Source organism: Leucoraja erinacea, chromosome 7 (assembly GCF_028641065.1).
Source record: "Leucoraja erinacea ecotype New England chromosome 7, Leri_hhj_1, whole genome shotgun sequence".
NCBI classification, from domain to species: Eukaryota; Metazoa; Chordata; class Chondrichthyes; order Rajiformes; family Rajidae; genus Leucoraja; species Leucoraja erinaceus.
The window spans coordinates 45,169,480-45,313,658 of record NC_073383.1 but is presented as its reverse complement, the minus strand read 5'-3'; the positions used below and the strand labels follow the sequence as shown (position 1 = coordinate 45,313,658).

The 144,179-nt window shown below is 44.2% G+C and overlaps 3 protein-coding genes across 5 annotated transcripts; 1 reads left to right on the top strand and 2 right to left on the bottom strand.

The window, feature by feature from the left end:
- Positions 1–4,723: 4,723 nt before the first annotated feature.
- Positions 4,724–24,240, bottom strand: asb18 (ankyrin repeat and SOCS box containing 18). 2 transcript variants are annotated; one of them, XM_055638437.1, is made up of 5 exons: positions 22,737–24,240; positions 14,180–14,447; positions 11,114–11,618; positions 9,865–9,978; positions 4,724–8,084 (listed from the first exon to the last, which is right to left on the bottom strand). In XM_055638437.1, exons 1-5 carry the CDS (start codon positions 22,978–22,980, stop codon positions 7,899–7,901), a joined length of 1,317 nt encoding a protein of 438 aa, XP_055494412.1. In that variant the 5' UTR covers positions 22,981–24,240; the 3' UTR covers positions 4,724–7,898. The 2 variants fall into 2 exon arrangements, with proteins under 2 accessions (XP_055494412.1, XP_055494413.1); XM_055638438.1 differs by lacking the exon at positions 9,865–9,978.
- Positions 24,241–58,349: 34,109 nt separating this feature from the next.
- On the top strand, positions 58,350–81,226 carry LOC129698946 (carboxypeptidase O-like). The gene is made up of 11 exons (XM_055638435.1): positions 58,350–58,589; positions 61,362–61,437; positions 63,145–63,269; positions 64,231–64,342; positions 64,432–64,533; positions 68,311–68,415; positions 72,095–72,205; positions 72,379–72,469; positions 74,975–75,177; positions 77,453–77,537; positions 79,704–81,226. Exons 1-11 carry the CDS (start codon positions 58,495–58,497, stop codon positions 79,970–79,972), a joined length of 1,374 nt encoding a protein of 457 aa, XP_055494410.1. The 5' UTR covers positions 58,350–58,494; the 3' UTR covers positions 79,973–81,226.
- On the bottom strand, positions 80,299–142,343 carry fastkd2 (FAST kinase domains 2). Of its 2 annotated transcripts, XM_055638434.1 has the most exons (13): positions 142,247–142,343; positions 139,697–140,474; positions 138,096–138,199; positions 131,074–131,182; positions 116,202–116,325; positions 114,150–114,289; positions 113,122–113,297; positions 110,424–110,587; positions 108,871–109,092; positions 105,444–105,531; positions 93,813–93,927; positions 86,008–86,128; positions 80,299–80,422 (listed from the first exon to the last, which is right to left on the bottom strand). In XM_055638434.1, the coding sequence occupies exons 2-12, from the start codon at positions 140,405–140,407 to the stop codon at positions 86,051–86,053; spliced, it is 2,031 nt and encodes a 676-aa protein (XP_055494409.1). In that variant the 5' UTR covers positions 140,408–140,474; positions 142,247–142,343; the 3' UTR covers positions 80,299–80,422; positions 86,008–86,050. The 2 variants fall into 2 exon arrangements, with proteins under 2 accessions (XP_055494409.1, XP_055494408.1); XM_055638433.1 differs by lacking the exon at positions 80,299–80,422 and having other exon boundaries at positions 83,548–86,128.
- Positions 142,344–144,179: the final 1,836 nt, after the last annotated feature.

Sequence of the window (144,179 nt, the reverse complement as noted above, 5' to 3'; positions counted from 1 at the left end):
AGAGAATGAATGCCCGTTGTCATTTAGTTTTACGCAATCCAATTCCGATTACAGAGATGTAACACATGGCAAATAGAAGGATATACGACTTCTCAGAACCTCTGGGGGGAAAAAAACACGAATGGAGAGAATAAATAAGAAAACGTGAAAGATGAAAATTAGGCAACGTTGATAAAAGCACGAGTGGTGTGTAGGTGAAGATGAGAATAAAAATCCGAAAAAAAATCGGAGAGGAGAAAGAACAATTAAGGGCGATGACTAAAAAGAGATTGATGGAAGAACGGCGAGAACGGGCTGTCGAGGACAGGAAGGGAGGGGGAAGGAGGAAGGCAGATTCTAACACAAGAGAGCAAGTGCACTTTAGCTATTGGTGCATTTGGCGGTAAGTCAGTTGTGAGTTCGGGCTCTCAGATCCTTCCAGCGTGAAATTCGCTGTTATTACATTCCCCGAAATGCTGGACAAAATCAGGACATTTCAGAAAACACATTTGTCCCGTCACTTGATTATTGAATTGATTCAGTCCTCCACTTTAACAAGTTCCACAGAGCCAGGAGCCCATTGTGAATTGTGATAAAGAAAGTAAACATTTGGCTGCAAACTGGGGCCTGGGTGAAATGCCAGACTAATTCGAAAACGCACATCAGTATAATTGCGAAAAGTCTTTGCAAACAGTGGATGGTCGCAAACTGAAATATGGCACATTTATGTGGGATCGTTTAAAAATGAGCCGGAGTCTCACAATGGATACAAACTAAATGTCTTTCACCCAATCTCTCTTGGGACAGCTCCCTCAGTCCCGGCCGGTGATCCAGCGGGTGTGATCGAGGCACAAGGCCGCTAATGACGGAGGTGGAGTCTCTCGGTAATTCAGATCACGGACTGATCAGGCAGAAATGGGAAAACGAGTCTGTCAACGTGTGGGATTCAGGGGTTTGACAGTATACTTATGGCCTCTCATTATTTTGTCACTAACTATTCTTACAAGTGCGCTAGCGTGTAAAAAAACCCGGCAACTCAGCTTTTTTTCTCGCCCCCTCACCAGACGATGGGAATTGTTTCATCTGCGATCAGGCATTTTCTTTATTCATTGCCTTTGGATGAATGTTTTGTCTTTCTTGCTTTTGTGCGCATTAGTCGCGACTGCAGCGCGGAGGGAGCGTGTCCCTTTGTAGATTGTTCCATTTTTAGTGACTTCCGAATGGTTTGAATGAATTGGGCAAGCATGTATCTTACTCGCTTATACACAGAAGTCACATTTTTTCTGTTTTGTTTAAGAGACCGGTCGGGCCATCGGTCCGGTGGCGCCTCTTAAAAACTGTTCACTTCTTCTCGGCCTGAAAAACCTTCCTCTCCAAATATGTAAACCAGTGGCCTTTTGGAAGCTATCACTGACTTTGCCTCCAACGTAGACAGAGGAAGTGATTTATATGATACTTTTATCCAATGACTTTAAATGATGGAATGAATAATTCTGAATTTACCCCCACACTCCTCCCTTCAAAACGTATCGCGTTTACCAGAAATAAAGGAACCGATTATCGACGGAAGTTGGAGGTTGAACGCGTGGAAAATTGCGGAAGGGCAATTGACCCCTTTAATAAACGGACAGTTGTAGTTTGGGACACGGGGCGCTTGTGGCATTATTTAGGGAAGAGGAGGGGGAGAGGTGGCGCCTCAAAGGTGAAAATGATTGGGGGAAAAAATCAAAACAGGAAATGTCCCCGAGGGGTTAGGGTGAGCCTTGGCGAGATCAAATATCGAGCTCATCTCCGCTCGGAGAGCCGTGATCACCCCGCCATTCTCTCCTTTCCTCAGGGTGGACGAGGGAGATGATATTGAAATTTCCCTCCGTGATCTCTGAATGACCATCCAAACCTGTCTCTGTAAATAAAAACCTCGGGCGGTTGTTGAAATCGTGGCCATGCGCTTCTTTTTATGAAGTAAAATTACGAAGGATACTTAGGTGTGTGTTTTGGAGATTTCTTGCGAAGTGACCCATTCGCCTGTTTCAGGTCAATTAGAAAACGCAACAGTCGAACTAATTAGCGATCTCTGCCGATTGGGAGGAAGAAGTCATTAAATTGATTATTTCAAATCAAGTAGACTCTGATTTAACTGAGAAATTGGTGCGATTACATAACCAGCAAACCATAACATAGGGAGAGGGAGAGCGAGAAGAGAGAAAAATAAATGTTTTTTTTTCCCGTGACGTTTTTATTCTCTACTTCGAGCAATCGGCCAACTTTAAGCGAGATCGCCTGACAAACACAGCACTATAAAAGTTGCCGTTATCGGAAAGTGGGATGGCTCAGTTTGTCTCCCGGCAGTCTGGCGTTTCATGTATCCATTGAAACCTTTAATCTGCGTTTGAAATTGTGGGTTGTCTTTATCTCATTTGTACAGTTCATTGTTTGCAAAGATCAGAGCTATGCTAATGCTACAAACAGCTGCGGAGGGACAATTGCCAGGTGAAATGGGGGCATGCCGAGAATCTGGAGCCAGTAGCGTGTTCAGCTCCATTCACACCAAGACATTCAGAACGCCTCAGAAAGCGATGCATTGCACACTTGTTGAAACGAACTATTTATCTATTTTACAAGCCTGTTCTCGATGTAATCGGCTTTGGTCCACAATCTGATTTTTTAATATAATCATGTCCACATTCAGAACACCCCCAGCTTATCCGGAGACCCTACCCTTAATTGATTTAATGACATAATGAGTATAAGTAAAAGGCATGCGTTGATTGTAATGTATTATTTGTATATATATTTAGGAATAACGCATATTTATGAAATAATAAGTAAAATTCCCTTAACATTCATCGGTGTTTGAAAGGTCAAAGCGAATGTTAAATGATTCTCCTACAATGATATCGAGTAACATTAAATTCTATCAAAGTATTGAGAACTCTTAACAAAGGGCTAATATGTTACATTCAGATTGTTCCTGCTTAAATCACAACTGCGATGTTTTTACCGGTTTTTAAGTGAGTGTCGTGCCTGGGGACAGATGTTATGAACAGATGTGCCGTCTGCACACACCGAGTTACAGATGTTTTCTTCTTAGTGAGGAGCCTTTCCCGTGGTATTAATGCACCCATCCATTTACCAGTGATACATGTAATAAAGCATAAAATAGTCCCCGCCAGCATCATAAAGGAAAATATACATTTACATTTAAAAATAAAACTTATAAAGAAAATCCTAAGGCTATTATTGACATGTAACAAAGTTGGTCGGGGCAGTGCCGCTGCTGTGAATTCAACACATCTGCAAGAACCGCGCCGGGCCCTGATCAAACAAATTCCACCCGACCCCCTGTAATCAGGGAATTGCAAAGCAATTACATCTGTTATGATCCGAAAGGGTCCCGCGTAAACATGTCCCGCATTCAGGTATAAAGAGGGGGGAATGGAACGAGGAATAAAACCCATGTCAATCGATCAAACACCCCATAAAATACATGCAGTTTGGAAACATTAGTGCTTCCACTAATTGTTCACTTCTCCACCGAGCATAGGGCCTTTTCCCAGTACGCTCGAACCCTGCCACTGATCGCCGATGTTTGATGATATGTAATGTTCAGCAAATGTATTTCATTTTCAGTGTCAATATTTCCGGATTAGCCGTTATCATAAATCGATGGAGTGGATTGGGTGAGGGGTGGGGGGGGGGGGGGGGGGGAGGGGGGGAGGAGGTAGTGTTTAAAAACACGTGGAGCCCTGGCTGAAAGAAGTTACAAGCAGCTTCAAACACACTCTCCCATAAAGTGACTGCACCGTGAACAAACTACCCGCCTGTTCTCCCGCAACTCCTGCGATTCCTCCACTGTTGTCACCTGTCACCCCGCATCTGGGGTGAAAGCAAGTCACCCTCTATCCCGATGGACCGACTTCGGATAAACATAATCATCCTGGAATATTGAACCCCAACACCGCCGTCTCCAAGTGTCTAATAAACAACTGCACTCGTCTTTGCCCAATAGCGTGAACCCCAACAGGGGTGAGGACTCCGCCTGCCTTACAACTGGCTTCTTCATTTTATACAAAACACTATAATTGTCAAGATGCTTTATTTATTAAAATATATCCCATCAACGGAACACGGTAGCAGTTCGCTGTGAGGCTACGAACCAGGGGTGTAACAATCCTCCAACTCCTAGTGAGAATGGGAGTGGTGGAGAGGACTGCGAGTCGGCAATAACAGGGACCTGTAGCTGAGGACCGAAGGAACACGTTGGAAATAAGGCAGAAGGGGTTATATGTGAGGAGTGGGCGAGAACGGAAATTGCTGTGGCTTTTCTCCAGAGTTGGAGAACGTGAAAACGATTAAAGTGTGGTTTTGGCGGGCGAAGGGTAGGGTCTGAAGGATTTTTCCCATTTATGATAATCCGGTTCCCAAACGACAGCTTCGAAATGTGTGCAGATCAGGTTAAAGATTTCACCTTCACAAGGGCAAAGAATGAACACACATCATGGGCTCATGGCCTTTGTTTTAACAGCTAAATGACATATTGCTCATGATTTGGACGGGCTCATGATTGCTCGTTATCTGCCGGACTGTTCGTGCATCATTGACCGGGAACGCCGGTCCACGCTTATAATGATGCCCCACCCACTCCCCGTCTCCCCACTGCCTCCCATCTCCCATCACCAAAGGCCATTGTCCCATTAGTTGCCGATGCGTGCAGTGTTGTAACTGCTTCACCCGCCGCCGTCACACTCCACATCGTCGATTTATATCACATGCGAATTAATTCAAGTTTTCAGCAGAATATAGTACAAACTCCCAAGTTGAGCATTACCTTTTTAAAAGCTGTGGCACAATCAGGCTGAGACATTTTAAATGCAGTGTTATTCAATTACATTTGACGGATTGAAACACATAGACTCGATATATTACCATGAAATGAGTCATGGGTCATTTAAAAAGTGAATTTAATCGCACAGTCATTAGACAAATAGTATACCAGACACTATGAAATTGTAAATCATTACCCCAAACGCATCAATATAGGAACTGTAGTCTTAATGATTTATGATAACATTATAAAATGTTCAAGGAGAATATGCTTTTTTTCTCATCAAAATTTCTCTCTCAAAATATTTGTAATTTGCTGCATTCCGTGAAATACGAAAATGTTATATTAATGCTAATGCATTTTAAATTAACAACGTGTTTTGCCCCTTGCTTGGTATGTTAAATGTTATTAACAGGACGAGATTGTGATGACAAAAGAGATTTTTTAAAAATATATAAAACAGCCCATCGATTCGTATCATTAGCAAATCCATGTACCAATTAAACATGTTTCTTGTTAATGTTTTGTTTTTTGACGGTCTGGTTTTTTTTCAAGGCTTGTTTTGGAGGAGTGCGGTTACGCTCTTTACCAGAAGTGTCTGCGTGAAATCGAGGGGAAAAGTAAGGGCAAGTCGTAAAAGTGATGGCAAAGCAAATACGGAGAGATGCAAGGAGGACTTCTTCTCGAGCCACGCATTCAGCGGACAGCAAATGCGGGTGTCATTTCAGACGTGAAAACAAGGGAAGCCGATGGAAATTTAGCAAAACGATCGTATGCTTGTCATGGGCCTTAAAGCAGAATACATTACAATTGTCAGGAGACACCCAGGTAGTGTGATGTCGGTTTCACGACTGCCCTCATCCCCTGTGTATATGCGAGCCAAGTTTGTTGTACCCGTGCTTGACATATACAAACCGGCGATGCAAGCAGCAACTTGGACTTCTCGTTGCTGCATTCTCTTTGCAGTAACGTTCTGTCATTAATGTTTGAATCCCATTGAAGTGAAATAGCATTGATAATTTCTGGTTGTGAGACACACAACAACCTCTGACTCTTTCAATATGCACATCTCACTGGAAGCACTTTCGTTCCATCTGTTCCCAAGCAGTACAGTCTGCATGTGTGGTACAGACATAGGTTGAATTTGAATTTGATTTGAATTTGATTCCTTTATTGTCATTCAGACCTTTCGTTACGTTGCCTGCAGTCATACACAGTAACAATAAATAACAAAACATACAATAAACACAAATTAACATCCACCACAGTGAGTTCACCAAGCACCTCCTCACTGTGATGGAGGCAAAAGTCTTAGTCTCTGTCTCTGGTTGCATGTACAGTGACAATCTCTGCCATGTTCCAAGGGACCTGGTCAGATCATTGCACTGTGACAAGAATGAAAGCACTCTCCATTTCTTGCAGAAAGGTAACAAAGGTGTTTTTTTTAAATGCTGTGGATTACTCTGCCCCACTGACGGTGGAGCTCTCCCTCAGGATACCTGCCAATGGTCATGGTCATCGGGCATTGAGTATCAATCCTGTGGCACTATCGCCCCCTGCTGAACGCTCAGCACCGAGGCAACTGAACGAGCAACACGATGGCAATTGGGAAAAGAGCAATCCTTCAGGTTCAGGGCAACGGTGAAAGCATCCGCGGAACTCAGAAACAAGGAGGCAACATATGATTCGTCCAAAACACGTTAAAATCTTACGGTATTTGCAATCACACAATACAATGTTCCACCTTTCTAGAGATGTGTAGTTCGATCTTTGGAAGTCCTTGGAGTCAGTGCAGTGTGGAAACAGGCCCTTCGGCCCAACGTGCCCACACCGGCCAACATGTCCCAGCTACCCTGAGGGAGTTCAGGGACCGCTGGGCTCCGCAGGGTGTTGAATGTATCCTCAATAAGGATTGTATCATAATTGTATAATAGTTTATTATGGATATATGTTTGTATTGTATTTATGGTGGTGGGTTCTGGCTTGTTTTATTGTAGTGTAAATATTGAATACATTTTTTGATAAAAAAAAAAAAAAACAAAAAAAAAACATGTCCCAGCTACACTAGTCGCACCTGCCTGCGATTGGTCTATATCCCTCCAAACCTGTCCTATCCATGTACCTGTCTAACTGTTTTTTAAACGTTGTGGTGGTCCCAGCCTCAACTACCTCCTCTGGAAAAATACACGCTTAGAAATTACTTTTAATACTGATGCCTTGATTGATCATAACGCACATGCGTGATTACAGAAAGATGCGCATATTGCATACAATCCATTCACTACATATTCCCATCTACTTCACTGTTGTTTAACACAGTTCAATCATGTGTGTTAAAGTGACACAAAGCTCCCCCCCCCCCCCCCTGCAGGAACTATACAACAGGAGGTGCAACTCCAGAGCAAATAAAATCATGGGAGACCCCTTCCACCCCTGCAACGGACTGTTCCAGCTGCTACGGTCAGGCAAACGCCTCCGTTGCCATGCGGTAAGAATGGAGAGGTTGAGAAGGAGTTTCTTCCCAGAGGCCATTCGGACTTTAAACGCCTATCTCACCAGGGACTAACTCTACTGAATGTATTTCCTTCCATTATTTATTATGTAAAAGAATACGTGTGTTATGATTGTGTTTATAATTTGTTTGGTTGTTTGGTTGTTTGTCTTTTGCACAAAAGTCCGCGAGCATTGCCACTTTCATTTCACTGCACATCTCGTATGTGTACGTGACAAATAAACTTGACTTGACTTGACTTGACTTGACTTGAAGCTAGCCCCTTTCCGCCAAGTGAGCAGAGCGAACATCCTATGCCAGATACGAGGCAGAACTTAGGAGATACCTCTCACACACAAATATTTGTCCCAAAGTTTAATTTCTGGATTCAGCCACTGGAGGAAATAATTGCTTTCCATCGCCGCTTTTCCTTTTATCACTGGACACTCTTATATATGAGCACCCCATAATCTTCAAGGTCCAGACACGCAAGTCTTATCTGATGAAATAATTGTACAGGGTTGCAGATTCCACAAGGTCTTTAAACTTCATGCAATATTTGTTTTTCGGGGAATGGGAAGATGAGAGAATGTGAGCAAGGGATTAATATATCACACCTTCTGGCTCCAGGAGTAGGTATCCATGCAGACATTTTGGGATCGATAGCCGGGAAATGAGAGTGGAGCATTGGTTTCCAAACAGCTTCCGGACAGCAGAGCGGCACAGGTGTTGCAAGGAGCGTGGAGCAGAAGTTAAAGCAAAGAGGGACTCGTAGAATGGCCGATGCATCTAGGGGACAGAGAAAAGTTCATGCTTAGTTTTATAGATCAGCATACACTGTAAGAATGTCTTGATCCATCAGTTTCTTGCAAACCAGACTTAGCTACAGTTCAGATTGTGATGTTAGAATTCAATAACCAAAAGGCCAACAAAAAGGCAATGCTTCTCGGACTGAAGCCTGTGACTAGTGGTGTGCCACAGGATTCTGTGCTGAGCCCATTACCAGTTTGTCACCAATGATTTGGATGAGGAAATACAGGGCAAGATTAGCAAGTTTGCTGATGATACAAAAGTTCGTGGTTTTGCAGACAGTGAAGATGGTTGTGAATGATTGCAGCAGGATCTGGATTGATTGGCCAGGTGGGCAGAGGAATGGTTGATGGAATTTAATACAGAGAAGTGTGAGGTGGTGCATTTTAGGATGTTGAACAAGGGCAGGATCTATACAGTAAATGGTAGGCCTCTGGGTAGTGTTGGAGAGCAGAGGGATCTAGGAGTACAAGATCATGGTTCCTTGAAGGTCGAGTCACAGGTAGATATGGTGGTGAAAAAGGCTTTCATCAGTTAGAGTATTGAGTATAGAAGTTGGGAGGTCATGTTGCAGTTGTATAAGACGTTGGTGAGACCGCATTTAGAATATTGTGTTTAGTTCTGGGCACAATGTTATAGGAAAGACATTGTCAAGCTTGAAAGGGTTCAGAAAAGATTTATGAGGATGTTGCCAGGACTAGAGGGTGTGAGTTATAGGGAGAGGTTAAGTAGGCTGGGTCTCTATTCCATGGAGCGTAGGAGGATGAAGGGAGATCTTATAGTGTACAAAATCATGACAGGAATAGATCAGGTAGATGCACAGAGTCTTTTACCCAGAGTTGGGGAATCAAGGACCAGAGGGCATACAGTAGGTTCAAGGTGAAGGGGAAAAGATTTAATAGAAATCCGAGGGGTAACTTTTTCACACAGAGGGTGGTGGATGTATAGAACCAGCTGCCAGAGGTGGTAGTTGAGGCTGGGACTATCCCATCATTTAAGAAAAAGTTGGACAGGTACATGGGTAGGACAGGTTTGGAGGGTTATGGACCAAGCACAGGCAAGTGGGACTAGGATAGCTGAGACATTGTTGGCCGTTGTGGGTGAGTTGGGCTGAAGGGCCTGTTTCCACACTGTATCACTCTATGACTCTAAAAGACTCACTGCAACAGGGTTCTTGTCAATTGCAAGAATCCATGAGAGTGGCAGCACACTGGTGCTTACTTTTATCAGTTGTGGTATGAAGTATAAGAGTGTTATAACTATTAAAGATAATCCAAAGAGACCTGACAAAGACCCATAACAGTACAAAGGGCTTGATATGAGGTTAAACATAGAGATGTTTCCACTTGTAAAGTAATCGGAAACTAATGGTTTTAACGATAAGGGACTCCCTAATTAATCCATTACTGTAATCAGTAGAAACCTCTTTACCCTGACAGTGATGAGATGCAAGATTGATGTTCACAAACAATGGCTGTAGCGAATTGTCTCAATAGATTTAAGAGAAAATTGGGTGGATATATAAAGTTCAAATGAAGTTGGGTGATATACAGTGTGTGTGAGTGTGAGGGCTAGTTATAACATAAACTGCCTTAACTAAAGTTGAGAGAGCTATTTGGTGTAGTACATTCTAAGTAATGCTATGGATTAACATTGCTTTGTTGTGTACAATTCTTGTAGACTCTTGACTCAAACACAAAGAGATGATTTCCCTGTTTTGCACTGAAATGTTCTGTGCTTTTTTAACAGGACTGTATACCTGAAATATTTCGTCAGGTATAGCTTCTATCCACTCCTCTGTGACCTGAATGTGTTGATAGGAGTTAAACAAGACTTCGACGGTCTTGGGAGAAGCAGCACAACTTTTCAACACCTGGAAATGAAACAATCTCTTGTGATAATTAACCAACGAGCTCAGATGCTGTTCTTCAAACCTCTGTTGACGTGTGCGACTACAAGGATAGCATTTTGCCAGGGAGGTATCTCTTTCTTCCTTCCACACGGATATGGTTCCCATGGGCACCATTCATAATTCATTTCCTTGTGGAAGGAGATAGAGGATTGATCAAATCTTTGACCATGGTATGTGGTTCTGCTGTGCCTGCTGTTGTCCTCACGGACCCTTGGCAGACTTTGAGCCACATGGCTGGTGGTTCAGTTTCCCTATTTGGTCATGTGCCTTGCAAACGGTGGAATCAAGACAACTCCTATATCCAGCTCTCCTACTCTTTGGAAATCCTAACATTTTTGCATCTGGCTCACTGGTCATCTTTCTAATTTGCTCGGATCCCGTTCCCCTTCATTCCCTTTCCACTCACCATGTCCCCATTCTCCCTCTAAATTTACAGGACCCCTTTCTCTGTGCTCCCTTTAAATTTACTGGGTTCAATGGAAGATTTATTACAATCCCATGCAATGTCCAATTACATTAAGAATGACATCTAATAGTCCAGTAAACCAGCCAGTGATTATCAGAATTATGGTGCATTGGAAATTTTCCAGTCAGGCCCTCTATATCTCTTTTGTCACCTGTCTGGCTATATAATCTGTTTGACAGTTTCCCCAGTGACCACTTTGAGATGTTTTATCACATTAATGATTATGTGAGTTGTTGAGAAGTTGCTAGTTAAGGGGATGCTGGTTTAAAACGTTCTTTGCCTATCGGTGGGCTGCACAGAAGCCACTGCCCCAGAGTTCGGGTTTGATCCTAACTTTGTGGCGCTTACACATTCTCTGTGTGAATAGAGTGGGTTTCCTCTGGGTGCAGGTTTGTCCCACACCGCAAGATGTTCCAGCAGGTATCTGGGACCCTACGAATTGCTGTGGGGGTGGTAAAAACTGGGGGGAGTTGATAAGAATGTGGGAAGAATGGGATTAATGTAGCATTTATGTAAATGAGTGGTTGCCCTTGGTGGGCTGAAGAGATTGTTTCCGAGCTGAATCGCTCTAAGACTCTATATCTCAGAGTAGATACAATTCTGCCTCTGGCGCACTGGCATTAATGTTACCTTCAGAAAGGCCGCTGGCCACACCCTGTGGGATCCGTGATTGAGTAAGGCTTGTACGGTGCAATGGGGATCAAGCTCTTCCTTAAAAGGTGCAGTCTGTATTGCATTGGCTAAGGGTGAGGACCCGTTGTAGTCGATGGGGTTTGCATCTGCTCCATTCTTCAGCAGCATCTGGACCAGCTGGAGGCTGGCGTTTCTGGAGGCCTTGTGCAGTGGGGTCCTATTCTCATTGTCCACGGAGTTCATGCTGGCACCGTACGCAATGAGGATCTTGCACACTTGGAGATAGTCATTCTGTTTCTCTGCTTCCACTGCGCTGGCACAGGCACTGCTCAGTGGAGACACCCAGTCAACATTCATTGCATCCACAGTGGCCCCATATCTTAGATAGAGGTGGGCATGATTGTGAAGGCCATGCCTGGCTGCCACATGCAAAGGGGTTTCACGGTCCCCTTCGGTCAACTGGTTGACATCTGCACGGTACGTCAGGAGTAATTTTGCACACCTAAGCAAGCGAAGGAAAGCGGGAAAGCATTATCATTTTGTAGAAACAAGGATGCTGGTTTACAAAAAAAAACACACAAGGTTCTGGACTAACTGAGCAGGTCAGGCAGCATCCCTGGAAAAAATGGATAGGTGATGTTTTGGGTTGGGATCCTTCTTTAGACTGAATTCAGGTATTGTCTTCCTTTTCAATTATTAGTAATCCCTGTAATTCCTCTGCTAATCTCCGACTCAAGTTTTAGATCGCGGTACTTTTTCTTCCATCTCATTTTGTGGTCAGTGTCAAATCTCACGCACATGTCTCTCTGTAAAGCGCGCTCGGATATTTTATTAAGTTCACTACATAATGATGGTTCCCAAGTGTCAATACTAGCTATTAGTTCCCATTGCTTTCCAGACAGATGGAGGCTAAAACATTGTTTTCACCCTGAGACTTGACTGCTATGGTGCGATAAAAACCTTTTCCCATCTCGTGCCTTAGCCAAATCTCTTCCCCCGGGGCATTTGGTTCCAAATGAGAAAGGATTTATGTAGTCACATGTTCTCCATGAAGGAACTCTTTTCTGCATCTGAGGTTGGACACAATGTGTTAGATTTTGTCCCACTTCGGCTGAGAGAGCTGATAAATCTCCCAGGGCCTGCAATTTGCATCCAGGAGAACACAAGAAAATGACAGAAAACAGGAACAGGAGTAGGACACTCGGTCGGTCCCTCCATCATGATCATTAGCTAAGGTGACCCAGGACCCTACATCACGTCTGTGCCAGTTTCCCTCAATTCCTTAATCTTCCAATAAATGGTCTACTTTCTCTTTAACTACCCCACTGTTCCGGAATCAACACCCTCTGGGGCAAGGGTCCTGGATATTCACCATCCCCTCCGAAATGTTCCACACCATCCCAGTTTTAAATGTTTGTCCGCTAATCTACTAACTATGTCCCCGCACTTGACATTCTTCCACTTGTGGAGATGTTTTGACATCTACCTGTCATACCCACTATAAGCTCACCCCTCATTCTCCCTTCTTGGACGCATTCTTGGACGGTTATCTGTTTCCAGAACTTCATGGATTACAGAATAACTTCCGCAGAATGGAGAGAGGAACTATAACCCCACTGTTTGAAAACAAGGGGGAGAGGACGAAGGACAAGTGGACGTACCATCAGCAGTGGGTAAAATGCTGGAGGCTATTGTAAAGGATGATATAACGGGACATCAGAAAATGTCAATGGGATTGAATAAAGTCAGTATGGATTTCTGGATGGGAAATCATGTTTGACAAACTTACAGAAGTTTCTTTTCAGATTGTAACCAGTCTAATATAAAAGGGAAAACCTGTGGTGAATGTTGATTTTCAGAAAACCTTTAATAAAGTCCCAAATATAAGTGTCCAACATTAATGTGTATGGCATAGAAAGCCATGTGTTGGAATGGACTGAAAATTGGACTGATGGGCAGACTGGAAACGCACAGTTGGATAAAATGGTTATTATCTGGGTGAAGCTAGTAGGATACCACGGAGATCAGTGTGTGTGTGGGCCTCTGATATTCATAATATCAATGGTTTAGATGAGGAAATAGAATATGATTGAGTGAAAGTTTGTTGATGACTATAAACTGTGCAATTAAGAGGATGAACAGGCTGCAAAGTGACTGTGATGGATTGAGTTGGGCAGAATCACAGCTCTGCAATGTAGCTGCATACGCAGATATCTGCTTTCATTGGAAAAACTGAAAATATTGTGTTAAATTGGGAAATATTGATTTATAGAGACTTAGATAATCTTGTAAACCCAGTCATTGAAAGCAAGCTTGCAGGTGCAGTAAGCAATTGGACTTCATTGCAAGAGGATCTGAGTGCAGGAGCAAGAACAGTTTTTCATCTCTGATTCCTGGGAAGGCAAGTCTGCCTTATGAAGACAGGTTGATTAATAACGTGTCCATTCACTGGAGTTTGGAGGAACGGATGGGGATCCCATAGATACCTACAGAATTCTGACACCGCTCAACAGGCTGGTGGCAGTGTAGCCTTTCCCTTGGGATGATTTATCCTCAATCAAATGTCACAGTCTCCACCTACAGGGCAAGAGGTGTAGGACTGAGATGAGGACACTTGCCTCCACTCAGGGATGAAGACAGGGAATGGGGACCCAATTAATTCTCTACTTCAGGGGACTGGAAAGTCACTGAATACATTTAAGAAGGAGAGAGGTAAACATCCAGATGCAGAAGGCATCAAGGGCCATGGAGAGTGAATGGGAATATGGTATTGAGATAGAGGAGCAGCCACAATGGATGATGTAGCAGGTTCGAAGGGCTGAATGGTGTATTCCTTTTTTTTTAATGTTTCTATGTGGGATCCAGGAGGTACAATTAGTAGTAGCTGCCTTTCCCTTTTTATGATAGTAGCTACATTTCAAGAGTATCCCAAGAAAAAAGGCATCTCTGGGCATCTGGGCTTGTGAAAGTTACCACGTGAGTACAAGTCCGTGTCCGTTGAGCCATTTTGTGTCTCCACATTGCAAGTTGCCGTTGTCCTGAGCCCTGCCTGTGAGCACTCACCGATAGGTAGGGTGGGTGTTGCAGAGGTGCAGGGTGGTCATTCCCTCCTCGGTCAGCAGCCTAGGGTTGGCGCCGTACTTCAGCAGCAGTTCTGCGCAGTCGGTGTGGCCATTGGTGCAGGCTGTGTGCAGGGCACTCCTGTTTCCTGGAATCAGATTGGGCTTGGCCCCGCACTGGAGCAGGTACTGCAGGCAGTTGGTGTAGCCATGACTGGCCGCGATGCACAGGGGGCTGCTCAGCTCTCGTTTGTACTCCAGAGACCAGAGTCCTGTGGTGTAAGGAAAGAGCAGGACTGTCAGTGTCACTGCGTCAGGACCCACAAAGCTTTCATTGTGTCTCGGTACAAGTGCAATAACAAACTAATACCAGTACCAACTCTACATTACACCGTCTCTGTCCTTCCATAAAGCAAGGGTTGGGATTTCTCCAGTTCTGTTCACTATGGCATATGTTGTGGTCCTCTCTTTGATAGAGTCTTCGAGTCACTGAATTATACGGCACGGAAGCAAGCACTTGTGAAAATGTGAAAACTTGTCCATGCTGACTAATGTGGCATTTGCCTGCATTTGGCCTATATCCCTCTAAATCCTTATTATCTATAGATCTATCCAAATGTACAGTCACATTACAGTTCATCTCCAAGTCATAAACTATCTGAACTTAAGGAGCAACTGTATCACTGTTCCATCATCATTACCGGTCTAAATCCTGGAAAAGTCTTCCCTATAACAGCATCTACATCAGAAGGACTGCAGCAGTTCATGAAGGTGACTCACCAATACCTGGTCTTGCGAGCGATCCTCATATCTCATTACTAAAAACCAGGTTTCCATGTAAATGGAGGCCAGTTCATTGGATGTTTTCAAGAGAGAGTTAGATTTAGCTCTTACGGCTCAATGGAATCTGAAGGGATATGGGGAAAAAACAGGAACGGGGTACTAATTTTGGATGATCAGCCATGATCATATTGAATGGTGATGCTGGCTCGAAGGGGCCGAATGGCCTACTCCTGCACCTATTTTCTATGTTTGTATGTAAACTGCCGAATTAATCAATTCAGGTCATCATGACTGGTTCAGATCATTCTCTGGATGTGAAGCTCCTTTGACCTCATCTCCTTTCAATTTGGACCAAGAGCTGGTAAATGGGATCTGTTTAGATGGAGACATAGTCATACAGTACGGACACTGGCCCTTTGGCCCACTCATCCATGCTGAACAAGATGCCCCATCTAAGCTAGTCCCACTTGCCCATGTTTGACCCATATCCCTCTAAACATTTCGTATCCATGTACCTATTCAAGAGTGTAGCACGGTGGTGCAGCAGTAATGTTGCAGCCTTACAGCACCAGAGTCCCGGGTTCGATCCTGACTACGGGTGCTGTCTGTATGGAGTTTGTATGTTCTCCCCCTGTGACCTGCATGGGTTTTCTCCGGGAAGCTCTGGTTTCCTCCCACACTCCAAAGATGTAGAGGTTTGTAGGCTAATTGCCTTGGTATAAATGTAAATTGTCCCCAGTGTGTGTGGGATAGTGTTAGTGTGCATGGATCGCTGGTCGGCACCCACTTGGTGGGCTGAAGGGCCTGTTTCCGCACTGTATCTCTAAACTAAACTAAACAAAACTACAATGGTACTACAGCACCATCCTCCCCTACCTCCTCTACCTCCTCTGACAGCTCGTTCTATATACCCACCATTCTCTGGGTGAAAAGGTTGCCCCTCAGGTTTGTTTTAAATCTTGTTCCTCTCACCTTCAACAAATCTCTTGTTGTTGATTCCCCTACCCTAAGTAAGATACTCTCGACATTCACCCTATCTATTCTCCTTTTAAATGTTTTGATTGCATCTGCCTCAACTACTTCCTCTTGCAGCTTGTTCTATATGCATACCATCCACGGTGTGAAAAAAATGCCACTCAGGTTCCTATTAAATCTTTCATCGCTCACCTTAAACCTATGCCTTCTTATTCTTGATCCCCCTACCCTGAGAAAAATACTGTGAATTCACCCTATTTATTCCCCTCATGATTTTGGACACTTTTATAAGATCACTCCTCAGTCTCCTGCGCTATGAGGAATACAATCCTAGCCTGCCCAACCTCTCACTTCTGCTGCTGCCCGCTAGTCCTACCCTACTTAGCACAGAAAGGAGAATGATCTCAGACCTCTGCAACTCAGTGCCTAGTAGCTGCCCAACCGAATGTGCATATAGCAACAAGGATTGGAAATTCAGTTTCTCTCCCAACACTGGTTTGCATCTTAACTCCACCCCCCCGTGTTTGGTCCCATAAAGCTAAATATACTGAGCAAAATAAATCTTCCAATCTTGTTTTCAAAGTTGCTGGACATTGAAGCACTTTTCCTGCTCTATGGTAATGTATATGCTTCTATGGCTGGCATTTCCCTATAAAATCAGACTGCTCTCCTGCTCAACGGCAAGGTTTCTGAATGGAAGGATCTGCTGATATAGATGGGATAGTGAGCACTAATGTAATTAAATACACCCAGATTAGTGTAAATGTCTGCTTCAAATAAGCCTCCAGCTCATTATATCAAGAACACTTTTTAATTATTATGATGTGGAGCCCTGGGGCACTTGCTAATTTTAAGTAAATTAATTATGGTGTAATTTAACACGACAATAGCTCCTTGCTGTAAAATATTGTGGTATGAATTGTGGAAAGAAGATTTAATTTTACATTGGACAATGGAAACAATGCATATTATCTGGTATACCAGCAAGTCACGGAGGTACAATAGTTCCCCTCCCTGCAACCTTTCCTCATTTAATCACTTATCACCTTGCAGCCCTTCAACATCTCGGCACTTCTTCAATTCTGGCCTGTTGATTGATGCAAATGGGAATGATGCCACCATTAGAGGGAGTTTATAGCTCCCCTGGACTTAAACTGGAACATCCTTCCTGAAGCAGCCCATCTCTTGTCTTCTCTCCTTTCCTTAATCACCATCCGTAAACATTCTCCACTTTAGCCAATATGTTGGGTGGCCATCCTAATGATCACCTCATGGGGTGATGGATGTTTTGGATGTTTTACTAATTTGTACTAAATATGCAAATACAGGAGACCCTCCCACACTGCTCCTCTCTCCCACACTCCCGTGCTTCGACCACACTCACACAAAATCACTACCACAGCCACGTGACCTTCCAGAGCCCTTGTCTACCACAGCCACATTTCTTTCCTGGACACTTTGCCACCATCCTGTCTCATGTGGCTTCCAGCTCCATATCCAGGCATCCCAGTTTATTCCCAGCCAGGATCTCATTTACCTACAGTCCATTCCTTGTTTCTCCCAAAGATTTTCCCTCTGCATCCTACTTGCGACCCTCTCCGTCAAGCACCAGTATGTTCTGGCCCTTTCTCTCTATCTCCCGCAGCTCCGGGCCTCATTGTCCCACAGAAGGGAATTACCTTTGCCTTCCGGCGGGTCCATTCTTTCAACTGACAGTTTTTTGTGTTCCTGACTCAGATTCTGCCATCTGCAGTCTCTTGAGCTTCCACATGCACATGTGCAGAGACTTTAAGCATGAATTACAGTCTGTTGGAAATTATATTTTGCTTTGGAGTTTTTTGTTGATCCAGTCTTTCTTCATATGAAAGTCCTGACATCCCAGGAATCAGTCTGGTGAACCTTCTATGGCAAGAATGGCTTTCCTCAGATTTGGAGACCAAAACTGTACGCAATACTCCAGGTGTGGTCTCACCAATACCCTGTACAACTGCAGTAGAACATCCCTGCTCCTATACTCAATTCCTAAAGGTAATGCATGGGATGCACATTTTTAAGAGAGCTATTAAAACAAAAAAAAGGTGAATGTCGATGCAAACCATAGAATGAGTAAGAATATAGCGAGAGTCAAACAGGAATTCTCTGGTGAGCGATTGCCCCTGGAATAGGGTCTCATTAGGATCAGGATTATGAACTATTTTGATTTTGAGGGGAGACCGATTAGGCTGGGCTTGTTTTCTTTGCGCTAGAGGAAGCAGAGGGGAGAGCTGATAGCAGTGTACACAATTATGGGATACCTAGATAGGGTAGAAACAGAATGAATTGGTAGGTTTGTAGTAGATTGACAAAGCCTGGTGATGCAGGTGAGGGTTTTTTTTGATATGCAGATGGTTGGACAAAGGTCAGTGTGGCAAAAAGCTTGACAAGTGACCACCCTTCTCTTTGCTGGATGTGCAGCCATTTCTCCCCCTCCCTCTCCCTCTCCCATTCCACTTCTATTTCTTCCTTTAGCTTCACAATTGGAACCTCTTCTATCCTTATCTCACACCTTTTGTCTTTTTATCTCTGGCCTTTGTTCAACCACTTGTCTATCAAACCTGCCCCCCCTCACCCCACCATCTAACTACCTATCACTTGCCAGCTGTTGTCCTGACCCTCCTCTCCTCTATCTTTCTCTCCCCCCACCACATTCAGTCTGAAGAAGGGTGCAACCCGAAACCTAACCATGTCCTCCAGAGATGCTGAGTTACTCTGTGTCCAGTGTTCACTGTATATCAATACATGTGACAATCATAAATCAAGACCAATAGTTAGAAGCTGAACTCGATGACAAAGTTATCTAAGATCAGAGTGTAAGTATAGGAAGGATGTCAACAAAATAGGGAGAGTACAGAGGAGATTTACTAGAATGTTGTCTGGGTTTCAGCAATTAAGTTACAGAGAAAGGTTGAACAAGTTAGGGCTTTATTCTTTGGAGCGCAGAAGGTTAAGGGGGGACTTGATAGAGGTTTTTAAAATGATGAGAGGGATAGACAGAATTGACGTGGATAAGCTTTTCCCACTGAGAGTAGGGAAGATTCAAACAAGGGGACATGACTTGAGAATTAAGGGACTGAAGTTTAGGGGTAACATGAGGGGGAACTTCTTTACTCAGAGAGTGGTGGCTGTGTGGATTGAGCTTCCAGTGAAGGTGGTGGAGGCAGGTTCGTTTTTATCATTTAAAAATAAATTGGATAGTTATATGGACGGGAAGGGAATGGAAGGTTATGGTCTGAGCGCAGGTATATGGGACTAGGGGAGAATATGTGTTCGGCACGGACTAGAAGGGTCGAGATGGCCTGTTTCCGTGCTGTAATTGTTATATGGTTATATGGTTATGGTTAAGTGTAAGGTCAGGAGTAAGGAGTAATTAAAGAGGATTTCAGGAATATTATTTTCACCCGGAGGGTGGTTGCAATCCAGAACACAGTGCTGGAGAAGGTGGTGTTAGCTGCAATTCTCACAATACTTCAGAAGTAACAGGATGAGCCCTTGAATCAACAAGGCACAATGAGCTACAGATCAAATGATGATGAATGGGATAGGTATGGGTAGGTAGTTGATGATTGGTTAGGTTACAGTGGGCCAAAGGGCCTGTTTCATTCACTATTTCTCCATGATTTCTGTGAGTTTACAACATGCTGTGTAGCCAATAAGATACTTCACTGGCACTTTATGCCATAGAAAACACAGTAACCAACACACTGACAAAACAGGATGATCACAAATTGGAAAATGAACTCAGCAGTGCATGTAAGAATATGGTAAACAGCCCTGGGTATCACTTACAATAAATGTAGCTTTGCCAGATTAAGGATTAGGTGTTGACCATCACCACTTGGGCAGCATGGTGGTGCAGCTGACAGAGCCATTTCCCCACATCTCCAGCAACCTGTGCTGTGCTGTCTCTGTGGAGTTTACATATTCTCCCTGTCACTGTGTGGGTTTTCCCCACCTTGTCTGGTTTCCTTCCACTTCTCCAAAATGTGTATGTTATTTGGTTGATTGGCTGTTGTAAATTGTCTTTAGTATGTAGGTATGTGGTGGAATTGGGGTGATAAGTGGGAGGTGGAAGTGAGGGGGAGCTGATGAGAGGGTGGGGAGAATAAATTGGGATTATCATAAATAAGTGGTTAATGATAGGTTAATGATTCAGTGAGCTGAGGGGCTTGTTTCCCTCCTGTATGTCTCTATGGCTTAATAACCTGTTTGCAACTAATATCTTTACTCCACTCCATTCGTGCTGATTTCACGTGCTGTGTGCTCCCTCTAGTGCATGCACATTGAACTTCAAAAACATTGCCAGTGCCTGGAACTACCTTTGGCATTTCATATCTGCAGAATTTCCTATCGAGCAGCCCGTCCGAACTCTCACTGCCCTATGCGACCAACAGTCTGTAAAGTTAACACGCAGGATTCTTCAGGATCCCTCTCACATCCTGTTTCCTGAGTTTGAGTGGCTCCCCTCAGGACGCAGACTCCGCTGTCCGGGTTGCCGGACACAGAGGAGGAAGGCAACCTTCATCCCCAGGGCTGTCCAGCTTTTTAATGCTGATCACTGACTCATGAACATATGAAATGAAATAACCTTCTATATGCACTTTTTAATTGAAGCACTTAGGAAGCACTTTAAAACTATTGCTATGTGTTGAATGTTGATGTGCGGTGTGTGTTGTGTGATTGTGCAGTGTGTCTGTGAAATGCGTGTGCTGGTTGATTGTGCAGTATGCGTGCTGCTTATGTTTGTTGATTGTGTCCCTTTTTAAAAAGCTACTGTAATGCGCCTTTTTAAATTGCCCCTCGGGGACGAATAAAGTGCTTTGAATATCTGCAGAGATAACCTATAAATGTTGGATACCTGGGCTGAAGAGTTTTTCACATTGACACAGCTACTGAGAATGACAAGCATTGGTTCATCCTGTTTCACGTACCCATATAAAAAGTAGTGCTCGCTTGTACGAGGAAGTTGCGGAAGCAAAGAGGAAAAGAGAATCTTGTCAATCAAGAGGCATTGATGCTACAACATGCTTACACTCTGTCATCTCTGTTTCAAACCCAGATTGGTCTAATCTGCCTCCGCGATGTACATTACAGCACTATCGACTAGAAGTCGTGGTCTTACTTGAGAACAAGTGAAAAAAACAGACAAAAAGATGTTTAAAATGCTTCTCTACGGCTAAACCAACCCATTTTCAGCCACGCATAGTAAGTGACCTCCAGATCTGACTGCTGTCAAAGGCCTTTGCAATATTTTTAAATGTTTATGATTATCGAAGACCTGAAAAGAAACAGTTCAAATCTATTTAACAGTTAAAATATTAAAATAAGGAAAAGTATTGACAACCCTTGAAGTTTGTGAAATTATTTACACACATGCTGTTAAAGTAAAATTAAGAAAAAATTAACAAGCCACTTGCCTGCATTAACCTTTTAATTCAGGGTCACTGACCTTATTTAAATCATTAGTGTCCATCTACATACACCAGCCAACACTGCTTTACATACAGAGAGTATTGGTGTCCATCTACATACACCAGCCAACGCTGCTTTACATACAGAGAGTATTGGTGTCCATCTACATACACCAGCCAACACTGCTTTACATAGAGGGAGTAGCCCTAAGCTTTGTGTGTTCATACTTTGCTGTTACTCAGGTAAACATGATGCATATTCTATCTGTGAGGTTGCACATGTGTACAGGGGCAACTTGAGCCGCTGCATCACTGCGTCACGGGGCTTCCATGCTGGGATCAGCGGTGGGGCCAGAGTTTGCACAATCCCAGCTTGCTATTCACTCCCATGTTGCAATGAGCAGACATGATCACTGGGAATGAGCAGTCCTGTGAGAAGATCTTTGTGTGGAAACCACTGGCCACAAATGAACAAAGTCCCCCATTGCATACAGCCAGGTTTTACTGTTGCTAATTAGCAGCAGGCCTTTAGATGTGAATCTGCTCCACACTAATTGCCAACTTTTGCTGAAACATCCCAACTTTTCATATTCCACTGTCAGGCATATTCAAACGCTGGCCTCAGTCAAAATAAACACAATAATCTTAAATCAAACCGCTGGTTCTGCTTAACTGCATGTTTACTAGACAATTGAGGAGACTTTTCACAGGAATGTTTTAACATCTCACAGTACCGATCTGATCCCTACAATGGGGAGCTCAGTGAGGGAGGTGCCTGGGTGCAGAGTTTATGGACCACAGCAGGGGTGGCAACAGTAAAGTGACCTGGGGAGAGGAGCAATTGCAGCTCATGTACTGATCATCAGATTGCAGTAATTACACAATCATAGGGAACAGACATTTATCTTCCTCTCCTTAAATCTGTGACCCTGTGTTTCAGACTCACCTACCCTGGGAAAAAACTCAGACTCTCTGCTCCATCTATTCCCCTCATAATTTTATAAACCTCAGTATGGCCATCTCTCTGCCTCCTATGTTCTTGTGAGAATAGATCCAGACAGCCCAATCTCTCCTTGTACTTCCAGGCAACATCTTGGTGAATCCCTTCTGCAAACTCTCTATTGCTACCACATCCTTCCTGCAACCTGCAGCACAGTCTACACAACGTGACCAATCTGGTCTTTGCACTCGAGAGTGAAACTGGCCTCGCTGATTGCCCATTCAATCCCACAATGGGTGGTCAATCAACGAGTCCAACAACATGCCCCTATGTGCCAAAGCTGGCAACCGTCTCCCCTTTCCCCTCGTACGGTCGTCTAGCACGCCAACACCAAGAAAGCCGTGCGCAGTGGATACCTGAGATGCCCATTGCCAAGGGTTTGGCCTGCCACTCCATTTCATCATGGCAGATGTCGAAGAGCAAGTTCACATCTTCGTGATACTCGCTGACCATTGCTCGGACCAGCGCCAGGTCTCCCACCACCAGGGAGTGGTAGAATGTCTCTGGGCCACGACGCTTCACAGTTTGAGAAGGCATGATGTGCTGCTTCTGTTCAAAATGCAGGAATATCTGTGTCCGATGCAGAGGGTCTCTGTCCATTGCCTGAAGAGCAGTGTCTGGAGTTTATTTTAACCCTGACTGTATCCCCACTATTATATACACAAGGGCACAGGCTATTGTTATGCTATAAATATCCTAGCATTTCTGAGCTTATCATCCATTGTGTCGCTATTAATAATCTGCTGTCATGTAACAATCTCAATATTGACAGAGTTGGGGATGGGTGGTGGACTTGTTTCATATACTTACACACAATAATCAAGTGGATTTTCAAGTGTTCTGTCTGCTTGTTGGCAATTATTCTGTTCACAAATATGGACTGGGATTTGCTGATTTGAGTTCAGAACCTTGACTTTTGTCTTGTGAATTTTTGATGGTTAAAGCTGGAGTCAGTATTGGCAGAGTACCCCACCGCTTGAGCTACAGTAGCCAACTGACCACGATCCAGGCTTCTGTATTAAAAGCTTAGATTTTTCAAGGAATAGTCATAAAGCCATAGAACTATACAGTATGGGAACATGCCCTTTGTCCCAACTTGAGCCAACTTGGCATTCAGGGCTAGTCCCATTTGCTAACATTTGGCCCATATCCCTCTAAACCATTCCTTTTCTTCTATCTATCCAAATGTCGTTTGAAAATCATAATTGTAACCACTTCTCTAACTTCCTCCAGCAGCTTGTTCCAGCTATGGACTATCCTCTGAATGGAAAAAGTTGCCCCTGAGGTCCCTCTTAAATCTCGCTCCTCTTTCCATCGGAGCCATGCCGTCTGGTTTTAGAGATTTTAAAATGCACCTGATGATCCCTGAAACAGATTCATAGATACAGAGTGATACAGTGCGGAAACAGGCTCCTCGGCTCAACTCGCTGACACCGCCAACAATGTCCCACTTGCCTGCGCTTGGTCCATATCCCTCCAAACCTGTCCTATCTATGTACCTGTCTAACTGTTTCTTAAATGATGGGATAGTCCCAGCCTCAACTACTTCCTCAGGCAGCTTGTTCCATAAACCCACCACCCTTTTTTGTGAAAAAGTTACGCTTCGGATTCCTATTAAATCTTTTCCCCTTCACCTTGAACCTATGTCCTTTGGTCCTCGATTTCCCTACTGTCGGCAAAAGAGTGTGCATCTATTCCTCTCATGATCTTATACACCTCTATAAGATCACCCCTTATCCTCCTGCACTCCATGGAACAGAGACCCAGCCTGCTCAACCTCTCCCTATAGCACACACCCTCTAGTCCTGGCAATATCCTTGTAAATCTTTTCTGAACCCTTTCAAGCTTGACAAAATCTTTCCTATAACATGTTGCCCAGAACGGAACACAGTATTCTAAATGCAGTTTCACTAACGTTTGAAACAACTGCAACATGACCTCCCAACTTCTATACTCAATACTCTAACTGATGAAGGACAAAGTGCCAAAAGCCTTTTCGACTTGGAGGAAACTGGTGGGACAAATTTCAAGCTCCAGGGTTAAAAAACCATGGTTGGGTGGCACCAGAGAGATTATAATTAATCTTAACATCTTTTGGATACCATTCCGGGATGTACCATTGGGATGTAGCACAGCAAAACAATAACCTGGGTTACAGGACCCGAAAACAGCAGCAGGGCATGATCCCCAGAAATAATAACTGAAGACATTACCCAGTGGAAAAGCCAGTTAATGGAACCCATGCAGCACCTGGATACAGTAACTGTAAATATCATCAGAATATCGTACTAAAGAAGGTGACCCCTGATGTAGTACCAGTGTATAATACCCCAAAACAATGTCAGGGTGTAATATTAGTATGCGGTATCAGTCAAGATACTGATGTGGCACAACTGGGAGAGGTGCTGCCTCATTGAAACATAGAAGCATAGAAAAATAGGTGCAGGTGTAGGCCATTCGGCCCTTTGAGCCAGCACCATTCAATATGATCATGGCTGATCATCTAAAATCAGTACTCTGTTCTTGCTTTTCCCTATATTCATTGATTCCTTTAGCCCTAAGAGCTAAATCTAACTCTCTCTTGAAGAGCTCCAGAGACCAGGGTTTGATCCTGACCTCTGGTGCTGTCTGTGTGGAGATTGCACGTTCTCTCTGTGACTGCATGAGTTTCCTCCAGGTGCTCTGTTTCCTGCCACATCCTAAAGATTGCAGATATGTAAGGTTAATTGACCTCTATAAAATTGCTCCTAATGCGCAGTAGATCGTAAAGTGAGATAACACAGAATTAGCATGCATGGTTTATCGATGTAAGGCATGGACCTCGTATGCTGAAGGGCCTGCTTCCATGTAGTATCACTAAACTAAAGAGCAAAAAGTGCTTAATTGTCCTATACACTGGGGCTGGAACAATGAAATGTTTACTTGCTGCAGCTTTACAGGCACATTAAACACATAAAACACACCGTCAATATACAATAAATTATCAGTTATTCTAGGTAAACCATGATACTGCAAGTCAAAGTATGTAATGCAGGGCATGGTACCTGGATATACCAGCAGTGTATAAAGCTCAGAGACAGTAACTGATGCAAGAATGGATGTAAAACCTTGATATTGTACCAGGCTATACAAGCACGATATTGTACCCAGGGAGAGGAACACAATACATCATCTGGATAAAGTACCCAGAAATAATGCTGGGATATAGCACCCAGAAATAGTAACTAGATATAGTACTGGCTATAACACTAGGATATACTGTATATAGCGTTGAGAACCCTGCATTGAAATACTCAAACGTTGACTCCCAGTAACCTCTATAAGGTGCAGTTCCTGGATTGTGGTGGATAAGGATAGGGCCAGGTTTAAATGCTATGGCCTCCTCCATCTCTTGCTGACCTTTCTTACATGCATTAGGACTTGGAAAAATGTGCTGGAACACAAGCACTTTTAGCTTCATGGTGATTTGTCTCATTCGGATGTTTGTGTTTCTTTTCCTATGTACACCATTCCAACATTCTGATCAGTCTTTGGCAACTGAGCATAAATATATTTCTAGCTCCGTGACTTCAGTGTTGTAAGAGGCTGCAAATAGCAGGCTGAGCATGTGTGCTTTCCACACGTTCTCAGCTAGACTCCAGCCAGTTCAAAGCACGGGTCAAAGAAGAGGTAGGAGAATCAAGGATCCGGGATAACATTATGAGGAATTAAGGGTGGGAGGGGATGCGTGACCAAGGAGTTGGTCTCTGCAGATGGTAACAGGGGTGGGGATGGGAATATGAGACTAGTGGCTGGATCACGTTGGAGGCGCTGATAATGTCGGTGGATGATGCATTGTATGCAGAGGCTGGTGGGGTGAAAGGGAGGAGCAGGGGAACTCTATCCTGGTTCTGTCCAGGGGGAGGGGGAGGGAGAGCAGAACTTTGGGACACAGGGGAGGTGTGAGTGAAGGATCTATCTACGACAGCTGGAGGCAAACCATGTTTACTAAAGAAAGAGGACATCTGGGATGCTCTAAAGTGGAAAGCCACCTATTGGGAGTAGATGCAGTGGAGATGGGGAGATTGGGAGTAGAGGGTAGCATCTTCACAAGGGGAGGAGTGGGAGGAAGTGCAGACCAGATAACTATGGCAGTTGGTAGGTTTGTAGTAGGTGTTAGTTGATAGTCTGTCCCCTGTGATGGAAACAGAGAGATCAAGAAAGGGGAGATAGCTATCAGAGATAAAACATGTGAATTTGGGGGCAGGGTAGAAGATAATGGTACAATTAATGAAATCACCAAGTTCTGCTTGGGTGCAATAGGCAGCCCTGACGCAGTTGTCAATGCAGCAAAGAAAGAAGGTTGACAAAAATTCTGGAGAAACTCAGCGGGTGAGGCAGCATCTATGGAGCGAATGAAGTAGGCAACGTTTCGGGTTGAAACCCTTCTTCAGACTGAAGTTCCTTCTTAAGCAGCAAAGAAAGAGTTGGGGGGATGGTGCCAGTGTATGTTTGGAACAAGGATGTAACTGACGAATAGGCAGGCATAGTTGTGGCTTATTCGAGTGCCCATGGCTACATCTTTACCTTGGTGAAAGTGAGAAGAGTGTACTGAGGGTGAAGACAAGTTTTGCAAATTCTCGTTCAGCAATGCATACATTTTAAGGCACATTCAAAGTCACATTAGACACACAGTGACAAAGGGTGACTGTGCATCGCAAACATGATTGATCAATGGCCTCATTTTGCATGGGAAATCAATGTAAAGGCAACTGAACCATCCTATCACCAACTAGAGAATGGTTCTGACCTACCATCTACCTCATTGGAGACCCTTGGGCTGTCTTTAATTGTACTTTACTGGACTTTATGTTGCACAAAACGTTATTCCCTTTATTCCGTATCTGTGCACTGTGGAGGCCTTGATTGCAATCATGTATAGACTTTCCGCTGACTGGAAAGCACGCAACAAAAAAGCTTTTCACTGCACCTTGGTACATGTAATAATAAACTCAACTACAACTTAAAAAAAACATTCATGCAACAAAATGTATTAAAGTGTTGTTTCCCCATGGTCAATATTATTGCTGACATAGTGTTCAATTGATATTTTTAAAAATGATTTTTCATTGTAGTCTTTGGAGAGGCAGTTGCAGTTTGGTTAAAGCTAAACAAATTGAGCTCTTTACATTAATAGATAAGAAAGTTGTCAAAAGTGCCCCGTTAACACGAGTAAAGTCTAATTCGAATGAAGTATGAATGTCTGACCGAGCAACACGAGAGGGTCCAGCTGAACAGATGGATCTTTCATCCAGTCATCATTGGAGAGCTCGATGATGGCGTTGACACAGTGAGCCCGCTGCTGGAGGAGGAAGCTCACTCTTTCCGAGTCTTTCTGACCCAAAGCATCCTTCAGTTCCTGGACAAACCTCGAGGCAACAGGGTGATCGGGAACCAGGTCAAACTTTATCTCTGTTTTAATCTTCTGCATGGCTGTGCTCACTGGACATTGGAGCTGGGAGGAGAGGGGCAGTGAGTTGCTCAGATTAGCTCAGAGGCTGCTGGAAGTCTAGGAACGTGCAGCTCAGGTTACAGTGGGTCAGGTATCACTTGGCAACAGGAAACGGCAACACATTCATGTTTGACAATCGTCTCTTTTGGTTTGGTTAAATCATTGGATTTATCATAAATCCTGTGGTGCCTTGGAGTTAAAATTCTTGATTAATCCTTGATTAATCCAATTTTGTTTAAAAGTGAGAAGAAATTGGATTATACTTTCATTCCATCCAATTAAAATGATCCAAAACTACCACCACACTTTGTTTACCCAACATCTCAATGTTAAAATTCTAATTCTTTTTTATTCCAAATCATTTTGGACATAGAGTCATAGAATCAGAGAGTAATACAGCATGGGAAAAGGCCATTCAGCCCAACTCTTCCATGCAGATCAAGATGCCCCAGCCAAACTCGTTGCATTTGCTTGTGCATGGCCCATATCCCTCTAAATCTTTCCAATCCATGTACTGATCCAAATGCCTTTTAAATGTTGTTACTGCACCTATCTCAACTACTTAATCTGACGGCTTGTTCCATGCTGTCTATCTTCGGTTTAAACCAGCATCTGCAGTTCCGACCTGCACAGCTTCTACCATGTATCCACCACACTCTGTGTGAAAAAATTGCCCCTCAGGTTGCTTTAGTTTAGTTTAGAGATACAGCATGCAAACAGGCTCTTTGGTCCATCGAGTCCATATTGACCATTGATCAACTATTGGAGTGGTTCTATTAATGCCACAGAGTTTCGATTTAATCCCTCCCCTCTTGCCTTAAACCAATGCTTCTACTTCTTGAATTTCCTTAGCTGGGAAAAAGACTGTGCATTCACCCCACCTGGTCCCCTCATGATTTTACATGCCTTTATAAGATCACCCCTCTGTCTCCTGCTTGCCAAGAAATAATGTCGTAACTTGCCCAACCTCCCCCTAAAGCTCAAACCCTCGAGTACTGTCAATATTCTCGTAAATCATCTCTGCACTCTTTCTGGCTTAGTGGCATCTTTCCTGTAGGAGGGTGATTGTAGTACAAGTGTGGCAACTCTAACATCATGAACAACTGTAATATAATGTGTCATAGCTCCATACTCAACTCCCTAACTGATGAAGGCCAGCATGCCAATAGCATTCTTCACCACCCTAGCTACCTGCAACACCACTTTTATAGAAACATAGAAACATAGAAAATAGGTGTAGGAGTAGGCCATTCGGCCCTTCGAGCCTGCACCGCCATTCAATATGATCATGGCTGACCTTCCAACTCAGTATCCTGTACCTGCCTTCTCTCCATACCCCCTGATCCCTTTAGCCACAAGGGCCACATCTAACTCCCTCTTAAATATAGCCAATGAGCTGGCCTCAACTACCTTCTGTGGCAGAGAGTTCCAGAGATTCACCACTCTCTGTGTGAAAAATGTTTTTCTCATCTCGGTCCTTTTCCCCTCGATCCTCTATCCTCAAACTGTGATCCCTTGTTCTGGACTTCACCAACATCAGGAACGATCTTCCTGCATCTAGCCTGTCCAACCCGTTAAGAATTTTGTAAGTTTCTATAAGATCCCCCCTCAATCTTCTAAATTCTAGCGTGTACAAGCCGAGTCTATCCAGTCTTTCTTCGTATGAAAGTCCTGACATCCCAGGAATCAGTCTGAAAAACCTTCTCTGTACTCCCTCTATGGCAAGAATGTCTTTCCTCAGATTTGGAGACCAAAACTGTACGCAATACTCCAGGTGTGGTCTCACCAAGACCCTGTACAACTGCAGTAGAACCTCCCTGCTCCTATACTCAAATCCTTTTGCTATGAATGCTAACATACCATTCACTTTCTTCATTGCTTGCTGCACCTGCATGCCTACTTTCAATGACTGGTGTACCATGACACCCAGGTCTCGTTGCATCTCCCCTTTTCCTAATCGGCCAATTTTAATGAATGATGTACTTGTACTCCGAGATCACTCCACTCTACCAGACTTCCCAGTGCACTTCCATGCACTGTGAAGATCCTACCTTGGTGTGACCTTCCAAAGTGCAAGGCCTCATACATATGAATTGTCCCTGCAATATCCTCCAATCCTCCAACCCTCTGAGATATCTTCAATCCTCAAGTCCTGACATGGCCATCCTCACCCTATCTCCTACATATGGTCTGGGATTCATTTATCCAGCTTATCAGGTAAAAAATTATCTCTGTGTCTGTGTCTGTGTCTGTGTGTGTGTGTGTGTGTGTGTGTGTGTGTGTCTGTCTGTCTGTCTGTCTCTCTCTCTCACCCTCTCTCCCTCTCCCTCATTTGGATAGGCACATAGATATACAGGGAATGGAGGGATATGAATTATGTGCAGGCAGCTAGGAGTTTGGCTTGGCATCACGGGTCTGTTCCTGTACTGTTCTATGTTTATGCACCACTGTGCCAACATGGATATGACATGGTATGTTAGTGTACTAATGAGAGCACAGCATTCTTGCCTGGAGACTCCACCTGCCAGCTAGAACTTGTGTTGCCTCCTAGAACTTACACCAGGACTCCAGGACTACATCTAACTTGAGTTGTCAACCCAAGAGTGAACAAAGCCCAAGTCTTCCCCACAGATGTTGCTTGCTAACACGAGCACAGCTTCAAAGATGAGACTGCAATCAGTACTCAACAGGTGTCCACAAAATACATCCGCACAATACCTGGCCCGATGACTTCTGCTCGCTGAAGGAGACAAGCAGCACTTGTGTGAAAACTATTCCTGGCTGGCGATATGAAAGACAAACGTGGGACCAACTCCCCCCCCCCACCCCCACTACTTCTTGATTTTCTTCAACAATATTACTACTGAGAGCTTTTCAAATTTAAATCTTCCCTTTGCTTTGTTGCTCTGCCAACAAAAACTTCCAAGGAAGTCCATTCCTCAGTCTCCCGCCACTTCTCTTGCAACACACTCTGTCATATGCTGCCACTGAAATTTTTCTGGAATTTTAAGTCATATTAAGTCATGAACATTGAACTGTTTGATTTCAGGTACTCACACCCCTCTTTTTCTATCCTTTGCCCCCACCACACTTCTCCTTTCACTCTAGCTACCCCCATAATCCAGTTTCTTTCTCTTTTCTCCATCCCTATTTCCCCAACCATCCATTTGGCCCTTCGAGCCAGCACCGCCATTCAATGTGATCAAGGCTGATCATCCCCAATCAGTACCCTGTTCCTGCCTTCTCCCCATATACCCTGGCTCCGCTATCTTCAAGAGCCCTATCTAGCTCTCTCTTGAAAGTATCCAGACAACCGACCTCCACCGCCCTCTGAGGCAGAGAATTCCATAGACTCACAACTGTGAGAAAAAGTGTTTCCTCCTCTCCGTTCTAAATGGCTTATCCCTTATTCTTAAACTGTGGCTCCTTGTTCTGGACTCCCCCAACATTGGGAACATTTTTCCTGCCTCTAGCATGTCCAAACCCTTAACAATCTTATATGTTTAAATGAGAAACCCTCTCATCCTTCTAAACTCCAGAGTGTACAAGCCCAGCCACTCCATTATCTCAGCATATGACAGTCCCGTCATCCCGGGAATTAACCTTGTAAACCTACGCTGCACTCCCTCAATAGCAAGAATGTCCTTCCTCAAATTAGGGAACCAAAACTGCACACAATACTCCAGGTGTGGTCTCACTAGGGCCCTATACAACTGCAGAAGGACCTCTTTGCTCCTATACTCTTGTTACCTACATGCTTACTTTCATAGACTGATGTACAAGGACCCCCAGATCCCATTGTACTTCCCCTTTTCCCAACTTTACACCATTTAGATAGTAATCTGCCTTCCTGTTTTTATACCAAAGTGGATAACCTCACATTTATCCACATTAAATTTCATCTGCCATGCATCTGCCCACTCCCCCAACCTGCCCAAGTCACTCTGCATCTCATAGCATCCTCCTCACAGTTCATACTGCCACCCAGCTTTGTGTCATCTGCAAATTTGCTAATGTTACTTTGAATCCCTTCATCCAAATCATTGATGTATATTGTAAATAGCTGCGGTCCCAGCACCGAGCCTTGTGGTACTCCCACTAGTCACTGCCTGCCATTCTGAAAGGGACCCATTAATCCTTACTCTTTGTTTCCTGTCTGCCAACCAATTTTCTATCCATGTCAGCACTCTATCCCCAATACCATGTGCCCTAATTTTGCTCACTAATCTCCTATGTGGGACCTTATCAAATGCTTTTTGAAAGTCCAGGTACACTACATCCACTGGCTCTCCCTTGTCCACTTTACTAATTACATCCTCAAAAAATTCCAGAAGATTAGTCAAGCATGATTTCCCCTTCGTAAATCCATGCTGACTCGGACCGATCCTGTTACTGCTATCCAAATGTACCGCTATTTCATCTTTTATAATTGACTCCAGCATCTTCACCACCACCGATGTCAGGCTAACTGGTCTATAATTCCCTGTTTTCTCTTAAAAACCTTTCTTAAAAAGTGTGATATCATTAGCTACCCTCCAATCCATAGGAACTGATCCTGAGTCTATAGAACATTGGAAAATTATCACCAATGCATCCACGATTTCTCGAGCCACTTCCTTAAATACCCTGGGATGCAGACCATCAGGCTCTGGGGATTTATCACCCTTCAGTCTACCCAACACCATTTCCTGCCTAATGTGGATTTCCTTCAGTTCCTCTGTCACCCTAGATCCTCTGACCACTACTATATCAGGAAGATTGTTTGTGTCCTCCTTAGTGAAGACGAATCCAAAGTACCTGTTCAACTCATCTGCCATTTCCTTGTTCCCCATAATAAATTCACCTTTTTCAGTCTTCAAGGGTCCAACTGGTAGAGCCACTTCCTCACAGCGCCAGATACCCAGGTTCATTCCTGACTTAAGGTGCTGCCTGTGTGAAGTTTCGCTCCCTGTGACCACATGGGTTTCCTCTGGGTGCTCTCGTTTCCTCCCAAATCCCAAGGATGCGTGAGCTTGTAAATTGCCCTCAGTGTGAAGGGAGTGGATCAAAAGTGGGATATTTATAGGGTTCAAAGAGTTTAAAGATATTTATAGAGTTTGCACTGTAAACAAATGGAACATGGTTGAATGAATGTGAATGGGTGATTGATGGGTGGCAAGGACTCGATGGTTCAAAGGGCCAGTTTGGATAAATTAGTCTATTATTATTTATTTTTGAATCAATGAATGATCGTAATGCACAAAGGAAACTGTGGGTTATGTGAATTGTTTTAAGTTTACGTATGTCACACTACGTGGGCGAGTTGAGGAGCTGGGAAAAGGATTCATTGTTTTGGAACAACTCAATAAAAAAATCCAAATGTTCCATATATTTACAGTTTAAACTATATATAACATACAGATCAAGAAACGGGTTCAGCTCCCCCAACCTATCAGAATAAGCTCTCATAATATAGTGCCTGTAAAATCTTTAAAGAAGTTATCTTTGTGATGATATTACAAGCAGCATGCATTAAATACTAACATAAAGTGGTGGTGCTCTCATTGTAACTATATTTACACTTGCTGGCAGCAACCATAATTTAGTGATGATGGGCATTCAGGCCAACTGTCAGCTTTTCAATGGCTAATTTATTGAAGTGCTCGTTGATAAAGAGCACATGATCTGTTTGGTAATCTACTAAATTGAAATACTGTAACTGGGAAGAACTCGGGGCAGAAATAATCAAATGGTGCCTGTCAGCAGGGAAATAAATCCGTGTTATAGTGATTGAGGACTGAAAGTTGGTCATTACGTGAGCAAAATCACAGCGATTCAACTTTTGTGACCGGTGCCTCTAATCGTGATTTCACATGATGGCTCGGTAGTTGTTGTTACATCTGGTTTCTTTCAGCTTTCCAAGATTAACATTATATACAAGCCCTACATACTTCTGCTCCACTATTATGGTATAATTACTTGGCATAGCTGATAAATTAGTGTATTATTATTTATTGTATAGTTAATTGTTATGTTGTTGCATTGACATGCCTGTAAAGCTGCAGCAAATAAGAATTCCATTTCTTATCTGGAATTCTGTTCCGGATACGACATTAAACTCTCGACTTTTGCTATTTTATAGGTTATTAGATGATAGAGAGAGGGTGCTTAAGAAAGAACTGCAGATGCTGGAAAAATCGAAGGTCGGCAAATATGCTGGAGAAACTCAGCGGGTGAAGCAGCATCTATGGAGGAATAGATGACGTTTCGGGTCGAGACCCTTCTTCAGAATAATGTAGGGGTGGGTGGGGCGGGAAGAAGAAAGGAAGAGGCAGAGACAGTGGGCTGTGGGAGAGCTGGGAAGGGGAGGGGAAGGAGTGAGAAAGCAAGGACTACCTGAAATTGGAGGTCAATTTTCATACCGCTGGGGTGTAACCTACCCAAGCGAAATCTATAAGCGGCCGAGACCAGAGACTCGGCCGCTCCAGCGGCAGCGACTCAAAACACAATTACATTTACTGAGGAATGTGGATCAGAGCATTGATGACACATTGTATAACTACTTGTTAACTACTGGCTGATAACAAGTGCTACAGTAGTAGTTAACACATCATTTGTGTCTGATGGCCATGTTCGTTTTGTAAAGAAATCCGTATGGCGAATGTTTAAAAAAAAAAAATATTTATTTATCAAAGCGAATTTGTATTTCCAGATGAAATACGGAAAATTAACGTGGGGCCCCCAGAATTTGGCAAAATCGGTCAAATTGGCCTAAGGCCGGCCCTGCGAACAAGGTTTGTTTGACGTACCCTACAAAGAGGTAGGCACAGCTGGGGCCCATGCCCATAGCTACACCTTGGAGTTGGAGGAAATGGGAGGAGTCAAAGGAAAAGTTGTTGAGGGTAAGGACCAGCTAGGCGGAGGAGAGTATCGGTAGACGGGGATTGTTTGGTTCTGCGGTCGTGAGAGAGCGGGGATGTTGAAGAGAGGGGTGGCACATACATTGCATCCAGCACCTAAAAGTCATGCAGGATGAGCTGGGGTAGGATCCAGGAGCCCATTCATTTGAATGGGGCCACTAGCACAGAAAAAAGGTAAGCAATGGTAAATGGTTGATTTATTTAACTCAACTAAGAACATTAAAACAAAGCAAAACAATTCGCTGGCATCTCAAGGTTTATTTAAGTTTTCGCATTGCTCTTTAAAATTCTGTCATCTTTTAAAAAATCTATTTGGACAGCTTTGAATTTTCAGAGATTTAAAAACAGTTTTCACAACCATCGACAGTAATCGATGAGCAGGGCATGACCGTCGAACTTGTGAAGCCTGCTTGTGTCTGGGGATGCGCTCGGCCCTGCAGAGGCTTTTATCATCCATCTGTGGTGATTTGATTTAATCAAAGCCATTGTCTGTAACTTCCCGTTCAAGTCACTGACAAACATCAGTGCATGTGAAATAAGCAGTAGGCCATTAGGCCCTTCAAGCCATGATCAAGAACATGACTGATCACTTACTGCCAGTCCTATCCCCATATTGTTTAATCACCAATCCCTTAAGAAATGAGTGTGCATCCAGGTGGGGCACAGGGAAGGGAGGGGGGGAATGGGGGAAGAAAGAGAGGATGGTTGTTTACCTAAAATTGGAGAATTAGGTTCATACTGTCAGGTTGTAGCCTACCAAGCCATCATTTCTTGAGTCTTCCCTGCACTAATTCTATGGCAAGCACACTTTCTCAGATAATGAGGCCACAAATGTGCACAATACTTCCTCTGCAGTCTCATCAAGGTCCTATATATGACTTTGTTTAGTTTAGTTGAGAGAAACAGCATTGGAACAGACCCTTCAGCCAGCGAGACCACGCCGAACATTGATGATAAAATGATTCCTTATAATCCAAGCTGTGCTTCTAAATTTAATTCAGGGGATATCATCCCATTTCCTCTGCATTGAGTTAACTGACTAGTAAGTAAAGTTATCACCCAATGCAGCATGAATAAAGGGCTTGTTTCCTGAGCCTCAGCTAGTTTGGCCCATGTTAAGGGGAATGGGGAGGAAGGGGTTAACCAGAACTGATAGTGAAAAGTATCATGTGAAAGTGCCTTTGTACTGAAGCCTGATTACTAAGAGGCTTGGATTAGACTGAGTTGCCCAGTGTGCTGAACAGTTAATGCCAGTGCTGTCTGCCTTAAACTATGAAATATGGTCTCTGGATGAGTTACAAGAAAACTCTCAGTGACTGTCGAATTTGATCCTGAGATGGAACTAAGGAGGGAGGGGACATTGTTGCTTTATGATAGGGCTGCTTTGAAGAGACACAGACCAGATATATCAAGAGCTTGCCAGTGGGTTGACAGTACTTGTGATTTACAATGCAGCAGATAGGAACTTGACTTTTGTGTCAGCACTAACTATCATTTGCTGGCATTCCGGCACATCTGTGCTGAAATAACCCAGTCACCTGGTCCATTTGACTTTATTTGTTACAAGTCCAGCAGCTTTTTTTTTCTCAATTGTGGTATTCACTTTGGAGTTGGTTTTGTACCTGCCATGGGAATGGAGAGAAGTGGAACAATGGGCCTGATTGACTAACAGATGATACGTTGTTTGCTAAATTATAGGTTGGGAGATGGAGGGAAACCATTTCCTCTGGTGGCAATCTTGAGATTGGTGCTTTTACTCGCAATGTTAATCCGGAAACTGTTTCGACACCTTTCTTCAGATTTGGAAACCAAGGCAGGTAAATGGATGAGGATGTAGAAATGTTGCGATTAGTTGGAGGGAGCAACAGAGACATGGCTGAATGGCCTGGCCCTGTTCCGTAGTCCTACACAGGTACATGAAGCAGAACAGGAACAAGAGTAGCCCATTCAGCTGCTCAAGCTGCTCTGACATTCAATAAGGTTGTGGCTTCAGCACCACTTTTATGAAACATCTTTCTCAATGTCAAGGATAACTGGGTTGGTGTCGACTGAACTTTAAAAAAAGAAAGTTTAAGATGCTGGAAAATCGAAGGTACACAAAAATGCTGGAGAAACTCAGCGGGTGCAGCAGCATCTATGCAGCGAAGGAGATAGGCAACGTTTCGGGCCGAAACCCTTCCTCAGTTTCCCTCCTGTGGTTCAATAGACTGGAATCAATTGGCAGACAGCAAATTCTGTGACAATGGAATTGAGTTGTTTTAGCCAATGTAGACCTGGTGATGTGGTTCTTTCTCTAGGACCCACCAGAACAGACAGACACATATGTGCAATTACGCACTCGATCTGCCCGGCAACGACAAGAAAAAACATCACGTGTACAGGATTAAAATAAGTCACAGATCACAAAGCAGGGGTGGCACGGTGGCGCAGTGGTAGAGTTGCTGCCTTATAGTACTTAGAGCGCCAGAGACTCGGGTTAGATCCCGACTACGGGTGCTGTCTGTTTGGAGTTTGTATGTTCTCCCCGCGACCTAGGTGTGGGTTTTCTTTGAGATCTTCCGTTTTGTCCCACATTCCAGAGACGTACAAGTTTGTAGTAATTGGCTTGGTATAAATGTAAAATTGTCCCTAGTGTGTTAAGATAGTGTTAATGTGTGGGGATCGTTGGTCGGCGTGGACTCGGTGGGCTGAAGGGCCTGTTTCCATGCTGTATCTTTAAACTGAACTAAACAAAACAGATGACTGAAGAAACAATTTACGACATTCATTAACTCTAATAAAAGCCCAAATTCAAAGTCAGTGGGTATATGGCATAGACATCTGCCATAGACACAACAGATTGGTGTTCTGGTAAATAAGTGATGAAGGTGAGAAAACAAAGGGTAGTATTGAGGTATCAGGGGCTGGTTGAAATGTTCTCTTTTATGTCTTCACCTAATCCTAAGAGGGCACTGAACTTAAAATCTCAACACCATCCCATTCAGTAAGTGCAGTAGCATGATCACTGTATCAAATGTACAGATGGCACTAGATGTAGTTGTTGGACTAACCCTCCGCACTCATCCTTCAGCATGTTGAATTTCTGCTCACTTCCATCTAAACCATGAGCATTTTCCACATACCCGCACCAATCAGTGTTCCAAATCTGCGCCCAGGTCACGTTTTCCATTCCCCTGACCAACGTCATTGGAAGAGATTGGAGAAAAAAAAGTCATGCCATTGCCTGTTCTGTGGAAGTAATCCATAACAGTGACTGCTTTCTCTTTCGATGTAAAATCCTTTGGGACATTTCTAGATTATCAAACCTATGGTATCTTTCTTTCCATGCATGCACCGTGACTTTCTCTAATTCAACAGGGTTTGAAAACAAAGAGACAAGATCCCCTCGACAGCCAGAAGCAGAGCACCAAGAAGCTGCTTCTCAGCAACCGGTGCACACAGTTACACCAGGTACCAACCAAAGATGGAGGTAGAACTCAAGGAAGCAGAAAGAATGAAACACTGTCACATTTAATTTCCAAGAACACATTTTACAGTTTTGCGTTTTAGGCACAGATCTATTTCTGGTTAGAACAAATGATGGAAACCACAAATCTATTTTGACAGAGTCTTGTGGGTGTAACCTCTACAGATACTCAGTGCATGTTGCACTCTGTTCTTCTGACACTTTTCCCTTTCATTAATTGTTCTGTCATAATCTTCCTCCATCACTATTTTCCCCAAGTCACTTGGGAAGGCCCTTGACTGTTATATCTATGTGATATTTCCAGGTAATTCAAGGCTGTGCAGAAGGTTTTCTCCTCCACATTCTCTTATTCCTCTTCCTGTAGGAACCTCCCCAGCCCGAGCTTCGCTCAGAGTTGTGACCTTGGGGACACTCGATGGCCTTTCCACTTCTACACATTGCCTCACAGCAAGGGGTACCAAATACCAGGGCAGTTTTGTAATGTCTCGTAACATCTTGGAAGGACAATCAGTAACTTTTTGAAAGACTTGGGACAGAAAAATATATTTTCTCAATCTGCACTTGCTTAACAGAATGCAATCTTCTAAAGATTCAATGTGGCATTGACGTGGTTTATCAGACGCACATTATGGGTTGTATTCTAACCTTGCTCACAGAAGAACGTGCCACACCTATTTTTGATACAAGCAATAGATTCTTTAGTAACCATGTTTCGGCTGCTTATTTCAAATACATACGTCCTGCGCCTGCATTTGATTGGCAGTTTTTGAACAGGTAATTAAACTGATTTAGTCCTGATTAACGCCTGGAAAATATTTATCATTATAATGACATGTAATTGCATTTATGAGAGACCTGAGTAAGAGCCACAGGGGAGAAAAGGATGAGAAGGATATCTTGATAAGGTGATTATGCGAATGAGACAAAAACTATCAGGAGCATAAGTCAATTAACTGGGCTATTTTTGTGTGATGCAAACTGATGCAAACTGACAAGTCAATGTGGGGAATCTGGCAGTTTGTGGAGAATGGTAATCAGTTTAAATTTCATTCACAGCTGATGAGTGTAGAATGAATGCTACTTGGATTCTATATCATTTGCTCTTTTCCTCATACTTCAAGGCGGTTCATTTTACTAACTGCTAACTTTACACTGCTTCACTAACACCATTCACAAGTAGGGCTGCTGTCTCACAATTCCAGTGATCTGGCTGCAATCTTGACCATGGGCGCTGTTTGTGTAGAGTTTGACTGTTCTCCCTGTGATTGTGGCGGTTTCCTTTGGGCACTCAGTTTCCTCTCGCGTCCCAAAGACACGTTGATCGGTTTGGCCATTACATGGGTAATACATGGGTGAGCGGAAGAATCTGGGGGGAGTTGATGGGAGTGTGGGGAAAATAAAATAGGTTCAGGTAGGATTAGAGTAAAAATGGGTCAATATGGACTCGCTGTGTCAAAGGTCGGACGTCATCTCCCTATGACTCTCTCCATTACTTTTATTACAGTTTACTGGCAGTTAAGATTTCATGGTCATTCCGCTACCTTCCAACTCACTGTAAATCTGCAAAGGCGTCCATGATAAACTAAAGTGAATGGGCTTTTCATATCAAACCCTGTTCTCAGAGTTATGACCTCAGTGATGCCCTGCTATGGTGGTTGGAACACGGAACTTAGAAAAGCACAGCACAGGAACCACTCCTTCAGGCCACAATGTCTATGCTGAACATATTGCCAAGATCAACTCATCTCCTCCACCTGCACATGATCCATGTCCCTCTATTCCATGCCTATTCATGGTTCTCTGGGTATTTGGAATAAGACATCACATCTCACACGAATACTCTCATCTACAGGTGTACGGTAGAGAACATATTGACTGGATTGGTCACTGCCTGGTTTGGCAACTCGAATGTCCAGGAATGAAGAAGATTGCAGAAAGTGGTGAAGACCGCCCAGTCCATCACGGGTACGGACCTCCCCACCTTTGGATGTATCTACAGGACTCACTCAAAAAGGCAGCCAGCGTCATCAGAGACTCACAAAATACGCTCTCAATTCTCGTGCCATGGGGAAGAAGGAATAAGGTGCCTGAAAACTGTAACAGCCAGGTTCAGGAGCAGCGTCTTCCCAACAACCATCAGGCATTAAACACTACAACTTCCAACTAAGCTTCAATCTACTTAGCCTTGAGGGGGGTGTGTGCTGTTTTTGGCTTTGCACTATTATTGTTAGTTTATTTTTATATAATCTGAACTTCTTTATGTTGTTTATTAATGTCTTTACAGACTATTATGTTTCCATACCTACTGTGCTGGCGTAAGTAAGAATTTCATTGTTCCATTTGGGACATATGACAATAAAACATTCTTGACTCTTGACAAAGTGTTACAAAAGTGTAACCTCACCAGTTTCCAGCCATTTGCTCATTTTTGACTAGGCCTCAGCTTGCTAGTGTGTGCATCCTTTCACCTGGTTCATTCCCCAACTGCGTCTACCTACCACCTGCCAGTCTCCATCTCACCCTCCTTTGTACCAGTTATCTTTTCTTTTCCTTCTCAGTCCTGATTCAAGGTATCAACCCGTAATGTCGACTTACACCTTTTATTCTACTGACTCGCTGAGTTCTTTCAATGCTCTGTTATTTGTTCAAAATTCTAGCACCTGTAGTCCCTTATGTCATCATACCTTTAGCCAAGGGTACATTTTATAAACAGTCCACTAACCCCCTCTAGTGGTGAATGTTTGTACTCAGGAAACAGCAGTAAAATGAGCATTTGCTCTGGTGGTTTGTTACTGCAATTCATGACAATCCTGAGACAGCTCTAGTTGTACAGACACCACGTATTTGTGAAAAATTACACATGGTCTGAACCACAAAGCCTTGGAACCATGTAGCGCAGAAATAGGTCCTTTGGCCTACCATGTCCATACATAGAAACATAGAAAATAGGTGCAAGAGAAGGCCATTCGGCCCTTCGAGCCTGCACCGCCATTCAATATGATCATGGCTGATCATCCAACTCAGTATCCCATCCCTGCCTTCTCTCCATCCCTCTTAGCCCCAAGCCGAGTCCCGGCACATCTAAACTGCACCCTCTTAAATAACATCTTTCCCATAACAAGGTGAACATAACTGAACATAGCCAGTGTCTTGAAAATGAAACATGGTTCAACTACCTTCTGTGGCAGAGAGTTCGACCCACAGATTCACCACTTTCAATCTCTGTGGCTGAAAAATCCTGTACCTTTTCTCTCATCTCTGGTCCCTAGCCAAAAGACTCCCTCTTAACCTTAACCTTCTGTGACCCCTAGATTCACCACTTCTGGACTTTCCCAACTCGGTCCTTGGGAATAATCTTAAACTGCATTTAACCTGCCTCATCCAACCCCTTAAGCCTGTCAACCCCTTAAGAATTTTGTAAGTTTCTATAAGATCCCCCCTCAATCTTCTAAATTCTAGCGTGTACAAGCCGAGTCTATCCAGTCTTTCTTCATATGAAAGTCTTGCCATCCCAGGAATCAGTCTGGTGAACCTTCTCTGTACTCCCTCTATGGCAAGAATGTCTTTCACCCAGTGAATACCCTTCTGCACTAATCCCATTTACAAGCACTTGGTCCACACTCTACTGTACCTGGGCGATTCCAGTGCTTGTCTACACAGTGCTGTGAGAGTACCTGCCTCCTCCATCACCTCCTCAGGCCATCCGTTCCAGATTCCAACCACCCTCTGGATGAAAAAAATGATTCCTCGGGTCTCCGCTAAATTTCTTACTCCTCAGTTTAAACTGAGTGGTATTAGACTCCTCTACTGTGTCTGTGTTTTCTAGCCTTGTCTCTTCATGATGAAATGTATAAAATAAATCACTTGCTCTATGTATGATGGAGGGCAAAATTCTACACAGTTTAGTGTCACTTGGCTGATTGTCTCTCCTTCTGTTAACCCTTTCCATTCTGTCTTTTCTATAATAGATGTGGCTTTGAGGAACTGTTGTTCAAATACTTAATGCCATTTGGGACCAAGGTCACTTCCAAGGGTCAGGGATATTGATGATTTCCTCCTATGCCACCTACCTGATATTTTATGCTAGTTCACCGGTCACTCTATATTTGGAAGCTCTATCTGCTCTGCCAGGTGGACGTAAATGTTGAGTGGAGTAAACGTGTATTTTTTCTATTGACATAAAATTACAAACAATACTATCAGACGGTCAACTCACATCCTTTAATGACCTTATTTATGCGGAGGAGAAATAAGAGTAATTAAAGGATGGCACTTTCAACACTGCCAAATTTCCAGTTGGTATCAGCCTAAAATGCAGTGTCTGAAATATTCTTAGACGCCTAGAAAAAAACTCAAATCATAGAAAAGATTGGAAAATTGTCTTGGTTATCAATCGCTAATTGGGATTTCAAATTTACTATATCTACTCCCAATACAAAGCAATTACCATGTAACTGTGTCCAATCTAATATACCCACCATGTATTAACTAGACCATGCATCAGTTTCACAGTACAAGGAGACAAGGTGATTGGACAAGTTACTGAATATACTAACAAACCTCTGTAGATTCACTATAGGAAGAATCTCGACTGGTTGCATCATGGTCGGGTACGGCAATTTTAAAGCATAGGAATGCAAGAGGCTGCAGAGAGTGCTGGACTCAATCTGATCTGTCATGGGCACAGCTCCATTCCTCCTCATCAAAAACATCTACATGAGGTACTGTCTCAAGAAGGCAGCGTTTATCATCAAGGATGGCCACCATCTGGGCCATGCCCTCTCCTCACTGCTACCATTGGGAGTGAGGTGCAGATGCAAGTCCAACACCACCAGGTTCAGGAAAATCTACAATCATCAGGTCCTTGAACTAACTTGCACAACCCTACTCCTATCTCAATAGACAATAGGTGCAGGAGTAGGTCATTCGGCCCTTCGAGCCAGTACCACCATTCAATGTGATCATGACTGATCATCCCCAATCAGTACCCCGTTCCTGCCTTCTCCCCATATCCCCTGACTGCTATCTTTAAGAGCCCCATCTAGCTCTCTCTTGAAAGTATCCAGAGAACCGGCCTCCACTGCCCTCTGAGGCAGAGAATTCCACAGTGTTTTCTCGTCTCCGTTCTAAATAGCTTACCCCTTATTCTTAAATTGTGGCCCCTGGTTCTGGACTCCCCCAACATCGGGAACATGTTTCCTGCCTCTAGCGTGTCCAAACCCTTAATAATCTTATATGTTTCAATAAGATCCCCTCTCATCCATATAAACTCCAGAGTATACAAGCCCAGTCGCTCCATTCTCTCAGCATATGACAGTCCCGCCATCCCGGGAATTAACCTTGTAAACCTACGCTGCACTCCCTCAATAACAAGAATGTTCTTCCTCAAATTAGTGAACCAAAACTGCACACAACTACAGAAAGTAAACTATTATCTGAATGGTGACCGATTAGGAAAAGGGGAGATGCAACGAGACCTGGGTGTCATGGTACACCAGTCATTGAAAGTAGGCATGCAGGTGCAGCAGGCAGTGAAGAAAGCGAATGGTATGTTAGCATTCATAGCAAAAGGATTTGAGTATAGGAGCAGGGAGGTTCTTCTGCAGTTGTACAGGGTCTTGGTGAGACCACACCTGGAGTATTGCGTACAGTTTTGGTCTCCTAATCTGAGGAAAGACATTCTTGCCATAGAGGGAGTACAGAGAAGGTTCACCAGACTGATTCCTGGGATGTCAGGACTTTCATATGAAGAAAGACTGAATAGACTTGGTTTGTACTCGCTAGAATTTAGAAGATTGAGGGGGATCTTATAGAAACTTACAAAATTCTTAAGGGGTTGGACAGGCTAGATGCAGGAAGATTGTTCCCGATGTTGGGGAAGTCCAGAACAAGGGGTCACAGTTTAAGGATAAGGGGGAAATCTTTTAGGACTGAGATGAGGAAAACATTTTTCACAGAGAGAGTGGTGAATCTGTGGAATTCTCTGCCACAGAAGGTAGTTGAGGCCAGTTCATTGGCTATATTTAAGAGGGAGTTAGATGTGGCCCTTGTGGCTAAAGGGATCAGGGGCTATGGAGAGAAGGAAGGTACAGGATACTGAGTTGGATGATCAGCCATGATCATATTGAATGGCGGTGCAGGCTTGAAGGACCGAATGGCCTACTCCTGCACCTAATTTCTATGTTTCTATGTTTCTATTATAGAAGTTTGAACATAATGTTACAATTTTCAAGACACTGGTGGGTCTGCACTTTTATATTATTGTGTTCAGTTTTGTTCACCTTGTTATGGGAAAGATGTTATTAAGCTGCAAGGAGTGCAGAGAAGATTTACGAGGATGTTGCCGGGACTCGGCAAGTTTGGGCTTGAGCTGTTGAGAGAGGTTGGCAAAGCTTTATTCCCTGGAGTGCAGGATGAAGGGTGATATTATACAAGTATTAGATCATGAGGTGAGTGGATTGGGTTAATGCACAGTCTTTTTTTCCAGTGTAGGGGAATCAAGAACTAGAGAGCAAAGGTTTAAGGTGAGAGGGGAAGTTTTAATAGGAAACTAAGGGCAACATTTTCCACACACACAGGGTAATAGGTGGACAGAACAACTGCCAGACGAATAGTTGAGACAGGGACAATAACAACATTTAACAGACATTTGGACAAGTACGTGAATAGGAAAGGTTTAGAGGAAGGTTACACAAAAAAGCTGGAGAAACTCAGCGGGTGCAGCAGCATCTATGGAGCGAAGGAAATAGGCAACGTTTCGGGCCGAAACCCTTCTTCAGATTCTCCAGCATCTGCAGTTCCTTCTTAAACAAGGTTTAGAGGAATATGGGCCAAATGTGGGAAAATTTGAATAGTTTAGAAAGCATCTTGGTTGGCATTGACAAGTTGGGCTGAAGGGCCTGTTTACATTCTGTGTGACCCTGTGACTTTATGACTTGATTTGAACCAATGTTTTTGCTTCCATTGGTCTGCATCAATGTTAAAACTTTTCAGGAATGTTGTAAGAGAGTCTTTGAATCTGTTTTTTTGCCACCACATGATTGCTTGCTGCAGTCAGCTCTTCATAAAGTAGCTGCTTTGGCAACCTGTCATCACACATTCTCCTGACAAGCCCAGTCTATCTGATCTGTGATTGTTTTTCAACAAATGCTAGGGAGGTTTGTTTAGAACAGCCTGTATGCCTGGAATATTGCCATTTGTTGTGAAGTATTCTGCGCAGACAGATCATGTGGAAATGGTGGAGCTCTCTGGCATGTCTGCTGTATACTTTACATGTCACACAAGCATAGAGTAAGGTGGGATAATAGCAAAGTGATACTCTTTCAGCACGGACATCAGGCCGATTCCTTGTCATTCTCATACTTTACTTCTCATTCTTCCCTAAGCAGAACTAGCTTTTGCTATCCAGTAGATTACTTCATCATCAATGTTGACTCATCCTGTGAGAATGCTGCCAAGGTAAAGGAACTTGTCCACCACTGAAAGCCTCTGATAAAATATAAAGTTATTTCACTTTGTCTATGAACTGCTTGGTGCATCATCGATATTTTCTTTGTGCTAATTACAGACCAAAGTTATCACGGGCACTGGCAAATTTGTTTAAACTTTTCTGCAAATCTGCTTCTGACCTTGCATTGAGGTGGTTTCTCAGACTTTTGTTTTGGCCAATAGTATCTTTGGGTAAAAGGGCACTACCGGCCCTGTATCTATGGTTGCTTCCATCTTCTTTATCAGAGGTAGGCATCAGAAAATGTTGCAGAGAACATTACACATGATCGTCCCTGCAAGGCACACGACCTTGTTGCACAAGATTGGTGACCAGGAATAAGTGCATAAATTAAACTGAACAATGAATTCCATTTATTAACCATTTTCAATAACCTCAGGACTCCCAAAATTGAAAAAATCAACAATGTGTTTTCCATTTCCCTTCTAAAAATTAATGTTTTTTTTTCAAACAATGCAATCTGTCAAATCACTTTCCCAAGTAAAAAAACATGTCCCCTTATCTCTCCCACAGGCCTTTAGCCAATTACATTTGATCAGTGTCCTCTGGAGACCAGTCTGTCAGCCAATGGCAACAATATTTTCTGACCTGCTCCACCGTCCACCGTCAGAACTTTGAACATATCTGTTCAATTTCCACCTAAACCTCCCTGCTCGAAGAACAAGGTCAGCTACTCTAACCTATATAGAGTGTGGAGCTTTTTCTAACCTTTCATTATCTTTATTTACAGCTCAATAAAGCTACAATGATATTATTTGAGTGTAAGGAATGTGGATGTGCCACATACACAGGTGAAACCAGTTTCATCTGATGAATAAACACAAATTTTGGAGTAACATAGCGGGTCAAGTCAAGTCATGTCAAGTTTATTTGTCACATACGGCATACGAGATGTGCAGTGAAATGAAAAGTGGCAATGCCTGCGGAATGTGCAAAAAAACACAAAACAGAATAGAACAGTAATCAGTATTTCCATATTGGTGAGAAACCCCCCCAAAAAACCCCCCAGCAATTTTAAAAAGACACAACACAACAGTAAATTGGTACAAGGTACACAAAAATGCTGGAGAAACTCAGCGGGTGCAGCAGCATCTATGGAGCGAAGGAAATAGGCGACGTTTCGGGCCGAAACCCTTCTTCAGACTGGTACAGCAAGTTAGTCCCTGGTGAGATAAGAGTTTACAGTCCTAATGGCCTCTGGGAAGAAACTCCGTCGCATCCTCTCCGTTTTCACAGCGTGACAGCGGAGGCGTTTTCCTGGCCGTAGCAGCTGGAATAGTCCGTTGCTGGGGAGGAAGGGGTCCCCCAAAATGTTGTTGGCTCTGGATCTGCACCTTCTGATGTATAGTTCCTGCAGAGGGGTGAGTGTAGTTCCCATAGTGCATTCGGCCGAATGCATTACACTCTGCAGAGCCTTCTTGTCCTGGGCAGAGCAGTTCCCAAACCAGATTGTGATGTTTCCGGACAAGATGCTTTCTGCCGCTGAGTAGAAGCACTGGAGGATCCTCAGAGACAATCTGAATTTCCTCAGCTGCCTGAGGTGGTAAAGGCGCTGCCTTGCCTTACTCACCAGTGCGGCAGCGTGTGATGTCCATGTCAGATCCTCTGTGATGTGGACCCAGGTATTAAAAACAGCTCACCCTGTCCACAGTATCCCCATTTATCTTCAGTGGCGTATACCTCCTCAGATGCTGTGCCTTCCTAAAGTTCACGATCAGCTCCTTAGTTTTTTTGACATTCAAGAGGAGGCTGTTGTCCTGACACCAGAGTGCCAGATCAGCCACCTCATCCCGGTAGGCATTCGCATTATTTTCGGTGATCCGGCCCACCACCACAGTGTCATCAGCAAACTTGATTATAGAGTTGGAGCTGAACCTAGCCACACAGTCATGTGTGTACAGGGAGTACAGTGGGGGGCTGAGGATGCAACCATGAGGGGATCCTGTGCTCAGGGTGAGAGTCTTTGATGTATTTCCTCCCATCTTGACTACCTGGGACCTGACGGTTAGAAAGTCCAGGACCCAGGCACACACGGGGGTGTTGAGCCCCAATTCCAGCAGCTGCTCAGCACGTCTGGTGGGGACTATTGTGAAGGTTGAACTGTAGTCAATTAACAGCATCCTCACATAGCCCCCCCTTCTGGCTGTCAAGGTGAGAAAGAGCGGTGTGCAGAACCTGGGAGACCGCATCGTCCGTGGATCTGTTCGGACGGTATGCGAACTGTAGCGGGTTCATGTTGTGAGGGAGGAAGGCGCAGATATGGTTCTTGACCAGTCTCTAGAAGCATTTCATGACTACCGAGGTGAGGGTCGCGGGTCGGTAGTCATTCAAACAAGCTGGAGAGGCATTCTTTGGTACAGGTACAATGATGGATCTTTTGAAGCAGGCAGGGACAACGGACTTGGCCAGGGAGAGGTTGAATATTGTAGTGAGCACCGGAGCTAGCTGCGTAGCACAAGACTTAAGTACTCGCCCCGAGATGCCATCTGGGCCTCCAGCTTTCCTCGTGTTCACACGTGTCAGAGCCCTCCTCACGTCGTGCTCGGACAACGAGAATGTGTGCACATCCCCATCTATGGACCTCCCTCTAACCTCGCTAGCCAGTGCGCTGGCGGTGTTGTCGTTAGCCGGCAAGCTGGGGGTGATGTTGCCCGACTCGAAACGTGAAGAGAAAGAGTTCAGGTCATCAGCTAGGGAGGTGCCGGCACTTCCGGTCGAGGGGGGGCTGCTCCGGTAGTCAGGCAGCATCTCTGCAGAAAAATAAACTAGTCTTCATTACAGAATAAAATTATTATCCACAAGTCTAACATAGTTGACAGTAGATCCAATTTTCTGTTACCCTAATAAATGCACGGTATTATATAACCAATTAAGTTCTTGAAACTTGGGTGTCATCCATCTCTCTACTTTTACTTTTAGGGTAAGTAAGTAAGTAAGTAAGTAAGTAAGTAAGTAAGTAAGTAAGTAAGTAAGTAAGTAAGTAAGTAAGTAAGTAAGTAAGTAAGTAAGTAAGTAAGTAAGTAAGTAAGTAAGTAAGTAAGTAAGTAAGTAAGTTTGTTTGTTTGTTTATTGGCCAAGTATTCACATACAAGGAATTTGCCATGATGCTCTGCCCACAAGTAACAACATGACATACAGTGACAGTTACGAATGATTCAGAAAACACTAAACATTAATAATAATAACACATTAATGATAAAACACCGTTGATCAAGCATGTGAACCAACAAAATACCAGATCAAAGGGAGGCTACAGATTTTTGGCTGTTGAGTAGAGCAACTACTCATGGATACAACCAGTTTTTATGTCTGGCTGTAGCAGCTTTGACAGTCCGGAGTCGCCTTCCAGAGGGAAGTGATTTAAAGAGTTTGTGGCCAGGGTGAGAGGGGTTAGAAATGATCTTGCCCGCTCGCTTCCTGGCCCTTGCAGTGTACAGTTCATCAATGGAGGGAAGGTTGCAGCCAATAACCTTCTCTGCTGATCGGACGATTCGCTGCAGCCTCCAGGTGTCATGCTTGGTGGCTGTGCCAAACCAGACCAGGATGGAGAAGGTGAGAACAGACTCTATGATGGCCGTGTAGAATTGGACCATCATTGCCTGTGGCAGATTGTGCTTCCTCAGCTGCCGTAGGAAGTACATCCTCTGTTGTTCCTTTTTGACTGTGGAGTCGATGGTAGCCCCTCACTTAAGGTCCTTGGATATGATGGTTCCCAGATGTGACTGTGGTGTCTGTGGTTCTCTGTCACCACATTAGCACAATCTACATTCTTATTTACCAATTAGCAGCCCCCCCTATTCTTTCCCCTACAACACCCTCCCTTCTAGACCCTTGGCCCAGAGTGGCCAACAGGGCCTAATGATTAGATCCCTAACAGTACCCTTGTTTGGCCTTCTAAACTACCATCCCCCTAACGCCAATGCTTTCTCTGGCATTGCAGAACACACACTAAAATCATAACAGTCATTAAAACAATCAGCTGTACAAAAACGATAATATGGGAGATAAATTGAATCCCGGGGTGGATTTATACATTCAAACCCCAATTCTGTCCCAAAAGGGTTTCAGTCCCAGAGTCACTTTGGCCCCATTCTCATGATCTTTTCGACAGTGCATCCCATTGCTTAATGACGTCTTCATCCTCCCGGATGATCTTTTCCCAATCAGCTGTAAAGTATAGAATGGGTGGTGGTTCTGTGGCTATATACTTGTGCAATCCCTTGTCTGTGTCACTACCATAAATGGTAAGCTCCAGTGTCCCTTCTGCATCAGGCTTAGGTAAGCCCAGCCATGCAATCATTAATTCGACTGAGATGTTACTGATTGCCACATTATAACCAGTTAGATTGCATTGAACCCGCCCTTTGTAATATGCTCTTGTTGATGATGCAACGTAGAAGATATTGTTCACCAAAGTATACTTCAGGTAGGTTTTGTTATTCACCACAAAATGGACAGGGAACAATATCATACATAAGGCTTTGTACTTTCTTTATATTCCTCAAAGGCTCTGGCCAATTTCATCCTCTTAAATCTTGCATGTGCTTCCTTTTTCTTTTTGATCAAATTTACAACCTCTGCAACATGTTGGTTCTGAACTTAGATCAACTGGTCTTTAAACAACTCCCACTTGTCACTGGACTTACCCAGTAACAATTTATCCCAGTGTGCCCTCCAGGGCTCCTGCCTAATACATTTGTAGTTTGCCTTACTCCATTGTAGTACCTTCCCACAAAGTCCAGTCTTCTCCCTATTCAAAACAATCCTAAAACGTACAGAATTGTGATCACTATCCCCGAAAGGTTCTTCCACTGAAACACCTGTCACCTGACCAGGCTCATTTCCTAGCACCAAGTCCAGTATGTTCCCTTCTTGGTTGGACTATCCACAACCCTCTTGATGTATATTGATGGTTGAAAGCCTCATGATCGTAGGAATAAATATTACCAGCAATTTGTTCTGGACCAGTCACATTGAACCAATAGCCAAGAAAACACACAATGATTCCACTTCCTTAGGCTCAGGAAGTTCAGCATGCCCACAACAACTCTCACTAACTTTGACGGATGTGCCATAGAAAGTATTTTATCTGGATGCATCACAGCATTTTTTTATAGGAACAGTTCCATCGAAGACCGCAAGAAATTGCAGAGAGTTGTGGATGTAGCCCAGACCATCACGCACACTAACCTCCCTTCCATTGACTCCATCTACACTTCGTGCTACCTTGGCAAGGCCACCAGCATAATCAAGGACTAGTCTCACCCCGATCACTCACCTATCTTCCATGAGGCAAGAGATACAGCAGTTTAAAAAGGGTATACCTCCAGATTCAGGGACAGTTTCTTCCCAGCAACTGAACTTTAGGCAACTGAACTGTCTTCTCACCAACTATAGAGCAGTCTTGACCTTCCATTTACCTCATTGGAGATCTTTAAACTATCTTTTATCAGACTTTATTGGACTCTATCTTGCACTAAATATTATACACTTTATTTGGTATCTGTACACTGTGGACGGCTTGATTGAAATCACGTAGTCTTTTCACTGACAGGATAGCAAACAACAAGAAGCTTTTCACTGTACCTCAGTATATGTGACAATAATAAACTAAACTAAACTAAAGTTAGTGTCACCCACTAAGACAACTCTTTTGTTTGGCATCTTATGGATATAGACATTAGACAATAGACAATAGATGCAGGAGTAGGCCATTTGGCCCTTCGAGCCAGCACCGCCATTCAATGTGATCATGGCTGATCATCCCCAATCAGTACCCCGTTCCTGCCTTCTCCCCATATCCCCTGACTCTGCTGTTTTTAAGAGCCCTATCTAGCTCTCTCTTGAAAGCATCCAGAGAACCGGCCTCCACCACCCTCAGAGAATTCCACAGACTCACCACTCTCTGTGAGAAAAAGTGTTTCCTCGTCTCCGTTCTAAATGCCTTACTCCTTATTCTTAAACTGTGGCCCCTGGTTCTGGACTCCCCCAACATCGGGAACATGTTTCCTGCCTCTAGCGTGTCCTTCCTTTCTTTTATCTCTTCCTTTATCTCCTGCTTGCTATTGGGGGGCTATAGAGTGCTCCGAATCCCATCAGAGTTCTTGCATCCTTCTTATTTATAAGCTCTCCACACACCACCTCAGTTGACTAATCCTCCAATATGTCCTCTCTGATCCCAGCCATGACGGTCTCCCTGATTAGGAGTGAAACACATCCGTCTCTTTTGCCTCCATATCGAACATGTCTAAAACATCAAAACTCTGGAACATTGAGCAGCCAGTCACAACCCCCTCCCAACCAGATTTCTACAATAGCCCCAACATCATAGTCCCAGGCACTGATCTAGGCTTCAAGTTCGGATGTTTCCTCCACAATACTCCTTGCATTGAAACAAACACACTTCAGCCCATGAGTGTCACCATATTCCTTCACCTGTTCCTGCCTGCCCTTCCTTGGGGACTTACTGGTCCTAACCTCACCCATTCCATCACTCCTTACAATTTCTGAAATACTATGGTTCCCACCTTCCTGCCTCTCTCATTTAAACATTTCCGAATAGCACTAGTGAACCTCCCTCCAGGACCTCCAGGAAAAGAGCACAATACTCTACTCAGATTAAAAAGTTGCTCTCCAAGTTACATTCCACCCTGACTTAGAAACATATCGCCATCCTTTCTCCGTCGCTGAGTCAAAAGCCTGGAACTCGCGTCCTGACAGCATTGTAGGTATATCTGACCTCAGAAATGCAGCAGTTCATTAGATCAGCTCATTACCAGCTTCTTGAAAGCAATTAGGGATGAGCAATTAAATGCTGGCAGTCTGCAAAGCCCACATTCCCCAAATGAGTACTATAATAAACGTTGGCTCAATAAGGAAGGCGATGGATTCATTTCTGTAAGGACTGTTTGTTATTGCCTTCTTCTACTGCGTCTCAATCCTCCGCTGCTGTAGCTCAACTTTCCTATTTGAAGCTGTCAGTAAGTTTGAAAGTTATATGTCAGAGTTTTGAGTCCAAGCCCCTTTGTCTGACAGTCAACTTGACTTGACCCAACTCAAATTCCATCTCAGTGATGCATGTTTTCCAACGCAGCACAGAAATCAAACCACCATGAATTGCAACTTCTCCACCAATTTCACAATTCAGCAACATATTCACCTTATACTGTAGATCTTCCAGGCGAGTTACAAAGTGGTTCATGTTGGATTACCAAGATTAAATCCTAAATCCCCTTGAGGACAATCTGCCACTCTCAAAACCTAACAGATTTTCCAGATTATCGGACATTTAACAATAGACTTTTTTTTACTATGTTGCACAGTATTATAATTACTTTTCCAGGGAATGCGGCAAGTTTATAGTGAGCGTGACAAACATCACCCAACTGGTGAGCTAGATACCGGATCATTTGGATTTCCAAACAGCCGGAGAGCAGATTATGTGAATTTTATAGCAATCCCTTTTATCTTTTCCCTTTCTCTTCCCCTGCTCCTCCTTTCAATAATTTTATATACTTCTATCAGCCCTCCTCCCTTCCAATACTACAGCTAAAACAATCCAAATCTATCCAATCAGTCTTTTTAGCAAAGACTCTCCAACGCAGGCAACATCCTGGTAAAATGTAGACACAAGGAACTGCAGATGCTGGTTTACAAAAAAAGACAAAGTGCTGGAGTAGATCAGAAGGTCAGGCAGCATCTCTGGAGAAAATGGATCAGTAATTCTTTGGGTCGGGCCCTTCTACAGACAGATTGTAGTGGATCTAAGCTGGAAGAGAAATGGGGGCGGGACAAAGACTGGCAATCGATAGGTGGATATCCTGGAGAATCTCATCTGCAACCTTTCCATAGAATCTGCATCCTTCCTATAATGAGGTGATCAGAACTTGAAAGGATTGAGATCAGATAAATGATGAGGGTCAGTGGATGATCGTTCCTGATGTGGGAGTGTTCGAGAACCAGACATCACAGGTATACTGTAAGAAAAAGGAGAGAATAAATAATGATACATGGAAAATAATATTTTTATACACAGCATGGTTGGAATGCGCTGCTTGGAAGAAGTGGTGGAGACAGCTTCCTTTGTGATTTTAGAGGGAACTGCTGGGGAAAGAATTGCAAGGCTACAGATAAAGGGCTGGTGGGTGGAACTCGAAACTTGCTGTGACACTGACATGATGGGCTGAGTACAGACAGCACCTGTAGTTGGGATCGAACCCAGGTCTCTGGCGCAGCAAGTGCTGCGAGACAGCATCTTTACCGCCGCACCACTGTGCCGCCCATGAATGACAACTTGAAATGATTGTCTTTGGAATCGTGATCTCCTTGGGTTAAAGCAAAGCCTTCCTTTAGGAGATTGAAGGAAAAATGGCATAAAAGAAGGGTGGTCTGAGCCTTCGGCAACCACATCCCAGGAACAACCATCGCAAGAAGGAGTGACATGAGTTTAAAACTGAGGGAAGACTGCTCCCTATCAACAGAGTGAATCTGGCCAGTTCATTCATAAGTAATATCTGAGTCTGTCATAAGTTTTGTGATTTAGTTTAAGAAATTATGTTGGAATAGTAAAGTAAATGAGAAGTTATTAGAAGTCAGTGGTTTGCATGCATGCCAAAGTAACTCAAGTGTTTAGAGACCTTGCTTTAGAGTCTTTGGTTCGACAAGTCAATTGATACTCTATAGAGGTAATAGGATCAACACACCTATCTACCTCATGATGTTGTAAACCTTGATAACGCATCGCCCAGCCTCCTATGCTACAGGAAAAAAAGACAGCCTTTCCAGTTGTCCAGAACTGGTACCATTCTCGTAAATATTTTTTGCACCTTCAGAGGAGCGGAGCCCATGGCTACCCGATGTCCTCATTGATCTACAAGGAGTGGATGACCTCCACAAAGTGGCTAGCCTTCACCACACAAGGTGTGAGCAATGAGCAGAGCCCAAGTCAGCACCCCCACCCCCTCGGCCCTGCCTGGACCCCCTTATTGGAAGAGGGGACTCAGATGCACTGACCTTCCACAAGGAGTTGGGGGTGTTGATTTTACAATCAATTCAGGTAGATTTAAATAATTTAACCCAAAGTAAATAAATAACCCAAAGTTAAAAAAAAAGTTTCTGACAAATCTAGAAACAGTGGCTCAAGCAGCTATTCATGGGTTTGAAGATCCTGTTCGAATGGATGGATGGCTACTCTTGTACAAGCCTTGCCTGCTGTCAAACTCTGGACCCACTCCCTGACCAAATGCCCCACCGCTGGACCCAGTGGTGATTCCAACTGTGTGGTTGGTTTAAGTCCACTTGTACGCTTGTGTTTCCAAGTTGTCATTGTTTGGTGATCTGCTGCCAGCTGATCTGCTAAATGCAGGACAGCACGATTCAGCCCAGCATTCCTACCCTCATTGGATAGAGACTTTGGAGATATATTACTCTTAACATCACCAAAGGTCAAAGAAAATCCCTGGACTGTCCCATGGGCAGAACCATCCGCCCCAATGTGATTCCACCTCACCCTAAACACATTCAACTCCCCTCTCAGCATCTTGAAGGGTCAACCTCTTGCAACTCCTTGGACACTCTTCCCATTCCAATCAAAATGTTTTCCTGCAGGTTCCCATGCAACTTCAGGTGAGGTCCTTTCACCTCGTCCATTCCATCCATCCGGATGAAGCAGTGATTCACTCACACTTCTTCCACACAGTTGCACTGCATTGTGTTCACTGTAGAATCTCCTCCCCACTGGAGAGACCAAATACAGATTGTGCCGTTGCTTTATGGAGCCCCCGTGCTCAGTCCCAGGAGTGTCCCTGAGCTTCCCGATGTCTACTCCAGTCCTGTTCCCCTTCTGATTCCTCTGCCTGTGGCCCCCTGTACTGTTATGAGGTCAAATGCAACATTAAGGAACAACACTTCACCTTGCTTCTCACATTGCAGCTTTCCAGAGTCAACATCAGTTTGACTTTTTCTTTCTGCCTGTTTCAGAACTGACTATTTCTGCCTGTCATCTGCTCAGTTTTGCTTTTTCCACTAGTATATTCTGGCCTGCTGGGTATGATCCACAGCCGTGCTATTTACAACGTATTATACAGACAAAGAACCTTAAGCTGATTCTAACTGTTACTCAAAATTCTGCATGAATGCTTTTGGTCCCAACCTATCAGAGATATTCCCTTGGTTCTGCCCAACCCTCCCCCACTTTTTCTGCTACTGAAAGCAAACTTGTTTTCTCTCTTTCCCATTTCTGACAAAGGGTCTCCACAAATGCTGCCTGATCTACAACAAATGTTTCCAGCATTTTCTATTTATTTATTTCAAATCCCAAGCAATAATAAATAGCTTCTATCCATATCACTATTAGAGGTACAAATGGGATGGTTGGAAACTTCAGTAAGTAATTGACAAAATAAAATATTCATCTGGATGAAACATAACCATTAGTTACTATGTAACTACTGGCTTTTTAATCAGGAAGCAGTTGTATATTGATTATAAAGTTTCTTGTTTACTTTATACACGTGACAATGTGAGGAAATGTTCCTTTCATTTAATTGATTAAATGATTAAATGTGTTTTTTTCTCACACAAAACATGCAACTAACATCAAATAGAAAACGCTGCCCTGATTTCTGGGCAACAATATGCACATATCCTATTTTCCAGCTCTCCCTCCCGATCACAGGAGAGGAAAGCCAACCCACAAAAATACAAAAAACAATGAAAGCAATAAAATTCTTTGGGATTTCTCATGGTGAATAGTCTATGGGCTTAATTTGACCTGATTTTTTTTATAATATAGCAACAATTTATTTTGCAAGATGATCTTAATCTCATCAGCAAAGGCACCATCTCTTGATTGAAGCAGTTTACAAATCAGTCTGGAGTGGACAAGATGACCTAAGGGCAACTTTTTATTTGTGTGTCCTGGTATTGGTTTGCTTCTTTTAAGGCCAGGCCAACACTATTGCTCAGCGAATGAAGTGGGCATACACCAGCAGAGGGGGGATGGGGATATTTCCAACCATGCCAGTAGAATCGTTGTCTTGGAAATGGGAGCTGGGCATTCTTCCAGCTCTCGGTAATTGGGGGACTTCAGGTGGAGAACTTCTAATTGGAGATGACAATGAGAGCATTTGTAAACCAGAGAGTTTGAAAAGCACCAACAAGGCTCTGGAGGATCAGTTCACATTTCCAAATTGTCATCTGCAGACTTTGACGCATTTACCCACTAATAAACGTGAGAGTGAGTGGCTATTCCAGGCGCACTGACTCCAGAAAACTACACTCTATGCCTCCCTATATACTCTTCCAGCTGCCAAAATATTTGTGTAAATACAAGCAACAGCTTAAGCAATGCATTCATTCACAAAGAAAATTTCATATCAATTCTCACATCCAACTATTTCCCTTGGGATTCCAGAATTTTCCTATCATCATCCCATCAAGGAGTTTATTTCACATTCTGTTTTAACCTATTAGTTTTCAAGGATCCGGCCTTTGAAAAGTTGGTGATGAGATGCTTCTTATCCTTCTGGTGAAGTAGCGATGGGCAAAGACTCTTGGGGTTCAGACACTTGGACCGTCTGACATCTGATCAAGTGGACAGCTTACAACCCAATGATATGAATATTGAAGGTAAACACAAAATGCTGGAGTAATTCAGCAGGACTGGCAGCATCTCTGCAGAGGAGGAATGGGAGACGTTTTGGGTCAAGACCCTTCTTCAGACTGATGTCAGGGGAGGGGGCGGGACAAAGATAGAATGTAGTCGGAGACAGTAAGACTAGTAGAAGAACTGGGAAGGGGGAGGGGATGGAGAGAGAAAGCAAGAGCTATCTAAAGTTAGAGAAGTCAATGTTCATACCACTGGGGTGTAAACTACCCAAACGAAATATGAGGTGCTGTTCCTCCAATTTGCGCTGAGCCTCACTGACAATGGAGGAGGCCCAGGACAGAAAGGTCAGATTGGGAATGGGAGGGGGAGTTGAAGTGCTGAGCCACCGGGAGATCAGGTAGGTTAAGATGGACTGAGTGGAGGTGTTCAGCGAAACGATCGCCGAGCCTGCGCTCGGTCTCACCGATGTAGAGAAGTTGACACCTGGAACAGCAGATACAGTGAATATTGATTTCTCTAACTTCAAGTAACCCCTGCATTCCCTCTCTCTCTATCCCTCCCCCACCCTAGTTCTCTGACTGGTTTCACGGTCCTCCTGATTAAATTTTACTGATTGTATAACTTGTTGTCACCTTCCCCTCAGCTAACAACAAACCATTATAAATTTTCCTTGATCAGCATCCCCTTTGATCTGTTTTCACACCTTGCCCATCTATATCTCTATGTCGCCCTCTCCCATGACTCTCAGTCTGAAGAAGAAGGGTCTCGACCCAAATTTTTCACCCAGAGATGTTGCCTGTCCCTTTAAGTTACTCCAGCATTTTGTGTCTGTCTTCGGTGTAAACTAGCATCTGCAGTTCCTCCCTACACATCTGATCAAGTGAAGCAGTTTCTCCAATATACTCATCAAATATTTTCACAAGCTGAATTAAACTCTGGTCCACCCTGAAGAGAGAATGAGAGATTCTTCTCAATTCTCTCCATTCAGACAAAACATATTGTAGCCTATCATTATCTTTATTTACAGTGTGATCTGAAGAACAGTAATGTGGGCGTGCAAAAAAAAGTTTTATCTGCACATGCTCCGATGAGCTCACAGTTCCCAATTATTTTTGTGGCTGTTTGACAAAACGCCAGTGAAATATGTTCACTGAAGTCATGAGGTGGTGGCTGAGATGTGTCTCAATCTTAGGGATATTTCCCTTGATTACAAACTGTTTCCAGACTCAGTACAATGGGTAAGTAAATATAATGTTCTTATCATGTGAGCAATTAAGATATTTATTAATAATTGCCAAATGTAAAGGGTGAAAACAACTAGTAGAAATCTGTATCTTTTTACGATGGCTAGTGTTTGCAACTATCATTAAACCAAGTGCGATAGCTTGTGTCCAGCTGGAACTCTGCACTGAGATTTTAACCAGAGTTAATTCACATTATTCACATTCAGATGTAGTGGGATTCGCTAACCGAGGGTGTTACTTATTTATTTTTTTCGCCAATGGAGGGATTTTTCAACAAACACCATTAACTGAAGAGGACAGATCAGATATTTGGTGGATCAGTGACAGAGGCAACGATTTTTTTATTTCCAAAATTAATCTTTATTCAGAATTTAAAAATATGTACAAAGCAAAAACTTTTCCGACATTCTCAGAGTCTATATATTAATTGGCGTCATACTCAGTAATGTTTGCAACTATCATTAAACCAAGTGCCCTTGCGACTCTTGTGTCCTGCTGGGGTGATTTCCCTTGCCGTGTTTGGGGAGTGTCCCTCAGGACTATACCGTTCTATGTCCAGCAGTGGATGGACGTTAGACTGTGGACCCTGCACCTTTCCCTTCCACTGCCTTGTTGTTAGCTGCACCAAGCTTCAGCGAGTCCTTCAGCACAAACTCCTGCAGTCTGGAATGGGCCAGTCAGCAACATTCCCTGACAGGCATCTCACTCTGCTGGCAGGCCAACAAGGCATGTCAAAGAGTGTCTTTCACTATATAGATGATCTTCCAGAAGCACTCGATGTCTGTCTCCGAATGTGTCACTGGGAATAGCCTGTAAATTAGAGAGTCTGCTGTTACGGAGATGTTTGGGATGAATCGTGACAAGGACACTTGCATCATTCTACAGACCACTTTCGAAAATTCACACTCTGCATGGGAAGAGGTGGGCAACCATCTCCTCTCCACGCCAGCCAAACAAGGTCAGAACTTGATGGTGTGTTCTGGTGGTGAGGCGTTTCACCAGACAAGTTGGGCAGTCTGCTTGCGCTGAGAGGTTGTTGGATATGCTGCTAAAGTTCTGTCTTCTCTGTAAATTATTCATGTGTAAGAAGGAACTGTAGATGCTGGTTTTGTACCAAAAATAAACACTAAATGCTGGATTAACTAAGCGGGTCAGGCAGCATCTCTGGAGAAAAGGAAAAGGTAATGTTTCAGGTGGAGACCCTTCATCTGAAGGAAATCCTTTTCTACAGAGAAATTCGCTGAGTTACTCCAGCATTTTGTGTCTATCTTCGGATTATCAATATAACAGCGACATCAACATGGGTGCTCATAAGATGCCCTGATAATGCTAATTTTACTTGTTTTGTATGTGCACTGTAGACAGGTGATTCAGCAGATAAAGAAGGTGCAGATAATTGTTTAGCAATCCGCTAACAAACACAATCCAATTAAAGGTGTCAGGGCTATTCGACAGTGCTCTTTCCTAGGGGTCATGACTCTGTGAGCAGTGGGATTTAATCAACTACCTCTGTGGTGGAACACATGGTGCTGTCACAGATTAAATCCCACTGCTCACAGCTAAAATGGTTCAATCTTCAGCAATCAGCAACCGATCAAATGGCTCTGTCAATTTGGGGAGACATGGTGGAGAAGTAAAAGACATTTCAAAGGGGAGAGCGTTGAACTATGAGGGGCATTCCTACTTAGCTACCATCAAACGCCTCCATGGATAGACACAAAATACTGGAGTAACTCAGCAGGACAGTCAGCATCTTTGGAGAGATGTTTTTCCCGCAGAGTTACTCCAGCATTTTGCGTCTATCTTCGGTGTAAACCAGCGTCTACAGTTCCTTCCTACACATCAAACATCTCAAGTTGGCTGGGTCAAAAAAGGAGTCTGAAGCACCTACTTTAGTTTAGTTTTGTTTAGAGATACAGTCCACCGAGTCCACACTGCCCAGTGATCCCCAGACATTAACACAAGCCTACACACACGAGGGATAATTTACACTTATCCCAAGTAAACAAACCCAAGCCAATTAACCTACGTCTTTGGAGTGCACTCTCAACATGATCTAGCAAAGGAAGGAAGAGACTACAGGGAAACACACACGGGACAGATCTGTGGCTAAATAATGGATGAGAAATATAAATAATTGAATTCTCCCATTTTTCCCATTTATAAATGTGAAAACCCAATGTTCGCCTGCTGGCATCCTTGAACTAAGTCCCATCAGAATTGTGTTTGCTAACTCCCGATCCCCGATTTCCTATCTTTCTTAATACCAGGAGATATGTTACTATCTTTTACTATATTTTACTATCTTTAAAGATTGTATATGAATGTATAGGCAATATAGGAACGTAAATGCTGGAAACCTGAAATGACAAATAAATACAAACAGGAAAGAGAATACTTAGCAAGTCTGGCAACTTGTTCAGTGAGAAACAGGTTAACATTTACATTAGTGACCTTTCATCAGATTGTAATCGTGGACCTGAAAACTAAAGTGTGAAATTCCAGTTACAATTAACGTGGAATAAGTTGGAGCCTAAGATATTCCTCAACAAAAGTTATTTGGTGTCAATGTGAATTCTGATAAATACTTAATCAAAAACATTTTTAAGATTGATGAAAAGTTATCACCCGGCAATGTCAACTCAGTTTTTTTCTTTCTGATTCTTTGGGTATTTCTAGTGTTTTTGATATATTTTTACAAATTATTAATAATGCAATAGGATGCAAGGAGAAATTAAAATTCTGAAAACAAACCTCTCATTTCAGGGATCAGATTCTCCAGCTCATCCCTGTGGATTCCAACCATGTGGAGTTCCTGAAACAACTAGCGGAGGAAGGGCAGGTCAGTTCTGAAATGACCCAGGCTCCAGATCAACAGCAATCACATGAAACTGGCAGGATGACAAGGGCTACATTTTTGCTACAAAACGGACTTGCTGCCCACTCACAGAACACTTGGTTTAGAAACTAGTGATTTGTAGTTGTTTGATGCAATTTATCCATTATCATTGTCAGTCAGATCAAAATTACTTTCAAACCTTTGTGCTCTGGTGCAATGCCTTTTGACTGCTTGTGATTTAGATTAATTTAGATTAATTTACTACTGTCTAGCCTTCACCAATGGAGGGATAAGCATTGCTCAGGATACTGGGGAGACCACACCTGTGCACCATCAAGCACTGCCGCTGGTTCTTTGGTATTGGTATTTGTTTATTATTGTCACATGTACCAAGAACGTTTTGCTTTGCTTTCTATCCTGGTACACAGATAACAGATAACATAAAAAGGGAAATTGTTACAGCTACAAAGAAAGTGCAGATAAAAAAGTGCAAGGGCCAACAATGAGGTAGATTGGAAGATTGGGAGTAAATCCTTAGCATATGAGAGTTCTGGTCAATAGTCAGACAACAGCAGGGAAGAAGTTTTTCTTGAATCTGGTGGCACATGCTTTCAAACTTTTATACCTTCTTCCCAATGGGGAGGGGAGGAGAAGGAATGATAGAAGTGTAAGTTGTTTTTGAATATGTTGGCTGCTTTCCCATGGCAGAATGACATTTAGATAGTCCAGAGCTGGCGGAGGTGGGAGGAGGGGGGGGGGGGGGGGGGGGGGGGGGGGGGGGGGGGGGAGGAAGGGCTGGTATGTGTGATGGACAGGGCTGCATCCACAACTCTCCTCAATTTCTTGTGATCTTGGGCTAAGCATTTGTGAAGCAATAGCATGGTGCACCCCAATAGGGATTGTTTCTGTGTTGGAGGGCCAACACAGTCAGCTTTAACTTCTCATGCAAGAGATGCAACCTGTGAGAGTGCGGTGATCTCTCTGTACTGCACTGAAGTCTGCGTTTGATGTTCAAGTCACTGCTCAGCACTGTACAAAGCTGAGCCTTCAATAGTTAAGTGCGTAGGGGTCGAACGGCAGATGCTGGTTTAAACCGAAGATAGACACAAAAAGCTGGAGTAACTCAGCGGGTCAGATAGCATCTCTGGAGAAAAGGAATAGGCGACGTTTCGAAGTCTGAAGAAGGGTCTCGATCTGATTCCTTTTCTCCAGAGATGCTATCTGACCCCCTGATTTACTCCAGCTTTTTTGTGTCTACCTTCAATGGTTAACCTTGAGTGATAGCAATAAGGCACACATGCCAAATGGAATTGAATCAGTAATTTTGAGTGAAGGATTGAAACAATGAAAAGTAAATAAAATTAAAGAAAGGAGAAGGCTGTTAAAAGTAAAGTTAAATTGACAAGTAAAGGACAAGTAGAGCCGTGTCACCCCAATGTAGTTATGCGGGCTCTTTGAAGGAGCTCCAATCCTCCCCAACAGCCATGAAAAAGGGGAAAGAGATTACTGTTAGATTTTTTGTTTATGTTTGTGGCACTTTCTTGAACTTTGAAAAGTGTCTTAATTACTCAATGTTCCTGGAAAGTATTTGCAATAACTTCAAGATGTTTATCGTTGGGATTAAAAAGTTAATACTTTATGATTAAGTGCAATCAGGAGAGTTTGATTGCCTCTGTTATCGAGTGTCCCATGTTCTGTTGCTTTGTTCAGGTTGATTTATGGAGGCCTCAATCACCAGACGGAATTTATCCTGGGGTTGAAGTTGATGTTCGGATCCCAGCATCAGCAGTTGGTGAAGTTCGAAGTGAACTGAAGAAAAGGGCCCTTCAACACAAGTAGGTGCAAGTGATGAATTGTTGGTCAGATGTTGACCCTGTGGCACTGTGCCTGGGCAGTTATGCCCCTGTCCCACTTAGGAAACCTGAACGGAAACCTCTGGAGACCTTGCGCCCCACCCAAGGTTTCCGTGCGGTTCCCGGAGGTTGCAGGCGTTTGCTGGAGGTTGCAGGTAGTGTAAGCAGACTGACAAAAACCTCCAGGAACCTCCTGGAACCACACGGAAACCTTGGGTGGGGCGCAAAGTCTCCAGAGGTTTCCGTTCAGGTTTCCTAAGTGGGACAGGGGCATTACTTACCCTTCTGCAATCTGGGCAAGTTGTCACTGCAACTTCCCACTCAACACCATCTAATGCCCTGCACTTAGTGCCCATTTCTCAAGAGCATCTTGGAGGCTCTCTAATGTATGATCTCATTTTCTGGAGGAATTGAGGAGGACGTTCTTTAGTCAGAGAGTGGTGAGTCTCTGGAATTCATTGCCACAGAAGTATGTGGAGGCCAAGTCAATGGATATTTTTAAGGTGGAGATTGACAGATTCTTGATTAGTTTGGGTGTAAGGGGTTATGAGAAGAAGGCAAGAGAATGGGGTTAAGAGGGAAAAATAGATCAGGCATGGTTGCATGACTTAGACGATGGGCCGAATAACTTAATTCTACACCTACAACTTATAAACTTATGAACATTATGCTGGGCATAACGTACCCTGCAGGGCAGGAGACAGAAGGTGTTCACCTCTCTTCACTGTCTCATGAATCAGGTTCCAGAGATGGAGAGTCAACTTCATGGATGCCACAGGACATTCCAACGGGATGGATGTCCACTCGCTTCACCTCAGTATCCACTGTCAGCTCTGTTCCATGCAAACTGATCTGACCTCGCTCTCTTCACTCCTGCACCTAGTAAGTTATAGAGTCTTTCCTGTTTCACAGTGTACCAATATGTCCTCCTCTGGGTCAACAGGGTTTTAGCAGAAAATATTCAAGACCTTCTGGATGGTCAGTTTCGGAGTAACAACAAGCTACCGCGCAGCATCAGAGGACACAGTTACACCAAGTATCATCCAATGGCAGAGGTGAGACTCGGACAAGGAACAGAAAGAACTAGGTCTCTTCATATTTTGTTTTTAAACCACGTTTTACATCTGTTTTCTCAAACTTCCAGATTTATTCCTGGATGGAGCAAATAAAGGAAAAGTACAAGCACTTGGTATCAAAGCACCTGCTGGGTTCCACTTACCAGAACCGGCCCATGTATTACCTGAAGGTACCTTCACACACTCTCTTCCTCTCTCTTTGACCCCATGTGTTATGTGCTTCATCTCTTTGATCTTACCTGCAAAGTACCTCTTTGCAGAGCTGTCTTGCTAAAATTCATTTTATGTTTAGAAACATAGAAATATATAAAATAGGTGCAGGAGGAGGCCATTTGGCCCTTCGAGCCAGCACCGCCATTCATTGTGATCATGGCTGATCGTCCCCAATCAATAACCCGTGCCTGACCTCCCCATATCCCTTCATTCCACTAGCCCCTAGAGCTCTATCTAAAGGGCCTGTCCCACTTGCATGTGATTGCGTGCGTTTGGCACGACCAAATGGAAGCGGAGTTCACGCGGAGTTCGTGCTAAGTACGCGCTAAATTTGCGCGTAACGTCATTTGTGTCATGCTTACCAATCAGCTGGGCAAGAGGCGGGCCGACTGAATTTGGGCGTCGCATGGCGTCGGGCTGTGATGTCATCACGCAACCCCATGCCGGGTGGTGACGTCATCGCGCAACGCCACGCGCTAGGCATACGCCGTCAAGATGCTGCGTACGCCGTCAAGACGCTGCGTACGCCATCAAGACGTTGCATACGACCGCAATGCGCCTGCGTGCCGACAGGCAGTTGGCGCGCAAATATTTCGGACACTGTCAGATTTTCGGAGCCCTGCGCGATGTCGGGACCAGCCCCGCACAATTCTGCACTTCTAAGTGGGACCGGCCCCGCACGGCCACATGGCGCCTCTATGCCTCAAGCGACCATGAGGTTGCGCAATTTGCGAGCCAATGTCGCGTAAGTGGGACAGGCCCTTAACTCTCTCTTAAATCCATCCAGTGATTTGGCCTCCACTGCCCTCTGTGGCAGGGAATTCCACAAATTCACAACTCTCTGGGTGAAAACGTTTTTTCTCCCCTTTATTCTAAGACTGTGGCCCCTGGTTCTGGACTCGCCCAACATTGGGAACATTTTTCCTGCATCTAGCTTGTCCAGTCCTTTTATAATTTTATATGGTTCTTTAAGATCCCCCCTCATCCTACTAAACTCCAGTGAATACAAGCCTAATCTTTTCAATCTTTCCTCATATGACAGTCCCGCCCATCCTAGGGATCAATCTCGTGAACCTACACTGCACTGCCTCAATCACAAGGATGTCCTCCCTCAAATTAGGAAACCAAAACTGTACACAATACTCCAGATGTAGTCTTACCAGAGCCCTATACAACTGCAGAAGAACCTCTTTACTCCTATACTGAAATCCTCTTGCGATGAAGGCTAACATTCCACTAGCTTTCTTCACTGCCTGCTGTACCTGCATCATTTATTACTTTGCTCAAATCTTTTGCTGATTCCTTATCATCCTTGGTCACTCCCTGCAGACTGAGCTGCTTCTTAAATGGAACCCTCCTACGAATGCTCTAGAAGTTTGTCACAAACGTTGCTTGCTTCAGTGAGGTGGCCCTTTGGATATTTTAGCCCCTCTTGTATTTTCTTAATCTCTCAATGCATGTTTTCCCTAATTGTTCCTGGTAGAGGTAATGTCCTTGTTCTTTGCTACACGATCTATCTTCTATCAATACCATAGTCTAATTTACTGCCCTGAGGTTTCCACTCTCCACGTTGAAACGTAATCCTATTTCAGCACATTCTTTCTAGTCAACATTATTTTTGTCCTAACTGACCACCAGTCTTTGGTTCTCAACCTTGCGCAGAATTATATTTACTTTACAACCTTTATCTTAATGTTAACAATCTTTACGACACAGCTCCATTGCAGGAATGATAATAAAACATATCAGGAATAGATGTTTACATTTTAAAGCTTTTTACAATTCATTTATGCAATCTTTTGCACTATAATAAATACCTGTACTCCTGATCGAAGATCTGAAAGATTTAAAAATAATCAGTTCTAAAAGTCACAGATTCCCCACCTTTGCACCAATAAGAAAACAAAAATGTTTGTGTATATATTGGCATATGGTATATGACCTACCTTCATCGGTCAGGTCATTGAGTGTAAGAGTCAGTCAGCCATGTTGCAGCTTTATAGGACTTTGGTTGGGTTGTTTTTGGAGTTTGCATACAGTTCTGGGCCCACATTACAGGAAGGATGCAGGGGCTTTGGAGAAGGTGCAGAAGAGGATCACCAGAATGCTGCTGGTTTAGAAAGTATTAGCTATAGAGAGAGGCACAAAAAGTTGAAGTAAAGGGCCTGTCCCACGGTCGTCCTTTGTTTGTAGGGTGAAAATAAGAAGCTAGTGTGACTTGGGTGGGAGAGAGATAGAGAGAGATGGAATGCCCGGGCTATCTGAAGTGAAATAATAATAATAATAATAATCATCATTTTATTTATAGAGCACTTTAAAAACAAACATAGCTGCAACAAAGTGCTGTACATCACTAATCATTGACAAAAAAGTTAATACACACCAAAAATAACAATCAAAAGAAATAGTAGGAAAAGACATGTAAAATAAAGAAACATCAAAAACACCACAAACAGAAACAAAGCCTCAGGCATGGTCAAAAGCCAGGGAGTACAAATGTGTTTTAACACTGGATTTGAAGATGGACAGTGAGGGGGCCTGTCTGATGTGCAACGGCAGGGTGTTCCAGAGTGCCGGAGCAGCTACAGAGAAGGCTCTATCCCCTCTGAGCCTCCGACTAGACCTCGGTACCTCCAGGAGCAGCTGACCAGTTGACCTGAGGGACCGGGCAGGAGCGTATGGGTGGAGCAGCTCAGAGAGGTAAGGCGGGGTGAGCCCATTCAGAGATTTAAAAACAAATAACAGTATCTTAAAATGAACTCGAAAGTGCACCAGGAGCCAATGTAGGGAGGCCAGAATTGGCGATATGTGCTCCCTCTTTCGAGTCCCTGTAAAAAGGCGAGCAGCAGCATTCTGAACCAAGTGGAGACGAGCCAGTGAAGAACGAGCAACACCAAAATAGAGCGCGTTACAGTAATCCAGCCTAGATGTAATAAAGGCATGGATTACTGTCTCAAAATGCTGCCGCTCGAGAATGGGCTTCACCTTCGCCAGCTTCCTTAGGTGAAAGAAGCTGGACTTAACCACCGCGCATATTTGGCGATCTAATTCAAAGTCACTGTCCACCCTAAAACCCAGGTAAATCAAATCAATATTCATACCACTGGGTGTAAGCTGCCCAAGCGAAATATGAGATGCAGTTCCTCCAATTTGCGTTTAGCCTCACTCTGACAATGGAGGATACCTAGGACAGAAAGGTCTGTTTAGGAATGGGAAGGAGAATTAAAGTGTCCAGAATCCGGGAGATCAGGTAGGTTCAGGCGGGCTGAGCGAAGGTGTTTCACAAAACGATCGCCAAGTCTACGTTTGGTCTCGCCGATGTATAAGAGTCTGCATCTTGAACAACGGATACAGTAGATGAGGTTGGAGGAGGTGCAACTGAACCTCTCTCTGCCTGACCTGAAAGGACTGCCGGGGTCCCTGAACAGAGTTGAGGGAGGAGGTATAGGGACAGGTGTTGCATCTTCTGCTGTTGCAGGGGAAGGTACCTGGGGATGGGGTGGTTTGGGTGGGAAGGAATGAGTTAACCAGGGAGTTGCGGAGGGTTCAAGATGAGGACTCATACATCGGCATAACTTGCACCTCCTCCAACATTCAGTTCTTAAAGCTGCCCCAGGCCACACACACAATCTTGATGTTTTCCAAATTGTAAGGAATGTACACACAAATAGATACACACACTTCTTTCTCCCCTTAGCGGCCTCCTCTATATTTCCATTTTATATCTTTTCTAGATCAGTCGCCAATCCGGCAAGCCGAAAAAGATAATCTGGATGGATTGTGGTATTCATGCAAGGGAATGGATTGCTCCTGCTTTCTGCCAGTGGTTTGTGAAGGAGGTAAATATGTTTTCTTCAAGTCATTTTAGTCAGAATCTTCAGTTTAGTTTAGCTTAGAGAAACTGCATGGAAACAGGTCCTTCAGCCCACCGCGTCAGTGATCTCCATACACTAACACTGTCCTACGCATTAGGGACAACTTATAATTTTACCAAAGACTATTAATTCACAAACCCCAAAGTCTTTGGAATGTGTGAGGAAACTAGAGTACCCGGAGAAAACCGCTGCTCCATTGTGCCACCCTAAATCTCCTCAAAAGATTTCAATATTTAAGTGCCCGAATCTCTGAGGTCAGTGGAGATGCAACTGCCCAGTGAAAAATTAATGATGAATTTAGGGGCATCTAATTGGGTCAGATCTTTATGGGGTGGTTGGAAACTTGATGAGGAATTGGATAGGGTTCAATCTAGGCCAAACTTTGTCGGGTAATCAGGATGCTCCATTGTTCAGAGATCGAGAAATAATTAGTGCACTAGATTCACCTGAGAAATAGAAGATCATTATTTCTTGACAAGACCAGCAAAATGTATGCACAATATGTGATTTGCTGCTAATTATGAGGAAACCCTGTACAAATGTGAATGGTAGATATTCTAAAAACCTAGAACTAAGTGGGACACCAGGAATTGATTCCACACCCTTGTAGATCAATATCCAATAACTGAAAAAGAATAGGACTGATAGATTAAACATAGAAACATAGCAATTAGGTGCAGGAGTAGGCCATTTGGCCCTTCGAGCCTGCACCGCCATTCAATATGATCATGGCTGATCATCCAACTCAGTATCCCGTACCTGCCTTCTCTCCATACCCTCTGATCTCCTTAGCCACAAGGGCCACATCTAACTCCCTCTTAAATATAGCCAATGAACTGGCCTCGACTACCCTCTGTGGCAGAGAGTTCCAGAGATTCACCACTCTCTGTGTGAAAAAAGTTATTCTCATCTCGGTTTTAAAGGATTTTCCCCTTATCCTTAAGCTGTGACCCCTTGTCCTGGACTTCCCTAACATCGGGAACAATCTTCCTGCATCTAGCCTGTCCAACCCCTTAAGAATTTTGTAAGTTTCTATAAGATCCCCTCTCAATCTCCTAAATTTTAGAGAGTATAAACCAAGTCTATCCAGTCTTTCTTCATAACAGTCCTGACATCCCAGGAATCAGTCTGGTGAACCTTCTCTGCACTCCCTCTATGGCAATAATGTCCTTCCTCAGATTAGGAGACCAAAACTGTACGCAATACTCCAGGTGTGGTCTCACCAACACCCTGTACAACTGCAGTAGAACCTCCCTGCTCCTATACTCAAATCCTTTTGCTATGAATGCTAACATACCATTCGCTTTCTTCACTGCCTGCTGCACCTGCATGCCTACTTTCAATGACTGGTGTACCATGACACCCAGGTCTCGCTGCATCTCCCCTTTCCCTAGTCGGCCACCGATTAACAAGACTTGACCAGTCATCTATCCTTGAGTGAATAAAATAATAAAAGAAAAGGGTTGATGGGGAACTCAGTGGGCCAAGCAGCATTTGAGGAGGGAAATGAATGGTGGACATTTCAGGTCAGACCCAGTCCATTCCCCTCCACGGAAGCTGCCTGACTAGCAAATGTTACCCCAGCAGTGTTTTTTTTTGCTCCAGCATCTGCAGTATCTTAAGTGAAAAGTTTGTTTATCATGGTTAATCCAAAGGGTTTCTACAGCTATATTAATAGCAAAAGGATAACGAGGGATAAAATTGGTCCATTGGAGAGACAGAGTGGACAGTTATCTGCAGAGCCAAAAGAGATGGGGGAGATATTGAACAATTTTTTTTCATCGGTATTCACCAAGGAGAAGGATATTGAATTATGTGAGGTAAGGGAAACTAGTAGAGTAGCTATGGATACTATGAGGTTCAAAGTAAAAGAAGTACTGACACTTATGAAAAATATAAAAGTGGATAAGTCTCCAGGTCCTGACAGGATATTCCCTAGGACATTGAGGGAAGTTAGTGTAGAAATAGCCGGGGCTATGACAGAAATATTTCAAATGTCATTAGAAACGGGAATAGTCCCCGAGGATTGGCGTACTGCGCATGTTGTTCCATTGTTTAAAAAGGGTTCTAAGAGTAAACCTAGCAATTATAGACCTGTTAGTTTGACTTCAGTGGGGGACAAATTAATGGAAAAGATACTTAGAGATAATATATATAAGCATCTAGATAAACAGGGTCTGATTAGGAACAGTCAACATGGATTTGTGCCTGGAAGGTCATGTTTGACTAATCTTCTTGAATTTTTTGAAGAGGTTACTAGGGAAATTGACGAGGGTAAGGCAGTGGATGTTGTCTATATGGATTTAGTAAGGCCTTTGACAAGGTTCCTCATGGAAGGTTGGTTAAGAAGGTTCAACTGTTGGGTATAAATGCAGGAATAGCAAGATGGATTCAACTGTGGCTGAATGGGAGAAGCCAGAGGGTAATGGTGGATGGCTGTTTATCGGGTTGGAGGCAGGTGACTAGTGGGGTGCCTCAGGGATCTGTGTTGGGTCCTTTGTTGTTTGTCATGTACATCAATGATCTGGATGAAGGTGTGGTAAATTGGATTAGTAAGTATGCAGATGATACCAAGATAGGGGGTGTTGTGGATAATGAAGAGGATTTCCAAAGTCTACAGAGTGATTTAGGCCATTTGGAAAAATGGGCTGAAAGATGGCAGATGGAGTTTAATGCTGATAAATGTGAGGTGCTACACCTTGGCAGGACAAATCAAAATAGGATGTACATGGTAAATGGTAGGGAATTGAAGAATACTGTTGAACAGAGGGATCTCGGTATAACCGTGCATAGTTCCTTGAAGGTGGAATCTCATATAGATAGGGTGGTAAAGAAAGCTTTTGGTATGCTAGCCTTTATAAATCAGAGCATTGAATATAGAAGCTGGGATGTAATGTTAAAATTGTACAAGGCATTGGTGAGACCAAATCTGGAGTATGGTGTACAATTTTGGTCGCCCAATTATAGGAAGGATGTCAACAAAATAGAGGGACTACAGAGGAGATTTACTAGAATGTTGCCAGGGTTTCAACAACTAAGTTACAGAGGTAGGTTGAATAAGTTAGGTCTTTATTCTCTGGAGCGCAGAAGGTTAAGGGGGGACTTGATAGAGATCTTTAAAATGATGAGAGGTATAGACAGAGTTGATGTGGACAAGCTTTTCCCTTTGAGAATAGGGAAGATTCAAACAAGAGGACATGACTTCAGAATTAAGGGACAGAAGTTTAGGGGTAATATGAGGTGAACTTCTTTACTCAGAGAGTGGTAGCGGTGTGGAATGAGCTTCCAGTGGAAGTGGTGGAGGCAGGTTCATTGGTATCATTTAAAAATAAATTGGATAGGCATATGGATGAGAAGGGAATGGAGGGTTATGGTATGAGTGCAGGCAGGTGGGACTAAGGGGAACAAAAAAAATTTGTTCGGCACGGACTTGTAGGGCCGAGATGGCCTGTTTCCGTGCTGTAATTGTTATATGGTTATATGGTGTCAGTATTGAGCAATGTGTTTTGAAACTCAGTGTTAGGGTTAGGTATTTACAAAATAAGTCCAATGTTGGTTATACCTCCCTAAATAAACTGGCAATCAAATATTCCCGATCCCCCTCTCTAATCCCTATTTGTGTTTATGTGTGTACGTGTGTCAGGTATTAGAAACCTACACTGCAGACCCGAAGACAGATCGCTTCTTCGAGAACATTGACTTCTACGTCCTGCCAGTTCTGAACATTGATGGCTACATTTACTCCTGGACCAAGGTAAGCACCATCCTACAGAGTGCGTTACGCAGCTTTGATATAAAGGAACTCCATGGTCGATTCCTGCACGCATTTCTAACACCACTGAACAAAACATCTCAGCTGCCAAATTGCAGGTGTAAGTCGCCATTTCTGTGTGTGTAGTTCAGTTAAACATCCTTTTCCATCTCCAGGAGCGCCTGTGGAGAAAATCGATGTCTCCGTGCTTCAACACCACCTGTTTTGGAACTGATCTCAACAGGAACTTTGATGCACAATGGTGCAGTAAGTGGAAATCTACTTACCTTTCCCCATATCTTCCAATGTACAACATTATATTTATGAGATTTTATATGATTTTTTTTCTATCCGTGATACATACCAAAGATTCCTAAACTGATTGGACATGTTATCTCTTGTACACCCATCACAGCTGTCTGCATCCAAGGCTCTGCCAGTGTAGGCAAGGTGTTACCCAGAGCTGTTTTCCTGTTGTGATGTTCGCTCTACATTCTAATTTGTCTGTTCATCCAATTGTGCAAAGTCTGAATGTGCCAGTGCAAATGCAGGGCCCAGTATGAGCAAAGCAGTAGGCTTGGGATGAGTTGGGGCAGAAATGTACCCCTGCACTGCCATTCACCGTTCACTGTGGGGAATTGGTTTTGTTGTCTCTCAATCATTCACTCAACAGCAAGCTTGCTTTATAAATAATGGGCTGGAAAGGTTTGGTCGATACTGTGGCTTTAAATTGAATGTGACAACACTTCAAGGCTGGTCGGCTGAATCAATAGATTTCCTTCTCTCCAGAGATGCTGCCAGTCCGGCTGAGTTACTCCAGCATTTTGTGTCTATCAACAGATTTCAAATGACAGATTACAAAATGTACTTGGTATGAGCCTAGTTAGTCACTTACATGCATGTAGTGAGTCAACCTCATCTCAATTGGAAATATACTTATTTTCATTGCTAAGTCCTAAATCAAAGATGTGAGCACTTAAAGTTAGCCTGATCTCTAGATCAACTTTCCAGTATAGCACCGAGGGAATGCTATAGGGTAGGGAGTATCAACATTGGTTGGGCTGCCAGGACAAGGATGATTTTTAAATGGATGTAAAAGCTCCTACTATATTATTCTAAAGAGAATCTGAGTGGTTTAGTTTAGTGTAGAAAACCTGAGCACCCGGAGGAAGCCCCAGCAGTCAGAGGGAGAATGTGCAAACTCCACACAGACAGCACCTGATGTCAGGATCGAAACTGGGAGTCTGGCACTGCGAGGCAGCAGCTCTACCAGCTGCGCCACAGTTCTTCCAAAAGTTTTGACCAATATATTTCCATCACTCTTTATCACAAAAGGTGAAAAATTAAAGTAGTTGCCATAATTATGTACATGGTTGCTGTGTTTCCTGACCATCTCCTTGACTGTATCTTGTGATTGTTAAAAACCTTACAGAAATACTCTTTTCCTGATTTTATTTAAAATGTGTTGCAATATAGAACATTCACTCCATTTCATGGCCTTGGTATTTGAGTGGGTTGGTGGGTGTTAAATATACATCTACGGGTTCACAAGGGTGTCATGTCATAATTGGTAATTGACATACAAGTTTGTAAGTTAATTGGCTTGGTATAAGTGTAAATTGTCCCTAGTGTGTGTAGGATAGTGTTAATGTGTGGGGATCGCTAGTTGGTGTGGACTCGGTGGCCCTATGGGCCTGTTTCTGTGCTGTATTTCTAAACTAAACTAAACAAAACTAAATTCAAAAAGACTTCAATTGGACATAAACTGTGTCTGAAGATGACAGAAGAGGGAAGAGTTCACAGTAGTCCAGTTCTCAAACGGGGAATGGTGCCACCTTATTCCAGTTTTACTAACAGTGGATTTGGTGAAATGAACTCTGAATATGATAAAGCTGTGTTTATGTGGATCTAGCCAGCAGAGTAGCAAAGTGGTAAAGGTGTTCAAATACCATTCCATTTTCATACCTCAACTTCGTTGAGGCGATTCAACAAACTTAGACCATGCAGCATTGGTGTAGATTCTGGATCAATTCACGGCAGAAAACAGAAAGGAGTTATGGGTTGAATGGCTGTGACTGGTGGACTGCTACATGGATTGGTGCTGGGGACCCAACTGGTCACAATGTACAATGGGATCTTGTGTAACATATGTTTTACACCCACCAACTCACCTAAACACCAGTGCCATAGATGGAGTGAATGGTCTATATCCCAACACATATGCCAGTTAGCTGGGGTTAAAAAACAGGTTGGCAGAGTGGGTAGTAGGGAAGGTGAAGACGGGGTTCAAGACAGATTAGGAGAATGGGTGTGGAAGATGGTAACGTGTAGAAAATGGCAAGGGGCCCAGCAATTACTGAATCTTTAGAACTGTCTACATACTGTAAGAGGGCTGTGGAAGTTCAGTCACTGAATGTATTCGGGAAAGAGACTGATACATTTTCAATAATAGGAATTCAATATTAAATCAAGGGACCTGGAGTACGTGCAGTAAAGTAGGACTGATGTAAAAGGTGGGCTGTGATCTTGCTCTGTGGCCTACTACTGCTTCAATCTTCTTATAGTTTCTGCTTCTCACTTTGCCTGGGAGTGCTGACAGGGGCTGAAAGACAAATGTAGTCCACGTTTTCACCGGCTGCCCCAGCTGTGTACATACCACGGCAAGACCCACTGCACTGGCAGTGATTTGGTGCACAGATGTGAGAATGGTGTTCTGCACATCTCCGTACCATCACCTTCCTTTAATACTGCATTCTTTTACTTTCACTACAGGCATCGGGGCTTCAAGAAACTGCTGTTCAAACGTCTATTGTGGTTCGGCCCCCGAGTCGGAACCTGAGACTCGTGCAGTTGCTGATTTTCTCCGTCACCACAGGTCTGACATCCTGTGCTTTCTGACCATTCATTCCTACAGTCAGCTGATCCTGACCCCGTACGGATACACAAACTCAACAGTCAACAACCACAAGGAAATGGTGAGACAACGTTACCTGGGGTGAGATCCAGAGCAATGATGAGGTCTGGGATTGGCTGTAACAAGGAGCCCTCCAGGAACAGAGAGTGTAATTAGACACTACACCAAGTTTCCTTCAACTAGTCTCCAGGACTAGCAGTCAGTAACCCAGTAGTATAAGAAATTGGGAGAAGGGTGTTGGGAGAAGGGTGTGGGAGAAGGGTGTTGGAAGAAGAAGGGTGTTGTCTGCACTGCAGATTGCAATCAAGGAAGAGAGACCTCCATTTAAGGAAAACAGGGCAAGTCTCTCATGCTCAGAATGACAGTAAAAGGATGAAATGTATTACATAATTAAAGGTAGCTCGCATGCTTAAGACAATAAAATGACCTGCACTGAGTAGCGATGTTACAAAACCTACTTTCAGCGGCGCTGCAGTTCTGCCACTGGCCGTGTGCGCGACTTTGGCGCCTTTGAGGTGGTGGGATTAAAATGCAGATTTGTATTGCTTGTCGGAGAGGAATTTCCTCGGGCTGCTAGTCGATGAAGAAAAAACGATCGGACTTCTGTTCCCGTTTTTTTAAATTAAAACATCGCTGGACAATTTAATAGTTGGATTAAAGTAAAATGCGACTTCGAACGCCCTCAACGTCTACAACGTGATGGATCATAATGTCAGGACAAAACAAAAGGTAAGTCGTGTATTTCACATATAATCTTGCTTCTTGGGGTGGATTTAATGTTATTTGGGCCCCATACGAACCAGCCAAGTCTTTCCTGCCGATATGGGATTAAAATTTATGGCAACGGCAACGTTCCAATCGATCGTATTCCACAAACACCCACTCGCAAGATGATTTAACCCCCCATTTTTTTTGGACAATCATGTCATAAGAGGATCTAAATCGTCTATATTTTGTGTAATTGTCTATCCATAGGCAATATTTGTATACTAAATATCCACAACAGTTTTAGCCACATGTATTGTGCAAAAAATAATAATTTTGATTATATTGAGAGTGGGTTTCTAGATTAATTTATGGGAATTAAACACTAAATTCCTTCCATCTGGCATATGTTCATGACAGTGAGATTAAAAAATCATGTTATATTGTGAATTCTTGTGTGAATGGGATTAATTTGTTATCTGGACACTATTAAAAAATGTATCCTTTTCTTAAGAAATGGATAGATGTTTAGAACTAGTAATTGAATTTAGATGAATTTAATTGATTTGATGAAACTGATGAATATGATTTTTTTGTTGGGTATTTACTATTTGTTTTAGCATTTAACTTTATCATTTCTACCTTTTTTCTAAAACTGCAAATAATAACGTGTTTCTGTTAATTCTGTTCAGTGTTTTTTTTTCCTTTACATTTTAAACAGATGTCTCCGAAGAAGAAATGCAAAATTGTCAATCCAAATGCCCAGCAAAAGAGTGATTTAGACAGCGTTCGCAGAGATAATTCGAATTTGGACTACTCCAAATTTGATGATCTACAGGACATTTTTAGTGGGAAAGTAGTGGGCAGAAAGGCATGTCTTGCGTGGTTTGAAAAGTAAAAACTAGTAGTTTACAATGCCAAAATTGAAAAGTTGAGGAAAAACAAGGTGTACAGAGTTGGTTACAATCTGAGGAGTATGATGATGCTACTGATTATGATATGCCAATGTACCAGGTAGCAACTGATCTTCTCCATAAAGACTTGGTCTATTGCTAGAAATTGTAATTTATTTACCTATCTGTTACGGACTTACAGCATATAATACAATAATATTAAAGTTCTGATCTTGAGAATATCACGTTTTTGAATTTTCAAGGCAGTCTGGGTGTTTATTACTATTTCCGTCACAACGGTCAATTTTGTAATTAGCTACAATTAGGTAACTAACTAATTATATGCTTTAATTTCAGGTCATCCAAGTAAGACGTTTTATATTTGTTTCCGAATGCTTCGATCTATAATAACTGAAAATTTCATTCAGTTCTCTCAATTTTTAAGAAAGTTTTGGGCTTTTGACTGTCCTCGATCACAGCTTTTGTGTTAAGTCAATGAAAAAGCAATAGGGAACAAGATGCTAATTTCTGAGTATGAAAATGGCCATAACGTTTTTAATACTGAAGATATGAAAGTGAATTAGGTGTAAAATTAAACTTATTTTTATGCTTTATCTGATGGAATAAATTGCAGACTTGATTTTTTAAATCTCAAAATTTTGTAACATTGTTACACTGAGAGTTTTGATGTCTGAATTTTTTCTTGTTATTGAAAATCGGTGCTTTGTTATATTTCAGATGCGAGTTGGACAAAAGGCAGCCACTGCTTTGATGCAGGTGCATGGGACCAAGTTCGAAGTGGGACCTTCCTCATGGATTCTCTGTAGGTTGCATCCCATGTTTATCCCAAGGGCTCCTTTGTAGTCTCACCTTGATGTGCTCATACACTCCTAAAGTAAACTCAATGCACATGCTGGAAATTTGATATAAAAACAGAAAATGCTAGAAACATTCAGCAAACCTTGAGTGAGAACTGAGTTAATGTTTCAGGTTTATGACATGCCATTAGGTTTGGGGATTGGATAACCACAATAGACTGGCATTATTTTCATTTGTGAATGTTTTCCAACAAAATGCCTACTCAATTAAGAGTGGTTTGAAGAAACTTCAGATTGAAGTGATTATTGATCACCCATTGCCATAATGGAAACTCTTGTAGAAAGTGGATATTATTGCGTAGAATATTTTATCAATTGGTAGGTTGTGTTGGGTAGTTAATTGACCATTATAGATGATGGTATAATCTGGGGAAAGTTGATTCGTATGTGGGAAGAGTAAAATGGGATGAATGTAGGATCAGTGTAGATGAGAGCTTGATGTTTGGTGTGGCCTTGGTGGGCTGAAGGGCCTGTTTCTGTGTTGTCAGACTCTCTGACTGTATATGCATTACAATAAATATCTATAAAGTATTAGGTGTTGTAACTCCAACAATATGGTATGGTGCAACCAAAGCATGGTAAGATATAGTTTAACGTCATGTTCACCCCACAATGTTAATCCTGACCAGGTCTGGGAAAAATTAACAGTGATAGCAAAGAACAAAACAATGGAGGCAAATATGCTGATATTAACCCTGCATGACATTATTTTGATCAGAACAGCTAAATGTCCATTATCTCTTAGCCAGAGAAAATGAAAGAAGAATAAATAGAGCACTCATGAGAGAATGAGATGCTTGAATTGCATAGCAGTGGAGGACATGTTGCTGAAATTGACCGGCCAAAGAGAAATGTGTAAGGTTATTTGACCTCACAGGGAGCTTTCAATTGCTTGCAGGTCAGTCAACATCCACAGATGAATAACCTTCTATAGAATGGAATTGATCTGCTAGGGTATCCTCATGCCCCAAAAAAGGGAAGATAGAGAGAAGCTTCGAGCTCAGATACAGTAACGCTTTCACAATGGAAAGGGAAATTGAGTTAATGGGCCTAAATCAGCTGAAGGATCTTCAGCCTGAAACATTGATTCTGTTTCTCTCTCCACAGACCCTGCTGGTCTGCTGAAAGCTTCTCAAAATTTCTGTTTTTTGTTTCGGGAAAGCAAAGGTAATGTTTGAAGTGCAGCATTAGTGGTCAGGTCAGGAGGAGTTCCCCTTGCCATGGATACCACGTAATCCCGTGCTACCTGCTACTTGGTCGGATAGTCTCACCCACCTGGTTTGCCAAATGAGGGGGCTGTGGACTCCCAGCAGGACCAAAAACAAGACCTGTCAAAGGGCCGGTGAGCTTCTAGCGAGCCAACGGCCATCCACACTTCAGTAGAAGTTGTGATCACTGTTGGACATAGTATTGTAAGGAATGATGATAAAGCACACACCAAAATCCGATACTTCCAGTGGCAGAAGTCCACGGGAACGGGAGGACAGAGATGTGTGGTGCGTCTGTCACCATTCCCGTCGTAAACCAACACCACAGCGTCGCTAATGTTTTCAACGATGATGAATGAATAAGGCGGTTTCATTTGTCACACGTCTTTTATCATCCAGGCATGTGTAGATTTCTCCATCATGCTCATGACTTGTGCCCTGTAAATGATGGAAGGACCTTTGGGTGTCAGGATGTGAATGACTCCCAGGCTCTAATCTGCTCTTGTGACCATGGTATTTTGTGGCTGGTCCAAATACATTTCTTGGCAGGTTCTTGATGGGATAAACTCGGTGATGGTAATGACAGGGTAGGTGGTTAGACTCTCAGTTGCTTGAGATGCTTTTCCAATCTTTAACATTCAGGCCACAAATCAGTCCATGCTTGTAAGTTGCCTCCACCTTGCTGGAATGAGCAAGCATGAAGAGATGCAATGGAATCGAAACTTGCACAAACATCCCCATGTGACCTTAGTTGGAAAGAGGGTTAATGATAAAGCATCTGAAGATGTTTGGGAATAGGAGACATCACTGCAGGAATCTTCTGCAGTGATGTCCTGAGGCTGGGAATGGAGGAAGTGCCTTAGTATGGGAGCTAAAACAATACCTAAACATTCCCTCCTTTAGATTACTCATCCGGTTCCTCACGAGACTGGGCAGCCGATCTTGGACTCAATTTTTCCTACACGTTTGAGCTCAGAGACAATGGAACGTATAAATTCCTACTCCCAGAGGATCAGATCCAGCCCTGCTGTGAGGAAACAATGGCAGCGGTGACAACCATCATTGAGCACACCCATGAGAAACATTTCCAGAACTCCACTCCAGGCATTGTAGCCCTGTGGTTGTATGTGTTGGCTTCTTGTTTATTAAATGTGTATTTTATTAATTCATAACAGGAAAATGAGAGATAACTGCCAGATTTGACGTAGAATTGTAGAATCATTCATTCACATGCTGAATCATCATTAATTTGCAAGTCCTTAATAGCCCATGAGAAGGTAGTTGTGAGCTGGTTTCTTTATCCATTGCAGTCCTTGAGGAGTGGCAAACCCACAATATTGTAAGGGAGTTCCAAGATTATGACCAGGTGACAGAAATATAAAGTCTGGGTGCAGTGTAACTTGGAGGGCAACTTCCAGCTGGTGGTATTTCCATGCGTTTGTTGTACTTGTTCTTCTGCTGGTGGGCACTGAAGGTGCTGTCTCAGCTGTCCATTTGCAACAAGTGCCAATTAGTCTACTGGGTTTGTGCTAGATGAAAGAGTGCTATCTTTCTCAATCCCACCATCCAGCACAATGTTGATGGCCCTGCAGACCATAGCTCTTCAAGCACATGTCCAAGTACTGTTTAATGGGATGGGATAAAAGAAGCCAATGATTAATATTAATATAATATCAAGGGGGGTGGTTAGTGTGTGTGTGCCTCCGCAGGTGCCCCTCCCACACACAACCGCACGTTGAGGGGATGGAACCCAACGGGTCCCACTTGTTCTAGTTATCTTTAAATTCGCATCTTCTAGTTTTTGATCCTTCTAATAGGTTGTTCCCATTTAATTTGTAACATAATTTTACACACTTCAATTAATGGCCTTCACCTCCTGTTACAAAGAAGTAACCTTGGCTCTTCCAACCTTTCCCTTAGCCTTGTTTCCATTCCTGGTAACATCCTCAAGAATAGCTGCACCCCATACAGAGCATTGCACCTTTTCTGTGTAATCAAAGTGTCGCCACTCTTGGGGAGCATCAAAAAGTAAAAGTGGGCCACATAAATCCTATAAAGCGTTCAGGAGAATCACACCCACACAGAATTGAGGTGGAATTTGCTTCCATATCCTGCTGATGAGAGGAATGAGAGATGCAACTGAGGGAGAATGAAATATTACCATAAGTGGAAGAAATTTTATCACGAGAGGAGAGAAAGGATTAGGTGGTAAACAAATTTGGCCTAAAGCAGTTAGAATATTAGGCCTGTTGCAAATTTGTATGTTTATTATTAAAGAACTCATAAGTTCATTGAAACAACACAATTCTGATGAATTCCTGACCGTTGAATCCACCTCTTCATGGCCCCTTGCAGTGTATGCTTATCTGCATTTTCTCTGAAGCTGTAGCACAATATTTTGCAGTCGCTTTCCTTCCTCAGTTGCGCTCACTCTGTTGTACTCATCATGATTTGCCTTGATAGCATGCAAAACAAAGTTTTGCACTGTATCTTAGTACATGTGACAATAATAATAAACCAAGCAAACCTGCACCAATACTGACCATTCGCATTTTTCTGTTGTAAAAGTGGAACCATTTCTTGGTCCCTGGTTTGATATTTTGTTTGACGCTCGAACATTAAAAAATATTTCATCAACTTGATAAACTCTTTGAAAGAATAAATAAATCTGACAACTTTCCTGCCCTTGCCTGTGCAAACACTTCAGATCAGCCAAGGAAGCCTGGGATTCAGATCAGTATGGTTTAATTTGGAGCAGCAGAATGTGCACAGGGTCAGACATTAAAGGGAAAGGCAGAACTCAGTGTGCCGTTAGGTGTGGTCTCTCTGTGCATTTTCTCTCCTGATGCAGATGTTTCAATTCTCAATTCAGAGACTCAAATACAAGACCTGGACCAGCACATTATTGAAAGAGTACTACATTGTCACAGACAGATTTTGAGATGAGCTGTTTGAAAGAAACTGCACTTAGCCAGGCATAAAACATCAAATGAAAAGCAGGAAAGTTCTCCCTCTCAGACGTGGGCGATATTTATCCGTCAACCAATATTAAAACAAATTATCTGGCCGCTCATTGTTGTTTATCCAGTCTGGCTGCTAGGTTTCAATAGTCACTGTATTTTAAAATTACTTCACTGGCCAAAAAAGTATTTTAAGATTTCTTGAGGTCATAAGTAGTATCGTTTTAAAACAACTTATTTTATTTTATAAGGACGTTGCCAGATTTATGAAAATGTTGCCAAGACTCAAGGGTCTGACTATAAGGAGAGATTGGGCAAGCTAGGTCTTTATTCCTTGGAGCACAGGAGACCAAGGTTATAGATCTTATAGAGGTGTATAAAATCATGAGGGGAAATAGATAGGGTGAATGCAGAGTCTTTCACCCAGAGTAAGGGAATCAAGAACCAGAGGATATAGGTTGAAGGTGAGAGGAGAAAGATTTAATAGGAACCTAAGGAGCAACATTTCACATACGGTAGGTGTATCGAACAAGCTGCCGGAGGAAGTTGTTGAGGCAGGCACTATAAGAACATTTAAAATACATTTGGATGGGTTGGAAAGGTTTCAAAGGATATGTGCCAAATGCAGGCAGGTGAGACTATTATAGATGGAGCATCTTGGTCAGCATAAGGAAGTTGGGCTGAAGGGCCTATTTTCATGCTACATGACTATGAGAATGCAGGAGTTTACCCATGTTGCAGGAGTGAAGTGACTCTATGCCTTGCTCATGGTTCACACTTGTGGCAGGTCAAAACTTTACTCTAGCAATGTTTACTAATAAATCCCCTGAACAAAATATTAATTAGATGTCACAGCACTGCCTGTTCCTGTCACTCATTACATTCTACATACAGGAATAAAGGTCATGACAGGTGCAATTTATATTTTCTTCCCAAGATAAAGACAGTAGGATCTTAGTCCAATATTTCTGCTTATTCAGCCTATCCATATTAGGCATAATATTCCCATAGTGCCAATAACTGAAAACCATTTGCCTTCTGCGGACTATTGGCAATCCATCTCCATTAACTAGATTCCTGTAATATCCCTGTACTGCAGGAAGCATCCTGAATCACATGCAAATTTCCATGTGAAGACCAAAGCAGTAAATCATGATGCACTTGAATCTTCGATGATTTAAATCTCTTACCCTTAACTCCCATGAAAGCAGAGGTTGACAAAAATAGTTCCTTCGAATACAAGTATGGAATCAAATCATATCTTCATACATCTTGTGCAAATACATAATATTGTTGCCTCCAAACCCTTAAAGAACTCAAGTTAATATTTCAGTGTTTTGTATTTGGCAAGTTAATTTTGACTGAAGTCTAGGGAATCAATGCTGAGAGTTCCTCCGGATGTAAAGTAATAGCAACCAAACAGTACAGCTACCAGCTACCAGAGTGTCTCAGCTCTTTTAAATTCAATTTAAAATCAATATTTTCTTTACCTGGTGGATAATGCATATATTCGTAAATTGATAGACACCATTAGATAGGAATGAATGACACATTTCTCAAAATACCAATAATTATGGAAATATTTTTAAAAATGCACTCTCCTCTTTGATGCATCAAATGTTTGGAGCTGCTCAGTGTACACAAGGATTGAGAACCATGGTTTCATAGTTCTTAATATCAGCTGTGTGGGCTTGATGGAATAATGAGGGGCTTACTTTAAGAAAAGGCCAGCACCTCAACAGTTCTTTTGTTTGAAGACAAAGATCGAAGCGTTTAAGGATCACAAGTTTTCCAAGAGTTACATTTTATCTCATATTCTAAGACGGATGACTTGCCTAAACAAGTATTCTGCCAGCAGCTGAACAATGTGTGGACTTTTACAACAGTTCTGATAAAAGTTGTACAACCAAATTTAGTTTCAAAGCACAATCCCAAACATGACTTCTATAAACACCGTTACTGAATGCAGTCACGACATTGGAAAAATATTTAAGATTGTATACATCTGTGGCTCAGTGGTAATTCCTCCCACACTAAGTCAAGAGGTGATGGGTTCATGTTCTCCTCTTGATATTTGAGCACATAACCTAGTTTGATAACCTCGGTGCCGATCAGAGAGAATGCTGAGCTATCTTTTAAATGACACTGAAAGATAACTCAGAACAAGGCCTGGAAATTAAAGTAAGGGAATTCTCCTCAGTCCATCATGTGTTTATCCTTTAAACATATGCTGGACACCAACCAGTGATCACCCGTACACTAGTTCAATCCTACACACTCGGGACAAGTTACAGAAGCTAATTAACCTAAAAACCCGCATGTCTTTGGAATGTGGGAGGGAAAATGTACAAACTCCGTGCAGACAGCACCCGCAGTCAGAATCAAACCCAAGTCTCTGGCACTGGAAGGCAGCAATTCTACTGCTGCACCACTGTTCCACAAGGAAATGTGCCGGGACCACTTCTGTTTGTGATATACATAAATAACTTGGATGTAAATGTAGGCAGGTTCGTTCGTAGGTTTGCAGATGACACCAAGATTGCTGGGGTTGTGGATTTTGAGGAAGCCTGTCACAGTATACAGCAGGAATAGATCAGCTATAGAAATGGGCAGAGAAATGGCAGATGGAGTTTAATCAGAGCAAGTGTGAGGTGTTACATTTTGGCAGGTCAAATGTAAAGTGAAAATATACAATTAATGGCAAAAGTGTAAAATAAGTCACATCGCTTTCAAAGGTTGGGGCAATGAGTACAAGAGTCAGGAAGTCATGATGCAGCTTGCATTATGAGAATTTGGTTAGGCCACATTTGGAATATTGCGTGCAGTTCTGGTCTTCCCATTGCAGGAAGAATGTGGAGGCTTTGGAGAGGATGCAGACGTTTACCAGAATTATGTCTGGATTATGGGGTATTAACTGCATTGGACAGACTTGGTTTGTTTGCTCTGTGACACCGGAGCTTGCAGGAGGACCTGATATAAGTATATAAAATTATTAGAGGCACAAATTAGGGAGACAATCAGAACTTTTTTTTCCATCAGGATGGAAATATCAAATACTAGCGGACAGTTTAAAGTTGAGCGGGGGAAAATTTAAAGGAGATGTGCAGGGCAAGTGTTTTTACACAGAAAGTGGTGAGTGTGTGGAACTCGCCGCCGGGTGTGGTGGTAGTTAAGATAGAGGCATTTAAGTCTCTTGGATGTATGTACGATTATGCAGGGAATGCAGGGATATGGATTATGTGCAGGCAGATAACAGTTGGCGCTGGCATCATGTTCGCCATAGACATTGCCCGCCACAGGGCCTGTTCATGCACGTACTTTTGTAGGTTCTAAGCACAATCACTCAAATTATACGTTATCACATTCCTGACTGAATACTGCCTTTACTAAGTCACAGCAATATCTACTATTTGTAAACACTTATTTAGTGGTCAAATGGGTATGAAGAGTTTGAAGACATGAAAAGCATTTAAAAAAAATCCTGACATCACTGTGATGGGCATGGAGCTGCAGGTGGGTGAGGTGAGGTGGTAAACAATCTGCTTTATAGAAATCAAAGTAATTTTACTCATGAAGGAAACATCATTTTTTTAGTAACAGTTGGCTTTTTCACATGTGTGAAAGTAGTGCACCTGATCCACATTATTCATACATATGAATGAATCACAGCAGTAGCACTCCAACACTGACCTGAGGTGGAAGGGTGGTAAGAGTAAAATGAGGTACTCAGCTAGTTATGCAGCATCTGTGGAGAAGGAAACAGAGTAAACCGTTCCACACAAATGTTGCCTGAACTACCGAGTAATTCCCGTGTTTCATGTTTAACTTCCTTATTTTCAGCGCACAAGGTGTTTTGCCTCTTTAGAAGGGTAGTTCCTATTGGTATCACTGTTGCTGCATAAAAATGTAGGTTTTGGTTGTCACCCAAGAGAAAACAAGAGTTCAAATTGTCAGCTGAACAACACAATTCATGCTCACAGTTATTCTAGTTGATTCTGGGAGACCATCCCCGTATACAAAGAAAGAACTTAATGTAGAAGCTGCCACATCAAGCTTATCTCTTGCCATGATATCTTGATCAACACCATTAGAGCAGCTGTCTGTGTTCATCCCATATTGATTCATTCTGATCTTACTGTGAATTGGCTACGGATAAACACAGCATTAATTCAATTGGAGGTTCCATTTCTTGAAGAGTGCAAATGGTATCAGAGATTTACTGAAGCCGTTGACTGCATCTTGCTCACCATGGGCACTCAATGCAATGTTCAATGACTTCTCAAAGGCTCTTCATTCTCCGAAGATTGCATTCTTTAAAAACACAACTCTTTCATCTTCTGACAGCCTGCCAAATTCATGTTCCGCGACCTAAAATAAACAAAGACAGGAAAAATAGAGTTAAAAGATGGAAGGTTGTTGGTATCAAAATTCCTCCGCCCACAAATCGCATAAGGCCAAACAGGATCTGTTCCTCAGTTATTAAGGGCATCAGGTTTTGACGGAATATCTGTCTGCCTCTTCCATCACACAAACTGAGCTTCAAATTCACGTGATCAGGAAGCGGACGCTAAAATACAACTGCCCAAGATGGCAAAAAAAATTGCAGGGCTGTGGACGTAGCATGGCCGACAACAGAATCCAACCTCCCCCCACCCCATCAATTCAATCTATACTTCATAAGGCCTTGGGAAACCAGTCCACATTAGCAAGGGCCATCCACTCCCCAGTCATTCCTTCTTCACCCCTTTCGCATTGGGCGGAAGACACAAAAGTCTGGAAGCACACATCACATTCAGCAACAATTTCTTCCACGCTGCTATCAGACTCTTGAAAAGATCTCGCATATGCCAAGGATGAATTCCCGTTCTCCCAATCTACTTCAATACAGCCCTTGAATATTTTTTATCTGTACTTTCTCCATACCTGTAACCCTATATTCTACTTCCTTTCTCTTCTGTTGTATCTGTTGTTTCTGCTTGCTCCTGCCCCACTGAAATCATTTCCGTGTATCTCGACTCCATCTTATCACCCCTGTTCCAATCCCTCCCGATCTATGTCCAAGATACCTCACATATCCTTCGTCTCTTTAAAGATTTCCGCTTTCCAGGCCCCTACTCCCTCATCTTTTCTATGGATGTTCAGTCACACCACACCTCCATCCTCCACCGAAAGGCATTAAAAGCCCCCTGTTTCTTCCTCGACCGCAGAATCTGCCAATTTCCCTCTACTGTCTCCTCCACCTAGCTGGGCTGAGACAGTCCTCACTCTCAACAACTTCTCCTCTGACTCCTCCAACTTCCTCCAAATCAAAGGCGTAGCTATGGGCACCCGCAAGGGCTCTAGTCATGCCTGCCTCTTTGTAGGGTGCGTTGAACAATCCCTGTTCCAGGCATACACTGGCCTATCCCCGAACTCTACATTCATGCTACCTCCTGCACCCATGCAGAAATCATGAACAACATTAACTGCACCACCAATTTCCATCCTGCACTCAAATCACTTGGACCATCTCAGCCACCTCCTTTCCCTTTCTTGATCTCACCGTCTCTATCACAGGAGATAGATTATCAACTGACATCTATTATAAATCTACTGACTCCCGCAACTATCTAGACTACACTTCTTCCCACCCTGCTTCCTGCAAAGACTCAATCCCCTACTCCCAAGTGCTCCATCTACGCCGCATCTGTGCCCAAGATGAAGTGTTCCATACCAGGACATCCGCGATGTCCTCATTCTTTAGGGAACAGGGAATCATAGATGGAAGACGGGAACCCTGGCCCTAACACGGGTCTCCTTGGCACCACTCAGCTCCGCTCTTACTCCCCCTTCCTCCAGTCGCAACAGTGACAGAGTCCCCCTGGTCCTTACCTTTCACCCCATCAGCCATCACATACAACACATAATCCTCCAACATTTTTGCCACCTCCAACGGGATCCCACCATCTCCACCCCTTTCCGCCGAGACCGTTCCCTCCACAACTCCCTGGTTAACTCATCCCTTCCCACCCAAACCACTCCCTCCCCAGGTACCTTCCCCTGCAACCGCAGTGGATGCAACACCTGTCCCTATACCTTCTCCCTCGACTCCATCCAAGGACCCAAACAGTCTTTCCAGGTGAGGCAGAGGTTCACTTGAACCTCCTCCAACCTCATCTACTGCATCCGCTGTTCCAGGTGTCAACCTCTCTACATCAGAGAGACCAAGCGCAGACTCGGCGATCATTTAGCTCAACACCTCCGCTCAGTCCGTCTTAACCAAGCTGATCTCCTGGTGGTCCAGCATTTCAACTCCCCCTCCCATTCCCAATCTAACCTTTTTGTCCTGGGCCTCCTCCATTGTCAGAGTGAGACCCAGCACAAATTGGAGGAACAGCACCTCCTATTTCACATGGGAAATTTACACTCCAGCGGTATGAGTTAACTTCTCTAACTTCAGGTAGCCCTTGCTCTCTCTCTCTCCTTTCCCTCCCCCTTCCCAGTCCACCCACTTGTCCCACTGTTCCGCCTACTTTCTTTCTTTGTCCTACCCCCTCCCCTGACATCAGTCTGAAGAAGGGTCTTGACCTGAAACGCTGCCAATTCCTCCTCTCCATAGATGCTGCCTCACCCGCTGAGTTTCTCCAGCATTTTGTGTCTACCTTCATATTTCGCTTGGGCAGCTTACAATCGGTATGTGTACTCATTTCCCTAAAGTCAAGTAACCCTTGCATCCCCTCTCTCTCCATCCATCCCCTACTCTAGTCGTTGTATTGGTGTCAATGTCATCCTGCTGAGTTTAATTGTTTGTAACTCATTTTCACCTAGCCCAAAGTTAACTATGGCTTGTTGCTTTCATCACGTTATTTTTTTGCATATCTTTCATTCATTTGTTCTATATCTCTCTATATCACCACTATATCTCGTTTCCTTTTCCCCTGACACTCAGTCTGAAGAAGGGTCTCAACCCGAAACGTCACCTATTCCTTTACTCCCGAGACCTGTCTGACCTGTCGAGTTATTCCAGCTTTTTGGGTCCATCTTGGATTTAAAACAGCACCTGCAGTTCCTTCTTACACGTAAAGTAAGGGTTTGATCATACTCTTATATGGTATAATTTGCCTGGATAGCACACAAAACATTTTCACTGTCTCTCAGTAAACGTGACAATAATAAAAAATTACCAATTATCACAGAACATTTTTCTTTTAATGAAAACCTATAACTGCAGATGTATCCAACAGAAAACCCGAGCCATTAACTCTGTTTCAGCTTCAGCAGGCACTGCGGAACCCGCTGAGTGTTCCAGCAATTTCCCCTCAATTCCTCTTGGTGTATGTACATAGTTGTCCAGTTGCTCACTGCAAATGTTGCATGAACACCCCCTCAAACATACCAGAATGGCATAAAGGTGTGGTAGTTATGTTAGAAGCACAGCAAATTAGAGGGTTTAACAAATAATTTGAGAAAAAGATTTAGATTTAAATAGCACCTTTCACAACTTTAGGACATACTAAACCGCCTTACCATTTCCTGAACGGCAGTCACTGATGCAATTCAGGAAACCAGCATCCAATTTATTCCCAGAGACGGCAATGGGATAAAAAAAAAGAGCGATTTAAATTGGTTAAGTATTATTTGAATCAAGGGATATAGTACCATTGCTGTTTATTGAAGAAAGTGCCTTGTGATATATCACTGCTACATGAGAAAGAAGACAGGGGTCTGTTTAACATCATCCAACAGACTTTGACACTGCAGCACTCCCACAATATCCACCACAATAAATCTGTAAATACAATGCTGGTCGATATCAAAGAGAATATTAAGCTGTTAGACTATTGTGTAAAAATAAAATCAACAGTTTACTGCTGTATGTTGAGGAGAGGAACCTGCCACCTTGCATTGGCGTTGGCACAACTCCAGGCCCACACCCAATGTGATTGGCACTTAACTGCCCTCACAGGCTGCTGTTATTTGATTGAATCAAACTACCGCCCACAGGATCGCCTTCAACATCTCAGGAAAAGGTAGAAAGTGATTAATGCTGACCGTAGCAGCATCAGACACATTGCAAAAATGAATAAAGATATCTTGACCTCATGGTCCTGTTGAGACTGTCAAAAACAAACTCCTTGAAGAGCTATTAAAACAAAGGGGAACTAACTTTATGTCTACCGAAACCTGATGGTTACATATGATATTTACAGGTAGTTCTGCTGGTTGGAAACACTTTATACCAGGGGCCGGCAACCTTGTTCTGCATAGAGGCCAGGACGCATGTCTGTGAGCTGATGGCGGGCCACATCTATCGTGTGTTCACATAGACCTCGCACCCATCCCAACCCGGATGGCAGGCATCAAATCACGTGTTCACATGGATCCCGCCCCTTCAAGGACGCCACCGGGAGCACTGGCCCCTAGTTATGGGCGCTCACCAACACGGCGTACCTAGGTCCATTGCATTGGCTCTGTCCTGAAGGCGGTGGCTCAAATACTCATACTCACTTGTCCCCGGTCTATTGACAACCCCGATCCCGATAATGAAGCCCAGACACAGAAGGTGCGTGGCCATACTGGCGGCTTTGCGCTGGATGCGGTACAGCCAGAGTTTGGCACTCGGCGGCTCCGCAATTGCGGCCGCCAGCGTAGGCCTCCTTGCGTCACCGTGCCTGGGCAACGGGCCCGGGAGGTACTGGAGATGAAGGAAGACAGCGGGCCGGATGACTACGGAAAAAAACAAAAACGCCTGCGGGCCGGATGATTTTGGGTTACGGGCCACATTCGGCCCGGGGGCCGTAGTTTGCCGACCCCTGCTTTATACAAAGGGTGCAGAAGCATGGAAGTTAGGAGCAGGAATAGACCTTTTTGGTCCTTCATGCCTGCTCTGCCATTCCATACATTTTCTCTTTTGCACTACTGTCGTACACATGTTTGGATATGAAATGACCTGCCTGGATAGCACGCAAAACAACGTTTTTCACACATTTCTGTGGCAAGCGAGATACTGGCAGAATTGAATGTATAAAGAGAGGGGTACAGTTTAAAGGAGATGTGCGGGGCAAGTTGCTTTACACAGAGAGTGGTGGATGCCTAGAACGTGCTCCCTGGGGTGGTGATGGAGGCAGATGCGATAGATGCATTTAAGAATTTTTTGGATATGCAGGGGATAGTGGATTATGGACCACCTGCAGGCAGGGAAGTTTAGTTTAATGGCACAGATATTATGGGCCAAAGGATCTGTTCCTCTGCTGTTCTTTTCTTTGTTCTATGATAGTACAGGTGCACAACCTTTTATCCGAAGATCCAAATAACGAAAACCTCCGAATAGCGACATTCTTTCGGTCCTTGAAGAAAGGTCCTTGAAAACGTTCACCGAGGGCGGCCCGCAGAGGTGACAGCGGAACCTCCGGTCGGTCCTCGAAGAAAGGGGAACTAAATCCCCATTCATATAAGAGAAGGTGAGGGTATATTGCGCGGGAGGGTTAATAATTGACAATATGCTGCTACCTGCCAGCTGCGTTAAAAAGTTCCTACGGTAGACTCACGATACACAGTGTATCGTGAGTCTTGCGTGGGAACCTTTTAACTCAGCGTGCAGGCAGCAGTAGATTGTCGCTCCCTTCAGTTTCACCCCACCTACACCCCTCTGCTTCCCGACCATGTGTGTGACCCCTTCCCTCCCCTCTCCAGCTCCCCGCTCATTGCACCGGCGCGGGGGCTTTGTACTGTCTTCACGTCGCGATGCTAGCAGCACAGTGCCAGTCACCAGAGACGTCAGGACCAACGGAACACCGACCCCCAGGCCCACTGCAAGCACGGAGATCCCAGATCAGCAACTCCAGCCCAGCCCCGTTCCAACTCCAGAGGAACACGCTCCCCGTATGGGCAGAAGCTGATGGTGTGCAAGGGGTACGTCTTGTTCTTGGGGTGGCGCAGCTCGGGCTGTGGGCGAACTGCCACGTCGCCGTAGCGGCCCATCGGGGAGCGGATTCCTCTGGAGTTGGAGGGGGAGGGGGGTATTGTGCTGTTTGATCGCCCCCTACTATTCCAGGGACAGGGAGACAGGACGTTCACCGAGGGCGGCCCGCAGAGGTGACAGCGGAACCTCCGGTCGGTCCTCGAAGAAAGGGGAACTAAATCCCCATTCATAAAAGAGAAGGTGAGGGTATATTGCGCGGGAGGGTTAATAATTGACAATATGCTGCTACCTGCCCGCTGTTAAAAAGTTCCCACGGTAGACACGATACACAGCGTATCGTGAGTCTTGCGTGGGAACTTTCTAACTCAGCGTGCAGGCAGCAGCAGATTGTCGCTCCCTTCAGTTTCACCCCACCTACACCCCTCTGCTTCCCGGCCATGTGTGTGACCCCCATCCCTCCCCTCTCCAGCTCCCCGCTCATTGCACCGGCGCGGGGGCTTTGCACTGTCTTCACGTCGGCGATGGCAGCAGGCCAGTGCAGTCACCGGAGACGTCAGGACCAATTGGACGTCGACCACCAGGCCCACCGCAAGCACGGAGAACCCAGAGACCCACAGCCTGCAGCAGCCCAGCCCAGCCCCGCTCCAACTACAGAGGAACCTGGGTTGCGGATGACGGGGCGCAGCTCGGGGCGTCGTAGGGGCCCATCGGGGAGCGGGTTCCTGTTGGTCCTGACGTCTCCGGCCACCTGCTATCCTCCGGGAACTGTACCGCCCTTGCAGGAGAGTGGGGTTGTTTGCAGTTGCAGAGGGAGGGGGCAAGGCGGTACAGTTCCCAGTCTCAGCTCCAGTCCAGGGGGGTGGCCGGAGACGTCAGGACCAATGGGACCGCGACCCCCAGGCCCACTGCAAGCACGGAGATCCCAGAGACCCACAGCCAGCAGCAACTCCAGCCCAGCCCCGCTCCAACTCCAGAGGAACATGTAGGGGCAGAAGCTGATGGTGTGCAAGGTGTTCTTGGGGTGGCGCAGCTCGGGCTGTGGGCAAACTGCCACTTGTCGCCATAGCGGCCCATCGGGGAGCGGATTCCTCTGGAGTTGGAGGGGGAGGGGGGTATTGTGCTGTTTGATCGCCCCCTGCTATCCCAGGGACAGGGAGACACAGCGGCGTTTTAGACTGGTGGGCAATCACTTCCAAAGTTCTGCCCACACAGTCAGTACACCTCTCCTACACTGCATCTCATACAAACATTTATTCTGCATGAAAAAACGACATTGAAGACTCAAACTCGCGACCGAGTAACTGCCGGGATCAAGGCGCAAACTCGCGACCTTGCGGATATGAGCCGAGCACTCTACCACTGAGCCAGCCATTAAAATCTACGCTAAAAAAATTCCATTCCGAAGACCGACAAATTCTGAATTACGCAAAGTGTCTGGTCCCAAGGCTGTCGGATAAAAGGTTGTGCACCTGTATTAGCTTAAGTGAAGAAATTACAGAATATGGAACCAAGGCAGTGAAAATTAAGCTGATCCTGGAAATGTAAAATAAAAGCAGGTACATTCACAACGTTTAAGAAACATTTAGACAGATACATGGAGAGGACAGGTTTAGAGGGATATGAGCCAAATACAGGCAGGTAGGACTAGCGTAGATGAGACATGTTGGTCGATGTGGAAAGTTGGGCCAAAGGGCCTGTTTTCATGCTGTATGTCTATGACTAAACTGAAATAACTGGAAACACCCAACAGAAAAGCTCTGAGGAAGGAGTTTCATGTGAATCGTTTACTGTTTCTCTTCCTACAGACGTGGCCTAACATGCGGATTATTTCCAGCAATTTCAGTTTTCACTTTTATGATGGAACCAAGGCAGGTGGAAGGAGTGTAGAATAGAGTAAAGCTAAATGGCTGTCTCTTGTTCTTCCGTCTCCGAGTAACGTTACAAATAAAGTGAAACCAACAAAAAAAGCATAAATAAGCATTTTAATTAGATGCCAGTGAAACAAACCAAAATCTAGCCAGAAGAAAACACACCAAAGTAGTGAAAATGTTGTTCTCAATCAGGCACTAGGCTGAATTTTGTCCAATTGATTTTGCTTGGCCACTTCAGCTTGGAAAGTTATCAAGCCAAATAAGTTATTGTAATACTCACCAATGCTACTTGATAGCCCAGTGTCTTGAGATGCCGAACCTTCAGTGCCAACCTGTCTTTAGGGTGCACTGACCCAAGACAGAAAGCAGATGCTGGTGCACAAATCACAGCCACCCTGGAAGACACAAATAGCAGTTACATTGCAAGGAATGTTCTTTAAAGTGTTGTGCACAAGAAGAAAATGAAAAATTCACACCATTGCAACTGAACTTTCTTTAAAACCATTATTATTTTGCTTTTGTACTTTTCAAAACAAATGAAGTTCCTCTTTGTTTTCAGAACATCACAGGGACATAGATTTCAACACAATTATAATCCATGTTATACAATTTCAAGCTTTAATTTTGACGTTGGGAGTGGTGAGTCATGGTGGATGTCAAGTGTCATATTGGGTCCCAGTGCAAGATTGGGGCTTTCTTTATTTTGCACATAAGTCTAATACTTCTAAGTTACCGTCAGATTTTCAGACACCGCAAAAGTTCAGGCCCAACTGATTATTGACTCTGGGAAGGATCATAATTAAGCCTTACCCAGTTCCAAGCTATTATTGAGATAAAATATTCTTGAAGGCTATCATGAGAGATAGCTTGATGTTGTGCAGAATCTTCCAATCATTGTACATTTATAAAACATATACAATTTCTTGCTTTTCATTCATTGGCAGAATTGTATATATTAATATTAGCTGTTATTCAGAAAGTGGAATTAAGAAAAATATGAACATTATTATCTTTAACAATTACATATTGTATTTTTAAAAATATTGCATGCTTCTATAACCTGAATTGGATATGATGCTAGTAATGAATTAGGGAACATTTTTGCATTACCTGGGTCGAAATAGTTATAACGCAGTTTTGATAAGGATTTAATGAACCACTTAAAAGTTACTTTGGAAATTGGGAAGCAGAAAAAAAAGCTCTTGGATTTAAACATACAGGTAGAAAGATCTGGGGTTCCATGTAACATTTTGGTGGTAGTCATAGAAACATAGAAAATAGGTGCAGGAGTAGGCCATTCGACCCATCGAGCCTGCACCGCCATTCAATATGATCATGGCTGATCATGGCTAATCTTACGCCAATGACTCTAAGAACACAGCTGTCAGTAGTTAAAGGGAATAAATAGGACATTAAAGAGTTTAAGTAATGTCTTGACCGAGACTGGATAGGAATGAGTTAAGGTATTCCCAGCATTTATGGTGGTTCAGAACAACTCCAGTTAGACAGGATTAATGCCGTCTGAAGCACCTGCACCGCTCGGCCTCGCACCTTCCTGTTGGCTGGCGGAGGAGGGGAGGCGGTGGCGAGGCGATCCCAACTGTCTCCCCCTTTGGTGGCGGCACTTGGCGGGGGACAGGGACTGCCAAGGCAGCGGGCCGGTGATGACACCGTTGTCCGAGGAGCGCTGCCCTTCCTTCCTCCCCACCTGCTCTGCCCCTCACCCCCCCCCCCCCTCTCTCTCTCTCTCTCTCTCTTGTACACTCCCCTCCAGCCCCTCTTATCCTGGGACCCTTCCTCTCCATCCCACCCTGATCCCCATTTCCGCCTCTATTCAGTCCTCACTGACATCCCCTGTGCTCCTCTCCCCATCTACCCTCCCCCCCTCTATTCATCCTTCACTGATCTCCCTATCCACCTCACATTGATTCTCTTGCCACTCCCCATCCATCCTAAACTGGTCCCCCAATTCATCGTGTATTGACCCCCTCCCCATTCATCCTGTACTGATCCCCCATCCATCCTGTACTGACCCTCCCATTCATCCTGTACTGACCCCCCATCCATTTATCCTGCACCGATCCACCTATCCATCCTGTAGTGATCTCCTCATTCTTCTTTTACTGATCCCCTCATTCATCCTGTACTGATCCCTCCGTTCATCCTGCACAGACCCTCCGATCCACACTGCACTGACGCCCCCCATCCATCCTGTACTGATCCCCCCATTCAAGAAGAATGGGGGGATCAGTCTGAAGAAGGGTCTCGACCCGAAACGTTTCCTTCGCTCCATAGATGTTGGCTCACCCGCTGAGTTTCTCCAGCATTTTTAGCTAGACCCATTCATCCTGTACTGATCCCCCCCGTCCATCCTGTACTGATCCCCCCGATATCTCCCGCGCTCTCCCCTCACAATTTTACCTACTCCAACCAACGCACACTAATTCCCCTGCCTCAATCCATCAATTCCGCACCGATTGCCTTCTCAACCCCTCACCATCTATCCATCCCGCACACCCCCTGACCCTACTGTACTGGAAATGTCTTCAGAGCAAACATTTACTATGTTTGATAACAGAATGCAATCAAATGTGCTCTAATTCCTAATGTTATTATTTGTTATAATCCATAAAGATGTATTGATTAAATTGTGAACACGTGAAACATTAAAACCGCAGTGTTCGATTGTCACTGCTACCGTTGACACGTTATTACAGAATTCATTTTAACGGCAAATCAATGCTCTTAATATGGAGTATCAGTACTGTAGTTATTTAATGAGCAACATTCACAACTATACGTTGGATTTATCCAGGTTTTACTTCTACAGTCGGTCAAATACATCACAAATTTGGTCAGGAGATATTTCAGTTGAAATTTTAACATTAATTCTGGTGGGAATGATGGAAACAGCATTTATCAATAATTTTTAAAAAATCTGGTGCGTACAAAATGGGTATCTTCATTGCTGTTCACAGCCCATACATCTAATCTGAATGTCCGGTAATTTGGCGTTTTGACACCTTTAAACATATTACCAAAAGAACATTTACTGCAGTTATGTCCTTTGGCCATCTCTTGTCAGTTAGTGTAATGTTTAACCTGTCAGATGGGTATAATCAGTTTTAACAGCTATTATAATAAAATGCCTTTAGAAATTTCCTTGCAACCTGTATATTTTGTTGTGGATAAATTATGTGGGAAACGAGAGTGTTTCTGTACCAATAGCAATAACGACCTATGCTTTGGCTATGTCATGATAATTTTCAGTCCTTCACAGAAAACATGCTTGCATCAATCTGTAGTGTGCATGGTTAAGCATATATGTGATCATGGTCCAGGATTTATTGACACAGGTTGATCATACGCTGAATAATCCAAACACATTTTTGTTTGGAAGTGGAAAGAAATAATAGAAATTGCATTCATTGCAACGTGTAAAAAGAGTTGAGATATTGCATTATAACTTTGCAGCATGTCATTGTGGTATATATCATATATATATTGGTGAATATGTTTAATTTGTGACTTTATTTGAACCCGAATAATATGTGAATGCTTCATTGAGCATAATTCCGAATGGTAACTACATACTTCGTCCGAGCACATTTTCGCACACGTCATGCAAGCCGTCTTAAATGACCACCTAAACTGTCATTTGGCAACCTAAAAAGCTGCCTAGGTTGCCCGGCTGGCAACAGGGAAAAAAAGTTAAGTGAGAGCCCTGTGAGACCAAACAACTAACGTCCAGTTTACAAAATAACGTGGAGATTTATACATCAACAGGTCAGAAAGAGTGGAGCGTATATTAATTATTTTTTAAAGCATCTGTTGTTGAAGATTAATGAGTTGTTCGTTGCTTGCGGAATCCCTCAAGTTTTTCATGTGGTTTTGTATCAAGTTGCATCGTTTCAGGTTTCACATTTGGAATCTATTTTGGAGCTGGGTTCAGCTGGGGGTCCACGGAAGTTGGTAGAATTCTGCTTACTGGGAATAAAGACCCGAGGCAGCGCAGCGCGACCACTTCCCGTCTCTCGGGCGTGCACGTTGACACTAACACATGCCGATTCACATTTACACACACACGGACATACGCAGGTGCGATCGTATTTTATGCACGGGCAACGCATAATGCTGAAGGGACTCGACACGAAACGTCACACATTCCTTCTCTCCAGAGTGCCTGCATGTCCCGCTGAGTTACTCCAGCTTTTTGAGTCTATCTTCAATTTCAGAGTTAAATTAAAAAAACAGAGTGCTGGAGGAACTCAGCAGGCTAGGTGGCATCTGTGGAGGGAATGGATTAGAAATTGTTTCGGGCCAGGGTTCTTCTTCAATAGGTATTATTTTATCGACAGAGAAGAATTTGGAACTTTTATTGAAAAAGGAATCATGATTGGCGACAGCACATTTGACCCTGCCCCCTCGGAAAGCAACTCTATATTATACATGCTGTTATTTCAGAAAACAAAACCTTGCCATTAGTGTATTGTGTTGCAAGCAACAAGGAAGAAAAAAACCATATAATGAAATTTTTACGTTTTTGAAAGATAAAGGTTCCAACCGATAACAATTGACTTTGAAAAAGCAACAATTAATTAACAACTAAAAAAGAACTTCCCAAACACGTCTATTTATGGTTGCTTCTTTCAGTTTGGTCAATGTCTATGGCGAAATATTCAAACTCGTGGATTGCAACAATGGTATGCCAAGCCTGACAACGCACTTCTCATTAAGCAATTACAAGCTCTTGCCTTTGTCCCCCCTGAAGATGTTCAATAAATATTTGATGAATTGGTGTACTCCTTAAATGCAAAAGTGAAGAAATGTTAAGTGAATTTTTGGTTTACTTCGAAAGTACATGGTTAGGAATAGTTCAAAGAGGGAGGCGAAGGAGACCACTTCACGATTGTGAATTGTGGTCAGTCTACACTCGAATTCAGGATAATTTGCCAAGAACAAACAATTCTCTTGAAGGTTGGCATCAGGCCTTTAAAAAGAGACTTAGTGTAACTCATCCCACAGTGGCCAAATTACTTAAAATGATCAGAAGTGAACAGGCATCAAATGACATGTTCATTGAGCAGGCATCTACAGGGATTGACATTTCAAAGCCTAACAAAAAATATGCTGCCATTAACAAAATAATAAAATCTATTTGCAATTCTTACAATAAAGAAGGATTGGCTTTCCTAAGAGACTTAGCTTACAATTTTTAATTGATTTTTATTCCTATTCCTATAATTTTGTTGTACCTTGTCACACTTTGAAATAGTTAAATTGTTGATCCTGGTCACATTTTAAATTAGTTATATTTTTATTCCTTGTTACATTTTATATTAGTTTAAATTGCTGTTCCTTGTTACATTTTAAATTAGTTTAATTGTTATATCTTGTTACATTTTAAATTAGTTAAATTGTTGTATCTTGTTACATTTTAAATTAGTTAAATAATAAATTTGTTTGTGTATTCTTGCAGCAAATATAGCTTTTAAAAAAGGTTTCAGTGTTTCATACCTATTTAACATTTACGGTTCATCTGCGTTCGACGTCAGATTGTTTTTTGGCTTAAAATCTGGCGAGGAACGAACATGACAGTGAAAAACCTCTGTGGCAATCACAGCAATTTGTAGTCACTGCAACCATTTTATAAACGCAAACTCAAGCTCCCCCCCACACTCCAGTCTCCACCTCCCCCCCCCCCCCCCACCCTCCCGTCTCCCCCCCTGGCCAGTGATGCATATCACTTCCTCTGTGGCAATCGCAGCACCTTGGAGTCACTGCCAAAGATCATAGAGCGGATTATTTTTGTAAGCGTTGATCTACCACGGTGCTTGGGGTTAAGAGCTGGAATCTCTCTCTCTCTCTCGTTCTTTCTCACTCCCTCTCATCCATCCATCTATCCATCTATCTCTCGCTCTCCCTCTCTCACTCTCCTGACATTCCCGGAATCATTATCCCGTGTGTGGGTCGGGGTCCGGGGGTCGGTGAATCACCATGGTGTGGGGGTTGGGTGTCGATGACGGTGCATCACGGTCAGTGACGCTGGGTGGGCGGAGAGACCAGACTGTCCCCAACTCTGCTGCAGCTGACGGGGACGTTGCTGGGTTTTCGGTCCCGTGTGTCGGCTGCCCGGAGCTGCGGCCCCGTGTGTGTGTGCGCTGCTGACCCACAGCCCGTTACAGTGCGGCCACGAGGCGGAGGGCGAGGGAGAGTGGGGGCTGTCCCGAGGGATGTGACCCTTCGACCGCTTACACCTTGGTGCTCGGGTTCAGAGTGCCCAGTCACCTTCCATCCCCAGGCGGTCTTGTGTGGGAAAATGACCCCCACCCTCCCGTCTCCCCCGGCCAGTGATGGACGCGGAGGTCTGGACCAATTGCTGACAAGTCACCGCCCCCCGGTGACTTCATGTTCGTTATTTGGCGTTGCGTCCGTTCGGTTATTTGGCTTTTCGCAAATCCCCCTTTCAGTTTGTGGCTTTTAGGCAACCCGCCCTTTCGGTTCTTCAGCTTTTCGGCGCTGTCCGTTCCGTTAGTTGACTTTTCGGCGTTGTCTCAGTTCGGTTATTTGGCTTCCACTTCTTCGCTTCGGCTTCTCGTCCTTCGACACCACGTCCGGGTACCCGTAACAATATCCCTTAATCTTATTGAGATTCTGGCTTTACACTGTTTTCGCAATAAAACAGCAACTAACGGGTGCCCTCAGAATGGCGAACTTGAGGACTAACCCGTATTTAAAGGATGGTACACCCCTCCCTTTAAACGAGATTAGAAATTAAACATAACTAGCGCAGCAGATATACCCCAACTGCAGATAGTAAGAGGTCTATGAGAACGGTAGAATTACAGAAGAGAATGGGGCTTGATTTTATCCTAGCAGTAAAAAGAGGGACATGCGTCATAATTGGCCGAGAATATTGTACTTTTATCCCCGATGCTTCCTCCAACATTACCGACTTGGCAGCCCTTGGTTCTTGGTTTCTTGGTCCTCCAAAATATTCCAAATGGAATTTAAACTGGACGTGGTGGAGGGAGGACTTAAGCCAGAAGGGGTTTTTGGGAAGAACGAGCTACCTTAAATTTAGTTGCATCTGGTTGGGTAACTATGGTAGGGTGGAGATTATTCCATGCTTTAATTGTGCGAGGGAAGAACGCATTGCTGTACACCTCTGTCTTGGTAGCTGGAATCACAAATTGGATCGAATGCCCACGTCTGCTCCTAATTGGTTTGGGTCTGGTGTAGGTCTTGTAATCTATGTCGAGCTGACCATTTAACAATTTGTAAAAACAGGTCAAACAGTGAGCTTCACGTCTGCCTTGGAGAGGGTTCCACCCCAGAGAATTCAGAAGTTTGGTAACACTAGCTTCTCTCTCATAGGTGTTAGTAACAAATCGAGCTGCCTGTCTTTGGACACGTTTGATGGAAGAAATGTTTTTATTTGTGTATGGGTCCCATGCTGCAACTGCGTAGTCCAAATGAGGTCTAACGAGGGTGAAGTATAGCTTCAGAAGTTGAACAATGATGAAAGTTGCGCCTCAGAAAATTTAGGACACCTGTTGCTTTCACCGTTGCATGATGAGTCTGCCCATTCCAACGCAGATCATTCTGCAATTTGATGCCAAGATACTTGGTTTGTTTGGATTCTTCAAGGGTGGCACCAAATATATTGTAAGATGTTTCGCCTGGATTCCTCTTTCTGGTGACAAGCATGGTTTCACATTTGGAAGGGTTGAACTGCATGCCCCATTGTTGTGACCACTCAACCATTGTATCGAGATCCTTCATCATCAGCTGACTTAATTGGACGGTACAGCAAACAGTCATCAGTGAATAGTCTGGTCGTACTTGCGACTTTTTCCATGGATGTCATTTATGTAAAGCAAAACAGATGTGAGCCAAGTACTGCGCCCAGAGGTGTACCACTCAACACTGGATGCCAATTGGAGCTCTATACGTTCACACACACCCGCTGAAGACGATTTGTCAGGAAACTGGAAATCCATTGTTTCGCGTTGGAACGAATACCATAGAAGTCAAGCTTCCGAAGCAGTCTCTGGTGTGGGATAACATCAAATGCTTTAGAAAAGTCCAGTACTACTAAATCCGTGATGACGTTACCATCAAGGTGCTTGGCCAAGTCATTTGTCATCAGGATAAGCTGAGACTCACATGATCTATGCCTCCGAAATGCATGTTGGTTGTCAGCAAGAATGTTATGTTTGCTCACGTGTCGCATCAGATTACTATCAATTAAAGCCCTTATCAGAATGGAAGTGGCTAAAATAAAGAAGATAGGAGCTGATTTCCATGATTATAGCTCCAGGGGACTTTGGTGGCCATTTAATATGTTTGGCAGGACTTGGGGAATTATTGCCCACTATGGATTGATTATATTACTAATTGTACTCTTAATTTGTCAGTTGCGATGCTTATGGCCTTTCTTATGTACTCGGCGAGGACTGTAATTGTTATCATCAAAATGATAAGAGGAGGGAATGAAAAGGTTAAATGCCTTTAAATATATAAAAGATACATGGTGGAATACTTGACTAGGTTGTAGCCTGTATTCGTTCTCAAGCAGGCTTTCTCTAGTGGAAAAGTACCAATTGATAAAAGAGAGAGAGACAAGCCCAGGCTTGTCTCAGGTTGATGTATATTGAGACAGCGACTAAATGTCTTGTCTTGAAAGTACCATCTGATAAGAGACCGATGCCTTTGAAATGTCTTGTCTTGGAAGTACCAACTGATAAGATGCCTTTGAACTGTCTGGTCCTGAAGGTGCTTTAGTGATGTATATTGGCTGCATCTTGTGACCATGACTAACATCTTTGGAATGTGACTAAGTGACATACAGTATAAAACTGTGCAAATCATTATTCATTGAAGTGGTGGCACGGGGAAGTCAAGTGTCTATTGCTTACTTGACTGGTGTATTCCCGTCACTTCCGCCAGCTGATGATCAGTAAAGCTTCAGTTTACCTAACGTTTTTGTGAGTTGTCTGTTTTTTAAGTAGTGAACCTTATCACAGCTGTCACTTTAACAGTGGGTGGTTACTGAAATTGAAAAGTAACCACTTCTATAGACACTTGTGCAACGTTATTCTATTAAACAATGTGATAGAAATTTGCAGTAAGAAAAATGAAATTATTGCTGTTGAAAAAAATGCATATTTTTGAAAATTCTGCAGGGTAAATTAACTTAGTTATTCCAAGTCTAAAGTTATCTTGCCCCTAACCTTCTTTCTCCCATTAACCTGTGTAAAGCATTTTTCCATAACATGCAGATCCTTAGGAATGCAACTAACACATTACAGCAGAACTACCTGTGCTGAGGTAATCTACAAAAGTATAATTATTTAAGGTGAACGAAGGAACTGCAGATGCTGGTTTAAACCGAAGATAGACACAAAATGCTGGAGTAACTCAGCGGGACAGGCAGCATCTCTGGAGAGAAGGAATGCATGACGTTTCAAATCGGGACCCTTCTTCAGACTGGGTTGTTTATGGATTGTTTAAGGAACTGCCTAGGGATTAATGGCATGGATAATAAGTTTTAATCTACAATTTGAGAGGGAGAAGGGTAAATTGGAGGTGTCCGTGTTACAGTTGAACAAAGGGGCCTATGGAGCCATGAGGGAGGAACTGGCCAAAGTTGACTGGAAAGATACCCTAGCAGGGATGACAGTGGAACAACAATGGCAGGTATTGCTGGGTATAATACAGAAGGTGCAGGATCAGCTCATTCCAAAGAGGAAGAAAGATTCCAAGGGGCGTAAGGAGCAACCGTGGCTGACAAGGGAAGTCAGGGACAGTATAAAAATAAAAGAGAAGAAGTACAACATAGCAAAGGTGAGCTGGAAGCAAGAAGATGGGGTAATGTTTAAAGAGCAACAGAAGATAAATAAAAAGGCAATACAGGTAGAAAAGATCAGATACGAAGGTAAGCTAGCCAAGAATATAAAGGAGGATAGTAAAAGATTCTTTAGGTATGTGAAGAGGAAAAAAATAGTTAAGACCAAAGTTGGACCCTTGAAGACTGAAAAAGGTGAATTTATTATGGGGAACAAGGAAATAGCAGATGAGTTGAAGAGGTACTTTGAAACAGTCTTCACTAAGTAGGACACAAACAATCTTCCTGATGTACTAGTGGCCAGAGGATCTGGGGTTGATGGAGGAACTGAAGGAAATCCACATTAGGCAGGAATTGGTGTTGGGTAGACTGATGGGACTGAAGGCTGATAAATCACCAGGGCCTGATGGTTTGCATCCCAGGGTACTTAAGGAAATGGCTCTGGAAATCGTGGACGCATTGGTGTTCATTTTCCAATGTTCTATAGATCCAGGATCAGTTCCTGTGGATTGGAGGGTAGCTAATGTTATCCCACTTTTTAAGAAAGGCGGGAGAGAGAAAACAGGGAATTATAGACCAGTTAGCCTGACATCGGTGGTGGGGAAGATGCTGGAGTCCTAGTCAGCATGGATTTACGAAGGGGAAATCATGCTTGACTAATCTCCTGTAAGTTTTTGAGGGTGTAACTAGGAAAATGGACAAGGGAGAGCCAGTGGATGTGGTGTACCTAGACTTTCCGAAAGCATTCGATAAGGTCCCACATAGGAGATTAGGGCACATGGTATTGGGGGAGAATGCTGACATGGATAGAAAATTGGTTGGCAGACAGGAAACAAAGAGTAGGGATTAACGGGTCCCTTCCAGAATGGCAGGTAGTGACTAGTGGGGTGCAGCAAGGCTCGGTACTGGGTCCGCAGCTATTTACAATATACATCAATGATTTAGATGAAGGGATTCAAAGTAACATTAGCAAATTTGCAGATGACACAAAGCTGGGTGGCAGTGTAAACTGTGAGGAGGATGCTATGGGAATGCAGGGTGACTTGGACAGGTTGGGTGAGTGGGCAGATGCAGTTTAATGTGGATAAATGTGAGGTTACCACTTTGGTAGCAAATACAGGAAGGCAGATTATCTAAATGGTGTCAAGTTGGGAAAAGGGGAAGTTCAACGGGATCTGGGGGTCCTTGTTCATCAGTCAATGAAAGTAAGCATGCAAGTACTGCAGGCAGTGAAGAAAGCAAATGGCATGTTGGCCTTCATAACAAGAGGAGTTGAGTATAGGAGCAAAGAGGTCCTTCTGCAGTTGTACAGGGCCCAAGTGAGATAACATCTGGAGTATTGTGTGCAGTTTTGGTCCCCTAATTTGAGGAAGGACATTCTTGCTATTGAGGGAGTGCAGCGTAGATTCACAAGGTTAATTCCCGGGATGGCAAGACTGTCATATGCTGAGAGAATGGAGCGGCTGGGCTTGGAAGGATGGGAGGGAATCTTATTGAAACATCTAAGATTATTAAGGGTTTGGACACGCTTGAGGCAGAAAACTTGTTCTCGATGTTGGGGGAGTCCAGAACCAGGGGCCACAGTTTAAGAATAATGGGTAAGGCATTTAGAACGGAGATGAGGAAACACTTTTTAACACAGAGAGTTGTGAGTCTGTGGAATTCTCCGCTTCAGAGGGCATTGGAGGCCGGTTCTCTGGATACTTTCAAGAGAGAGCTTGATAGGGCTCTTAAAGATAGTGGAGTCAGGGGATATGGGGAGAAGGCAGGAACGGGGTACTTATTTTTTTGTGGATGTTCAGCCATTATCACATTCAATGGCGGAGCTGGCTCCAAGGGCCGAATGGCCTACTCCTGCACCTATTGTCTATTGTCTAATTCTCCCATAACTGATACACAATCGACCTCAAGCAGCAAAGCTTTAAATAAAGCAATAAAGCTTAGTGTAGATGGCTCATGTTAGTTGGCATGGACAAGTTGGGCCGAAAGGCCTGTTTCCACACTATATGACTCGAAAAAGTGTTGGATCAATTAAAAGGTTTGCAAAGTAATAAACCTTACCTCTGAATGTTGGTTAAATGGGCAATCTCATCGTCCTGAGGAAAAGGTACTGCAATTTTTCTCTCCTGGTCCAAAGCAATTTCAAAATCTTCAAGGGAATGTGGAAAATAGAAATTACACTTTGCATCTCTATATTTTTTATAAAAACATGGTTTTGCAAGTGTAAATGTTTGAATAATCCAGTCATGTGCCATCTGTATTAAGGATGCACACTTCCATCTCTACCATCTGCAGCCGTGAGGAAGCCAGCAGTATTAACTGCTACCATTGCATGTGATAGGGTAACATACCATGGAAACAAGCTATTCAGCCCTTCATTTCCAGGCTGACCAGTTGGCACCATTCATTTGTAAGCATTTTTCCAGCACAGCCTATAGCCTCCCATGCCTAGATGTTCCAAGTGCTCATCTGGCCATTTCCCATATGCTCTTAGCACGTGCCTTGGTTACATCCAACAATGGAGACCTTTAAAGCCATGCAAACTGGCCACTCACCAACTCTCCTTAATCCTGAGCTCTTCCAAAGTTCTGTTTGCCATAAGCAGAGCTGCCAAGTTTTGTCAGAGTATTTCAGTATTCTAGTACCTAAAAATCAGTATTTTGCTGAGGAAATCAGTATTTTTACGCGGTGCTTTGCTGAAAAAAATGTTTTTTTAATGTGCAGTGATATCCATGTAAGAGTACAAGAATGCACAGCTTTGCTACCAATTGACATGTCTTCTATGCAACTTACTTGACAGTGCATTCATTGCCATCTCTTTGTAAACTGCTGTTTGAACGGCTGCTTCCTGCTTTTAGCCCCAGATGATGATGTAGAAGCCATTTTGGAAGCCTGCCTCTCCCTCTCTTCCTCCCCATCCTCCCTCTCTCCCCCTTGAGCCCACCCACCGTTCTGTAAAATCAAGGCCAATCCCAATGTAACTGCAATCCCACTGGTAACCTTTCACCACTAGGCTTATCCAGAATTCTACCACTGCCTGAAAAATAATTAAAGGTTCAACTACCACTGAGAAAGTGAATTCCAAAGACTCATTGTTATACAAGGATATTCCTGAACAGTCTGTGACCCATAGCGCTAAGTGTAAAGTCCATAGCGCTATGTTCAAAGCCCATAGCGCTCCAGCTGGTAGCGCTATTTTTAGAACCCATAGCGCTGTAGCCAACAGCTCTTTGTTTAAATTCCCACGTGTTAAACTGACAGCGCTCTGTTTAAACCTGGAGCGGGACAGGCAACGACTCTGGAGAGGAGGAATGGGTGACGTTTCTGGTAGAGACCCTTCTTCAGACTGAACTGAACTCCTTATTTAAAATCCGTATTTAACACAAAATCGTACATACGTATTCTAATCGCATGTCCGAATAAAATACGGAAAATCCGCACTATTTGGCAGCTCTGCATAAGGCAATGTGAACTTGCCTCGCTTACCCATCATCCATACATTTGCTCACTTACAACCAGGCATGGAAATCGCTATCAAAATATGGGAGGGGGGGAAATTACTTGACGGCCGCACGCGCGCATGCGCACACACACGCAAGGCTTCGGCCGTGGGTCCTATGGACGGTAACATCGGAAGCTGACGTGGTTGGTGACCGACTCCGAACTCCAGCAACAGCAGCTTTGCTCGCCCCGAATCGTGGTGCAAGAATTGGCCCGTTCGCGGGGGCTTTCATCAGCCGGCAAGGGCTTCAACATCGGGAGCCTCGATGCAGCAGTTTGATTTTAAGCCGCGCCGAGCGCTGAAAGGCCCCTCAAATGGGCCGATTCAGCCCTTAGAAAGCGTCTGATGAAGCCCGGATTACAAAACACGGAGGGGGGGGGGGGGAGATTGTCCGCCACCTCTCAAAGCATGGGGGGGACGGGGGGGACGTGCCCCCCTCCCCCCACAGGATTTCCGCCCACGCTTACAACGGCACAGCTGGATTTTACTTTTCCAGTCTTTGATTCCACCATCTTCCCTCCCGATGAACGTATCATCAATTTGCTTTACACCAGCTGTGCTTCCAGTTCGAGCCACTTGTGCATCTCTTTGCCCACCATAGGTGTCCATACCTTTGACTGGGAGGACATTAAACCTCTGGAATTTCCTCTTTAACCTTCCACCCACCTCCTAATGTAAGAGGTTATTTACAGCTTACCTTCTAGAACAAATGCCGGCTCAAAAACCAGTGGCAGCGGAATTCAGCTACTTGAGCAGCCGCTCTAGAGTGGGGGTGGGCAGGAAAGAACTGTCGAAGATTTGTACATGCACACCCACCGTAATATCTTCTTTAGTGCACCGTTAATTTGTCTCGGGAATAATTTAGAATGTTTTATGTTGCTCTATAAACGTCAGCTGGTTTATTGTTGGAGAGCAGTAAAAAGGCAGTGTGTGAGGTGTGAGGACAGGGGTTTTCAATCTGATGAGTAACTCCAGTGTCGGTAATTATGCTCATCAAATCGTGCTGGGCTAGCAGGAAAATGTATATCCAGACACAGAAATGCTCTGAGCCTGGCTCCTCTTTCTTTCTGCACCAATATTTGATCCTGGACCAGTTGACTCTTCAGTTACTCGTGTTTACAACGGTTGAGGCCTGGCACTGCCTAAAATTTACGGGTGGTTTAGTTCTGGCCTTAGACTCCTGCGTGGTCCCCTTTGACACCAGCTCTGCACAGAATATTAACCAGATGGCTAGCATCAAGCTGCTGAAGCAGGAGCTGAGGACACAGCAGGATAGTGGATTGATCTCGAATGGTTCAGTCAGAATAGGCCTCATCTTTGTTCTGCAAATCTCTGTGCCTCTATAAGGGAAGCAGTCACAGGAATTCTAACCCCTTCCACCAACACTAAAATACAGGAGCATGGAGAGACGTGCATTGGTGCCCCTCTCTTGTCTCTGTGGCCCTTCTGAATACCTGCCTTTCCCCTGGTGTGCTGCGGTCCCAATGGGTGCCAGTGCTAGCAATTGTTGGGCCCATGCTCCTCTTCTTTCCACACCACCCAGAAAATTCTCCCGTTTCAAACGTAACCAACGGCCTTTTGAAAGTTACTGCCGAACCCTCCGGGAGCCAGCTCCAGACCGTAACAATATGCTACAGGAACAAAAAAAATCTCTTAATCTCCTATTCAGTTCCATCGCCAATTACCTTAAATCTGTCGAGTGGAGACAATGTCTCTGTATTTTGCTTCTTTAAAAGATTTGAAGAGCTCTATCCAATCTATCCAGGTTCCTATTAAATCTTTCCCTCACACCTTAAACCTGTGCCCTGTAATTGTTGAAAACAACTTGAAACTCCCAATGTTTTCCTGCAGATGCCCTGACATATGGTTGCAATTCTCCGATATTTGCCTGACGCCTCATCACTCATCTCCAATGGGGAAGATGATTCCCAAGAGAGGCAAAATCCCAGCAGAATAGTAGCAAATAACCAAACATGTCTCAAATACCTATGAAATGAATGTCTCTCAACACCGACCCACAGCGATATAGACTGCTGTCACCCAAGATGGCTTCTACCATCTCCTTCACGGCCGTGTTCACTGCAACACTGGGCAGCAAGGGATCGGCGATCATAGCACTCTCCAACACGGCAAAAGAAGGATTGTCTAACTCCACGCCCAGCTTGATGTACTGAAGCATTCGCTCATTTGACACTCGGTTGGGATGGTCTAGAAAGACAGAGTAGATACAATTAGGAATTATGGCAAATCAAAGGCAGAAATGAACTAAAAGTTACAATTAGACTAAGGTCATTGTTAAAGGCCATTGCCTGGACCAAGATACCACGTGGGGTAGAATAATCATGTACCTCAACACCAGACAGTGGAGAATGGAAAACAAGTTGGCCAGGAACTGTAACTTTGGTGGTAGGGTGTAAGTCATGAGGAAAGCGAAGAAGAGACCGTAGTGGAGACAACTGGAGGAGGAGAGGGTACAGATTAAGTGTCCAGGAGATTATCATGAGGGAGGCCTGAGGGCATCAGGATTCAGCAAGGTGGATTTCTCAATAAACACGAATTGAAAGACTTTGCATAAGATGGATGCCTTCCATCCCTCCAACAGTGATCATGAATAAGCTGGCTTTTAAACAGCAAGTCCTGCTTAAGATCAGTTAAAAGAATAATGCATATGGTCCGATTTAAATCGGAAGAGTATCATGCCTGCAGATTGTAATGGATTTAGAGAAAAGGCAAAATTATAGACAAGTACATGCATAGGACAGGTTTGGAGGCAAGTGGGACTAGTGTGGCTGGGACATCGTTGGTCGGTGTGGGCAAGTTAGGCCGAAGGGCCTGTTCAATGTGGGTTCATCCAATTTTTACCCCATTTGACATAAGAAGGATGAATCAGCAGGCGAGAAAAAGGATTTGTACATTCTAACACATAAATCACTAAATGCTAGTGAGCAAATGGTGTGGTTCTAATGCACCACGAATGTGCTAGACACCTTAATCAAAGCTAGTTGCTGCAGTTATTTGTTATGTGATAAGTATATGTTATGATAGAAATTTTGTTTGTTCATTTGTACGTGAGAATTTTCACTAATAGAGTGGACCTCTAAAGAACGGGGTTGTGAACTATGCCAAGGTTTGTAAAATAGAGGAAATGCTTGTAAAAGAGAGGACGTGCTATCGCCAGGAGCCTACAACACACGGCATGCTCTCAAGAATTGATTGACCAGACGTTCCCTTCGAGATGCAGTTGCAAGCAGTATCATCGGACTTCGACTTGGGAGAAGGGATGTGAGAATACCTCCCATCCCTCCTTTGTTATAACCATTTATATGCAACAAATAAATAATTTCCTACACATATTGATAGGATTCAAGCCACATGGTATTATAGAAAACATTGTATGATGGACAAAGATGGATAATCAACCAAATCAGTGATGGCAATGGATCTAGGGGCTGAATGGTCTAGTCATGTTCCAAATAAACACATGGTTCAAATGGATAGGACTGACTAACACTATGGGAATATATGTGACAGCCACTCACCTGGACACTGGAGATCATTCAGAATGTCATCCTGGAAGAGCTGGTTTAGAGTTGCTGGAAGATAGTGGCCCATAGAACAAAGGTAATAAACTCCCCGGAGAAGCTCAAGTGATGAATATCTTGACAAGTGTGACTGAAACAGGTCAACCAGAGTCTGTAGAAATCTACAGGGTGTGCGAAGGACACAAAAAAAAAAACACAATCTTTGAACATGTTTTCTAAAACCTGTCGAATTTCCCAGATTAATGTCAACAATGAAAACAGGCCAGTGAATCTGAATTGCTTCCCTCATCCAAACACAGATAAAACATTTACAAAGAACTGTGTTTTACAGTTAACTTTTTTTTTTAACATACTATGCCGAATTTATAGCCCAACAGGTCAATGTCAACTACATTGAAAGGAGTCACTGAAATTGTTTACCATTAATCTGTTCTTACTCATAACTTTCACCAATTCTCCCGTCACTCACCCACATTAGGGGCAAATCACAGCAGCCAATTAACCTACCAACCTGTGCATTTCGAAGGAAGCCAGAACATCTGACGGATCTCTCATGGTCACGGGAGAATATGCAAACTCCACCCAGACAAGAGCAGACAGAGGTCAGGATCAAATCCAGGTTCCCAGAGCAGTGAGGCAGCAGCAGTAACTACTGCCCCGCCATCCCATCCATCTACATGTTTCTGATGATGCAGGGCAAGCTAAGGCTACTTAATAGGCATAAAGGAAGGTTGACTTTAGAAATAGAGGCTAACAGCACAAAAGCAAATCTCTCTCTCTCTGTCGCTCTCTCTCTCTCTCTCTCTCTCTCACAATATCTGTCTCGATGTAAACTACCGCAGGCCCCGTCTTCTCCAGCAGGGCGGCGATAATGTTGGGTGGGGACGAGCATCCCTGGAGCAGAGGGAGCGGGAGGGAGAGGCCGACGGCACCCTGCGTGATGCTCCCTGTCCCTGGGTTGCAGCCGGTGCGGGGAAAAGCCGCGCCGGTTAGGTCCGGGAACGGGAAGACACCAGGCGGGTACCCTCAGCCTCTCTCTCTCCCGGCTCCAGGAGGCTCGACCCCCCCCCCCGGCGCAGGGCGGCGATGGCCTGGCCAAGGGGGGAGGAGGCAGAAATGGAAACTTGCCCGTGGAGCTGTCAGGTCCCTGAGGAAGGAAAAAAGATTTTGACGCTAATCAAGTAAACACGGGAGGTGCGGGGCAAGTGGGGCCACTGTTTTATCTCGCTAGCACAGAACCCGCTAAATAGCCCTCTGCACGGAACGTGTTAAGAGCTTGCTGGTGGCCGGATAAAATCTCGTGACGGGCCGGATGTGGCCTGCGGGCCATAGTTTGGAGACCCCTGGTTTAGAGATACAGGCGGAAACAGTTCCTTCGACCCACCGGGACCGCACCAACCAGCGATCTCTGCATATTAACACTATTCTATACATATACGAAGGACAATTTACATTTTTATACAAATATCGAAAATCTCGGAGAAAACCCACGCGGTCACGGGGAGAATGTACAAAATCTGTACAGACAACACCTGTAATCGGGATTGAACCCAGGTTTCTGGGCAAGGCAGCAACTCTACCGCTGCGCCACTGTGCCGCCTTAGTTATAACCATATAACCATATAACAATTACAGCACGGAAACAGGCCATCTCGGCCCTACAAGTCCGTGCCGAACAACTTTTTTCCCTTAGTCCCACCTGCCTGCACTCATACCATAACCCATTTGTAAATTATACCAACGAACCTGCCTCCACCTCTTCCACTGGATATGCAGCATCTTTATAATAACATCGGTAAGCCAGCTGGGACAGATGGGTTATTCCATATGCAACACCTTTGGAATGGTAGAGATTTCCTGAAAGGATACCAGGTGGGATCTACCTCAGTTGCAGAGGAACTGGAGAAATTGACACTACAATCAAACAACATTGGCTAAAATGTCTATGGCACAAGCCTGGGATAAAAGAAGTATACTTTAATAACACCTTTTAATCTAACTTTGTTTTGTTGAAAGGGATTTTATAACTTGGCGATTGGGATTACCAATATATTTTTTAGACATTGTTATCCAAGGATAAATATTAGCCAGGATCCTGGGGGAACATGCCCTGTTCATTGCCACAATAATGCCAGGACATCCTCTATATTTATCTGGGACGGGAACTATAACTATAGTTCAGGTTTTATGTGGAGGAGTGTGTGCCTGACACTGCTGCATCCATCTGTACTGCCCTGGCTTGGCAGACTGGATTATGTTCCTAAATCCTGGATACATCTTTAAACCGCATTTCATTAGTGTGAATTGTGCTGCGAGTACTACGTTTCTGGATGATTCTAAAGATATCACACGGAGTGCTTCAAGCTAACAGCATCCTTCAGCTGGAAGGGAGATACCTACTGCTTATTAAAATAAATGAATTAAGAACATCAGAATTTATCCTTTGCCATCCACGGGGGCAGATACCAAAATAATTATTGTTTCCTGATCAAACCAGTTGATTGTCACCAACAACAAAATAAATCTAGACACAAGGAGGAAAGCTGCCCTGAAACTCCCTGTCCACTCATTAAATCTGATTGTAATATATTTTTAAGTCCCTCGGAGCCAGATTTGTGAGAACGCACGGTGGGACCACATAGGGCAGGGAGCAGCAGAGAACACCAGATAGAGCAATGATAGAACCGAGACCTACTGCTTGACTCGCTCCTCTCCTGGACGATGGTTCAACAGGGAGAACACACGAAGAGTCGACAGCACATCCTTCGAATTTAGGGAATCAGGTCTTGCCATCACCATCTCTGCAAAGCCATCCAACAGCTCTATGTGACGGAAACCGAGTTCGGCAAATAGCACCAGCAAGAGAGCGAGCTGGATAAGAGGACAGAACAATGAAATATGGTCTTTGTTTTCTCACACTTATCTCACTGAAGATGACATTTCAGTGACAAGCCTGCCTACTTTTTATACAGACCTCCCTATACAGATTAGCCGATAATAACCCCTCCCCATTTACCTGAGATTTAACAAGACGTTATCATCAACTTCTGCACTCCCTCAGGGTCTTGGTCCTCAATAACCACCCACAGCTGATGACATGGCATCATCACACTACTGATGGATGGAGCTTCTCGTTTCTGATATTAAAATACACCACCATAAATAACAAAGGCATTTCATGGGCTAGATGTATGTTGTGTTTGTTGCTGTCTCTGCATAAATTCAAGATTTTATATTAATCACCAAGAACTATCTACATCTATTGTTTCCATCCCTCCCCACTCAAGAACTTCAAGGTGAGGTATTGATAACGTCAATGATAGGAGCTACTTTTCTCATGCATATGTGCTTCTTGATTATGCTCACAAGGCTCAGTTGGAAGATTACTGCAGCCCACCACAAGGATATCTGCATATACCCTATCCAATCTTAGAATAGCCTCCAGGTATATGCCAACTCTACCCTAAATTAACCTGTTTATGCTCGATGACTTTCTCAGCTGCTGGAGGTCCTTCTTTTTGTAGTTACTGTAGCCTAATCCAGACACATTATCATATCCTGGATGAAGAAGAGGCCACTCGGCCTATTGTGTCCATGCTAGGTCTTGAATAGCACCTTCAAATTTACCTCTTTCCCAACATCCCTGGAACTACATCTCTTCTAATAGCTATCTGGTTACTCATGAAAGGCAGGCCCTTAAGACAACTCTAGGAAGTGTCTTACCTGTTTAACCTCCCAGACACACAGCATGGAAGCTACATGGTTGCCCGCAGCAGTAAGAAGAGCAGGATTCCGATACTTGAGGTCCTTGCACGATTGTAAAATGTGCACGAGTCTCCAAAATGGAATGCCATGGATATTCTCTGTAGGAATTAAAAGCCTGTTTATGGATATCACATACCTTGAACAGTTCCTCAAATATTCAAAACAGGAATATTACCATGGGCCGGGCTGACGCAGAAGATAGATTGGCTCAAGCAAAGAAACAGCTTTGAAGGAGTCACAGAGAGATTTAGAAGAGTCAATTCATAGGCAGCTGAAAACAGAACCAACAATGCGGGTCAAAAGAATTGAGAGATGTGAAAGAATGCAATGTTCTCACAGGATTGTAGGGGTGCAGGGATTTGAGCACGAGGAAGATAAATCCACCCGTGACATTATACTCCATCCAGGGCCAAAGGTGACCCCTCCCACACACCAATTCATATAGTCAGGCAATAACGAGATGTGGACACAAAATAGTTTGAATCCAAATCATTAGGCTGAAAATCCCAACCTACTCAACCACTTCCCAATCACGGATGTAAACCCAGAAAATAAATACTACAAACACAATCACAGTGTATACCTATAAAATACCTCCCCCTTCCTCCACCCTAGTCGTATTACCAGTGCCACAGTTCTCCACATTGTATTGCTCTTGAGGTCGCACCTTCACGAGCCAACAATGGGCCTACCAGGCACAGCCATGCCAGAAGTCATTTATGGCCGGCCCCGATTGGCCCTGGTCATTTCTCACTTCTAGCTCTTTCCCTTCCCTCCCCACCCCCATATTATTTTTAGTCTGATGAAGGGTCCAGACCCAAAATGTCACCCATCTTTTTTCTCCAGAGATGCTGCCTGACCCCCTGAGTTACGCCAGAATTTTGTGTCTGTCTTTGTTTCTGAGTCTTTCCTTTTGGAGAACAGTAATTGCTCAACTTCATCTGCAGTGAGGTTGCTTTTGACCTCTACAAATTAAGTTTAAGAGAAGTTAGTTGATAATGAAAGAGTTAATACAGTCGAATCTAATAGAATTCACAAAATACAACATGGAGTCGTTCTTCTTACTAATGGAAACGTACTATAAAGAACGTATGGTCTAGTAGAACAAAAGAATGGCTCGGTGCCAAGTCTGAATAACTTTGCAAATTGTATGGAAAACAATATGGAGGACAGCTGTCTCTTTAATAAAGACATTGATGGAAACCTGCGTAATAACATGTGCTTCTTTCAAGGCCATAAAGAAGCCAAGATGGAGAAAATGGTTGACGTTGCAGAGATAAGCAATAACTTGCTATTGGATGAGCTTGATTTGGACCCAGCTTTCCCTATATTCTGAAAGACTCTAGAATCTTTCAATCATGCCATATTCAGACTTACTAGGTGTGTTTTACTGATAAGAAAAATGTATAACTACACTAATTCCTCTTTGTTCTATGAGTGGAGCCCGGGAACAGACTGAGCAACGTTTGTGCTCTTTGTAATTCCTGCCACTCCCGTCTGACGAATCAATTAAAGATTGGCTTGGTTTACCTTTAACCAGTTTGTTGTTGACAGCTTTTAAGAAACAAACTTTGACAATAGTACACTGGGGAGATTGGAGTACAGACTGTTCTGGGATATTACAGCATGCCCATACATGGGAAGCACAGATGAATATCCTTGTTGAATGATTGATGAATACTGGAAAGAACCTTTACTGAGTTGAATTGCCCCGGTATTTCAGATTGTGTAATCGAGCAACATACGGAGATATTAGGAATAAGGACGCACCAAATTTTAGTTCAGACAATAGGTTTTGCAAAATGTCCTGCAGGCGAAGGGGAAAATGGTGAGGGAATGCCAGAACTTGGCAACTGAAGCCATGCCCAGGAATGGCAGGCAAAGAAATTTGTCTGGAGGCACACTGAGATCTTGGAAAATAGGTTAGAAGCAAATGCAAAGACATTGAGGAAGAAGATCTAGAAAGGGTGTGAAGACAAAGACGAGAATTTGAAAAGTGAATGAACTTACCAATGATTCTGCTACTGCACGAATCCAAGAGTGGGTATGAGCGGTAACCCATGACTGCCAAAGTGATGAACATGTACTGTAAGTTTGGAAGGGTGAACCGATTCAGCAATGACAGCGCCTTTTCCTGTGAAATAGGAAGAGAGAGTCCTTAAATCATCTCACAGCAGTCAAAATCTAGGTTGGTTAATACTATAAATCACCATGTTCCTACTTAACTAGACTAAAGCCTTAAAATTGTATTGTCATTGCCAGTGATATATGTAGTACTACTTAGAGCTATCAAATGGGAATAGTATAACATCCATCTTAAAACCTGAACATCCTTGACACAAAGCAGTGGATAAGATCTGCATCACAGTCACTGACAGTGTCTAGTTACCTCTTTATACAAGAACATTAGTAGGACACTCAGCTCCTCATGCCTCTATCAGCATTCAGTTTGAGTGCAGCTGATTAGGATTTCAATTCAATTTACCTACCTTGGTTCCACATTGATTAATACCTTAGAGTCCACATCGATCAATACCTTGATACTGAGTTGGATGATCAGCCATGATCATATTGAATGGCGGTGCAGGCTCCAAGAGCCGAATAGGCCATTCCTGCACCTATTTTCTGTTTCTATATTTCTAGAGACACGACAGTTTGGGTCTGTATTCCTTGAAGCTCAGATGAATGTGGAACTTTATTGAAACACATAAGATCCTAAGGGGGCTTGAGATGTTTCCACGAGTAGGAGAATCTTGAACAAGGGGATAAAGTTACAAGATAGGGGTTGGTCATTTAAAACTGAGATGCATAGAAATGTATTCTCTCAGAGGGAAGAAAAGAGATATTGAGGCTAGCATTGACCAGCCATGGAGATATTGGATGCCAAGGAAGGTTTTGTGTGTTCTTTGCATGGTGGTGCAACAGTAGAGTTGTTGCCTTACAGCGCTTGCTGCTCCAGAGACCCAGGTTCGACCCAGACTACGGGTGCTGCCTGTACCGAGTTTGTACATTCTCCCCGTGAGTTTTCTCTGAGATCTTTGGTTTCCTCCCACACTCCAAAGACAGACATGTTTGCAGGTTAATTGTTTTGGGTTTGTATATTAAGTATAAGTGTAAATTGTCCCTTGTGTGCGTAGGTGTTGTGTGGGGGGGGGGGGGGGGGGGGGGGGGGGGGGGGGGGGAATCGCTGGTCGGCACGCACTCGGTGGGCCAAAGGGCCCGTTTCTCCCAAAATAAAAATCTACCAATCTCAATTTGAAATTCTCAGTCGATCAGGCCTCCCCAACAACACCCAAATTATTTTGTGAAGCAACGGATGTGGCTGTAAATGATTTCCAGATATCAGTGCCTAATACTTCCCCACAACTGTGCATGTTCTCCGATCAGGAGAAATATTTTCACTCTGTAATATGAAATAATTTGAACATCTTAGTAAATCTTCTTATCGAGTCCACACACAAGATTAGAAGTTGTTCAGCCAGAGCTGAACACACTTCTCGGCATCTGCATGCAATGGTTTCTATCTTGCGCTTCTTGTGCATGGTGGTGGAAAGATTGGTGAAAACAGGGTCGTGAAAGCTCTTTCCTTGATCCCATCTTAGTAAATGTTCTCTAGTTTAAAAAGGCAATACCTATCACATCTGATATGATTTTAGCCTTTTAGCCCTGCTATTATTTGGGTAAGTGTAGAATGCAAACCATCCAAGGAGCAGTGATGCAAAGTCCTCCACATAGGGTTTGACCAGAAAGCTGTGCATTCGTTACTATTACTTTACTTCCCTCTTCTTCTTAGCAGCAGGCATGAGACAGGAAAAAACTGAAAAAAGAGGAAGAGATAGATAGATATAAGATAGATATAATTTAATTGCCACACAACCAAGGTCGGTGGAATTTGGGTTGCCAGCAGCGGTACAGTAATAAAGAACACACAACCACAATAAAAATTTTACACAAACATCCACCACAGCATTCATCACTGTGGTGGAAGGCACAGAACTTGGCCAGTCCTCCTCCATTTTCCCCCGTGGTCGGGACCTCCACCCTCCACAGCCGTTGCTGCGGGCGTCCAGATGGTAAGGGACAAAGTCAAAGTCAAGGTGAGTCCAGGATCGGCTCTTCCCAACCAGAGACCGCGGCTTCAGGCTGGTGTAGGCCGCAGGCCGGCGGTCAAAGTTTTAAAGTACCTGCCGTGCCGCAGCCGGAAGCACCGCAGTCTGCAGGGCCGGCGGTCGAAGCTCCCCTCCGGGGATATGGTAAGTCCATACCGCGCCCACGGTAGAAGACGGCCACGGGCCAGCGGTGGAAGCTTCTTCTTCCCCCGGGTCCTCCACGAGGGATCCCGGGCTGTAGACGCCGCACCAGCTGGAGCTCTGCAGACCGCTGCTTCAGGCTGCCGGCTGCCGCGGGCCAGCGTAATGGAGCACTCCCCTCCAGCGAGTCCCAGCGAGGTCTCACCCGCTCCGCGCTGAGAGTCCACGCTGCGCCCGCCGCTGAAGCTCCGGGCGCGTCTCCGGGAAAGGCCGCCCGATCCTCGATGTTAGGCCACGGTGGAGGCGATCTGAAAAAAAGTCGCCTCTGCATGGAGGAGGCGGCCGAAACGGTTTCCCCCACACCACCCCCCACACATAACACACAAAGAAACATTAAAAACAGACTTTTAAACATACTAAAAAAATAAAAAAAGTTGAAAAAAAACGGACACGCTGCCGACAGGCTGCTGCCAGTGCAGCGCCCCCTAAGAGAGATGGGGGTCCAGGGGGGCATTGCCCCAGGTAGGTTTCCAAGGAGCAACGTTCCTGGCAGGGGTAAAAGCGGGCAGCGCTCCTTTTATGCAGAAATGTTTTGATAATTTTGATAATGCAATCAGCTGTTTGGCCTGCCCTGTGCTTGAAACGGCAATTGCAATGGAAAGGAAAATGCAATCAGCTGTTTGGCCTGCCCTGTGCTTGAAACTGCAATGGCAATGGAAGTGAAATGAAAATGCAATCAGCTGTTCGGCCTGCCCTGTGCTGGAAACTGGAATGGCAATGGAAATGAAATGAAAATGCAATGAGCTGTTCTGCATGCCCTGTGCTTGCAATTGAAATGGAAATGGAAATGAAAATGCAATTTCATGAGATCCAGGCCAGGATAGACTTTCCTCCTTCATTGCTGTGATTTGCAGAAAAAAATGGAAACTGTCTAAAATTGATTCTCCCCTTCTCCCTGTCTCTCTCTCTCTCTCTCTCTCTCTCTCTCTGAGTCTCTCACCTGTTCTGGGCAGAATTTCTGGCAGTTTCTGAGCTGCCAGCCCACCAGGCCTGAGTGACTGAGCTGTCAGCCCACCAGGCCTGAGCTGTCAGCCCACCAGGCCTGAGTGACTGAGCTGCAAGCCCACCAGGCCTGAGTGACTGAGCTGCAAGCCCACCTGAGTCTGACTACACGGGTTGAAACACAAACATCTTTATTGTTCAGGTCATCAACTACACAGCAGATCATCACATGTTCACACTGCTACTCAGACTGGCAAGCAGTGGGCATGACTATAAATGTTACAATTAGGCAGGGTTATAATTACTAAGCATTATAATTGGCTAACATGCTATAGCCAATCTACATCTCTTCTTCTATAAATGAAAAGTAGATACAGCGTTATCACTACGATGAGTAAATAAATTGTTAAATGCAAAATGCCACATCTACGAATAATGTTAAACATAGTCGCCGTATCTAACAAGCGGCTTACTAACCCGCCCGGCCCGCGTACGGTAGTGGGCTGCCTCATCAACCTTTTCCTCCGAAAAGTTAAGGGCACGCCTGTGTGAGCCAACAGGGCTCTGGGGAGACACCATAGGGGACGACCTTTGCGGGGGTACAGGTGAACCGGGTACAAGGGGGGGTGGGGGTGTAGACCGACGCAGGGACAGGCGGGAGATGGCAGCTGCAGGCATTGGAGCGACTGGAACAGCGATCACTTTGAAGTTCAGTGGAGGGGCATCAGGACCCTGGAGCGCCGGACGTCGGTCCTTCACGGGAAGGATGTGTTGACGGTTGCGTCTGTAGATGGTGCCGCCGACATCGACAAGGTAGGATCGTGGCTCTTTCACGGGGCCATGGATGAACCCCAATTTGGTATGTCCTTTGTTCGTCTGTAAACGAACCACTGGGCCTTGGATCAGTGGTTTAAGTGGCTTACTGGTTTTGTCGTAGGCACATTTCTGCGCGGCTCGATTGGATTGTACCCGTGTTTGAATTGCAGCAGGGCAGAGGACTTTAGGCTTTAGGTGATCCTGAGTCACTGGCAGTGGAGGTCTTGTCCGTCGGGACATCAGTCGTTGGGCTGGAGAGCCTAAAACACGGTCTCTGCCTATATTCCTCAGGTTCAGATTTTGCCAGGACGGAGCGTCCCATAAGTTGTTTAGCACTGCGAACAGCGCGCTTGGCAAGTCCGTTGGACTGTGGGCACTCTTGGCTGCTGGTGGCATGTTTAAAGTTCCAGCGTTTGGCAAAGTCTTTGAACTTTTGGCTGGAGAATTGGGTCCCGTGGTCAGTCTGAAGGCGGGCTGGAATGCCGTGTACGGAGAAATGCTGAGGGAGTTTCAGGATGACTAATTCTGAGGAGATGGTTGGTAAAAAGTCAATTTCAAACCAACTCGAGTATAAATCCACCAGCACGAGATAGTGTTTCCCGTTGGTTGGATTGTTTGTTTGGCCAGCCGCCTTTAATGATAGAAGTTAGCAGCTGGGAGGTTTTATCCATGGCAGTTGGAACGAAAGAAACCTTTAGAACGGAGAATTCCTCATGTTCGTAAGGATGTTGTTCGCTGGTGGCGCTGGTCTTTTCATATCTGGGCATAGCGCTGTTCGGTATCCATTAGTGTTCTGGAAGCGTAAGATACCGGCAAAACATCGCCGTTGAGAGAGGTCTGCAGGCATGCAGCGCCTAGTCCATACTGGGATGTGTCGCGGGTGATTATAACTGGCAGGTCGAGGTTAAAGTAACACAGAGTTGGCGCACTAGCGAGCTGTAGTTTTAAAGTCTCGAAGGCTCGATGGTGGTTTGGGTACCAGGACCAGGTGTTGTCCTTGTGGGTTAGTTGACCTAGGGGGGCTGACAAATCGCTGAGATTGGGGATGAACTTTCCCAGGTAATTAACCATGCCTAGAAATCGTTGTAGGCTGGTGACGTCAGTTGGTACTGGCAGCTCATTGATTGCTGCAGTCTTCAATGGGTCTGGGTTTAGTCCGTTGCTAGTGAACACGTGACCTACGTAAGTGACTTCGGAAACCCTGAACTTGCATTTAAGTGGGTTCAGCTTTAAGTTGATGTCTCTGGCACGGTCCAGTACTTTACGTATGCTTGCATCGTGCTCGGTGGCATCGCGGCCATAAACTAGAATGTCATCAACTATGATAGCACAGGGGAATTCTGCAAACAGTTGTTCCATTGCATGCTGGAAGACTTCGCTGGCAAAGTTGATCCCAAAGGGCATTTCCTAGGAACCAGTAACGTCCAAACGGGGTGGCGAATGTTATTAATGCCGATGAGGCATGATCTAACGGGTTTTTTCCAAAATGAGTTTTTGACATCCAAGACTGCGAAAACCGTTGCGTTACCGATTTGTGCTGCAACGTCCTCGATGGTCCTCATAGGATAGTGTTGGTGTTTGATTGCTGTGTTCAAATCTTTAAGATTGATGCAGATGCGTAACTCCTTCTTGTCTTTCTTTGTGGTGACAACCATGGTGGAGACCCAAGCAGAAGGCTCGCTGACTTTGGCGAGGACCCCGATGGAGACCATATGTTTAAGTTCATCGTGTATTTGCTCACGTATACCATGCGGGATGCGGTGAGGGTGACTGTATGGTCGACAATGATCTTATATATTGTAGGTAGTTTGCCGAGTTGGTTGTCAAACAAGTCTTTGTAGTTGGATAGCACCTGTTTTGGTGGTCCCTCTGTCAAACAGAGTTTGTGAATAGCACACCCGAAATAGACCAAACCCAGGTTATGGCACGCATCGATGCCTAGCAGGGTTTCAGAACTTGGCTAAATGATGTAGAATAGCAAGTCCTTGGTCTGTTCATTGATGGTACATTTGAAATCGGCTTTGCCCAGTGGGTGTAGAATTTCCCCTCCATAAGCATGTAAGGTGGAGGAGTCTTTTCACATGCGCTCAGTGGTTCTTATCTTGTTGAACACTTTGAGTGACATGACGTTCACGCGGGCACCATTATCGACCTTGGCGATCAGTGGTTTGTTATTGACTATCATGGTCACAGCAGGATCAGTAACTTTGCCTGTGGTGCGCAGGTTTAGGGAAAGCACGGCAGACTCAGTGTCTGAGCTATCAGAGACGTTCCCGTAGGAAGATTCGGCTTGTTCATGAGAATCCGACGGGTCTTGTTGAATCAGGTGCAGCTTCGACCTTGGACCTGTACTCCCACTAGACCAACAACAATTAGCAAAGTGGTTGGTTTTTTGCAATTATGACATACTTTCCCATAAGCTATGCAAAATTGGCGCCCCCTGGGGTGGAAATAGTTAGTTTGTGCACCTCGTGTTAGGCATGTTCTGAACATTGCTGGATGCATTAAGAAATCTTTGCGGAGAGTAACTAGCCATATTCACACTTAGTTGTTGATAAGCATTCGCGCTATCATAATCAGCCAGTGGTGCCACAGTCTCAGCCATCAGACAAGCATGAATAGCCTGATCTAAAGGTAGGTCTGCATTTCGTAATAGTTCAGCTCACAGCTTTTGGTCACTCATTCCTCCCACAATTTTATCTCTAACAAGTTCATTTGTTATCTCACCAAATCTGCATCGAAAACTGATGTGTCTCATGTCGCTGATGAATCGTTCCACAGGTTCATCAGGCTGTTGCACTCGGGCAAAAAATCTTGTCCTCTCAAGGATTCTATTGGACGGTAGGTCACACAGTTCTCTGAACTTTCTCAGCAACATCATCGAGTTATCTATAGATTCTGCTGGCACCAATACCTGTCCATTCGCATCCAGTTGGGCAGGTGCAAATTCAAATGAATCAGCGCGGATCATAGCCTCCGGACCCGCTAAATTCAACAGTAGCAAAGCCTTCAAATCGTCGGGATCGTTGCGGTGAACGATGTGTATATAATGAGAGTAATCTTTCTCAAACAATCTCCATCGCTCGGCGATATCAGAATCAAACACAAGCGGGCTAGGCTTTCGACAAGAGCTAGCCATGTTCCCAAATCACAAAAAACACAAAAATAAAAACTGGTAAACGGAATAAATCGCGATAAACAGACGTGGGGCAGACCCGATCTGACACCATGTAAAGAGCTGAAACTCACACGGGTTGAAACACAAGCATCTTTATTGTTCAGGTCATCAACTACACAGCATGTTCACACAGCTACTCAGACTGGCAAGCAGTGGGCAGGATCTTACACTATGAATGTTACAATTAGGCAAGGTTATAATTACTAAGCATTCTAATTGGCTAACATGCTATAGCCAATGCTACAGGCACTTTGGTCAGCATGGACGAGTTGGACCAAAGGGCCCATTTCCGTGCTGCATAAATCTATGAATCCATAAAACAAACACAATGTATCTAATCTCTCCTCATAACTGAACGCTCTAACCCAGGCAATATCCTGGTGAATCTCTTGTGCACTCACTCTAGCGCAATTCTATAGTTTGATAATCAGAATCGCACACAATATGGCTGAATCATTGTTTTATGAAAATGTACGAAGACCTCTCTGTTCTTATACTCTATATCTTTTCTATTAAAGGCAAACATTCTACATGCCTTATTTGCACCCTATGCTGCCACCTTCAGGTATTTTTGGACTTGTACAGTCTTTTTGTTCCTCAATACTCTCTGCGGCCCACCATTCATGGCATTTCTCCTGCCCTTGTTCAACTCAGCTACTCTTCCCAAAATACAGCATGTCACAAGTATCAGAATGAAATTATTTTTATCAATGCTTAGCCGAACTAACCTGCTGATCAGTATCATTCTGTAGCAGGAGATTGTCCTCATTGTCAACATCACATTTTTTTGTTTCTACTGCAAACTTACTACTTGTACCAACTGCATTCATGTCTGGACAAGCGTCCTGTCCTGAAACATTGTCTGTCCAGTTTCATCCATGTTGCCTGACCCACTCAAATCCTCCAGCAGTTTGCCTTTGGTTCAAGGTTCCAGCATCTGCTGTTTCTTATTCATCCTACATTCACACCCAACTTGTTAAACAGCAAGGTTTCCAGCATAGATTTCTATAGTACTCCTCGGGTCACGGGCTTCCAATCGCGAAAACAACCCTCCATCATCTCCCCACTCATATTACCAAGTTGGACAAAGCTGTGTGTGAACAGCATCAGTTATCCCAGCAAAAGAACCAGTGAAGGGCAAGACCTTCAACATTTCAATTACAATTTGTAAAATTGAGCTGCTGCAGATCTTGAAGAATGTTTTAGCTTTCACTCCATGATTTCCTTCCTCTGTGGAAGGTAGCAAATGCAACAGGACTAACTCATGCCTATGCCCAGATAGATTTGGAAAGGATTCTTCTTCACCCCACACAATCTGCTTTATCCTTTAGAACATAGAAGATAGAACAGTAGAGTAGAAGACAGGCCCTCCGGCTGAGAATGTCTGTGCCGAACATGATGCCAAAAGTAACTTCTATCTGCCTGCTCATAATCCATATTCATTAATTCCCTGCAAATCAATATGCTTATCCAAAAACCTCTTAAATGCCACTATTGTGTCTGCCTCAACTACTACCCCTGGCAGCACATATCACACATGATAGTCCCCACCAGACTGGCTGGGAAGCGAATGGAATTGGGGCTCAACACCTCCCTGTGTGCCTGGGTCCTGGACTTTCTCACCGCCAGGCCCCAGGTAGTCAAGATGGGAGGGAATACATCGGAGTCCCTCACCCTGAGCACAGGATCGCCCCAGGGTTGCGTCCTCAGCCCCCTATTGTACTCCCTGTACACACATGACTGTGTGGCTAGGTTCAGCTCCAATTCAATAATTAAGTTTGCTGATGACACTGTGGTGGTGGGCCTGATCTCAGACAACGATGAGAAGGCCTACCGGGAGGAGGTGGCTGATCTAGCATTCTGGTGGCAGGATAACAGCCTCCTCTTGAACATCAAAAAAACGAAGGAGCTGATCATGGACTTTAGGAGGGCACATCATCCGAGGACGTACACTCCATTGAGGATAAATGGGGATCCTGTGGATAGGGTGAACTGTTTTAAATATCTGGGAGTCCACATCTCTGAGGATATGACATGGGCATCACACGCCTCAGCACTCGTGAGTAAGGCAAGGCAGCGCCTTTACCACCTCAGGCAATTGAGGAAATTCAGAGTGTCTCCGAGGATCCTCCAGTGCTTCTACGTAGCGGCGGTGGAAAGCATCTTGTCCGGGAACATTACCATCTGGTTTGGGAATTGCTCTGCCAAGGACAAGAAGGCTCTGCAGAGAGTAGTGCGTTCGGCCGAACGCACTATGGGAACTTCACTCACCCCCCTGCAGGAACTATACAACAGGAGGTGCAACTCCAGAGCAAACAAAATCATGGGAGACCCCTTCCACCCCTGCAACGGACTGTTCCAGCTGCTACGGTCAGGCAAACGCCTCCGTTGCCATGCGGTGAGAACGGAGAGGTTGACAAGGAGTTTCTTCCCAGAGGCAATTTGGACTGTAAACTCCTATCTCACCAGGGACTAACTCTACAGAACATTTTTCCTTCCATTATTTATTATGTAAAAGAATATGTGTGTTATGATTGTGTTTATAATTTGTTTGGTTGTTTTGTTGTTTGTCTTTTGCACAAAAGTCCGCGAGCATTGCCACTTTCATTTCACTGCACATCTCGTATGTGTATGTGACAAATAAACTTGACTTGACTTGACATTCCAGGCATTCTCATTCTTCTGGGTGTTAAAAAAAAAAGCCCCGTATATATCTCCTTTAAACTTTGACCCTCTCATCATAAAGCTATGGGTCCTAGCATTTGATTTTTCCATCCTGGTATACCGATTCTGACCGTCTACCCTATCTATGCCTTTCATCTATCATATCATATCATATCATATCATACATTTATCATATACTTATTAAAAGTCTGATCTTGTATGTGTGTATATGTGTGTGTATATGTGGTTGTCATTACATCTTCGCAAAAACACCACGTGGTAACGATTATATTTTTACATATTCTGATTGACATTTTTCCCCTCTAAGCAGAGAACACCTTCACTGAACATTTTCTGCTTTATTTCTCGACATATTACAGATTAAATGTTTAAAAAAATCAAAAGACTTTGAATTTAAAACGACCAGCATCAACTGATGACATCACTGAACACTTTATGCGTTATTTCTCGACTTATTACAGATTAAAAGTAAGAAGTTTTAAAACATCAAAAGACTGAATTTAAAACAACCAGCTTTCAGTGATGACGTCACAATGGCTTGGCTAGCAGTGATCAGCTTCACTGAGGATTTCATCCTATATTTCCCGTTATTCGCGATTAAAGCTTTAAAAATGCGAACTTTCACAAGATTTTAAGATATTCTGATTCACATTTTTCCCCTCTAGGCAGAGAGCACCTTCACTGAACATTTTATGCTTTATATCTCTACGTATTACTGATTAAACTTTAAAAAAATCAACACAATTTGAATTAAAAACGACCAGCTTCAACTGATGAAGTCGCAATGGCTCGGCTAGCAGTGATCAGCTTCCTTTACGTTCAAGAACGGCTTGAGTTGGAGGACCATGCCTCCCGTGGGGACAACGGGTAGGGAACGGGTGGTTGGAGGAAGCAGACCCAACGGGTCTGCACGGTCTAGTATATACGTGTGTATATATATATGTGTGTGTATATGTGGTTGTCTTTACATCTTCGCAAAAACACTACGCGGTAACGATAACATTTTTACATATTCTGATTCACATTTCCCCCCTCTAGGCTGAGATCACCTTGACTGAACATTTTATGCTTTATTTCTCGACTTGTTACTTATTAAAAGTAAGGTTTAAAAACATCAAAAGACTTTAAATTTAAAATGACCAGCTTTCACTGATGACGTCACAATGGCTCGGCTAGCCGTACCTTCCACGCTCTTCGAATGTCAAACCCCCCCGGAGTATTCACAGCCCATCCCCCCCCCTCCCCCCCCCCCCCCCCCCCCCCCCCCCCCGCCGGGGGTTATTCACACCCCCCTACACCGCCCAAAAGTCGGCCGCCGATGGAACAAAGATGTAGTCGGGGCCTGGCCAAACTCACAGAGAATCGGAAACCGCATCAAAAACAGGCAGCAAACCCCCCCCCCCCCCCCCCCCCCCCCCCCCCCCCCCCCCCCCCCCCCCCCCCCCCCCCCCCCCCCCCCCGGGTTTATTCCACCCTCGAACCCTTCACCCCAGGTTATTCACAATTCCCCCCCCCCCCCCCCCCCCCCCCCCCCGGTTTATACACATCACACACCCCGCTGGGTTATTCAAACCCCCTGGTTATTCACACCTCCCTCCCTCTTCCCCGCTGCCTCTAAAATGCAGCCAACACCCCCTCCCTCGCTACTCCTCCCCCTTCCTCTCTAACCCCTCCCCCTCTACCCCTCCCTCTCTAGGGAGTGATGAGTATTGGGACCTATGGGTGAGTGGTGGTGTATTGCATTCGGGGACCAGCCCTCTTCCGTGACGCCACGCGCCCCCCTTCCCATCAATCTCTACCACCCTCCCTCTCTGCCCCTCCCCCTCCCTCTCTACCCCAGTCACGCTCTCCCTCTCTACCCCTCTCCCAGGCGGCAGCGACGAGCAGGTAGGTGGGTGGGCAGGGCAGGGACGGGCCGAGTGGCAGCAGCAGGTGGGCAGGGATGGGCCGAACACCAGCAGCGGGCGTTCGGCCAGGACGGGGACGGGCCGAGCGGCAGCTGAGCCGGAGCAGTTTGCGCGGGCCGAGCAGTTTGCGCGGAATTACGCACGCACGCGTGCGCTTGCGATTCAAACTGGTCCAATCGTCAAGTCAACGGGATCTAAATCACAGCTAACAATGAATGACCTGTGAAGGAAGGAACTGCAGATGCTGCTTTTTATGGATGGAGGTGATTTATTCACCTCTCCCTCTCCTTTCCCCTACCCGCAGTCTCTAGAGGGAGGGAGGCAGTGACTGAGGGTAGGGGAAAGGAGAGGGAGAGGTGAGGGATTGGGGGAAGGGAGGAGGAGAGGGGAAAGATCCTGGGGAGGCGAGGAGGGAGTGTGGATTGAGGGAGGGGAAGAAAGGGAGAGGGGGAAAGTGGGGGAGGTGAGGAGAGTGGGGGAGGAGGAGGAATAGAGGGAGGGGAGGGGAGAGTGGGCGAGGTAGGGAGTGGGGAATAGAGGGAGAGGAGAGTAGTGGGGGAGGTCAGGAGGTATAGTGGGGGGGGATAGGGAGGTGAGGAGTGGGGGATAGGATAGGAGGGGAGGAGTTATGGAGGGTGGGAGGGAGGGAGTGACTGAGGGTACCGGAACGGAGACAGAGGGAGAGGTGAGGGACGGCTTGGGGCGGGGAGGAGGAGAGGGGAAAGAAGAGGGAGGGTGAAGAGGAGAGGGAGTGCTGGGGGATGATGGGAAATGAGCCGTGCCTGCGCAGTTGGGGGCTGCGTGAGTGGTGCAATATTGCTTTGGGGGGATGGGTTGCATTGGGGGGAGGGGGAAACGGGCGAGCGGTGCAATATTGCTTTGGGGGGACGGGTTGCATTGGGGGAAACGGGTGAGTGGAGGAATATTACGTTGGGGGATCAGGCCTCCCGTGTGACAGGGACCCAATGGGTCCCACTTAGTCTAGTAATTTTATATAGTTCTATCAGGTCTCCCCGCAGTCTCCGGCATTCCAGAGAAAACAATCCAAGTCTGTCCAAACCCCTGCTACAGCTAATACATCCAATCCAGTCATCCATCTGGTAAACCTCCTATGCATCCTTTCCAAAGCCCCCATATCCTTCCTGTAATGGGAAGACCAGATCTGCACAGAATATTCCAAATAAGACCAAACCAAAATCCTACAAAGCTTCCTGACTCCAATACTCAATGCCCCGACCACTGAAACCAAGCATGCCAAATGCCTTCTTTACTGCTATCTCTACAGAACGTTTTTCCTTCCATTATTTATTATGTAAAAGAATATGTGTGTTATGATTATGTTTATAATTTGTTTGGTTGTTTTGTTGTTTGTCTTTTGCACAAAAGTCCGCAAGCATTGCCACTTTCATTTCACTGCACATCTCGTATGTGTATGTGACAAATAAACTTGACTTGACTTGACTTGTTTTGCCACTTTTGGAGTTATGGACTTGAACTTCAAGATCCCTCTGCACATCAATGCTGTTCAAGGTCATGTCATCAATTGTATATTTTCCCCTTACATTTGACCTCCCAAAGTGCAAAACCTCACACTTGCTCGGATTAAACTCCATTTGCCATTTCCCCACCCATTTCTGAAGTTAATCTAGATCATGCTGCATACTTCCTCACCAGTTCTGAATCCATACAACCATTAGCATTGTTAATCCCCTGCAACCTGACCTTCTGTATCAGCCTACCAGGGTGAACAGATCAAATGCCTTACTAAAATCCATGTAGACAACATCCACTGCCCTTCATTTCCTATTACAAGGTCCAGTATGTACCCTTCTCTTATCCACATATAGTTTCAACAAACCCTCTTAGATAAACGTCACAAATACTGTCCGTATAATCTTTGGCACTGAGCAAGTTTGTCAATATTGAGTAAGTTAGTCACCCACAAAGGCAACTCTTTTGCATTGGCATCTCTCCGGAACCTGTCCACAGATCTTTTCCTTCATCTCCTGCTTGCTATTGAAGGGGCCTGTGGTACAATCCTATTACGGTGCATGCATCTTTCTTCAAGCTCACCTCATTGGATGAACCCTCCAGTATGTCCTCTCTGAGTGTGCCGTGACAGTCTCCCTGTTGGTAGCAAACCTCTTCCACCTCTTTTATCCATTCTCATTCAAACCCCGGATTGATTGCCAGACGTGTAGCTCTTGCAAACAATGTTCTGCAATGGCCAGAACATCATAGCCCCAAGGACCGATTGAGGCTCTAAATTAATCTGCTTTCCCTGCAATCCCACATGCATTGAATTAAAATAATCATACTTTAGCCCATGAGTAGCACCATATTTCTTCACCTCTCCCTGCCTCACCTTCCTTTGAGACTGACTGGTCCTAACCTCTACCTTCCAATCACTCATTCCAAGTACTGACCTATCAGGCAAAACAAAAATATATCTTTTAAATCTCCTTTAAACTTTCCTCCGCTCATCTTAAGCGATTATATGACATTTCCATCCTGGGAAAAAGACTGACTGCCTGCCCTGTCAACCTGCTCATACTATATTGCATGAGAAGTCTACACTTCTATCAAGTCTCCACTTAACCTTCAAAGCTCCAATGAGAAAAATCCAAGTTTGTTCAACCTCTCCTGATAACTGAAACTTTTGAAAAGCCTGAATATCCTTTCCATAATGTGACGACCTGGAACTGCATATAATGCTCCAAATGAAGTCTTACCCTAGCTTTATATGGCTACAACATGATTTGCCAACTTTAATACTCGATACCCCAACTGATGGAAGGCCGGTATGTCATATGCCTTTTTTATTACCCGATCCACTTTCCATATGGAGGTGGTTGAATCAACCACAACTTTCTCAACGAGATGGAAGGAATGGACTCTTCACTCTATATGTTGTACAGGTTTAATTGGATAGCACACAAACAAAAGCTTTTCACTGTATCGTGGTATGTGTAACAGTAATAAACCTAAACACGGCTTGGCTTAAATGGTAACACCTCCATTATGAGAATTAAATAGCGCCCTACCTCCAGTTTCTTCTTTAGAGGCATTGAAGATTCTTTACCAATACATCTCATTATAGTCTGCAGGGCCACCACCGTCTTAATTTGTGAAATACGTAGTTCTACAAGTAGTCTGCAAGAAGAACAACAAATATTGTATCCAATTCTGTTTCTCCAGGTGTGAAAGATTAACATTTTGAAAACTGGTTCCAGTCATTTGAAAGCATACTTATCTGGACAAGCTAAGTAAGTCAAGGATGGGATGTAAATTCTACCAAGCCACTTGCTTGCCACATGCTGGGCCGATACACAAGGTTATGATAATCATAATAAAAACTGCAAAATTGAAATAAAAACAAATAATGCAGGAAAAACTCAAAGTGTGAGGTAGCATCTGTGGAAAGAGAAACAAGATTATGATTAGGGTCTGAGAGCCTCATTGGACCCAAAACATTAACTCTGTTTCTCTCTCCACAGATGCTGCCTGACCTGTTAAGTGTTTCTGGAATTTTCAGTTTTTACATTACATATAGTATACCAGGTTGTTCTGGACATCAGTTCTGATCATTTTCCATCCATTACCTTGGGAAAGGTGCAGAATCAAATGTGGGAAATGTGGAATTTCACAATATCACTGTGTAACAGGAGTGGAAGAGTAGAATCCTTAATCTAGGGGCATCAAGGAAAACCACGTCCTTTGTCCAGAATCAGTAATGCTTAAATTTGTTATTGCCTTTGATTATTACACTGCTTTATGCATAAAGGTTGTATACATAAAATACATGTTCTGGATACGAGGCATTACTGATTTATAAAGATGACACTAGAACCAAGTTGCTGTTTTGATACAAATACATCTATAGATGCTCCTGAACACATCATCAGTGATGTTGCCTGGGGTCATTGGGTGTTTCGGGTCTTTCAACATCAGACACCCTCACCCAGGCGACCCAGCCGTGGTTGATCAGACCACGACTTGTGTTCAGGTGGCATTCGCTCCTCCCCATGGACCTCCTCTCCTGATCCAGAGCCATCTCGAGGCCTTCTCCGCTGCCTCTGTGGTGTTCTTGATGGCCCTTCTCCTTGCTACTCCATTGATGCCCAGTGCACTCAAGGCTTTGTAGAGCGATTGCTCTGCAAAACCTCTGCAGCCAACCTCGATGGGCATACACCTTGCCTTCCAGCCCTGCTTACGGCAGTCTATGACCAGTTCTTCATACTTGGCCATCTTCCTCTCGTGGGCCTCCTCTAGACGGTCCTCCCACAGCACTGTCAGTTCCAACAAGACAATGTTTTTGGTCGCCTCTGAGACCAGGAGGATATCTGGCCTCAGGGTGGTCGTGGCAATGTGCTGTGGGAACTTCAGCTGTTTTACCTGGTCTACGGAAAGCTGCCAATCCTGCGCTGTCATCAAGATTCCTGACGGATTCCTGGCTGCTGTGTTTCTTGGCAGCTGCACTCCGGCCTTCACGAAGGTGATTATCTGGGTGGTGGGGCGCGCTCGTCTGCAGCTGCTGATTCCCATGCTGATGGCTTCCTCAATGGGTTTAAGAACCTGGTCTTGACGCCAGGTGTACCGGCCCTGCCCAAGAGCCGGTACACCTGGACACTAGAACCAAGTTGCTGTTACTATTAGTGCAAAAAAAATGAACATCCTGGGGCTCTAAGGTCTTAAAGAAAAAGACTACAGGGTGATGTGGTAATGGACTTTTAACATTGAAATGACTAACAAGCAAGCATACAAAAGTCTATTCTAAGTCAGCAGAATGGTGCAGGTAGGAGTGCCTCTGCCTCATAGCACGAGACCCCAGTTCAATCCTGAGTTTAGGTGTTGTCAGGGCTCTCGCTTAACTTTTTTTCACTGTTGCCAGCCGGGCAACCTTGGCAGCTTTTTAGGTTGCAAAATGACAATTTAGGTGGTCATTTAAGATGGCTTGCATGACGCGTGCGATAATGTGCTCGGACGAAGTGCGTAGTTTACCAGTCAATGAAGCATTCACATATTATTTCAAATAAAGTCACAAACTAAACATATTCACCAATCAAGACATGATATATCCCACAATGACATGCAGCAAAATTATAAGACAGTATCTCAACTCTTTTTACACATTGCAATGAATGCAATTTCTATTAGTTCTTTCCACTTCCAAACAAAAATGTGGTTGGATTATTCAGCGTATGATCAACCCGTGTCAATAAATCCTGGACCATGGTCACATAAATGCGTATGTATAGTTGGGAATGTTGCTCATTAAATAACTACAGTACTGATACTCCATATTAAGAGCATTGTTTTGCGTTAAAATGAATTCTGTAATAACGTGTCAACGGCAGCAGTGACAATCGAACACTGCGGTTTTAATGTTCCACGTGTTCACAATTTAATTAATCCATCTTTATGGATGAAAACAAATAATAACACTGGGAATTAAAACACATTTGATTGCATTCCATTATCAAACATAGTCAAAGTTCGCTCTGAAGACATTCTCAGGACAATAGGGTCAGGGAGGGGTGTGTGTGTGTGTGTGTGTGTGTGTGTGTGTGCGTGTGCGTGTGTGTGTGTGTGTGTGTGCGTGTGTGTGTGTGTGTGTGTGTGTGTGTGTGAATCAGTGCGGGGTGGATAGATGGGGGGGGGGGGGGGGAGGGTTTAGAAGGCAGTCGGTGCAGAATGGATGGATTGAGGCAGGTGAATTAGTACGTGTTGGTTGGAGTAGGTAAAATTGTGAGGGGAGAGCGTGGGGGATGTCAGTGGTGTTGAATGGGGGGGGGGGGGGTTCAATACGGGATGGATGCGGGTAGACAACAGTGCTGGAGAAACTCAGCGGGTGAGGCGGCATCTATGGAGAGAAGGAAATGGGCAACGCTTCATTAGGATGGAGAGTGACATTGTTAATTCAGAAACAATGGTTCTGAACTTAAAGAAAGGTAACTTTGAGGGTATGAGACGTGAATTGGCCAAGATTGACTGGCAATTAATTCTAAAAGGGTTGACGGTGGATATGCAATGGAAGACATTTAAAGACTGCATGGATGAACTACAAAAATTGTTCATCCCAGTTTGGCAAAAGAATAAATCAGGGAAGGTAGTACATCCATGGATAACAAGGGAAATCAGGGATAGTATCAAAGCGAAGGATGATGCGTACAAATTAGCCAGAAAAAGCAGCATACCGGAGGACTGGGAGAAATTCAAAGACCAGCAGAGGAGGACAAAGGGCTTAATTAGGAAAGGGAAAATAGATTATGAAAGAAAACTGGCAGGGAACACAAAAACTGACTGCAAAAGTTTTTATAGATATGTGAAAAGAAAGAGATTAGTTAAAACAAATGTAGGTCCCTTGCAGTCAGAAACAGGGGAGTTGATCATGGGGAACAAGGATATGGCGGACCAATTGAATAACTACTTTGGTTCCGTCTTCACTAAGGAAGACATAAATAATTTGCCAGAAATAACAGGGGACCGCGGGGTCAAAGGAGTTGGAGGAATTGAGTGAAATCCAGGTTAGCCGGGAAGTGGTGTTGGGTAAATTGAATGGATTAAAGGCCGATAAATCCCCAGGGCCAGATAGGCTGCATCCCAGAGTACTTAAGGAAGTAGCTCCAGAAATAGTGGATGCATTAGTAATAATCTTTCAAAACTCTTTAGATTCTGGAGTAGTTCCTGAAGATTGGCGGGTAGCAAACGTAACCCCACTTTTTAAGAAGGGAGGGAGAGAGAAAATGGGGAATTACAGACCAGTTAGTCTAACATCAGTAGTGGGGAAACTGCTAGAGTCAGTTATTAAAGATGGGATAGCAGCACATTTGGAAAGTGGTGAAATCATTGGACAAAGTCAGCATGGATTTACGAAAGGTAAATCATGTCTGACGAATCTTATAGAATTTTTCGAGGATGTAACTAGTAGCGTGGATAGGGGAGAACCAGTGGATGTGGTGTATCTGGACTTCCAGAAGGCTTTCGACAAGGTCCCACATAAGAAATTAGTATACAAACTTAAAGCACAAGGCATTGGGGGTTCAGTATTGATGTGGATAGAGAACTGGCTGGCAAACAGGAAGCAAAGAGTAGGAGTAAACGGGTCCTTTTCACAATGGCAGGCAGTGACTAGTGGGGTACCCCAAGGCTCAGTACGGGGACCCCAGCTATTTACAATATATATTAATGATCTGGATGAGGGAATTGAAGGCAATATCTCCAAGTTTGCGGATGACACTAAGCTGGGGGGCAGTGTTAGCTGTGAGGAGGATGCTAGGAGACTGCAGGGTGACTTGGATAGGCTGGGTGAGTGGGCAAATGTTTGGCAGATGCAGTATAATGTGGATAAATGTGAGGTTATCCATTTTGGTGGCAAAAACAGGAAAGCAGACTATTATCTAAATGGTGGCCGATTGGGAAAGGGGGAGATGCGGCGAGACCTGGGTGTCATGGTACACCAGTCATTGAAGGTAGGCATGCAGGTGCAGCAGGCAGTAAAGAAAGCGAATGGTATGTTAGCTTTCATTGCAAAAGGATTTGAGTATAGGAGCAGAGAGGTTCTACTGCAGTTGTACAGGGTCTTGGTGAGACCACACCTGGAGTATTGCGTACAGTTTTGGTCTCCAAATCTGAGGAAGGACATTATTGCCATAGAGGGAGTGCAGAGACGGTTCACCAGACTGATTCCTGGGATGTCAGGACTGTCTTATGAGGAAAGACTGGATAGACTTGGTTTATACTCTCTAGAATTTAGAAGATTGAGAGGGGATCTTATAGAAACTTACAAAATTCTTAAGGGGTTGGACAGGCTAGATGCAGGAAGATTGTTCCCGATGTTAGGGAAGTCCAGGACAAGGGGTCACAGCTTAAGGATAAAGGGGAAATCCTTTAAAACCGAGATGAGAAGAACTTTTTTCACGCAGAGAGTGGTGAATCTCTGGAACTCTCTGCCACAGAGGGTAGTTGAGGCCAGTTCATTGGCTATATTTAAGAGGGAGTTAGATGTGGCCCTTGTGGCTAAGGGGATCAGGGGGTATGGAGAGAAGGCAGGTACGGGATACTGAGTTGGATGATCAGCCATGATCATATTGAATGGCGGTGCAGGCTCGAAGGGCCGAATGGCCTACTCCTGCACCTAATTTCTATGTTTCTATGTTTCTATGCTTCGGGTCGAGACCCTTCTTCAGACTGTTCCCCCCATTCTTCTTGAATGGGGCAGGGGTATCAGCGCAGGATCTATGGGAGGTTCAGGATGAATGGGGTGTGGGTCAATACAGTGTGGATCGGAGGGTCTGTGCAGGATGAATGGGGGATCACTACAGGATGAATGAGGGGAAGGTGCAGGGTAAATGGAGGGTGGGTCAGTACGGGATGAATGCGTGGATTAGTACAGGATGGATGGGGGATCAGTACAGGATGGATGGAGGAGAAGTGCAGGATGGATGGGAAAGGGGTAAGCACAGGGTGAATTGGGGAACCAGTGTAGGATGGAGGGGGGGGGGGGGGGGTGGGTGGGTGGGTGGCAAGAGAATCAATGCGAGGTGGATAGGGTGATCAGCGCAGGATGAATAGATTGGGGAGGGGAGATGGGGAGGGGAGCACATGGGATGTCAGTGAGGACTGAATCGAGGCGGGAATGGGGATCAGTGCGGGAGGGAGAGGAGGGGTCCCAGGATAAGGGGGGGGGGGGTGGGAAGGGGTGGAGGGGGCGTACAAGAGAGAGAGAAAGGGGGGCGAGGTATGGAGGAAGGAGAGTCAGCGCCTCGGACAACATCGCCCCACTGCCTTGGCCATTGGGAACTCCTCGCCACCGCCTCCCTCCTCCGCCAGCCAACAGCAAGGTGCGGGGCCGAGCGGTGCAGCTCAAAGATCCCATAGCTATAGTATCTTTGGTGCAGCTGCTTCAGAAGGGTCAGAGCAAATGACGGGTCCTGAACAGCGGCAGCAGCAGCCGCGACAGTGGCTCCACCGCCCCCACCCCGTCCGCCCTGATAAGGGCCTCTGCTTGCAAACTCGCTAACGGCGCACTTTCAAAACAAACCCTCCCGCACGCCGAGGCCTCCCCCTCCCAACCTCCTACCGGCCTCGGTGTGCGGGAGGGTTTGTTTTGAAAGTGCGCTGTTAGCGGGTTTGCAAGCAGCGGCCGCTATCAGAGCGGGCGGGAGGAGCAGATGGAGCCACTGTGCGGGGCCCGTCATTCGCTCCAACCATTCCTCACCCCGCACCTAGAATCTATCCCACGCAATACAGCCGTCACCGCCGACACAAAACATCGCTTTCCTTTTCTCCAGAGATGCTGCCTGACCCACGGAGTTACTCCAGTTTTTTGTGTCTATCTTCGGTACAAACCAGTATCTGGTTGCCTAGCCGGGCAAAATGACTCGGTGTTTAGGTTGCCTGGCAGCGCTTTGAGTGGTCAGTGGCACCAGGGCAACCGTTAATTTCGAGCCCTGGTTGTCTAAGTAGTTTGCACATTCCATCTATGATAATGTGTGTTTTGTCTGGGTTCTCAGGTTTCCTCCGATAATCCCATAAACATGGTGGTCATTGGGTTGATTGGCCTCTACAAATTGCCCCAAGTGTGTACCCGAGTAGCAGTCGAATCTGGGAAAAATTTATGGGAACATGTAGTCAAAATGAGATCCAGATTTAGGATAGGATTAGTTGTTGATTATCGGCATAGATTCAGTGGGCTGGGGGTGGGGGTTCATACATACAACTAACTTGCTAAATCCAATCTGGAAATTTGGAAACATTTCTTTACGTAGAGAGTGGTGAGAGCAGGAATCTGACTACCAAACACTGCAGCTGGGAAACAGCAAAGGTGCCTTCTCAGGAAATTTGGTAAAAGTACCACAGGCAGGTAAAGTATATGTAGATGCGGAGAGAGAGGCCTAACACTGAACACAAACAGAGTTTGGTCTGGTGCAGTAACTCACAGCTTTGCTACAAAGCCTGAAGGAATAATAGGAAGATCAGGATAGCAGCAATGGGTTCCAGTATTTACAGCGAGTTGTAAAGCACATCAGGAAGAGCTGCGATTCTGCTTTGTCCATCAGCTTACCTCAAGCCTGCCCGCAGTGAAATGACGTTCTTGCTCTCTTCCATGTTCCTCAAGCAGCTGGACAGTACCGAGAGAGCCCTCTCGTCAAAGTCGTTCAAGCGCTCCTACAAGCAGGACAGACACATTGAACACACAGTATGCTACTTGCAGTCACACACATCTAAAATTAATCTGTCAGTCTAGCAAAAATACGAATGATAGTAGATAAATAAACTATGTTTTAGAAAACTGGGTTTTATTAAACTATTATACACACCCCACGAGGGTAAATAAAATATATTTTAATCATACACTCCAATTTCCTTTCTGGGATGTTCCTAGTTCACTGAAGACTGCAGAGAGACATCTAAAAACGGGACAGCGGCCTGGTGAAGCTACAGCACAGTAAGCAAGAGAGCTCAGCGATCCGACAAATCAAGCATCAGGTCAAAGCTCTACAGTTTGGTGTGGCACGGTGGCACAATGGTAGAGTTGCTGCCTTACAGCGGATTCGATCCTGACCAAGGCATTTGTACGTTCCCCCAGGACCTGCGTAGGGTTTCTCCGGGATATCCTGTTTCCTCCCACATTTCAAAGATGTACAGGTTTGTAGGCCAATTGGCTTGGTAAAATTATAAATTGTCCCTAGTGTGTGCAGGATAGTGTTAGTGTGTGGGGATCGCTGGTCGGCACAAACGCTGCATGCTTCTGCACTGTATCTCTAGACTAAACTATGAGTTAATAAGTCACTTCTGATTCTGTTAAATTTCCCCCCAAGAATGTGACCGTTTCCCCACTGAGGTAAAAACATTAGGAAGAGAGCATACAACCCATTCTGCCATTCAACTGAATCATGACTAATCAATTCTCACTATCTCCTTTATTCTATTTCCCTTAATACATCTCTTCAAAAATTTATTGATCACAATCTGAAAAAGATTCAACTGATCCACAGCCAATTCCAAGATGTAATCATGGAGTAATCGTATAAAAATACCAAAACAAGAGCAAAGGTGCCAGTTAACCCCTAGAAGCAAGGAACTGCAGATACTGGTCTACAAAAAAAGAAACAAAGTGCTGTAGTAGCTCAGCGGGACAAGCAGCACCTCAAGAGAACATGGATAGGCGATGTTTCGGATCAGGGCCCTTCTTCAGATTCTGTTGGGATATGGGAGAAAGGGTCACCGCTGGTGGGAGACGAGAGAAGGGGACGTGACTAGTTGGACATAGGAGAAGGGAATCCATGTTGTCCTGAGATGCTTCCTGACCTGCTGAGCTACTGAGCACTGTGTCTTCTTCCATAAGCACACCCCTGTTTAGTACGGCAACTTGGTCAGGTTATTTTAATTAATTAAAAGTTCTCCGCATTTATAATTTTTGGAATATTCCTATTGCATGGCAAGTGGGTAAAAAGTTCTAAACATTTAGGAATGTCAATCAATATCCACCTTTACACACAATTTAATATTTGCTGCTCTTCTTTCAAACTGACTATTTGAATCTCTGTTACAAAACAGGTTTATTTTTCCATAAAATGATATCATGTCACAGAGGTAAATTGTAACTAGTCAGCCTACAGTTCTGTCCAGTTCTGTCAACAGCAAGGCCCTGGTTGTATTTACCTGGGAGACTCTGAGCAGTGTCTGGATCAGACGACTCTGCTGGCTCACCCCCATTTTTACCAAAGCGAAGAGGCTATACACCAAGTCATTACAGCTCATTAGCTGAGCTTCCTTCAAGGCCTTCTGGCATATCTTCTCAAAGAGTGGATGCTCGAACATCAACTTCTGTTCGTAACGTCTCTGATCATCTGACATTCTCTTTATCGTTTCCCACATGGTTGTCAGGGCATTGCTGGTATATTTCCACGCCATTTTGGAGTGTTCATACAAGTCTAACACATCACTGGGAGAGGTGCATTGTCGAAGCTCATTACAGAATTGTTCCCAAGATGTCCTCATCTCAGTTGGTCTTTCCAACTCTGTGGAAGAACCCTCAGAGGTTGGTCCACTGTATTGAGATGATGTTCCTTTTGCTGAACTGCCAATGGAAGGATCAGATAAAACACTAGAATCTTTGGTGTCTCTGTCACAGTTATTTACATCTTCTGCTTCACTGGGAATTTGATGTATCCTTTCAGAATACTGGAAGCGGATTAAAGTTAAGCCCATACAATTTCTCAGATGGCAAGACAAGCCATTTTGTTTCCTTAATGTCTCAAATCCATGTTTTTGGATCAAAGTTCTGCAATTTCTGTAACCAGTTGCAGTGGATCCTCGGGTGCACAGTCTCAAAATCCTAACAAGCCGACTTCCAGATTGATGGATATTCATGACGAGGCCCTCAAACTAGCCCGAAACCAACGCATTAATTCACACAAGGCAACTGATTTTTTTTCAACTGTTGTAAGAGAAAGAAAAAAAAAAGGTTAATGCTGCAGTAGTTATAAAAGTGACAACCTCGCAATTTCTCTACTCTTAACATTGATCGGTTTGCTGTCTTTGTCCTTCCAGAGTTAAGATATTTGAAATGTGTTGTCCGAAGAGCTTTGTGAGTTGTTGCAACATATGTTGTAGATAGTGGGGCTACCTTGATAAATGTTGAAGTGGATCACTTCACATTCAAAACAAGAAGGCTATAGACTAACTAACATTACAAGTGGGGTTATTTTGTAGTTGCCCCCATGATGATTTAATGGTATGGAGGCCTTGCTAATATGCCGTCGCACTGGGAGTAGCCAAGGCAGCTCAAGATAATACATTCTGGTACATGCTCATCACGTTTATGTAAATAGCAATTTGGTCTCTGTGGACAATGTCTGAAGCTGGTGCACTGGGATTAGATTAGGCATATTGCCTTATTCAATGCGAGCCCCCATAGGATATACAGTGAGAACTGTATTGCCTGCTCTTTTCAAATGACAGGCCTGGCACTGCAAAATATACTGGACAGAAAAAACACTCCAGGAGGGAAGTGAGCTTGGATGAGCGAGAGGGGATGATCAATTCTTTGCCTGATGATGCCTTCTCCTTACTCCCATTCCCCAACATGGAGGTGGTCCAGAAAGCCACTCTTGAAGTACTAACTGTTGAGAGTTTGTCCTATTCCCCTGCTCTATCACTTCTGCCCTACGTTCACTTCCCTCAAATGCCCATGGGATTCCTGTTCGAAATCATTCTTGCGAACAGCAACTTCCTGTTATGAGTGGCTCAAGAAGGCAGAATTGCAGAGTAATCAGGAATGGTGATTACATGCTGTCAATGCCAGACACATGCCAACATCCTGACAACAGCTACTGTATAGCATGTCAGCTTTACCTCAATGGGCACTGCTTTTAGTAAGATGCTCACATCAATCAACATTTAAAAAATCCCAACATCTGGTCATACTACATTGGTGTGATCGGGCAGGCATTTCATATTACCAACATCCCCACAATTATGGAGGTACAATAAGCTGTGGATGCTGAAACCTTGAGCAAAACATAATGCTGGAGGAACTCAGCGGGTCAGGCAGCATCTGTGGAGGGAATGGACAGTTTTGGTTGGGATCCTTCTTCAAACTAATAGGAGTTGGGGAGGAGGGAAGAGAAACCTACATCATAAACTTGTCTCCCATCTCCCTTTAATCCTTCCTCTTCCACCACCCCATCTCTTTCCACTGATATACCTCCCTCCATTATTACATTTCACTCCTCCTCTTTCCTTAGACTAGATCTCACATCTTCAGTATTGAAGTGGAGGCAAATCTTGAAGGGTTGGAATAACTCATGGCCCACGTTCTCCAGAAATGCTGCCTGACCCGCTGAGCTACTTTGTGTCCTTTTGCAAGCAAGTCAACCTCGATCCAGAGGGGAGGCACATGTTGCAGCCAGGGTGGTGGGGTGCACATTATTTATGGGTTGATCCAACCCGTCAAATTGTGGTAGTGGCAATACCTTTGAACATGAGGCAGACCAGGGCCAACAATCGGGGAGGATCCCGCTCCCGGGGTCAAACGCTGACCCGCACTCATCGCGGGCCGGAGGGAGCCCCGGAGAAGCTGCCCTCGATCTGTGCCGCCCGCGTCTGCCTCAACCTTCCTCATATCAGGAAACGCTCACGCTCTGCCGGAGTGACCGACGCGAAAGCCTCCAGTTCCCGGGTTTAAACATCTCCTTCCCCCCGACTCACCTCCATCGCATCCCCGACCGTCCGCTGGCCGCCGCCATCTTAGAATTTAAACTGACGCGAGCCCTGTTGAAGGCGGAGCTGTTCACGCTGCGTCACTCCAGCTGAGCGTGAGCGTTTCCTGCTGATGGTGAAACTCTTATTACAAAATCCAACTGTAACTTATTCCATCTTGTGCCCAACTTGTTTCTGCTTTTCGCCGTTAGTGTTCTTCATTGTTCTGATCTTAAAAATACGTTCAGTGCGTTTAGGGGCGATATTCGGAAAGAAACTAATTCAAAATCGACCAAGAACAGCATTGGCATGCGTTTAAAGGGGCTGTCCCACTTGGGCCACCTATTTGGCGAGTTTTGAAGAGTTTAAAAAAAATGACATGTTGAAGACCTCCTTCAACTATGTAGAAGACCTCCTTCGACTATGTTGAAGACTAGCTACACCTAATTTTGGGAAAATTAGACACAAATTAGAAAATTAGAATAGTGGAGAGTGAAGACGACCTTCTTCGATTTCGTTTAACCTCCCATCGACTAAGACGAAGGCTATCTACGACTATCTCCGACGACCCTTGATTACCTATGACTAACATGCCTACCTACTACGAGTAAAAAAAGTATCGATTTTTTCCATGGCGACCTTTGTTTACTCGCGGGCATTTTTTTAATTTATTGAAAAAAACGCGCGACCTAGCCGAGGCCTCGAGTACGCGGAGACCACTCTCGAGCATAAAGGAGAGTTACGAAGACTTCCTACGACCTCGTCGACCATGCTGCGAGTATGAGTCGAGGGCAAACTCGCCAGAACTAGCGGATTGGGTCGCCCAAGTGGGACAGGCCCTTTAGAGATTGATTGAGCCGTGTGAACCAGAGATACGAAAAGATACTCGATTCACTGTCCCACTGCGGCGACCTAATTGGCGAGTTTAGAAGAGTTTGACCTCGACTCATACTCGCAGCATGGTCGACACGAGTTCCTCGGAGATCTTTGTAAAGGGCCTGTCACACTTTCACGACCTAATTCACGACCTCTGCCGAGTTAGCCCTTGACTCATACGCTCAGCATGGTCGTCATGAGGTTTTTTGGAGGTCAGTAGGTAGGTCGTAGCAGGCCGTGATGCTAGTCGTAGGTACTCGTGGCATCAAGTAGGTCGGGGCGTTTTTTCTAGCATGATGAAAAATGTCCACGAGTAAAAAAGGTTGTGAATTAGGTCGTGAAAGTGGGAAATGCCCTTAACTCTCCTTCATGCTCGAGAGTAGTCGTCGCATTCTCGAGGCCTCAGCTAGGTTGCGGCGTATTTTTCAACATGCTGAAAAATGCCCGTGAGTAAGAAAAGGTCGCCATAGAAAAAAATCGATATTTTTTCTACTCGTAGGTTTGGTCGAATTAGGTCATGGTAGGGTCGGCATGTTATTCGTAGGTAATCGAAGGTAGTCGTAGATAGTCTTCAACATAGTCAAAAGGAGGTCGAAGGAGATCGTCTTCACTCTCCACTATTTGGTGTCCAATTTTCCCGAAGCTGGTCGATGCGAGTCTTCAACATAGTCGAAGGAGGTCTTTTACGTAGTTGAAGAAGGTCTTCTACATAGTCGAAGGAGGTTTTCAACTCCTAAACTCTTATAAACTCACCAAATAGGTTGCCTCAGTGGGACAGCCCTTTTAAGGTGCAATTCTGATCGCCCCATCACAGGAAAGATGTGGAAGCTTTGGATAAGGTGCAAGGAGATTGACCAGAATGCTGGCCCATTAAAAGGGTTTTTGGCTACAAGGAGAGGTTGGATAGACGGATTGTTTTAGTCTCATTTAGTTTATTGTTTCGTGTGCCGAGGTACAGTGACAAGCTTTTGTTGTGTGCTGGTACACAAAATTGCTGGAGAAACTCAGCGGGCGCAGCAGCATCCATGGGAACGAAGGAAACAGGCGACGTTTCGGGCCGAAACCC

What these genes read in the sequence shown, in the direction of transcription:
- asb18 (XM_055638437.1), bottom strand. Translation starts at nt 22,980, where the DNA reads ATGGACAGAGACCCTCTGCATCGGACACAGATATTCCTGCATTTTGAA. An exon ending in AACACCCACCCTACCTATCG is followed by an intron (nt 11,619 to 14,179) that starts GTGAGTGCTCAC and finishes TCGCTTGCTTAG; the next exon opens with GTGTGCAAAATTACTCCTGA. An exon ending in GGCCAGCGGCCTTTCTGAAG is followed by an intron (nt 9,979 to 11,113) that starts GTAACATTAATG and finishes TTTCATTTCCAG; the next exon opens with GTGTTGAAAAGTTGTGCTGC.
- LOC129698946 (XM_055638435.1), top strand. Translation starts at nt 58,495, where the DNA reads ATGTTCACTGAAGTCATGAGGTGGTGGCTGAGATGTGTCTCAATCTTA. An exon ending in AACTAGCGGAGGAAGGGCAG is followed by an intron (nt 61,438 to 63,144) that starts GTCAGTTCTGAA and finishes TGCTTTGTTCAG; the next exon opens with GTTGATTTATGGAGGCCTCA. An exon ending in GGCCCATGTATTACCTGAAG is followed by an intron (nt 64,534 to 68,310) that starts GTACCTTCACAC and finishes TATCTTTTCTAG; the next exon opens with ATCAGTCGCCAATCCGGCAA.
- fastkd2 (XM_055638434.1), bottom strand. Translation starts at nt 140,407, where the DNA reads ATGAATATCCATCAATCTGGAAGTCGGCTTGTTAGGATTTTGAGACTG. An exon ending in GGAGAGGAGCGAGTCAAGCA is followed by an intron (nt 110,588 to 113,121) that starts GTAGGTCTCGGT and finishes CACACCCTGTAG; the next exon opens with ATTTCTACAGACTCTGGTTG. An exon ending in GAGAGACATTCATTTCATAG is followed by an intron (nt 105,532 to 108,870) that starts GTATTTGAGACA and finishes ATTCCCTTGAAG; the next exon opens with ATTTTGAAATTGCTTTGGAC.